Raw genomic sequence first — 144,179 nt, forward strand, 5'->3', positions numbered from 1 at the left:
CTTCCACCTCCCCATATCCTCAAGTCCATGCTCTAGTAGGTCTGTGTTTTATTCCCATCCTACCCCTAGTCTCTTAATGACATTTTTTTTCTTAGATTCCAGATATATGTGTTAGCATACGATATTTGTTTTTATGCTTCTGACTTACTTCACTCTGTATGACAGACTCCAGGTCTATCCTCCTCACTATAAATAACTCAGTTTCATTTCTTTTTATGGCTGGGTAATATTCCATTGTATATATGTGCCACATCATCTTTATCCATTCATCTGTTGATGGACACTTAGGTTACTTCCATGTCCTGGCTATTGTAAATAGAGCTGCAATGAACATTTTCGTACGTGACTCTTTGAATTATGGTTTTCTATATGTTTTTTTTAACTATAGTTTTGTAATATATTATGAAATCAGGGCGTGTGATACCTCCAGCTTTGTTCTCCTTTCTCAAGATTCCTTTGACTAATTGGGGGGTTTATCTAAAGAAAACAAAAATGCTAATTTGAAAAGATATATGCAGCCCCATGTTCACTGAAGCATTATTTACAATAGCCAAAGTATGGAAACAATGTGAGTGTCTGTTGGTGGATGAATGAAAAAAGATGTGAGATATATATTGGAATACTACTCAGCCATAAAAAAGAATGGAATCTTGCCATGTGTGGTAACATGGATGGACCTTGAGGGCATTTGCTAAGTGCAACAAGTCAAACAGAGAAAGGCAAATACATAAGGTTTCACTTATGTGTGGAAACTAAGAAAACAAAACAAGCAAAAAAACAAATCAAAACAAAACATAACCTAAACCACAGATACAGACAACAGATTGGTGGTTGCCAGAGGGGAGGGACATTGGAGTGGGCAAAATGGGTGAAGGGGATCAAAAGGTAATAACTTCCAGTTATAAAATAAATAAGTCATGGGGATATAATGTACACCATGATGACTTTAATTAAGAATAGTATATTCCATATTTGAAAGTTTCTAAGAGAATAAATCTTAAAAGTTCTCATCACAATAAAAAACAGTTTTGCAACTATGTATGGTGACAGAAGGTAACAAGATTTATTGTGGTGAATGAGAGCTCCTGTTGCTCCACATCCCTACCAGAATTTGTGTTTTTATTTTTTTTTTAATTTTAGCGACTGTAATAGACTTGTAGGGGTATCATAGGTAGAGATGTAGAGCAACAATAGCTCTCATTCATTGCTGGAGGGAGTGCAAAATGGTACAGCCACTTTGGAAGACATTTTGACAGTTCCCTACCAAGTTAATCACAGTTTTACCATATGATCTAGAAATCACACTTTTATACTTTTAGGTAAAATCCCTGCATACAACTGTACAGCTTTATTTATAGTTGCCAAAATTGGTAAGCAATCAAGATACCTTTCAATAGGTGAAGGGATAAACAAACCGGGGTACATCCATACAATGAATCATTATTCAGTGATAAAAAGAAATGAGCTATCAAGCCATGAAAAGACATGAAGGGACCATTAAGGCATTTTGGTATGTGAAAGAAGCTATCCTAACAAGGCTACAACTGCGTGATTTCAACTACATGATATTCAGAAAAGGCAAAACTATCAGTGGAAAACAGCTTATCAGCACAGTGGTGGTGGTGTCTGAGGGATGCATAGGTAAAGCGCAGGAGATTTTTAGGATAATGAGACTATTCTGTTTGATACCGTCATGATGGATGCATGACTTTATGCATTTTCAAGCCCATCAAACTGTACAACACAAAGATCAAACATCAGTGCAAACTGTGGACTTTAGTAATGTGTTAATATTTAGTAATGTGTTAATATTGGTGTATTACTTGTAATGAATGTACCACATTAAGGCAAGATGTTAATAATAAGGGAAACTGGGGGAGGTGCTATGAGAACTCTGTGCTATCTGCTCAGTATTTCTGTCAATCTGAAACTATTCTAAAAAATAACATGTTTTTTAAAAAAATAACGTGTTGATTTTAACAAGTACTGAGTTGTCTGTCACGCTGGCATGACACTCACTTCCATCCCAGAGTATGCTTGCAACTCACGCCCCACAGGGAAGTAAGTCCAAACACAAAAGGGCTTTGAATAAGACAGAAAATGGAGGATGATTGGAAAATTGAAACTAATAAGTTCCCAGAAATTACTCCAGTTTGGCAGCAACTTTGAAGTATTAGCTCCCAAATTCCTACTTAGCCTGGCATATGACTTGGCCTGGAGGGGCTTTCCCAGCCGAAGAACTAGTTAACTTTTCAGATATCTCCCCCAGCCCAGACACCTCACACTCCCATGCCTCACTGTCTTGTCACAACACAACAGCTCACGCTGTTGCTGAGACGTGGAATGCCCTTCCTCTCCCATCTCCACTTGCTGAAATCCTAACCTCCTAAGACCAAGTTAAAATACCATATTCCCTAAGGCTTCAAATTGTTTATTGACAGAGCACCTGCCACATACCTCTGCCCTTCCTTGACATTCCAAGCCTTGTTGATAGCATTTGACACATCAGTTGGTGTTCCACACATAACCTATGTTTATCTCTCTCTCCTCCCATTCAATCATCCATCCTCCTTTTTTCTCCAGGGAGGAAACAGAAACCTCAATAGATGAAATGGATACTAGTCAGAAAATAACTGAAGACTTGCAGGTTGCATTTAGGATTCTCACTGCATGCAATTGAGAAAGAAATTATAATGAGAAATATAGAAAGCAAGAAGTTTTAAGGTGGTTCAGAAGAATAGAAGAGAAAAAATGGAGATGAAACATTTATGATATAAGCAGTATTTCTAGAACTGAAGAAATACTTAAGCCTTTATATAAAAGGAGCCCACCAGGTAGGCACCAGGCTTCATAAAAAAGGATCCACACCGGAGAAAAGGGAACCTTCTTGCACTGTTGGTGGGAATGTAAATTGATACAGCCATTGTGGAGAACAGTATGGAAGTTCCTTAAAAAACTAAAAATAGAACTACCATACAATCCAGCAATCCCACTACTGGGCATATACCCTGAGAAAACCATAATTCAAAAGAGTCATGTACCACAATGTTCATTGCAGCTCTATTCACAATAGCCAGGACATGGAAGCAACCTAAGTGTCCATCAATAGATGAATGAATAAAGAAGCTGTGGCACATATATACAATGGAATATTATTCAGACATAAAAATAAATGAAATTATTTGTAGTGAGGTGGATGGACATAGAGTCTGTGATACAGAATGAAGTAAGTCAGAAAGAGAAAAACAAATACCATATGCTAACACACACACACACACACACACACACATATATATAGAATCTAGAAAAAAATGGTCCTGAAAAACCTAGTTGCAGGGCAGGAATAAAGAGGTAGACATAGAAAATGGACTTGAGGGCAAGGTGGGAGAGCGAAGCTGGAGTGAAGTGAGTGTAGCATCGACATATATACACTACCGAATGTAAAATTGTTGGTTGGTGGGAAGCAGTAGCATAGCACAGGGAGATCGTCTTGGTGCTTTGCGATGACCTAGAGGGGTGCGATAGGGAGGATGGGAGGGAGACTCAAGAGGGAGGGGATATGGGGACGTGTATGCATATGGCTGATTCTCCTTGTTGTGCAACAGATACTAACACAGTATTATGAAGCAATTATACTCCAATAAACATCTATTAAGACAAATATATATATATTTTTTAACCAGACATAACACAGACTCTTTATTTCTAAATAAAGAAATTCCAGCAGTTGGCAGTCCCCAACCCCCATCCTCAATCTGAGGCTCAAATGTAGAGAATTTTCACTTTATCTCCTCAGGCTTGTTTTGCCTTCACTTTCATTATTTATTCAGTGTCCTGGTGCTTTCTTTTTGCTTTCATAAAAAAATATGGGGACCTGATCTAGAGCTTCAGTCAGCCTTTTGAAAACAGCCCCAATGCAGGGGGAGGCACCTTCAGAAAGAGTGTGGAAATCTTTTTACAACTTTCTAGAGTGTAATTCTGAACCACAGGGAAGAATATCCTTCTGCCCTTTGCAGCTAAAACCTTTAACAAACCACAACTGTCTTTCCCACTCAGAGGCAAGATACAGCCTCCAGTTGAAAATCTGGATTCTGGAGAGAAAGACTTATAGGAAAATTAATCACAAAGAGGAGATTTTCTCCAAAGCACTCACCTTTGAGTTCTGAGTGTCTAGTTGTGTGTGTGTGTGTGTGTGTGTGTGTGTGTGTGTGTGTGTATGAGTATGTAGACATGTGTATGCATGAGTATATATTTGCAGGAGTGTATATAAGTAAATAATTATATGTAGAGTGAATTAAGTGTGTGCAAGTATGCATACATGTGTATATAAGTATGTGTGTAAATGTGTTTGTATGTGTGGGAGTGTATGTAAGTGTATGTGTTGGTGTGTGTTCACGTATGTGAGATTATGAGTGAGTGTGTGAATGTATGGGAGTTCATGTTTGTGCACGTTGTGAGTGTGAGAGCATTTGTATCAGTGTGTGTGTGTATTAGTGTGTGTGGAGGGGTGTTTTTTAAATTAATTTTTATTGGATTATAGTTGCTTCACAATGTTGTGCTAGTTTCAGCTGTACTGCAATGTGAATCAGCTATATGTATACATATATCCCCTCTTTTTTGGACTTCCTTCCCATTTAGGTCACAACAGAGCATGGAGTAGAGTTCCCTGTGCTATACAGTAGGTTCTCATTAGTTATCTATTTTATACATAGTAGTGTATATATGCCAATCCCAACCTCCCAGTTCATCCCACCCCCACCTTCCCCCCAGTAGCCATATGTCCATTCTCTATGTCTGTGTCTCTATTTCTGTTTTGCAAGTAAGTTCATCTGTATCATTTTTTCTAGATTCCACATATAAGTGATATTATACGTTATTTGTCTTTCTGTTTCTGACTTACTTCACTCAGTATTACAATCTCTAGTTTCATCCATGTTGGTGCAAATGACACAATTTCATTCCTTTCCATGGCTGAGTAATATTCCATCGTATATATGTACCACATCTTCTTTATCCATTCCTCTGTTGATGGACATTTAGGTTGTTTCCATGTCCTGGCTATTGTAAATAGTGCTGCAATGAACATTGGGGTGCATGTATCTTTTTGAGTTATGGTTTTCTCAGGGTATATGCCCAGGATTGGGATTGCTGGCTCATATGGTAGTTCTATTTTAGTTTTTTAAGGAACCTCCATACTGTTCTTCATAGTAAGTCCTTATAAGATACTTGGTATGCAAAGATTTTCTCCCATTCCACAAGTTGCCTTTCATTTGTTGATGGTTTCCTTCCCAGTGCAGAAGCATTTCAATCTGATGTAGTCCAACCTGCTTATTTTTGCTTGTGTTGCCTTTGATTTTGGTGTCAAATCCAAGAAATCACTGACAAGATCATTGTCAAGGAGTTTATCCCCTATGTTTTGTTCTAGGAGTTTTATGGTTTTAGGTCTTACTTTTAAATCTTTAACCCATATTACACTGATTTTTGTGTATGGTATAAAATAGGGGTCCATTTTCATTCTTTTGCATGGAGATGTCTGATTTTCCAAACACCATTTACTAAAGAACCTATCCTTTTGCCCTTGTGTAGTCTTGATGACTTTGTCAAAAATTAATTGAACACATAGGCATTTATTGGGTGACTCTCTTTTGTTTTATTGATCTATGTATCTGTTTTTATGCCAATGCAATACTGTTTTAATTACTATACCTCTGTAATATATTTTGAAATCAGGAGGTGTTATGCCTCCAGCTTTCCACTTTTTTCTCAAGATTGCTTTAGCTATTTGAGGCCTATTGTGTGTGTGTGTGTGTTTTTAATTTTATAATTGTCTCTTGTGTTTCTGTTAAAAATGGCATTTTAAATTTGATAGGGATTTCAGTGACTCTCAAGGTCATTTTGGGTAGTGTGGATATTTCAACAATATTAATTCTTCTGACTATGAACATGGGACATTTTTCCATTTATTTATGTCTTCTTCAATTTCTCTCATCAATTTTTTATACTTTTCAGTATACAGATTTTTCACCTCCTTGATTACATTTATTCCTAAGTATTTAATTGTTTTTGATGATATTGGAAATGGGATTGTTTTCTTAATTTCTCTGATAGTTCATTGCTAGTGTATAGAAACACAACTGATTTTTGTATATTGGCTTTGTATCCTACAACTTTACTAAATTTGTTTACTAGTGCTAACAGTTTTGCCCCTTCAGATGCCTAATGCAGGTTAATTAAAAGGCTGACCTTCAGGATGCTGCTGGGAAAGTCAGGACATTAAATATGCAGTCTAGCCCCTATCAGGGAAAACCTGAGAGCTGGATGGTTGTGCCTTCTCTGCTGAGCTGAAGCGAAGAGTTTCTGGGTGTGCCTGTGTGCCATGTAGAAATGCCTCTTTGTTTTGAGTGACCCTGGTAGATTCCTGAATGCCAATCCCTGTTGGCTCCCCAAGCTAGGTGATTTGTGAGCCAGTCACTCAGGTGGCATCCATAACAGGTGGGGTGCTAGATGTATGGACAAGTTCCTTCTTGGGAGCAACTGGAGACTTGGTTTTACTGTGAGTGAGCCAGAGGAAGGAGGTGCCCACCAGCTCTTTTAGGAGGATCCTAGTCAGTTCTCAGTTTCAGGCTGATTAGAAGCCAGGTTCTCAGTCACTAGTTGGGAAAGGATGAAATCAAATCCTTTCCAGAGAGAAAGTAGGAAATGGGCATTTTTGCCTGTTTCGTCTGCACTGAGCCCCAATATAGTTGGGACTGCGGGGATAGCCCTGGGACATGCTCATGCACCCATTTAAAAACTGTCTCTGTTTACTATGGTCCTGTGAGATTCATTAATGCCAAGATCTGTCGTGTCTCAGACAATGTGATCTGCATGCCCATCTCTCAGATAACAGCCTTTTTTGGGGGGCTGTATGTGTGGTCCAACCCTTCTGCTCCTCAAGGAGAAACTGGGAGTTGGGGATTCCTTACCACCTGTAAGGTGCTGTGCTGGGGGAATGCCTTATGGTGAAAATGTGTCTCAGTCTTTCTTACCTATTCCTATGAGGGCATTTTTTTAGTCACCCAATGTGTAGGAGTCACTTAACTAGTTTCTGGACTTCTCCCAGAGGGAATTTATCTACATGTAGGTATATTTGATTTGTCCATAGAAAGAGGGAAATATGGGAGTCTTCTATCCCACCATCTTGATTATGTCCCCCTCACAGTAGTTTCTAATTTCCAAGATTTATAATTTAATATTTTAGGGCAATGATACTATTACAAGTGATATTGTAAGGTGGTTACATGAGATTATGCTTTTGTCAAATTCCATAGTAATTTACAGCACAAAAATTGAGATTTAATGTATGCAAAATTTAAACATATTATTAACAATAGCAGGGGATATCAGGATGGAATGCAGAATGTAAAAAAGTAACCTAATCATAATTCAAATATATAGAAAAATTGCACTAAAGGGGGGAGGGAAACAGTGCTGATATAAGTACATGTGGAAATGAAAGAAGTTTGAAAATCTAAAGAGAAAAGAAAATTTACATATACAATACACTCGAGTGGACAACTTTTCTGCCTATGGTTGTATATGTTTAAAAAACTGATACCATTATGCATATGTAGTGAAATTGGACAATCAGCAAATGGATTGTGGATGGTGAGGGGCAGATACCTTACTGCTGGAGTGGGAGATTACAGATAATAAAGGGGCAGAGGCAAGAATGATCCATAAAATAATAGATTAGAGTTGGTGACATCAGTATGAATTCAGATTAATATAGAGATTGATGCTTACATATAGACATACTTATAGAAATGTACATATACATGAGCTAATATACACACCTATATTTCCTTGTTTTGTCAGTGGAGAGGGACTAGAAGCCAGTTCACCCTACTAGCAGCGCCAACACCTGTTGCATAGATATTTGTTTCTAATATCATTTCCTAATGAAAGGAAACAGTGTTCCTTGGATAACTGGCTGATTCTAGGAGCCTGAAAATTTGGAAGATGAGACTGGAACATATGCAAGATGAAAATTTGCAAGATGAGTCAGAAAGTAAGGCATTGTTCAAAAAGAAACCCAATGCAAGAGGGAAGAGATATGGGGACATATTTATATGTATAACTGATTCACTTTGTTATAAAGCAGTAACTGACACATCATTGTAAAGCAATTATACTGTAAAAAAGATGTTTAAAAAAGACAAAAAAATTTAAAAATTAAAAAAAAGAAACCCAAATATACCAAAGGGGCCTAAAAGCCAACTGGAAGTGCTCCCAATGGCCAAAACTGGAATGACTTAAGGAAAAAAACAAAAACCAAACGGAAAAAGAAAAAGAAATGACAAAATATTGGCTTATAGGCCAAATCTTTTAAAAAATCCACTATGATATTAATTAGTTAATTTGTTAATAAATAAGGAAATATAGGTAGGTATTTCATGCAGAGGAATTCCAAATAATTTATATATAAGCTCTGCCTTGGTGGAAATATGCATAACTCTCCACCAGTTAAGTGCCATTTGTTCTTAATGACTTCCTTCCAAAGAGTAAAGTGTGAAAAAGGGTAATAAGAGTCACTTTACATTGGAGAAACCTGGAAAACACTATTTCATCCAGGTGATTAGGATCAGCTTCAACACTCAAAAATATTTTATTATGTATTTGATATGATTTGATGAAAATGGCATTTTACCTCTGTGAGTTTTGTCCCATAACTCATAACGCCAGTTTAATCATGAGAAAAACATCAGACAAATACCAGATGAATGATATTCTACAAAAGATCTTACCGGTAACCCTCTAAACTGGCAAGGTCATCCAAAACAAGGGAAGTCTGAGAAACCATCACAACCAAGAGGAGCCTAAAGTGACCTGACAACTAAATGCAATATGGTAGGCTGGATGAGATGCTGGAACAGAAAAGAGACATTAGATAAAGATTTTTAAAATCTGAATAAAGTGTAGACTTTAGCTTTTTCTGCCTCTCAGGTACCACCAGCATGGAGCAGTTGGGGCCACAGCAGCACCAGATAAAACAAGCAGGCAATTAACACCTCAAAGTCTCTGAAAATTATATTTTCCTAGGAACCAGGGCCTCAAAAAGGAGGTCAGGATCTGCATGCTAAACCTAAGCAAGGTGACTTTCTTCTAAAATAAAATAATTAAGTAGGCTCCAAAGACTCCTATCATAATGGCCAAAGTATCTGGGTTCCAACAGAAAACAACCCATGATAGCAAGAACCAGGAAAATCACAACTTGAATGAGAAAAGATAATCAAGTAGCACCAATAAAGAGATAAGTCAGATGTTGCAATTACCTGACAAATATTTTTGAGCACCCATAATAAAAATGCTTTAATAAACAATTACAAATAATCTTGAAACAGCTGAAAAATAGAAATCTCAGAGGTAAACAGAGGTTATAAAAACTAAAAAGAAACTATGGAACTGAAAAAAAGAACAGCAACAAATTTTGAAACATTGCTGGCTGGGCTCACAAGTAAAGTGCAGATTATAGAAGTTAGCATTTCTGTACTTGAGGACTGATCAGTAGAATTTACACATTCTGAGCTAGAGGGAGGTAATAAACTGGAAAATAAATGAACAGATCCTCCCTCAGGGAATTTTAGGACAATGACAAAAGTTCCAAAATTCCATATAGTCAGAGTCCCAGAAAAAAAGACACTGGAGATGAAAAAATGTAATAAGAAATGACGGCTCAAAATGTCAAAAATTTAGTGAAAAAAAATAAACCATGAGAGTCGAGAAAATGAGTGAACCATATCTATGACAAAGCTAAATAAATCTACACCAGTCTAGAATAAATCTACATCATAGTCAATCTTTTATAACTGAAGGCAAAAAAAAAAATGCAAGCCATGATACCAAAATGGGACATTGATTACAAGGGAACACCAATTTTAGTGACAGCAAATTTCTCATCTGATTAATAGGGGCAAGTAGGAAGTGTCATGACATTTTTTAAGTGTTCAAAAAAATACTGTCAACTATTAATTTTGTATCCAGTAACACTACACTTGAATTTAAGAGAAATCAAGACATTCTCAGGCAAAGAAAACTGAATAGAATTTATCACTAGCAGATCAATGCTGAAAGAATAGTTAAAGTAGGTGCTTAAAACAAAAGAAAATGACAAAGGGAGAACTTGGAGAGAATGAGAAAGGAATAAAGTGTGTAGAAAGAGCATATATATGGGACATAATAGTCTATCATTTTCCTCACAAGTTGTAGAAATCATATTATATGATTAAAACAAAAATCATAAAAACATCAGATAATCTAGATGATTTTGTTTAAAAGTGGGAAAAGAGGGCTTCTCTGGTGGCACAGTGGTTAAGAATCCACTTGCCAATGCAGGGGACACGGGTTTGAGCCCTCATCTGGGAAGATCCCATATGCTGCAGAGCAACTAAGCCCATGCACCACAGCTACTGAGCCTATGTGCCACAGCTACTGAAACCCACATGCCTAGAGCCCATGCTCCACAACAAGACAAGCCACTGCAATGAGAAGCCCATGCACCAAAATGAAGAGTAGTCCCCACTCGCAACAACTAGAGAAAGCCCATGTGCAGCAACAAAGACCTAACACAGCCAAAAATATATAAAATAAAATAAATAAATTTAAAAAAATAAAAAAAACAAAAGTGGGTGGGAAAGGAAAATGGACCTAAATTGGAGTGAGGTTTCATTACTCAAAGTGATGAAACTTGATACCAGTGAACTCTGGTAAGTCACATATGTATACTGTAAATCCCAGAGCAATCAATGAGAAAATTTTACAAATCAAAACACTCAAAAACACTATAAAGAGAGGGAAGACAGCAGAATCAAGAAGAACTACAGTCCTGCAGCCTGTGGAACAAAAACCACATTCACAGAAAGATAGACAAGATGAAAAGGCAGAGGGCTATGTACCAGGTGAAGGAACAAGATAAAACCCCAGATAAACAACTAAATGAATTGGAGATAAGCAACCTTCCAGAAAAACAATTCAGAATAATGATAGTGAAGACGATACAGGACCTAGGAAAAAAAATGGAGGCAAAGATCGAGAAGATGCAAGAAATGATTAACAAAGACATAGAAGAATTAAAGAACAAAAAATAGAGATGAACAATACACTAACTGAATTGAAAATTACACTAAAAGGAATCAATAGCAGAATAACTGAAGCCGAAGAACGGATAAGTGACCTAGAAGACAGAATGGTGGAATTCACTGCTGCGGAGCAGACTAAAGAAAAAAGAATGAAAAGAAATGAAGACAGCCTAAGATACCTCTGGGACAACATTAAATGCAACAATATTAGCATTATAGGCGTCCCAGAAGGAGAAGAGGGAGAGAAAGGACCAGAGAAAATACTTGAAGAGATTATAGTTGAAAAGTTCCCTAACATGGGAAAGGAAATAGCCACCCAACTCCAGGAAGCACAGAGTCCCATACAGGATAAACCCAAGGAGAAACATGCCGAGACACATAGTAATCAAATTGGCAAAAATTAAAGACAAAGAAAAATTATTGAAAGCAACAAGGGAAAAATGACAAATAACATACAAGGGAACTCCCATAAGGTGAACATCTGATTTCTCAGCAGAAACTCTACAAGCCAGAAGGGAGTGGCATGATATACTTAAAGTGATGAAAGGGAAGAACATACAACGATACTCTACCTGGCAAGGATGTCATTCAGATTCAATGGAGAAATCAAAAGCTTTACAGATAAGCAAAAACTAAGAGAATTCAGCACCAGCAAACCAGCTCTACAACAAACGCTAAAAGAACTTCTCTAAGCGGGAAAGACAAGAGAAGAAAAGGAGCTACAAAAACAAACCCAAAACAATTAAGAAAATGGTAATAGGAACACACATATCAATAACTACCTTAAATGTAAATGGATAAAATGCTCCAACCAAAAGACAGAGACTGGCTGAATGGACACAACAACAAGACCCATATATATGCTGTCTATAAGAGACCCACTTCAGACCTAGGGACACATACAGACTGAAAGTGAGGGGATGGAAAAAACATATTCCATGCAGATAGAAATCAAAAGAAAGCTGGAGTAGCAATACTCATATCAGATAAAATAGACGTTAAAATAAAGAATTTTACAAGAGACTGGGAAGAAGGACACTACATAATGATCAAGGGATCAACCCAAGAAGATGTAACAATTATAAATATATATGCGCCCAACATAGGAGCACCTCCATACATAAGGCAACTGCTAACAGCTATAAAAGAGGAAATCGACAGTAACACAATAATAGTGGGGGACTTCAACACCACACTTACACCAATGGACATATCATCCAAACAGAAAATTAATAAGGAAAAACAAGCTTTAAATGACACGAGACCAGGTAGATTTAACTGATATTTATAGCACATTCCATCCAAAAAGAGCAGATTACCCTTTCTTCTCAAGTATGCATGGAACATTCTCCAGGATAGATCACATCATGGGTCACAAATCAAGCCTCAGTAAGTTTAAGAAAATTGAAATCATATCAAGCACTTTGGAGGTAAAACAATACGTTATTAAATAAACAAGAGATCACTGAAGAAATCTTAGAGGAAATCAAAAAATACCTAGAGATGAATGACAATGAAAACACGATGATCCAAAACCTATGGGATGCAGCAGAAGCAGTTCTAAGAGGGAAGTTTATAGCAATATAATCCTACTTCAAGAAACAAGAAAAGTCTCAAATAAACAATCTAACCTTACACCTAAAGAAACTACAGAAAGAAGAACAAACAAAATCCAAAGTTAGGTGAAGGAAATAAATCATAAAGATCAGAGCAGAAATAAATGAAATAGAAACAAAGAAAATAATAGAAAAGATCAACAAAGCTAAAAGCTGGTTCTTTGAGAAGATAAAAAAAATTGATAAACCATTAGCCAGACTCATCAAGAAAAAGAGGGAGAGGACTCAAATCAATAAAATTAGAAATGAAAATGGAGAAGTTACAACAGACACTGCAGAAATACAAAGCATCCTAAGAGACTACTACAAGCAACCCTATGCCAATAAAATGGACAACCTGGAAGAAATGGACAAATTCTTAGAAAGATATAGCCTTCCAAGACTGAACCAGAAAGAAATAGAAAATATGAACAGACCAATCACAAGTAATTAAATTGAAACAGTGATTAAAAATATTCCAACAGGTCTTACCTGGTGGCGCAGTGGTTGAGAGTCCACCTGCTGATGCGGGGGACACGGGTATGTACCCCAGTCCAGGAAGATCCCACATGCCACAGAGTGGCTAGGCATGTGAGTCATGGCCACTGAGCCTGTGCATCTGGAGCCTGTGCTCCACAACGGGGAGAGGCCACAACAGTGAGAGGCCCATGTACTGCAAAAAAAAAAAAAAAAAAAAAAAAAAAAATTCCAACAAACAGAAGTCCAGGACCAGATGGCTTTACTGGTGATTTCTATCAAACATTTAGAGAAGGGCTAAAACCCATCCTTTTCAAACTCTTCCAAAAAATTGCAGAGGAAGGAACACTCCCAAACTAATTTTATGAGGTCGCCAACACCCCGATATCAAAACCAGACAAAGATACTACAAAAAAAAAAAATTACAGACCTATATCACTGATGAATATAGATGCAAAAATCATCTACGAAATACTAGCAAACAGAATCCAACATATTACAAGGATCATACAGCATGATCAAGTGGGATTTATCCCAGGGATGCAAGGATTCTTCAATATATGCAAATCAATCAATGTGATACACCATGTTAACAAATTGAAGAAGAAAAACCATATGTTCATCTCAATAGATGCAGAAAAAGCTTTTGACAAAATTCAACATCCATTTATGATAAAAACTCTCCAGTAAGTGGGCATAGAGGGAATCTACCTCAACATAATAAAGGCCATATATGACAAAACCACAGCAAACATCATTATTAATGGTGAAAATCTGAAAGTATTTCCTCTAAGATCAGGAACAAGCCAAGGATGTCCACTTTCACAACTATTATTCAACATAGTTTTGGAAGGCCTAGACACAGCAATCAGAGAAGAAAATGAAATAAAAGGAATCCAAATTGGAAAAGAAGAAGTAAAACTGTCACTGTTTGCAGATGACATGCTACTATATATAGAGAATCCTAAAGATGCCACCAGAAAACTACTACAGCTAATTAATGAATTTGGTAAAGCTGCAGGATACAAAATGAAAGTACAGAAATGTCTTGCATTCCTACTAATGATGAAAACTGTGAAAGAGAAATTAAGGAAACATGCCCATTTACCATTGCAACAAAAAGAAAAAACCTAGGAATAAACCTACCTAGGGAGACAAAAGATGTGTATGCAGAAAACTATAAGACACTAATGAAGGAAATTATAGATGATACAAACAGACAGAGAGATATATCATGTTCTTGGACTGGAAGAATCAATATTGTGAAAATGACTATACTACCCAAAGTAATCTACAGATTCAATGGAATCCCTATCAAATTACCAATGGCACTTTTTACAGAACTAGAACAAAAAATCTTAAAATTTGTATAGAGACACAAAAGACCCCAAATAGCCATAGTGGTCTTGAGGGAAGAAAACGGAGCTGGAGGAATCAGACTCCCTGATTTCAGACTATACTACAAAGGTACAGTAACCAAGACAATATGGTACTGGCACAAAGACAGAAATATAGATCAATGGAACAGGATAGGAAGCCTAGACATAAACCTATGCACCTATAGTCAACTTATCTATGACAAATCAGGAAAGGATATACAATGGAGAAAAGACAGTCTCTTCAATAAGTTGTGCTGGAAAAACTGGACAGCTACATGTAAAAGAATGATATTAGAACACTCCCTAACACCATACACAAAAATAAACTCAAAATGGATTAGAGACCTAAATGTAAGACTGGACACTATAAAACTTTTAGAGGAAAACATAGGAAGAACATTCTTTGACATAAATCACTGCAAGGAGTTTTTTGATCCATCTCATAGAGTATTGGAAATAAAAACAAAAATAAACAAATGGGATCTAATGAAACTTAAAACCTTTTGCACAGCAAAGGAAAGTACAAACAAGACGAAAAGACAACCCTCAGAATGGGAATATGTGCAAATGAATCAATGGACAAAGGATTAATCTCCAAAATATATAAACAGCTCATGCAGCTGAGTATTATAAAAACAAACAACCCAATCCAAGAAAAGGGCAGAAGACCTAAATAGACATTTCTCCAAAGAAGACATACAGATTGCCAAGAAGCACATGAAAAGCTGCTCAACATCACTAATTATTAGAGAAATGCAAATCGAAACTACAATAGCACCTCACACCAATCAGAATGGGCATCATCAGAAAATCTACAAACAACAAATGCTGCAGAGGGTGTGGAGAAAAGGGGACCCTCTTGCACTGTTGGTGAGAATGTAAATTGATACAGCCACTATGGAGAACAGTATGGAGGTTACTTAAAGAACTAAAAATAGAATTACCATATGACCCAGCAATCCCACTACTGGGCATGTACCCAGAGAAAACCATAATTCCAAAAGACACATGCACCCCAATGTTCACTGCAGCACTATTTACAATAGCCAGGACATGGAAGCAACCTAAATGCCCATCGACAGACGAATGGATAAAGAAGATGTGGTACATATACACAATGGAATATTCCTCAGCCATAAAAAGGAATGAAATTGGGTCATTTGTAGAGATGTGGAATGATCTAGAGACTGTCATACAGAGTGAAGTAAGTCAGAAAAAGAAAAACAAATATCGTATATTAACACATATATGTGGAACCTAGAAAATGGTACAGATGAACTGGTTTGCAGAGCAGAAACTGAGACACAGATGTAGAGAACATATGTATGGACACCAAGGGGGGAAAGTTGTGGTGGTGGGGGTGGTGGTGGAGTGATGAATTGGGAGATTGGATTGACATATATACACTAATATGGATAACTTATCAGAACCTGCTGTGTAAAAAAAATAAATAAAATAAAATTCAAAAGAAAAAAATGGATCAGGAGAGATATTGTGTCATTATGTGGATTTTAAATGTTTGATAAAACTCTATAGGACTACTTACTTCAGTGAGGTGACTTCTGCAAAAGAACATTTATCACTGTTTTGATTTTTCATGATCTAGTCATGTTTTCCACTTCTCATGTCAATTTTGAAGGTTCATTTTTTAATCAAGAATATTATCTATTTTACCTATATTTTCAAATTTACTGACAGATGAAAAAGAAGTGCTCTTTTATTTCCCAGAAAACATGGGATTTTTAAGCTATGTATTATCATTGATTTCAAATTTCATTGCAGTCTGATCCAATAACATAGCCTTTATATATTAGTTCTGTAAAAATTGTTGAGAATTCTTTTATGATCTCTACATGGTCATTTCTTAAATTTGTGTTTGATACAAGTACGTTTTCTATTGAGGTATAAAAATTCCACTTTTTAAATCATATTATCCAAATGTTATTGTTGCTTATTTTTATATGCATGTCTCAAAAGTTCCGAAAGGACTGTATAATATCTCAAACTTATAGGTTTTTTTCTGTATCCTTTCCATTTTTACTTTACCTCAAGGATATAATATTTCTTTTATGTACATGACACGTAAAATGACATCTCTTGTTGCATAGTATGGGAGAGAGAGAAACCTAATACGTGGTCATAAAAAGTGTTGGGTGGGAGGAAAAAAATGACAGCATCATCCCTGGTTTAGTATACAAGTGTTTATCATGTATTATTGAGTTTATAAAAGATGTAATAGAATTAGCCTACCTTCTGCAATAGTTAACAATCTGGGCTTAGAGGACATTAATCCTGAAATCAATTTCAAAATAAATATAAAGGCATTAAAAAAAAACACTATAAAAAAGTCAAGATGGAAGTTTTCAAAGTAAGGCACAGAAAGGCAAGAAACGTGGAACGGTTGAATGAGATACAAGGGAAACAAAAAATAAATAAAACAAAATAAATTTCCAGACATAAACACTAGCATACCAATAGTTACAATAAGGTAAATTGACTAAATGAATCAATTAAAAGTTAGATATTGGCAGTATCAGTAAGACACACAACCTAACATTACAATGTTTATATGAAAATCATTTCAATTTCAATGATATAGGTAAATTAAACATAAAAAGGATAGAAAATGTCATATCATGTAAACATTAATTATAAAACAGGTGTGTTTGTCAGGTATGTCCACTGTAATGTTACCTTCCCCCCCTTTCCATACTATACCCTTTGGGAAGAATGACTATGGGCAGCCCACACTTAAGGAGTGAAGACTTATGCTCTACCACCTTGAGGACAGAGTATTTACATAAAATATTTGGAATTCTAATGCACAAGAGATTTGTCTCTCTCCATTTATTAATTTATTCAGTCATTATTTCTATCAGTATGGACTCATGGATTTTTTATACTTTGAATTACAATAATCCAACACTATTTTTTAAACATCTTTATTGGAGTATAATTGCTTTAAAATGTGTGTTACTTTCTGTTTATAACAAAGTGAATCAGCTATACATATACATATATCCCCATATCCCCTCCCTCTTGCATCTCCCTCCCACCCTCTTTCTCCCACCCCTCTAGGTGGTCACAAAGCACCGAAATGATCTCCCTGTGCTATGCGACTGCTTCCCACTAGCTATCTATTTTACATTTGGTAGTGTATATATGTCCATGCCACTCTCTCACTTTGTCTCAGCTTACCCTTCCCCCTCCCCGTGTACTCAAGTCCTTTGTTTGGTTGCTTAAATTTCTATTTGGGGGCTTCCCTGGTGGCACAGTGGTTGAGAGTCCGTCTGCCAATGCAGGGGATGCGGGTTCGTGCCCCGGTCCGGGAAGATCCCACATGCCGCAGAGTGGCTGGGCCCGTGGGCCATGGCCACTGAGCCTGCGCATCCGGAGCCTGTGCTCTGCAGCGGGAGAGGCCACAAGAGTGAGAGGCCCGCATACCACACACACAAAAAAAATTCTATTTGGGCCATAAAGACAAAACAAAACAAAAAGCAGCAGTATCTATATTAATTACATAATGTAGACTTCATTGCAAAGAAAATTAGTAGAGATCAAAACAAAACATTATATAATAAAGAATCAATCCTCCAAAAAGTCTTTCCTGATCCTATCCACTCCTCCTATTAGTGTGTATGGGTGTTTCTCTGTGTTCCAGACCCACCTGTCCTTACTCCTGTTAGAGCAAACATCACACTATTTTGGTAATTATATATTTTTATAACTGACCCTAATAGATTGTAAGTGCTTTGGAAAGCCTTATCCATCTCCGCATTATCAGACTCCAACATGGTACCTGGTGCCCAGCAGGTGCTCAGTAAATTATTGCCTTACTGAGGTAGAACATAGATAGGCCCCAGTCTGAGCAGCTGCAACTGGTTTCTTGCTGCCCTGAGACCAAAAATAGGCACAAATGAAGTGACTGGCCAAAGACAACCCAGAAAACTACCCTCATATGAGCAACCTAAGCTGCCCCTATTACACACAACTCACTCCAAATTCACCTGTGTGCTCTTCCATAAGTACTTTGCTTCTAATAACTGTTGTCTCTGTTTCACAATCTTGGTCTCTTTGCTGAATTCTTTCTTCAAAGAAGACAATGATTGGGGTTCTTCTTCCAGCCATCTCACTGGCAGAGTCATTACAACTGAAATTCAAGCAGTAAAGGTTGTTTCTCTTTTTTAAAAATTGAAGTATAGTTGATTTACAATATTATGTTAGTTTCAGATGTACAGTAAAGTGATTCATTTATATATATACATATTTTTTTCAGATTCTTTTCCATTACAACTTATTACAAGATATTGATTGTAGTTCCCCATGCTATAAATACTTGTTTTTTAAATCTGTTTTATGTATAGTAGTGTGTATCTGTAAACCCTATACTCCTAATTTATTCTTCCCTCCCTTTCCCCTTTGGTGACCCTAAGTTTGTTTTCTATGTCTGTGTGTCTATTTCTGCATTGTAAATAAATTCATTTGCATTATTTTTTGATTCCACATATAAGTGATATCATATAATATTTGTCTTTCTCTCTCTGACTTAATTTACTCAGTATGATAATCTCTAGGTCCATTCAAGTTGATTAAAATGGTGATATTTCATTCTTTTTTATGGCTGAGTAATATTCCTGTGTAGGAAGAGTCAGTACCAGACACTTCCTCATCCCAGCATCATGATTCATCCTCCTCCTGGGTTCTGAGAGCATCACCAGGCATGGATCCCACACACACAGGGTGCTGCACAGCTCCTGCAACAGGTGCAGGGTGCAGAATTTCCATGCATCAGTCTCTGACCCCAGAGTTTATGGCATCACCCTGCACTGCCTGGATGCAGGCACCGTGTGCAGCATGGTCGCCGAAGAGGTCACCATTAGCAATGTGGGGGAGGAGGCCATGAAGGAGCACAAAGCCGTCCAGAGTGGGTCCACAAAGTGAGCCCCTGCCTCTCTTCCTGAGGAGGGGCGAGCACTGGGCCCACAATACACCTGAATCAGAAGGGAACCACCTCAGTGCTTGTCAAAGACAGTGTGTGAAAGAGGTCTGTTTCTGGACTGGTGAACCCATGATGTTGCTCCAAGCTTCTATCCCTTCCCTGCCAGTATTTTTCAAGGGACTTGCTCATAATAATAAAAACAAAAAACCTGAGCATGAATTTGTCTGCATACAACGATAATAATTTTCCAGTCCAATCAGCAAGTAGTGGCTCTACTTTTTCAAGCCATCTTTTACATCACCGAGTTCTCACAAATCACTTGCAGATTGTTCATATGTACTGTACAGTTATGGCGCTATTGTGAACAGGATTCTCTTTAGCAGCTGCATCTGGTACATGGGACCACTACATCCAAATGTTTTCCTAAACATTTTTAAGACGTTTTCTATTGCTTATCCCTGTGTGTGTTCCAGGTACGCACTCACATTTTTGTTACTTAGACATAGGCTTTATTTTCAGCTATATTGTTTATTTAATGTATTTTATATACTATGTTTAAGATTAATTAGTGTTACATACCTCATTGTACTTATTTTTCAAATGATGTTGTTATTTTGCTTGGTTTTGTTTTGGAATCTGTCTCTGGGTAGGGGGGCAAGGAGACAGAGGGGTGAGAGAGATGTCTGTGTACTGTATGCCCTGTTTGATGTTCTGAAATTCCTACCTTATACATGTGTTAAGTATTCAGAAATTAGTAAATACGTTAAAAATGAGATTAGGTATTTTGATTTATATACAACAGGGCTTGTCTATGGGAATGGTTCATTGTTGAATGTATTTGGTCTCAGATTATTTGTGAAAATGGTGGTGTCCAGATCCTCTAAATTCTTGAAAAGGAGAAATAGCAGAATGTTTACAGATTCAAACTCTGGGGCAGACTACCTGTGCTTGAATCCAGGCGCTGCTACCTACTAGTTAAGTGACAAGTCAAGTTGCTTAAACTCTGTATTCCTCAACTTTATCTTCTGTAAATAATGTTAACAACCAACAGTTTGTCTTCAGGGTAGCATAGTACTTTGTACTTACTAAGTTGTTAATTAATGCTTGTTTTATTCTTTCCACTGGTTTAAAATCTCAAAACCTCCTCCTATCAAGTCATCCCATAATGTAGGAGCATCTCCATGATAGCTGAGATTTAGCCATAATATTTACACCATCTCATGCTGGGTTAATATTTAGAGCAGAAGGCACAATGCAATGATACTAGGTGAAAGTAATTAATATGGCAATATTTTAAATCCTAAATCCAGATAGAAATCAGGAGGAGGCAATTGTTTCCATAAAGATAATTTAGAGGGCAACAAGGAGGTACTCTCAGAAAAACTGAAAGGAAATAAGATTTTTCTCTACATGTGAAACACAAAAATCAGAGCAAAGGTATTCAAATTTTCTTTAAGGAATTAGACATATTCACAGTGTGATTTGCATGTATAAAAAGATTTTTGAAAATAAGCAATACTAAACTGTATTGTTTAGGTATATATATGGTTGGACAACTCTAACGAAATGCAAGGAAATAATTTAAACAAGGATCTGATTGGGGCTTAAGTCTATGGAGGAGGGATGGCTTTATGACTTGAGTGGGGAACATGTCATTTGTTTCTGTTACTCTTGTTATATAACAAACTACCCCAAACTTAGTCCACAAAAGAAAAAAAACATTTAATTATATGCTTGGAGTTTCAGAGTATGTAATTCAGAAAGAGCATAGTGAATATGACTTGTTTCATATGATGTCTGTGGCCTCAGTGGGAAAAAAAACAAATGGCTGGGGGCTGGAACCATCTGAAGGCTCATTCATTTGCATGGCTGGCACCTGTATTGAGAACACTGGAAGACTAGGACTGACAAATAGAGTGCCATCATATTATGTCTCAGTGTAATTTGGCTCCCTCACAGCATGACAGGCTTCACAGTAGTCAGGCTTCATATTTCATAATTCAGGCTCAAAAAAGGACCATTCCAGTAAATGAGGTAGATATGGCATCACTTTGTATGACCAGGACTCAAAAGTCATGTCACATCACTTCTGTCACACTTTATGAATTACAAGTGAGTCACAAGCCCTTTCAGATTCAAGTAGTGGAATTAGACTTCATCTATTAAGGCAGATAGGTGGTAACTTTTATAAGAGCATGAGAGGTGGAAGATATCATTGTGGTCACCTTTGGAAAATCCAGTCATTCACAGTGAGCTTTTAGGTAGCTCTTTATGCTTTATTCGGCTGTTTTCTGTATAATTATTTAACAGTTCACAGAGAGTTTAGGTATAATTAGTGTATGATTTAATTAATAATTTTAAAAAGGGTGATTCTGACTCTAATCTCACAGCAAGATCAAGACCAGGCTACATGTATTACTGGAGTTACAGAGAGGATATGACAGCCAGAAGGAGGCTGGTTGGTTAGGCCTAAAGGAAACCTTGGAAATGCCTATATAAGAACAGTCCAGGGTAGAAAAATTCTTTTCCATAGAATTATAAATATTCCTCATCTCACTGGAAAAGTTTAACCTATTACTATTTGGACCTATTGGACTACCTTGACATGATGTCACTGAATGACACTTACTCTGTCCTTTCTAAGTGTTCATTCACTCCAAAAATATTTACTGAGTGTTTATCATGTACTAAGTAGAATGTTAGAAGGACTCAAGGCTATGGGGAAAAAGTGGAGATAGATAAAGATGCTCAAGTACCAATGCTTAGGGTAAATATTAAATGAGTGTTGGGTTAGACAAACTTAGAAAGTCCATAATGACCACAAAGAAAAAGATCTATAGAATATACACAAAAGGAAATGAGAAGGAAATGAAAGTATGTCACTACAAAATAAAATAAACTAAACATAAAGGAAGGCAATACAGCCAGAAATCAGAGACATTAAAAGCTATAAGATGCACAGAAAACAATTAACAAAATGGCAATTCTAAGCCCTTCCTTATCAGTAATTCTTAAAATGTAAATGGATTAAACTTGTCAATCAACAGACATATTGGCAGAATGGATTTTAAAAGAAGATTCAACTATATGCTGTCTACAAGAGATTCACTTTAGCTTTAAGAATATCTACGGGTTGAAAGTAAAATGATTGAAGAAGATATTCCAGGCAAGTAGTAAAACAAAGAGAGCATGGGTGGCTATATTAATATCAGATAAAATATACTTTATGTCAAAAACTGTCACAGGGCTTCCCTGGTTGTGCTGTTGTTGAGAGTCCACCTGCTGATGCAGGGGATGTTGGTTCGTGCCCCAATCCGGGAATATCCCACATGCCGTGGAGAGGCTAGACCCATGATCCATGGCTGCTGAGCCTGCATATCCAGAGCCTGTGCTCTGCATTGGGAGAGGCCACAACAGTGAGAGGCCCACGTACCACAAAAAAAAACTCTCATAAAAGACAAAGAGGGACATTATGTAATGATAAAAGGATCAGTTTGCCAAGAAGGTATAACAATTTTAAATATACATATATCAAAGACTAGAGCTACTAATATATGAGGCAAATAATGACAGAATTGAAGGGATACATAGGCAGATTTTTAATAATAGTAGGATATTTAAGTACCCATCTTTCAATAATGGATAGTACAAACAGGCAAAAAATCAATAAGGAAACAGAGACCTTGAATAAAACTATAGACCAATTGGACCTAATAGTCATTCACAGAACATTCCACCACCAACACCAGAATACACATTTTTAGGAAGTTTACATGGAATAGTTCCCCAGGATAGACTATATGTTAGTCCCCAAAACAAGTTTTAGTAAATTTTAAAAGATTAAACTCATACAAATTATCTTTTCCAATCACAATGGAATGAAACTATGTCAATAGCAGAAGGAAAACATGAAAATTCACAAATATGTGGAAATTAAATACTATACACTTAAACAACAAATGGGTCAAAGAAGAAATCACTAGGAAAATAAGGACAAACTACATCCAAAACTAGCAGAATGAAGGAAATAACGAAGAGTAGAGAAAAGAGAAATGGCTAGATAATCAACAGAACCAAGTGTTGGTTCTCTGGAAAGATCAACAAAATTGACAAATTTTTAACCAGATTGACTATGATAAAAAGAATGCTCAAATAATTAAAATCAGAAAAGAAAGAGGGCACATTTCAACCTATTTTGCAGAAATAAAAAGTCCTATAAAATAATACTATAAAGAACTGTACACCAACAAACTGGATAACCTAGATGCAACAGATAAATCCTTAAAAATACACAACCTATGAAGACTGAATCATGAAGAAATAGAAAATCTGAACAGATCAATGACTGGCAATGATATTGAATCAGTGATAGAAAATCTCCCAACACAGAAAAGTCCAGGACCAATGGCTTCATTGGTGAATTCTACCAAACATTTAAAGAATTAACATGAATCCTCCTCAAACACTTGCCTAAAAAAATGGAAGAGAAGGGAACATTTCCAACTTCATTATATGAGGCCTGCAATACCCTGACACCGCAGCTAAAGACATTATAAGAAAAGAAAATGACAGTTCAATATCTCTTATGAATATTAATGTAAAAATCCAGAATAATATACAAGCAAATAGAGTTCAATAGCACATTAAAATGATTATACACCATGACCAAGTAGTATTGATTCCTAGAATGCAAGGATGTTTCAATACAGGAAAATAAATCAAAGTAATTCACCACATTGAGAGAATGAAGAAAAATTACCACATAATAATATCAATTATACAGAAAAATCATTTGAGTAAATCAATACTTCATAATAAAAGCACTCAACAAACCAGGAACAGAAGGAAACTACCTCAACATTTTAAAGGTCATATATAAAAAGCCCACAGCTACCATCATACTCAATGATGAAAGACTGAAAGCTTGGCCCCCTAAGATCAGAAACAAGATCAAGAGGACTGCTTTCACCACTTCTATTTAACATAGTACTGGAACTCCTAGCCAGAAGGAGAAAAACAAATACCATATGCTAGCACATATATATGGAATCTAAGAAAAAAAACATGTCATGAAGAGACTAGGGGTAGGATGGGAATAACACACAGACCTACTAGAGCATGGACTTGAGGATATGGGGAGGGGGAAGGGTAAGCTGTGACGAAGTGAGAGAGTGGCATGGACTTATATACACTACCAAATGTAAAATAGATAGCTAGTGGGAAGCAGCTGCATAGCACAGAGAGATCAGCTCGGTGCTTTGTGACCACCTAGAGGGGTGGGATAGGGAGGGTGGGAGGGAGGGAGATGCAAGAGGGAAGAGATATGGGAACATATGTATATGTATAACTGATTCACTTTGTTGTAAAGCAGAAACTAACACACCATTGTAAAGCAATTATACTCAAATAAAGATGTTAAGAAAAAAGAAAAAAGAAAATTAAAAGTACTATATCGGACTTCCCTGGTGTCACAGTGTTTAAGAATCTGCCTGCCAATGCAGGGGAAGAAGTAAAAATTAGTTATTTTAACTTAAAAAAATGGTGGAGGGCTCAAATCAGTATAATTATAAATGAAAAGGAGAAGTTAAAATGGACACCGCAGAACTACAAAGGATCATAAGAGACTACTACAAGCAACTCTATGCCAATAAAATGGACAACCTAGAGGAAACAGACAAATTCTTAGAAAGGTACAAGCTCCCAAGACTGAACAAGGAAGAACTAGAGAGTATGAACAGACCAATCACAAGTACTGAAATTGAAACGGTGATTTAAAAACTCCCAACAAGCAAAAGTCCAGGACCAGACGGCTTCACAGGCGAATTCAAACAAACATTTAGAGAATAGGTAACATCTATCCTTCTGAAACTGTCCCAAAAAATTGCAGAGGAAGGAACATTCCCAAGCACATTCTATGAGGCCATCACCCTGATATAAACACAGACAAAGATACCACACAAAAAAGAAAATTAAAGGCCAATATCACTGATGAACATAGATGCAAAAATCCTTAACAAAATACTAGCAATCCGAATCCAACAGCACATTAAAAGCATCATAAAGCATGGTCAAGTGGGATTCATCTTAGGGATGCAAGGATTCTTCAACATCCACAAATCAATCTGTGTGATACACCACATCAACAAACTGAAGAATAAAAACCATATGATCATTCCGACACATGCAGAAAAAGCTTTTGACAAAATTCAACACACATTTATGATAAAAACTCTCCTGAAAGTGGGCATAGAGGGAACATACGTCAACATAATAAAGGCCATATATGACAAACCCACAGGTAACATCATACTCAACAGGGAAAATCTGAAAGCATTTCCTCTAAGATGAGGAACAAGACAAGGATGTCCACTCTCACCACTATTATTCAACATAGTTTTGGAAGTCCTAACCATGGCAATCAGAAAAGAAAAATAAATAAAAGGAATAGAAATTGGAAAAGAAGAAGCAAAACTGTCACCGTTTGCAGATAAGATGATACTATACATAGAGAATCCTAAAGATGCTACCAGAAAACTACTAGAGCTCATTAATGAATTCGGTAAAGTTGCAGGATACAAAATTAATATACAGAAATCTGTTGAATTTCTATACATTACCAATGAAAGATCAGAAACAGAAATTAAAGAAACAATCCCACTTACCATTACATCAAAAAGAATAAAATACCTAGGAATAAACCTCCCTAAGGAGGGTTTGTAGTAAGTTTTGAAGCCAGGAAGTGTGAGGCTTCCAAATTTGATCTTATTTTTCACCTTTGAATATGATGTTAGCTGTGAGTTTGTCATATATGGCGTGTATTACATTGAAGTATGTTCCCTCTATGCCCACTTTCAGGAGAGTTTTTATCATAAATGGGTGTTAAATTTTGTCAAAAGCTTTTTCTGTATCAATCGAGATGATCATATGGTTTTTATTCTTCAGTTTATTGATGTGGTGTATCACACAGGTTGATTTGTGGTTACTGAAGAATCCTTGCATCTCTGTGATAAATCCCACTTGATCATGGTGTATGATCCTTTTAATGTTTTTTTGGAGTCTGTTTGCTAGTATTTTGTTGAGGATTTTTGCATCTATGTTCATCAGTGATATTGGCCTGTAGTTTTATTTTGATGTGATATCTTTGGCTGGTTTTGGTATCATATATGACTTTTATACTTATGCTTCTATTTCTATGGAACAGATATCCATGATTTAGATTACTGAGTCAAGGGGTGTGTGTGTGTGTTTTGGGTTTTATTTATTTATTTATTTATTTATTGGCTGCTCTGGGTCTTAGTTGCAGCATGTGGGATCTAGTTCCCTGAATAGGGATTGAACCTGGACCCCCTGCATTGGGAGCATGGAGCCTTAACTGCTGCACTACCAGAGAAGTCCCCATGTATAGTTTTTTTCTTTTTAGTACATCTTTATTGGAGTATAATTGCTTCACTATACCGTGTTAGTTTCTGTTGCACAACAAAGCGAATCAGGCATATGCATACAAATGTTCCCATATCCCCTCCTTCTTGAACCTCCCTTCAATCCTCCCTATCCCACCCCTCTAGGTCATCACAAAGCACCAAGCCAATCTCCCTGTGCTATGCTGCTGCTTCCCACCAGCCAGCTATTTTACATTAGGCAGTGTATATACGTCAAGGCAACTCTTACTTTGCCCCAGCTTCATTAGCCCACCCCATGTCCTCAAGTACATTCTGCATGTCTACCTCTTTATTCCTGCCCTGCAACTAGGTTCATCAGCACCATTTTTTTAAGATTCCATATATATGTGTTAACATATGGTATTTGTTTTTCTCTTTCTGACTTCACTCTGTATGACAAACTCTAGGGCCATCCATCTCACTACAAATAACTCAGTTTAGTATGTTTTTATGGCTGAGTAATATTCCATTGTATATATGTGCCACATCTTCTTTATCCATTCATCTGTTGATGGACACTTAGGTTGCATCCATGTCCTGACTATTGTAAATAGAGCTGCAATGAACATTGTGGTGCATGTCTCTTTTTGAATTATGGTTTTCTCAGGGTATATGCCCAGTAGTGGGATTGCTGTGTAATATGGTAGTTTTACTTTTAGTTTTATAAGGAAGCTTCATACTGGTTTCCATAGTGGTTGTATCAATTTACATTCCCACCAACAGTGTAGGAGGGTTCCCTTTTGATCACACCCTTTCCAGTATTTATTGTTTCTAGCTTTTTTGATAATGACCATTCTGACCAGTGTCAGGTGATACCACATTGTAGTTTTGATTTGCATTTCTCTAATAATTAGTGATGTTGAGCGTCTTTTCATATGCCTTTTGTCCATATGTATGTCTTCCTTGATGAAATGTCTATTAGGTCTTCCAACCACTTTTTAACTGTATTGTTTGGTTTTTTGATATTGAGCTGTTTGTATATTTTGGAGATTAACCCTTTGTCTGTGTTTCATTTGAAAATATTTTCTCCCATTCTGAGGGTTGTCTTTTTGTCTTGTTTATGGTTTCCTTTGCTGTGTAAAAGCTTGTAAGTTTAATTAAGTCCCATTTGTTTATTTTTGTTTTTATTTCTGTTACTCTAGGAGGTGGGTCATAAAAGATCTTCCTGTTGTTTATGTCAGAGGGTTTCTCCTATGTATACCTCTATAAGTTTTATAGTGTCTGTTCTTACATTTACGTCTTTAATTCATTTTGAGTTTATTTTTGTGTATGGTGTTAGGTAGTGTTCTAATTTCATTCTTTTACATGTAGCTGTCCAGTTTTCCCAGCATCACTTATTGAAGAGGCTGTCTTTTCTCCGTTTTATGTTCTTGCCTCCTTTGTCTTAAATTAAGTGCCCATATGTGCATGGGTATTTCTCTGGGCATTCTATCCCATCCCATTGACCTATATTTCTGTTTTTGTGCCAGTACCATACTGTCTTGTTTACTGTAGCTTTGTGGTATAGTTTGAAGTCAGGGAGCCTGATTCTTCCAACTCCGTTTTTCTTTCTCAAGATTGTTTTGGCTATTCGGGGTCTTTTGTGTTTCCATATGAATTGTAAGATTTTTTGTTCTAATTCTGTGAAGAATGCCATTAGTAGTTTGATAGGGATGCATTGAATCTATAGTTTGCTTTGGGAATTATATTCATTGTCACATACTGATTCTTTCAATCCAAGAACATGGTATATTTCTGCACCTGTCTATGTCATCTTTGATTTCTTTCATCAGTGTTTTATAGTTTTCTGAGCACAAGTCTTTCACCTCCTTAAGCAGGGTTATTCCTAGTTATTTTATTCTTTTTGTTGCAGTGGTAAATGGGAGTGTTTCCTTAATTTCTCTTTCTAATTTTTCCTTGTTGGTGTATAGGAATGCCAGAGATTTCTGTGCATTAATTTTATATCCTGCAACCTTACCAAATTCATTGATGAGTTCTAGTAGTTTTCTGGTGGAATCTTTAGGATTTTCTATGTATAGTATCATGTCATTGGCAAATAGTGACAGTTTTACTTCTTTTCCAATTTGTAATTCTTTTATTTCTTTTTCTTCTCTGATTGCCATGGCTAGAACTTCCAAAACTATGTTGAATAATAGTGGCAGGATTGGACATCCTTGTCTTGTCTTGATCCTTGTAGAAATTCTTTCAATTTTTCACCATTGAGTATGATGCTTGCTGTGTATTTGTCATATATTGCCTTTATTATGTGGAGGTAGTTCCCTCTATGCCCATATTCTGGAGAGTTTTTGTCATAAATCGGTAGTGAATATTGTCAAAACTTTTTCAGCATCTATTGAGATGATCATATGGTTTTATTCCTTAATTTGTTAATATGGTGTATCACACTGATTGATTTGCATATATTGAAGAATCCTTGTGTTCTTGGGATAAATCCTACTTGATCATGGTGTATTATACTTTTAATGTGCTGTTGGATCCTGTTTGCTAGTATTTTGATCAGGATTTTTCATCTCTGTTCGTCAGTGTTATTAGTCTATAATTTTCTTTTGTGTGTGTGATATCTTTTTCTGGTTTTGGTATCAGGTTGATGGTGGCTTTGTAGAATGAATTTGGGAGTGTGTCTCCCTCTGCAATTTTTTTAAAGAGTTTGAGAAGGATCGGTGTTAACGTTTCTCTAAATATTTGATACAATTCAACTGTGAAGCCATCTGGTCCTGGACTTTTGTTTGTTGGACAATTTTTAATTACAGTTTCAATTTCATTACTTGTGATAGGTCTGTTTATATCTTCTAATTCTTCTTGGTTCAGTCTTGGAAAATTGTACCTTGCCACAAATTTGTCTATTTCTTCATGTTGTCCATTTTATTGGCATATAGTTGTTTGCTGTAGTCACTTATAATCCTTTGTATTTCTGCAGTGTCACTTGTGATTTCTCCTTTTTCATTTCTAAATTTATTGAGTTGTTTCCTCTCCCTTTTTTTCTTGATGAGTCTTGCTAAGGGTTTATCAATTTTGTTTATCTTCTCAGAGAACCAGCTTTTAGTTTTATTGATCTTTCCTACCTATTGGTTTCTTTGTTTCTATTTCATTTATTTCTAATCTGATCTTTATTATTTCTTTCCTTCTACTGACTTTGGGTTTTCTTTGTTCTTCTTTCTCTAGTTGTTTTAAGTGTAGGGTTAGATTGTTTATTTGAGATTTTTCTTGTTTCTTGAGGTGAGATTGAATTGCTAGAATCTTCCCTCTTAGAATTGTTTTGCTGCATTCCATTGGTTTTGGGTCATCGTTTTTTCATTGTCATTTGTTTCTATGTATTTTTAAAATTTCTTCTTTGATTTCTTCAGTGATCTCTTGCTTATTTACTAGTGCACTGTTTAGCCTCCATGCATTTGTGTTTTTTACAGTTTTTTTTCCTGTAATTGTTTTCCAATCTCATAGCGTTGTGGTCAGAAAAGTTGCTTGATACAATTTCTATTTCCTTAAATTTTCTGAGGCTTGATTTGTGATGAAAGATGTGATCTATCCTGGAGAATGTTCCATGTGCACTTGAGAAGAAAGTGTATTCTGCCACTTTTGGGTGGAATGTTCTATAAATATCAATTAGATCTATCTGGTCTATTGTGTCATTTAAAGCTTGTGTTTCCTTATTTATTTTTTGTTTGGATGATCTGTCCATTGGTGTAAGTGGGGTGTTAAAGTCCCCTACTATTATTGTGTTACTGTCAATTTCTTATTTTATAGCTGTTAGCATTTTTCTTATGTATTGAGGTGCTCCTATCTTGGGTGCATAAACATTTATAATTGTTATATCTTCTTCTTGGATTGATCCTTTTATCATTATGTAGTGTCCCTCCTTATCTCTTGTAACAGTCTTTATTTTAAAGTCTATTTTATCTGATAAGAGTATTGCTACTCCAGCTTTCTTGTGATTTCCATTTGCATGGACTATATTTTTCCATCCCTTCACTTTCAGTCTGTTTGTGTCCCTAGGTCTGAAGTAGGTCTCTTGTAGACAGCATATATACAGTTCTTATTTTTGTATCCATGCAGCCTGTCTGTGTCTTTTGGTCGGGACATTTAATCCATTTACATTCAAGATTATTATAAATATGTATGTTCCTATTACCACATTCTTAATTGTTTTGGGTTTGTTTTTGTGGGTCATTTTCTTTTCTTGTTTTTCCTGCTTAGAGAAGCTTCTTTAGCATTTGTTGTAAAGCTGGTTTTTTGGTGCTGAATTCTCTTAACTTTTGTCTGAAAAGCTTTTGACTTCTCCATCGAATCTGAATGAGATCCTTGCTGGGTAGAGTAATCTTGGTTGTAGGTTTTTCCTCTTTCATCACTTTAAGTATATCCTGCCACTCCCTTCTGGCCTGCAGTGTTTCCATCGAAAAATAAGCTGATAACCTTATGGGGATTCCTTTGTATGTTATTTTTTGTTTTTCCCTTGCTGCTTTTAATATTTTTTCTTTGAATTTAATTTTTGTTAGTGTGATTAATATGTGTCTTGGTATGTTTTTCCTAGGGTTTATCCTGTATGGGACTCTCTGTTCTTCCTGGACTTGGGTGACTATTTCCTTTCCCATGTTAGGGAAGTTTTCCACTATAATCTCTTCAAATATTTTCTCAGACCCTTTCTTTTTCTCTTCTTCTTCTGGGACCCCTATCATTTGAATGTTGGTGCATTTAGTGTTGTCCCAGAGGTCTCTGAGATTGTCTTCAATTATTTTCATTCTTTTTTCTTTATTCTGCTCCTTGGCAGTTATTTCCAACATTTCGTCTTACAGCTCACTTATTCATTCTTCTGCCTCCATTATTCTGTTATTGATTCCGTCTAGTGTATTTTTCATTTTAGTTATTGTGTTGTTCATCTGTTTTTTTTTTTGTTGTTGTTCTTTAGTTCTTCTAGATCTTTGTTAAACATTTCTTGTATTTTCTCAATCCATGCTTCCATTCTATTTCTGAGATTCTGGATCATCTTTACTATCATTACTCTGAATTCTTTTCAAGTAGATTGCCTATTTCCTCTTCCTTTTTTTGTCTTATAGGTTTTTACCTTGCTCTTCATTTGTGACATATTTTTTGCCATCTCTTTTTTTTTAGTTGGATTCTGTTCCTGTTTTACTGGTTGTTTGGCCTGAGGCTTCCAACACTGGAGTTTGTAGGCTATTGGGTAGAGCTGGGTCTTGGTGCTGAGATGAGGGACTCCGTGAGACCTCACTCCAGTGAATATTCCCTGGGCTCTGAGTTTCTCTGTTAGGCCAGTGTTTCAGACTCGGAGCTTCCACTGCAGGAGCTTCTGCCAGACTCTGGGTAGTTCACTCTGGGGTTCCCCTCGTCTCCTTGGGGGTCAGATTTCCCCACCAGTGGCTGGCATACACCCTAGTTGTGGGGAGACACTAATTCCGCATCTTCCCACACTGTCATCTTGATTCTAAACCCATGTGTAGTTTTAATACATGATTTCACCAGTTTTGTGTTCTTAAGTCCAAAAGTCTTAACACTTTGTAATATTACCACTAATATATATGAATAAAGTTTTCCTCATATCCTTGCCAATAATTGAAATTATAACTCTTAGTGTTTGCAAATCTCATGTATGTAAAGTAGTAGTCTCATTATTTTTTAATTTGCATTTATCTGACTACTATAGGATTTTAGCTTCCCCCTCCCATTATTTATTGATTTATTGGTCATTTAGATCTGCAACTTTGTGAATTACTGATTCTTATCCTCCTCCCATTAAAAAAAATTAGGTTGCTTGCCCCTTTTTTTTTTTTGTGGTACATGGGCCTCTCACTGCCATGGCCTCTCCCATTGTGGAGCACAGGCTCCAGATGCGCAGGCTCAGTGGCCATGGCTCATGGGCCCAGCCACTCTGTGGCATGTGGGATCCTCCCAGACTGCAGCACGAACCCATGTCCCCTGCATCAGCAGGCAGACTCAACCACTGTGCCACCAGGGAAGCCCCTTGCCCTTTTCCTAGTCAATTTGTAAGAGTACTTTCTGTATAGTTTGGATATTAACCCTTTGTCATCTGCATTAAATTATATTTCCTGATTTTTTTAAAAAATATTTATTTATTTATTTGGTTGCATCAGTCTTTCTTGGGGCAGGTGGCTCCTTAGTTGTGGCTCCAGGGCTCCTTAGTTGCAGCTCACTGGTTTCCCGCCTCCTTAGTTGCAGCACACGGGCTCCTTAGTTGTGGTACATGAACTCTAAGTTGTGGCATGCATGTGGGATCCAGTTCCATGACCAGGGATCGAACCTGGTCCCCCTGCATTGGGAGCATGGAGTCTTATCCACTGACTTTCCACCAGGAAAGTCCCCCTAATTTTTTTTTGTTTATATATTAATGATATTATTTGTCATTCAAAGTTTTAAAATTGCATAGAGTCAAATGTGTCTGTTTTTATTTTTTTATTTGAACTTTCAGAGTTTCCAGTGTAGATTTCTCTGGCTCCTATATTATTCATATAAAGCTTCCTAGATCTTCTTGCAACATTCATTTTGTTTATTTAAAACTTCTGTTTATTTAAAACTTTTCCATATTTAAACTTTAGTTCATCTCAATCCTGTGATGTATGGTATTGTACATGCTGTAAGATGACAATTCAATTTTATTAATAGTCAGTTATACCATGAATTTAAGTACCACCTTTATTTTATGTTATTATATATATATAAAATGATATTAGCATTATAATATAATGATATTCACTAAGGCAAGTCCTCTCACTATTCTTTTTCATAATGTCACTGTCTATTCTTGTTAATTTTTTACAAATAAACTTTTGACTATTTTATAAAATTCTAACATAGTAAATCCCATGTATTATAGTTACTATCGAATGTTATATTTTAACTTTGGAGGACTTGATTCTTTGTGATATGAATTAAATCTTCTCATCAAAGAACATGGTTTTTCTTTTTAATGCCTCAGATTTGTTTTCTGTCTTTCAATCAGATTTTATAGTTTTCTTCCTCTCATTCTGCTTTTCTTGTTAAATTGATGTCTGAATATTTTATATTGTTTCACTATAACAAATGAAATGTTTTTTTTTCCCCTTACTACTTCCTTTCTCCTTAACTGTTTGTATTTAAGCCTTGCTCTGAGACTCTTGTTTTAAGTGTCATCAAAGTTTCACAGAAGCAGATTATTAATCACTTTTGAAGGTGATAAAAATGCTAGAATCACAGGGTCATATAGTCCAATCCCTACCTGGACAAAACTAGGTAAATTTCTGCAAACTACCTAAATATGCTCTGCTGTTATGTCTTTATTCCCCATGCTTTTGCACCCTGCTCTGTGTCCCAGGAGGGGACTTTGCCCTCTGGATTCTTTTTTTGGTAATTTTTAAATTGAAGTCTAGTTGATTTACAATGTTGTGTTTCAGGTTTACGGCAAAGTGATTCATATATATATATTTTTCTTTTTCATATTCTTTTCCATTATATGTTATTACCAAATATTGACTATAGTTCCCTGTGCCATACAGTAGGTCTTTGTTGTTTACCTATTTTAAATATATAGTAGTGTGTATCTGTTAATCCCTAACTCCTAATTTATCCCTTACTGCTCCTTTCCCCTTTGGTAACCATAAGTTTGTTTTCTATATCTGTGAGTCTATTTCTGGTTTGTAGATAAGTTCATTTGTATCATTCTTTTAGATTCCACATATAAGTGATATCATATGATATTTGTCTTTGTCTGGCTTACTTCACTCAGTATGATAATCAGACTGGTGCTCTGTAAGAATGAGGCTCTATAACCAAGGCTACTCTTCATGCTTCCCCTAGGAAAGAATACGTGGAGATCCAAACAGACCTGCTGCAGTTCAGCAGAACCTTTAATGCTGTCCTTTGTATAAGCCATCACCAATATGTAGAAGTAGCAAGCCAAAACTCCTTGGGAGAGGAAGCAAGATTGCCATTTTTATCGTTTTCTTTTTGTCCTCTCATCCAAGGCACAGATATGTTTTCTTTCTTAGGTGGTCTCTGCTAGGAAAGCTTATAAAAATAAGCTATACATTATTCAAATTAGCCCTAACAGTTCTTTTTGTAGTACCTAGTAACAGCAGTGACTTTGCACCCTCTGGTGGATTTCGTAAGAACAGACACAGCTCTGTGCAGTTACGGATCTTTGGTAGACATCAAAATGCACAGAAGAGAATTCTGGGAGCATCATCAGAAGTCAGCAGGCAGCTGATTCTTGTTTTCATATGGTACAGGAAGAAGGTCCTTGGCATCTGGTTAATACTTCAGTTATGTTAGTTTCATCTATAGTAAGTTTCAGGTGTCACATCCAGGCAAAGCAGAGTCCAACAGAAAAAAGAGGAGTTTTTTCCCCCTTGGGTATAGTTTTTGAAGAATGAGAAAATGTGTTCTATATCATTTGCCCCCAAATTCAGGTTCTGCTTACCTTTCCCTAATTCTGATTGTGATCTTGATTCATTCAGGATAATAAATCTTATCCTCTATCATTTTCCATTCCAGGAAATCCTTTCACTATACCTTTACACCCATGTTTGAACTAGACCTAGGTGAATGGGAAAAGGATGTTGGCGAAATTCTCCTATATTGCCCTAGTACTCCCATCATAACTACCTGACCTCACCTCTTGGATCTCTGGACCTCACACTTCTGTTCAGTGGGTATTTGGGACTTCATGGTTGAGAAAGGCAGACATGGACCCTACTTTTAGGGAATTCACAGTCAGCTGGGAAGGCAGACAATAAATAAATAAATGAATAATCTTCAACTGTGATGAGTGTACTTTGTAATGGGCAGAATTCTCCTTCACTCTGGAAGGAGAATGGCACTGGCAGCATATGGCAGGGGACTATAAACCTTGTTTAGGGTGTGTCATCTCCCTGAGTGACCAATAAGTTCAGATATAAAGGATGAGTAGGAGTTAGTCCAAGGAGAAGTGGGTAGAGTTGTCAAAGCAAAGGAACAGCATGCATGTGGTCCCAGGGGCCAGAAATACTGTGGCGTATTCAAGGAACAGACTTCATCCCTGATCCCAGTAGCAGATTGTAGAAAATATTGGTTTACCCAGCTCTTAAAAACTATGACGTTCCCATCGAATTAATGTGAATAAGGTAAAGAGTGTGAGCACAGGGCCAGACCACCTGGGTTCAAATCCCCTCCCCACCCCTTACTAGCAGTGTAACCTTCAGCATATAACCTGAGATGTCTCAGTAAGTGCTTCTTCTTCCTGTACTGTGGAATTAGGAAAACTGTATCACCTATCTCATGTCAGAGAATACTTCATAATACTGCTGTGAGGATTAAATTAGTCAATTTAAGCACTTAAAACAGTGCTTAGTACACTGTAAGGACTCAAAATAGTGGTGTTATTATTAATATTTATGTGTAACTAGGTTGGGAGCTAATTGATTTGAAAGCTGTATTCAAAAGCTTCAGACATCATTGTTTATTTGACATACATCTCCAAGGTGGAACAGATAGTTCCAACATTAACAGTATGTAAAACTCTTTTTCTAGAGTGTGTGTGTATGGGGGTGGCTATAAACATATGCTCCCATTTAGGCAGCCTGTGATGTAGGATTAGGAGTACATCTGATTTTTGGAACGTTTTTATGTTAGTTAATTTCAAACTTATACAAATGTTGCAAGAATAGTACAAGGAATTCCCCAGTTGTTAATATTTTACCACCTTTGGTTTATCATTCTCTCTTTCTCCCTCTCTCTCTCTCTGTGTCAATAGTTACACACATATGTAACTATTTTTTTCTGAATCATTTGAGAATAAGTTGCAGACTTCATGCCCTTTTATGCCTAGATATTTATCATGGTTCCCAAGTACAAGTATAATTATCAAAATAAGGAAATGTGCATGAATGAAAATAATATTATTAATAAATAATGAAATAAAATATTTCATTATTGTACTTAGTCTACAGATTTTATACAAACTTTACCAATTTTCCCAATAATATCTTTTATAGAATTTTTTCCTGATCAATGATCCATTCCACGGTCATGCATTGTATTTAATTGACATGTCACTTTAGACTCCTTCACTCTGGAACAGTTTCTCAGGCTTTCTTCATCTTCCACACCTTGACAATTTTCAAAACTTTGGGCTAATTATTTTGTAGTGTCCATCATTTGGTGATTATCTGATTGTTTTCTCATGATGTTTTCTCATGATTCAACTAAGGTTAGGCAAATTTGACAGGAACATCACAAAAATGATAGCACGTCTTTCTCATTATATCATAAAGGCAGGTTTGTCCCAATATAGATTCTGATCACTTTGTTAAAGTGGTGTCCAATAGGTTAATCAAATGTAAATTTACTACTTTCCTTTCTAACTGTTAAGTTTTCTTTGGGGAGCTAATGTGAGAATATGTACATATTCCTTTGATCATAAAACTTCCATGTAGCAATTTTAGTGTTCAATGATGATTCTTGTCTTTGACAATTATTATATAATAGGTACAAAACGGTGCTTTTCTAACTCCAACATTTCTTCTATATTTATTAGATAGTACTCTTCTGTAAGGAAGAGCTTTTCTTTTACTTATGTATTGATTTATTTATAGTACAGATTCATAGATACTTATTTTATTCAATAGATATAAAACATCATTATTATTTATTCTCATTTTGGTTTTTTAGTTCCTCATTTTATTTTATTTTTCCAGTTTAATTCAGATATAATTGACATACATTGTTTAAGGTGTACAATGTGATAATTTGCCACATATGTATATATTTATTTAACATCTTTATTGGAGTATAATTGCTTTACAATGGTGTGTTAGTTTCTGCTTTATAACAAAGTGAATCAGCTATACATATACATATATCCCCATATCTCCTCCCTCTAGCGTTTCGCTCCCATGCTCCCTATCCCACCTTCAGCTAGGTGGTCACAAAACACTGAGCTGATCTCCCTGTGCTATGTGGCTGATTCCCACTAGCTACCTATTTTACGTTTGGTAGTGTATATATGTCCATGCCACTATCTCACTTCGTCCCAGCTTACCCTTCCCCCTCCCTGTGTCCTCAAGTCCATTCTCTACGTCTGCATCTTTATTCCTGTCCTACCCCTAGGTTCTCCAGAATACTTTTTTTTAAGATTCCATATATATTTGTTAGCATACGGTATTTGTTTTTCTCTTTCTGACTTACTTCACTCTGTATGACAGACTCTAGGTCCATCCACCTCACTACATATAACTCAATTTCGTTTCTTTTTATAGCTGAGCAATATTCCATTGTATATATGTGCCACAACTTCTTTATGCATTCACCTGTCGGTGGACACTTAGGTTGCTTCCATGTGCTATTGTACAGCTGCAATGAACAATGAACATTTGGGTACATGACTCTTTTTGCATTATGGTTTTCTCAGGGTATATGCCCAGTAATGGGATTGCTGGGTCGTATGGTAGTTCTATTTTTAAGGAACCTCCATACTGTTCTCGAGGGTGGCTGTATCAATTTACATGCCCACAAACAGTGCAAGTGTGTTCCCTTTTCTCCACACCCTCTCCAGCATTTATTGTTTCTAGATTTCTTGATGATGGCCGTTCTGACTCATATGAGGTGTATTACCTCAATGTAGTTTTGATTTGTATTTCTCTAGTGATCAGTGATGTTGAGCATCCTTTCATGTGTTTGTTGGCAGTCTGTTTATCTTCTTTGGAGAAATGTCTATTTAGGTCTTCTGCCCATTTTTGGATTGGGCTTTTTGGTTTTTGGATATTGAGCTTCATGTGCTGCTTGTAAATTTTGGAGATTAATCCATTGTCAGTTGCTTCGTTTGCAAATATTTTCTCCCATTCTGAGGGTTGTCTGTTCATCTTGTTTATGGTTTCCTTTGCTGTGCAAAAGTTTATAAGGTTCATTAGGTCCCATAGTTTTATTTGTTTTCATTTCCATTTCTATAGGAGGTGGGGCAAAAAAGATCTTGCTGTGATTATGTCATAGAGTTTTCCGCCTATGTCTTCCTCTAAGAGTTTTAACGTGTCTGGCCTTACATTTAAGACATTAAACAATTTTGAGTTTATTTTTGTGTATGGTGCTAGGGAGTGTTCTAATTTCATTCTTTTACATGTAGCTGTCCAGTTTTCCCAGCACCATTTATTGAAGAGGCTGCCTTTTCTCCATTGTATATTCTTGCCTCCTTTATCAAAACTAAGGTGACCATATGCATGTGGCTTTATCTCTGGGCTTTCTACCCTGTTCCATTGATCTATATTTCCATTTTTTGTGCCAGTACAATACTGTCTTGATTACTATATCTTTGTAGTATAGTCTGAAGTCAGGGAGCCTGATTCCTCCAGCTCCGTTTTTCTTTCTCAAGATTGCTTTGTAGTACAGTCTGAAGTGCAGGATCCTGATTCCTCCAGTTCCATTTTTCTTTCTCAAGATTGTTTGGCTATTAGGGGTCTTTTGTGTTTCCATACAAATTGTGAAATTTTTTGTTCTAGTTCTGTGAAAAATGCCATTGGTAGTTTGATAGGGATGGCATTGAATATGTAGATTCCTTTGGGTAGTATAGTCATTTTCACAATGTGGATTTTTCCAATCCAAGAACATGGTATATCTCTCTATCTGTTTGTATCATCTTTAATTTCTTTCATCAGTGTCTTATACTTTTCTGCATACAGGTCTTTTGTCTCCTTAGGTAGGTTTATTTCTAGGTATTTTATTCTTTTTGTTGCAATGGTAAATGGGAGTCTTTCCTTAATTTCTATTTCAGATTTTTCATCATTAGTGAATAGGAATGCAAGAGATTTCTGTGCATTAATTTTTTATCCTGCAACTTTACCAAATTCATTGATTAGCTCTAGTAGTTTTCTGGTAGCATCTTTGGGATTCTCTATGTATAGATAGTATCATGTCATCTGCAAACAGTGACAGCTTTACTTCTTCTTTTCCGATTTGGATTCCTTTTATTGCTTTTTCTTCTCTGATGGTGGCTGTGGCTAAAACTTCCAAAACTATGTTGAATAATAGTGGTGAGAGTGGGCAACCTTGACTTGTTCCTGATCTTAGTGGGAATGGTTTCAGTTTTTCACCATTGAGGGCTATGTTGGCTGTGGGTTTGTCATACATGGCCTTTCTTATGTTGAGGTAAGTTCCCTCTATGCCTACTTTCTGGAGAGTTTTTATCATAAATGGGTCTTGAATTTTGTCGAAAGTTTTTCTGCATCTATTGAGATGATCATATGGTTTTTCTCCTTCAGTTTGTTAATATGGTGTATCACATTGTTTGCTTTGCCTATATTGAAGAATTCTGCATTCCTGGGATAAACCCCACTTCATCATGGTGTATGTTCCTTTTAATGTGCTGTTGGATTCTGTTTGCTAGTATTGAGGATTTTTGCATCTATGTTCATCATTGATATTAGCCTGTAGTTTTCTTTCTTTGTGATATCTTTTTCTAGCTTTCATATCAGGGTGATGGTAGCCTCATAGAATGAGTTTGGGAGTGTTCCTCCCTCTGTTATATTTTGGAAGAGTTTGAGAAGGATAGGTGTTAGCTCTTCTGTAAATGTTTTATAGAATTCGTCTGTGAAGCCATCTGTTCCTGGGCTTTTGTTTGCTAGAAGATTTTTAATCACAGACTCAATTTCAGTGCTTGTGAATGGTCTGTCTATATTTTTTATTTCTTCCTGGTTCAGTCTCAGAAGGTTGTGCTTTTCTAAGAATTTGTCCATTTCTTCCAGGTTGTCCATTTTATTGGCATATAGTTGCTTGTAATAATCTCTCATAATCTTTTGTATTTCTCCAGTGTCAGTTGTTATTTCTCCTTTTTCATTTCTAATTCTATTGATTTGAGTCTTCTCCCTTTTTTTCTTGATTAGTGTGGCTAATCATTTATCAATTTTGTTTATCTTCTCAAAGAACCAGCTTTTAGTTTTATTGATTTTTGCTATTTTTTCCTTCATTTCTTTTTCATTTTTTTCTGATCTGATCATATGATTTCTTTCCTTCTGCTAATTTAGGGGTTTTTTGGTTCTTCTCTCTCTAATTGCTTTAGGTGTATGGTTAGGTTATGTATTTGAGATGTTTCTTGTTTCTTGAGGATTGTATCACTACAAACTTCCCTCTTAGAACTGCTTTTGCTGCATCCCATAGGTTTTGGGGCATCATGTTTTCATTTTCATTTGTTTTTAGGTATTTTTTGATTTCCTCTTTGATTTCTTCAGTGATCGCTTGATTAGTAAGTAGTGTATTGTTTAGCCTCCATGTGTTTGTAGTTTTTACAGATTTTTTCCTGTAATTGATAGGATTGTGGTCAGAAAAGACACTTGATACGACTTCAATTTTCTTAACTTTACCAATGCTTGTTTGTGACCCAATATATGATCTATCCTAGAGAATGTTCAATGAGTACCTGAGAAGAATGTGTATTCTGTTGTTTTTGGATGCAATGTCGTATAAATAAGTCCATCTTGTTTGATGTATCATTTAAAGCTTGTGTTTCCTTGTTTATTTTCACTTTGGATGATCTGTCCATTGGTGAAAGTGGGGTGTTAAAGTCCCCTACTATGATTGTGTTACTGTTGATTTCCCCTTTTCTTGCTGTTAGCATTTGCTTTATGTATTGATTTGCTTGTATGTTGAGTGCATAAATATTTACAATTGTTATATTTTAGTCTTGGATGGGCCCCTTGATCAATATGTAGTGCCCTTCTTTTTCTCTTGTAATACTCTTTATTTTAAAGTCTATTTTGTTTGATATGAGACTTGCTACTCCAGCTTTCTTTTGATTTCCATTTGCATGAAATATCTTTTTCCATCCCCTCACATTCAGTCTGTATGTGTCCCTAGGTCTGAAGTGGGTCTCTTGTAGACAGCATACATATGGGTCTTGATTTTGGATCCATTCAGCCAGTCTATGTTTTTTGGTTGGATCATTTAATCTGTTTACATTTAAGGTAGTTATTGATATGTGTGTTCCTGTTACCATTTTCTTAATTGTTTTGGGTTTGTTATTGTAGGTCTTTTCCTTCTCTTTTGTTTTCTGCCTAAAGAAATTCCTTTAGCATTTGTTGTAAAGCTGGTTTGGTGGTGCTGAATTCTCTTAGCTTTTGCTTGTCTGTAAAACTTTTAATTTCTCTGTCAAATTTGAATGAGATCCTTGCTGGGTAGAGTCATCTTGGTTGTAGGTTTTCATCTTTCATCACTTTAAGTATGTCCTGCCACTCCCTTCTGGCTTGTAGAGTTTATGCTGAAAGATCAGCTGTTAACCTTATGGGGATTCTGTTGTGTGCTATTTGTTGTTTTTCCCTTGCTGCTTTTAATATGTTTTCATTGTATTTAATTTTTGACAGTTTGATTACTATGTGTCTTGGCGTGTTTATCCTTGAGTTTATCCTGTATGGGACTCTCTGTGCTTCCTGGACTTGATTGACTATTTCCTTTCCCATATTAGGGAAGTTTTCAACTATAATCTCTTCAAATATTTTCTCAGTCCCTTTCTTTTTCTCTTCTTCTGGGACACCTATAATTCAAATCTTTGTGCCTTTAATATTGTCCCAAAGTCTCTGAGACTGTCTTCAATTCTTTTCATTCTGTTTTCTTTATTCTGCTCTGCTGTAGTTTTTTCCACTGTTTTATCATGCAGGTCACTTATCCGTTCTTCCTCCTCAGTTATTCTGCTATTGATTCCTTCTAGAGAATTTTTAATTTCATTTATTGTGTGGTTCATCATTGTTTGCTTGCTCTTTAGTTCTTCTAGGTCCTTGTTAAACGTTTCTTGTATTTTCTCCATTCTATTTCCAGGATTTTGGATCATCTTTACTATCAATACTCTGAATTCTTATTCAGGTAGACTGCCTATTTCCTCATCAGTTTTTTGGTGTGCTGGGTTTTTGCCTTGCTCCTTCATATGCTGCATATTTATCTGTCTTCCCATTTTGCTTAAGTTATTGTGATTGGTGTCTCCTTTTCGCAGGTTGTATGTTCGTAGTTCCTATTGTTTTTGTTGTCTTCCCCCAGTGTGTAAGGTTGGTTCAGTGAGTTTTGTAGGCTTCCTGCAAGAGGGGAATAGTGCCTGTGTTCGGGTGGATGAGGCTGGATGTTGCCTTTCTCGTGGGCATTTTGTGGTGTGTTTTGGGGTGTCTGTGACCTTATTATGATTTTAGGCAGCCTCTCTGCTAATGAGTGGGGTTGTGTTCCTGTCTTCCTAGTTGTTTGGCAAAGGGTGTCCAACACTGTGACCTGCTGGTCATTGAGTGGAGCTGGGTCTTAGCATTGAGGTGGAGATCTCTGGGAGAAGTTTTGTTGATTCATATTACATGGAGCTGGGAGGTCTATGGTGGACCAATGTCCTGAACTCAGCCCTCCCACCTCAGTCACACAGGTCTGACACCAGGCCCCAGCACCAAGACCCTGTCAGCCACATGGCTCAGAAGAAAAGCGAGAAAAAAGAAAGAAAAAATAAAGTTATTAAAATACAAAATAAAAATTATTAGAAATAAAAAAATTAAAAATTACTAAAAAAAGGAAAGAAAGAAGAGAGTAACCAAACCAAAAAACAATTCCACCAATGATAACAAGCGCTAAAAACTATACAAAAAAAGACAGACAGAACCCTAGGAGAAATGGTAAAAGCAAAGCTATACAGACAAAATCACACACAGACGCATACATGTACACACTCACAAAAAAGAGAAAAAGCAGAAATATATATATATTAAAAAGAGTAACCAAATAAACAAACAAATCTACCAATGATAATAAACTCTAAATACTTAACTAAGATAAAAATAAAACCAGAAACAAATTATATGCAGTAAGCAAATCCCAAGTATGCAGTTGCTCCCAAAGTCCACCGCCTCAATTTTGGGATGATTCATTGTCTATTCAGGTATTCCAGAGATGCAGGGTACATCAAGTTGATTGTGGAGATTTAATCTGCTGCTCATGAGGCTGCTGGGAGTGATTTCCCTTTCTCTTCTTTGTTCCCACAGCTCCCGGGGTTCAGCTTCAGATTTGGCCCCGCCTCTGTGTGTAGGTCACCTGAGGGCATCTGTTCTTCACTCAGACAAGTCAGGGTTAAAGAAGCAGCTGATAAGGGGCCTCTGGCTTACTCAGGACAGGCGGAGTGAGGGGTAAGGATTGCAGGGCGAACCTGCAGTGGCAGAGGCCGGCATGACATTGCACCAGCCTGAGGTGAGCCATGTGTTCTCCCGGGGAAGTTGTCCCTGGATCATGGGACCCTGGCAGTGGCGGGCTGCACAGCCTCCTGGGAGGGGATGTGTGAATAGCGACTGGTGCTTGCACACAGGCTTCTTGGTGGCTGCAGCAGCAGCATTAGCGTTGCATGCCCATCTCTTTTGTCTGGGATGATAGCCGTGGCTTGCACCCTTCTCTGGAGCTCGTTTAGGCAGTGATCTGAATCCCCTCTCCTCACCCAGCCTGAAACAATGGTCTCTTGCCTCTTAGACAGGTCCAGGCTTTTTCCTGGACTCCCTCCTGGCTAGCTGTAGCACACTAGCTCCCTTCAGGCTGTGTTCACACAGCCAACCCCAGTTCTCTCCCTGGGATCTGACCTCTGAAGCCAGAGCCTCACCTCCCAGTCCCCACCTGCTCTAGCGGGTGAGCAGACATGCCTCTCAGGCTGGTGAGTGCTGGTTGGCAGTGGTCCTCTGTGCAGGAATATCTCTGCTTTGCTCTCTGCACCCCTATTGCTGCGATCTCCTCCTTGGATCCAAAGCTTCCCCCGCCATCCTCCGTCACTGCCAGTGAAGGGGCTTCTTAGTGTGTGGGAACTTTTCCTCCTTCACAGCTCCCTCCCAGTGGTGCAGGTCCCGTCCCCAAATTTTTTTCTTTTTTTTTCTTTCTTCTTTTGCCCTACCCAGGTACGTGGGGAGTTTCTTGCCTTTTGGGAAGTCTGAGGTCTTCTTCCAGCATTCAGTAGGTGTTCTGTAGGAGTTGTTCCACATGTAGATGTATTTGTGATGTATTGGTGGGGAGGAAGGTTATCTCCACATCTTATTCCTCCACCATCTTGAAGGTCTCTCCTACACATGTAAATTTTAAAGTGATTACAAGATAAGGGTAATTAACCCATCTATCACCTCACACAATTACATTTTGTGTGTGTGGTGAGAACATTACAGATCTAGTCTCTTAGCAACTTTCAAATATTTAGTACAATATTGTTAACTATAGTCACCATCATGAATATTAGATCCACAGACTTATTCATCTTGTAATTGGAAGTTTGTAACCTTTGACCAACATCTACCCATTTCCCCCATTCCCTAACCCCTGTCAACCTCCATTGTACACTTCATTTCTGTGAGTTTGGCTTTTTTGTAGGATTCCACATATGAATGAGATCATAAGTATTTGGCTTTCTCTGTATGGCTTATTTCACTTAGCATAATGTCCTCAAAGTGTGACACATTTTCTGTAACCATTCATCTGAGGATGGACACTTAGGTTGTTTCCAAATCTTGGCTATTGTGCCTAATGCTGAAATGAACAGGTGGGGGCAGATCTCTTTGAGACCTTGATTTAATTTCCTTTAATATATACCCAGAAGTGGGATTGCTAGATCATATGGTAGTTCTCTTTTTAATTTCTTGAGGAACCTCCATTCTGCTTTGCATAGTGCTTGTACAAATTTACATTCCCAGCAACAGTGCACTTGTGTTTGCTTTTCCCCACACCCTTGACAATGCTTATCTATTGCCATTTTTTATAATAGCCATTCTAACGGATGTCAAGTGATACCTCATTGTGGTTTTGATTTGCATTTCCATTATGATTAGTGATATCAAGCATCTTTTTATGTACCTGTTTGCCATTTGTTTGTCTTTGAAAAATTGCCTACTCAATTCCTCTACCCATTATAAATTTGATTATTTTTGAGTTCTTTGTTGTTCTTAAAAAATCTTTATTTATTTATTTATTATTAGTCATCCATTTTATACACATCAGTGTATACTTGTCAATCCCAATCTCCCAATTCATCACACCACGACCCCACCCACTGCCACTTTCCCCCCTTGGTGTCCATATGTTTTTTTCTCTACTTCTGTGTCTCAATTTCTCCTCTACAAACCAGTTCATCTGTACCATTTTCTAGGTTCCACATATATGCATTAATATACGATATTTGTTTTTCTCTTTGACATACTTCACTCTGTATGACAGTCTCTAGATTCATCCACGTCTCTACAAATGACTGAATCTCATTCCTTTTTATGGCCGAGTAATATTCCATTGTATATATGTACCACATCTTCTTTATCCATTCATCTGTCGATGGGCATTTAGGTTGCTTCCATAACCTGGCTATTGTAAATAGTGCTGCAATGAACATTGGGGTGCATGTGTCTTTTTGAAATGTAGTTTTCTCTGGGTATATGCCCAGGAGTGGGATTGCTGGGTCATATGGTAATTCTATTTTTAGTTCTTTAAGGAACTTCCATACTGTTCTCCATAGTGGCTGTATCCATTTACATTCCCACCAACAGTGCAAGGGGGTTCTCTTTTCTCCACACCCTTTCCAGCATTTGTTGTTTGTAGATTTTCTGATGATGCCCATTCTAACTGGTGTGAGGTGATACCTCATTGTAGTTTTCATTTGCATTTCTCTAATAATTAGTGATGTTGAGCAGCTTTTCATGTGCTTCTTGGCCATCTGTATGTCTTCTTTGGAGAAGTGTCTAGGTTTTCTACCCTTTTTTGGATTCGGTTGTTTGTTTTTCTAATATTGAGCTGCATGAGCTGTTTATATATTTTGGAGATTAATCCTTTGTATGATGATTCATTTGCAAATATTTTCTCCCATTTTGAGGGTTGCGTTTTTGTCTTGTTTATGGTTTCCTTTGCTGTGCAAAAGTGCTTAAGTTTCATTAGGTCCAATTTGTTTATTTTTGTTTTTATTTCCATTACTCTAGGGGGTGGATTAAAAAATATCTTGCTGTGATTTATGTCAAAGAGTGTTCTTCCTATGTTTTCCTCTAAGAGTTTTATAGTGCCTGGACTTACATTTAGGTCTCTAATCCATTTTGTGTTTATTTTGTGTACTGTGTTAGGGAGTGTTCTAATTTCATTCTTTTACATGTAGCTGTCCAGTTTTCCAAGAACCACTTACTGAAGCAACTGTCTTTTCTCCACTGTAAATCCTTGCATCCTTTGTCATAGATTAGTTGACCATAGGTGCGTGGGTTTATTTCTGGGCTTTTTATCCTGTTCCATTGATCTATATTTCTGTTTTTGTGCCAGTACCATATTGTCTTGATTACTGTGGCTTTGTAGTATAGGCTGAAGTCAGGGAGTCTGATTCCTCCAGCTCCATTTTTTTTTCCCTCAAGACTGCTTTGGCTACTCGGGGTCTTTTGTGTCTCCATACGAAATTTAAGACTTTTTGTTCTAGTTCTGTAAAAAATGCCACTGGTAATGTGATAGGGGTTGCATTGAATCTGTAGATTGCTTTGGGTAGTATAGTTTATCACAATATTGATTTTTTCACAATATTGATTCTTCCAATCCAAGAACATGGTATATTTCTCCATTTCTATCATCTTTAATTTCTTTCATCAGTGTCTTACAGTTTTCTGCATACAGGTCTTTTGTCTCCTTAGGTAGGTTTGTTCCTAGGTATTTTATTATTTTGTTGCAATGGTAAATGGGAGTGTTTCCTTAATTTCTCTTTCTCATTTTTCATCATTAGTAGGAATGCAAGATATTTCTGTGCATTAATTTTGTATCCTGCAAGTTTACCAATTCATTGATTAGCTCTAGTAGTTTTCTGGTGGCCTCTTTAGGATTCTCTATGTATAATAGCATGTCATCTGCAAACTGTGACAGTTTTACTTCTTCTTTTCCAATTTGGATTCCTTTTATTTCTTTTTCTTCTATGATTGCCGTGGCTAGGACTTCCAAAACTCTGTTGAATAAGAGTGGGGAGAGTGGACAATCTTGTCTTGTTCCTGATCTTAGAGGAAATGCTTTGAGTTTTTCACCATTGAGAATGATGTTTGCTGTGGGTTTGTCATATGTGGCCTTTATTATGTTGAGGAAAGTTCCCTCTATGCCTACTTTCTGTAGGGTTTTTATCATAAATGGGTGTTGAATTTTGTCAAAAGCTTTTTGTGCATCTATTGAGAAGATCATATATTTTTTCTTCTTCAAGTTGTTAATATGGTGTATCACATGGATTGATTTGAGTATATTGAAGAATCCTTGCATATCTGGGATAAATTCCACTTGATCATGGTGTATGATCCTTTTAATGTGTTGTTGCATTCCGTTTGCTAGTATTTTGTTGAGGATTTTTGCATCAATGTTCATCAGTGATATTGGTCTGTTGTTTTCTTTCTTTGTGACATTTTTGTCTGGTTTTTGTATCAGGGTGAGGTGGCCTCATAGAATAAGTTTGGGAGTGTTCCTCCCTCTGCTATATTTTGGAAGAGTTGGAGAAGGATGGGTATTAGCTCTTCTCTAAATGTTTGATAGAATTCACCTGTGAAGCCATCTGGCCCTGGACTTCTGTTTGTTGGAAGATTTTTTCATCACATTTTCAATTTCATTGCTTGTGATTTGTCTGTTCATATCTTCTATTTCTTCCTGGTTCTGTCTTGGAAGGTTATACCTTTCTAAGAATTTGTCCATTTCTTTCAGGTTGTCCTTTTTATTGGCATAGATTTGCTTGTAATATTCTCTTAGGATACTTTGTATTTCTGCCGTGTCTGTTCTAACTTCTCCCTTTTCATTTCTCAATTTATTGATTTGAGTCCTCTCCCTCTTTTTCTTGATAAGTGTAGCTAATTGTTTATCTTTTTGTTTAACTTTTCAGGGAACCAGCTTTTAGATTTATTGATCTATTGTTTTCTTTGTTTGTATTTCATTTATTTCTGGTCTGATCTGTATGATTTCTTTCCTTCTGCTAACTTTGGGCTTTGTTTGTTCTTCTTTCTCTAGTTCCTTTAGGTGTAACGTTAGATTGTTTATTTGAGATTTTTCTTGTTTCCTGAGGTAGGCTTGTATAGCTATAAACTTCCCTCCTAGAACTGCTTTAGCTACATCCTATATGTTTTGGATCATCATGTTTTCATTGTCATTTGTCTCTAGGCATTTTTTAATTTCCTCTTTGGTTTCTTCAGTGATCTCTTGGTTATTTAGTAACGTATTGTTTAGCCTCCATGTGTTTGTGTTTTTTACATTTTTTCCCTGTAATTGATTTCTAATTTCATAGCATTGTGATCAGAAAAGATGCTTGATATGATTTCAATCTTCTTAAATTTACTGAGGCTTGATTTGTGACCCAGGATGTGATCTATCCTGGAGAATGTTCCATTCTCACTTGAGAAGAATGTGTAATCTGCTGTTTTTGGATGGAATGTCCTATAAATATCAGTTAAATCTATCTGGTCTATTGTGTCATTTAAAGCTTGTGTTTACTTATTAATTTTCTGTTTGGATGATCTGTCCATCGGTGTGAAGGAGGTGTTAATGTCCCCCACTATTTTTGTGTTTCTGTCGATTTCCTCTTTTAGAGATGTTAGCAGTTGCCTTATGTATTGAGGTGCTCCTATGTTGGATGCATATATATTTATCATTGTTATATCTTCTTCTTGGGTTGATCCCTTGATCATTATGTAGTGTCCTTCCTTATCTTTTGTAACATTCTTTATTTTAAAGTCTATTTTGTCTTATATGAGTATTGTTACTCCAGCTTTCACTTGATTTCCATTTTCATGGAATATCTTTTACTGTCCCCTCACTTTCAGTCTGTATGTGTCCCATGTTTGAAGTGGGTCTCTTGTAGACAGCATATATTTGGGTCTTCTTTTTGTATCCATTCAGCAAGCCTGTGTCTTTTGGTTGGAGCATTTAATCCATTCACATTTCAGGTAATTATCTATATGTATGTTCCTATGACCATTCTCTTAATTGTTTTGGGTTTGTTTTTGTAGGTCCTTTTCTTCTCTTGTCTTTCCCACTTAGAGAAGTTCCTTTAGTATTTGTTGTAGAGCTGGTTTGGTGGTGCTGAATTCTCTTAGCTTTTGCTTTTCTGTAAAGCTTTTGATTTCTCCACTGAATCTGAATGAGATCCTTGCAGGGTAGAGTAACCTTGGTTGTAGGTTCTTCCCTTTCATCACTTTAAGTATATCATGCCACTCCCTTCTGGATTGTAGAGTTTCTACTGAGATATCAGCTGTTAACCTTATGGGAGTTTCCTTGTATGTTATGTTATTAGTCTTTTTTCCCTTGCTGCTTTCAATAATTTTTCATTTTCTTTAACTTTTGCCAATTTGATTACTATGTGTCTCGGTGTGTTTCTCCTTGGGATTATCCTGTATGGGACTCTCTGCACTTCCTGGACTTGGGTGGTTATTTCCTTTCCGATGTTAGGGATGTTTTTGACTATAATCTCTTCAAATATTTTCTCGGTTCCTTTCTCTTTCTCTTCTCCTTCTGGGACCCCTATAATGTGAATGTTGTTGCATTTAATGTTTTCCCAGAGGTCTCTTAGGCTGTCTTCATTTCTTTTCATTCTTTTTTCCTTATTCTGTTCCACAGCACTGAATTCCACCATTCTGTCTTCCATGTCACTTATCTGTTCCTCTGCCTCAGTTATTATGCTATTGATTCCTTTTAGTGTATTTTCATTTCATTTAATGTATTGTTCATCTCTGTTTGTTTGTTCTTTAATTCTTCTAGGTCTTTGTTAAACATTTCTTGCATCTTCTCGATCTTTGCCTCCATTCTTTTTCCGATATCCTGGATCATCTTCACTATCATTATTCTGAATTCTTTTTCTGGAATGTTGCCTATCTCCACTTCATTTATTTGTTTTTCTGGGGTTTTATCTTGTTCCTTCATCTGGTACATAGCCCTCTGCCTTTTCATCTTGTCTATCTTTCTGTGAATGTGTTTTTTGTTTCACAAGCTGCAGGATTGTAGTTCTTCTTGCTTCTGCTGTCTGCCCTCTGTTGGATGAGGCTATCTAAGAGGCTTGTGGAAGTTTCTTGATGGCAGGGACTGGTGGTGGGTCAAGCTGGCTGTTGCTCTGGTGGGCAGAGCTCAGTATAACTTTAGTCTTCTTGTCTGCTGTTGGGTGGGGCTGGGTTCCCTCCCTTTTGGTTGTTTGGCCTGAGGGGACCCAAGACTGGAGCCTATCTGGTGTCTTTGTTGGGGCTAATGACAGGCTCTGGGAGGGCTCACGCCAAGGAGTACTTCCTAGAACTTCTGCTGCCAGTGTCCTTGTCCTTTGGTGAGCCACAGCTGCCCCCCACCTCTGCAGGGGACCTTCCAACACTAGGAGCTAGGTCTGGTTCAATCTCCTATTGGTCACTGCTCCTTCTCCTCGGTCCCGATGCGCACACTACTTTGTGTGTTCCCTCCAAGAGTGGAGTCTCTGTTCCCTCCAGTCCTGCCAAAGTCCTGCAATCAAATCCCACTAGCCTTCAAAATATGATTCTCTAGGAATTCCTCCTCTGGTTGCCAGACCCCCAGGTTGGGAAGCCTGACGTGGGGCTCAGAACCTTCACTCCAGTGGGTGGACTTCTGTGGTATAAGTGTTCTCCAGTTTGTGAGTCATTCACCCAGCAGTTATGGGATTTGATTTTATTGTGATAGAGCCCCTCCTACCATCTCATTGTAGCTTCTCCTTTGTCTTTGCATGTGGGATATCTTTTTTGGTGAGTTCCAGTGTGTTCCTGTCAATGATTGTTCAGCAGTTAGTTGTGATTCCAGTGTTCTCAAAAGAGGGAGTGAGAGCATGTCCTTCTACTCTGCCATCTTGAACCAAATCTGGCTTTTTTGTCATTGTTATTGTTTTGTTTGTTTGTCTTGCTATTGAGTTATATGAGTTCCTTATATATTTTGGATATAAACCCCTTATCTGATATATGGTTTCCAAAAATTTCCTCCCATTTTGTAGTTTGACTTTTCATTTTGTTGATTATTTCTTTTGCTCTGCAAATGCTTTTTAGTTTGATGCAGTCCCAAATTTTAATTTTTGCTTTTGTTGCTTGTGCTTTTGGTGTTGTTTCCAAAATCTTATTGACAAATTAATGTCAAAGAGCTTTTTCTGTATGTTTTCTTCCAGGAGTTTATGGTTTTGGGTCTTACATTTAAGTCTTTAATCCATTCTGAGTTAATTTTTGTGAGTGGCATAAGATAGGGGTGCAGTTTCATTCTTTTGTATGTGAATATCCATTTTCCCTACACCATTTATTTGACTTCCTTTTCCCCATTGTATATTTCTATATCCATGTTAAATATTAGTTGAACATATATGCATGTGTTTATTTCTGGGGTCTAAATTCTATTCCATTGGTCTATATGTATGTTTTTATGCCAGTACAATACTGTTTTGATTATTAGAGATTTTTAGTATATTTTGAAATTAGGAAGTGTGATACCACCAGTTTTGCTCTTCTTTCTCCAGATTGCTTTGGTTACTCAGGGTCATTTATGGTTCTATGCAAATTTAGGATTGGTTTTTGTATTTCTGTGAAAGATGTCACTGGAATTGTAATAGATAATCTATAGATGGCTTTGGGTAATATGTACATTTTAAAAATATTAATTCTTCTGATTCAATAATGTGGGTTATATTTCTATTTATTTGTACCTTCTTCAATTTCTTTCATCAATGCCTTACAGTTTTCAGTGTAGAGATCTTTTACCTCCTTGGTTAAATTTATTCCTAAGTATTTTATTGGTTTTGGTGCTATTGTAGATGGGATTGTTTTCTTTATTTCTCTTTCAGATATATTATTGTCAGTGTATAGAAATGCAACTGACTTTTGTAAGATTGATTTTGTATCCTGCAACATTACTGAATTCATTTGTTCATTTTAACAGTTGTTGGTGATGTTACAAATCATGCCATCTGTAAAAAAAGACAATTTTTCTTCTCTTCTGATTTGAACACCTTTTATTTGTTTTTCTTGCCCAATTTCTCTGGCTAGGACTTCCAGTACTACTTTGAATAGAATTGGCGAGAGTGGGCACCCTTGTCTTGTTCTTAGTTTTAGAGGACAAGCTTTTAGCTTTTCACCATTGAGTATGATGTTAGCTGTGGTCTTGTCATATATGGCCTTTATTATGTTGAGGCATGTTCCTTCTATACCAAATTCGTTGAGAGCTTTTATCATTAAAGGATGTTGAATTTTTTCAAATGCTATTTCTGTGTCTGTTGAAAGGATCATATGATTTGTGTCCTTCATTCTATTAATGTGGTGTATCACATTTATTCATTTGCATATGTTGAACCATCCTTCCATCCCAGGAATAAATGCCACTTGGTCATGGTGTATGATCCTTTTAATGTGCTGTTATATTTGGTTTGTTAGAATTTGTTGAGAATTGTTTTCATTTAAAAGACTTTTTAAAATTGACATATAGCTGATGTACAATATTATATGTTATAGGTGTACAACATAGAGATTCACAGTTTTTAATGGTTATACTCCATTTAGTTATTATAAAATATCCCTGTGTTGTACAATATATCCTTGTATTTTGCATCTGTATTCATCAGGGATATTGGCACATTGTTTTCTTTTCTTGTAATGTCCTTATCTGGCTTTGGTATCAAGGTAATGCTGGCCTCACAAAATAAGTTTGGGAATGTTCACTCCTCTTCAATTTTTTGGAAGAATTTAGTAGGATTGGCATTAATTCTTCTTTAAATTTTGGTAGAATTCACCAGTGAAACCATCTGGTTCAGGGCTTTTATTTGGGGGGAGGGTTTTGATTATTGCTTCAGTATCCTTAGTCATTATTGGTTCAAGTTTTCTATATCTTCATGATTCAGTCTTAGTAATTTGTGTGTTTCTAGGAATTATGTCTTGTAGGTTATCCAATTTCTTGGTATATAATTGTTCATAGTAGCCTCTTATGATCCTTTGTAATTCTGTAGTGCCAGTTGTAATGTCTCCTCTTTCATTTATAATTTTGTTTATTTGAATCCTCTCTGTTTTTTCTTGGTTAGTGTAGATAAAGCCTTCTTAATTTTGTTTCTTTCCAAAAAAACCCCACAACCCTTAGTTTCATTGATTTTTTTTCTATTGTCTTTCTAGTCTCTATTTCATTTATTTATGCTCTGTTCTTTATTTCCTTCCTTCTGCTAACTTTGGGCTTACTGTGTTCTTATTTCCTAATTCCTTGAGGTATAAAGTTAGGTTGTTTATTTGATATCTCTATATTTTTTCTTATATAGGCACTTATTGTTATAAATGTCCCTCTTAGAACTGCTTTTGCTGCATCCATTATGTTTTGGTATGTTGTATTTTCATTTTCATTTGTCTCAAGATACTTTCTAATTTCCCCTTTGATTTCTTCTTTGACAAATTGGCTGTTCAGCAGCGTATCGTTTAGTTGCCACGTATATATGGATTTTTCAGTTTTCTTCCTGTTTCTAGATTCGTACCATTTTGGATAGTAGATATGATTTCAATCTTAAGTTTGTTAAGGCTTGCTTTGTGGTGCAACATATGATTTATCCTAGGGAATGCTCTAAATCATTATCTATTCTAATCCTCATACTGTGCAGATTTAGGCAGTGTGAACCCCATTCAAGCTGTCTTCTGTGTTCTTTTGACAACCCCACATAATTGTTTTGAGCACTCCTTTATTTTCTGTCCTACACTAATCTTAGACTTTCCATATGCCTTCACAGGAATCAACGATTTGTCCAAGGAGCTGTCATTCCTTTCATTAGGAAACAGCATTCAGAAACAATGATCTGGGTGCTAGATGTTCTCATGGCAACTGGGATACAGCCATTTTTATTACATTCCATGTTTCCTGCCTTACTGTGTCCTGGAGCTGCAAGTGTTTATAATAAAAATGAACTAGCTCCAGTATAATACTTAGAGAACTAGTTGAATCTTGGTTTTCCTTTATTGCTGGAGTAGAGCAGACCCTGGAGAATTAAACCAAAATGTTTTTAGATATTTGTTGTATGACTTACCACTGATTTCCACTTGCATTCAGGAATAATTTCCCTTTGGGACTGATAGTTTTATTTTGTCTAAAAAGAAAAACCTTTCTTGGCTGGAGCCAAGAGAGTAGAAAACAATGATATTTAGATCATAGTATGTCAAAATTAGTCATTATAGTCTGTTTCTGAGACAATGGCATGGACTCACTTTTCTCTGATCCTCCTCTCTAAATACAACTAAAGATCCTGAAAATAATTCAAGCGACTCTAAAAGATAGAAGAAGATGGGCTAAATAGTGAACTCAGAACTTGAAGAACAACAGCACAGAGAGTTCCCTGGGTTTTCTTTACATCATTCCCATAACCCAGACTGGGTCTGCAACCCCCAAACTGCCAATAGGTACAGACCAAAAAAATCTCCAAAAAAAGAAAAGGAAAAGGAAAAAAAGCTTTTTCTCTCTGAACAAAGATCTGGAAAAGGGAAAGCTTAGCAGGGAAATCCATACCCAGTGGCAGCAGCTGGCTTATCTGTCTGTGGTAGCTTCATTAGCTGAGTTGGGAGAGAGAGGACAATCTATCTCCCATGCTCCACACTAGCCAGCAGCAGCAGCAGAATCTAATCTACTCTAAAAGTAACAGAAGAACTAGGGAAAGCTGACACACTCCCAGCTCCACATCAGGAGGCAACAGATGAGCCCTTCCACCTGCAGTCATAATGCCAGTTGCCCTAGTGTCTCCCAGTCCCCTACTGAAGTGCAGAAGGCAGCCCAAGGCAATGTTTCCTTATCTTATACTCACCGGCAGCCAGCCACCTAGGTCCAGTGGTCCTGGACTTCCATCCAACGGCTGAAGGTATCCTAGGCCTGGTGCCTCCTGGGTCTATACTCAGTGGCAGAAAATGAACAGGGCCAGGGTCTCCTGACCCACCACCCAGACCCATGGCTCTTGGCCTTCCACACCATGGCAAAAGGCAGCCCATCCCTGGCTGCACTATCAGAGATAGAGTGGGAAGCTCCTGGCAGTGAGTGGATGAAAAACAGGTTAGGAGAAATGTTTTCTGTCCTATGGGTCTGGATTTCCCCACAACTCACTTTAACCACACTGGGTGATGAGGAAGCATCTTCTTTCCCTGCATGTGGTAACAATGTAAGATCAAGCAGAGTCAGAAGAATAAAGCAGATCAAATGGCATTGAAAAATCTCAGGAAACTAAATTGTCATTAGAATTACAGGCCAGAACCTATACACTAAACCTAACAGTGTGGTTGCCTGATAAAATAGAAGATATAAAAAGGGCAAAGAGTCTCTTAACCTAATGTTTAAAATATTCAGAAAACAACTGAAAATCACTTATTATACCAAGAATCAGGAAGATAAAAACTTGAATAAGAAAAGACAATCAAATGTCACCAAATACTGAGATGAATTAGATGTTGGAACTATCTCATAAAGATTTTAAAGCAGTCACTATAAAACTGCTTCAAAAAGTAATTACAGGTAACCTACAGAATGGGAGAAAATATTTGCAAATCATATATCTAATAAGAGGTTAATATCTAAAATACATAAATAACTCATACAACTCAATAGCAAAGAAACAAGCAATCTTATTAAAAAGCAGGCAGAAGATCTAAATAGACAATTTTCCAAAGAAGACATACAGGTGGCCAACAGGTACATGAAAACATGCTCAACATCACTAATCATAAGGGAAATGAAAATCAAAAACACAATGAGATACCATTTCACACCTGGTAGAATGGCTATTATCAAAAAGACAAGAAATAACAAGTGTTGGTGAGGATGTGGTGAAAAGAGAACATTAGTGCACTGTTGGTAGGAATGTAAATTTGTGCCACTACTGTGGAAAACACTACGGAAATACTTTAGAAGTTAAAAAAAGAGCTACCGTATGATCCAGCAATTTCACTTCTGAGTATTTAGTCATAAAAGAAAAAAAGCCCCACGAATTTGAAAAGATATCTGCACTCCCATGTTCATTGCAGCATTATTTAAAATAGCCAAAATGTTAAAACAACCTAAATGTACATTAACAGATGAATGGATAAAGAAGATGTGGTACATATATACAATGGAATACTACTCAGCCATAAAAAAGAATGAAATAATTCCATTTGCAGCAACATGGGTTGACCTAGAGATTATCATATTAAGTGAAGTAAGTCAGACAGAGAAAGACAAATACCATATGATATCACTTATATGTGGAATCTAACAAAACAAAACAAAACAATAAGCTCACAAGTATAGAGAACAGGAAAAGAGATTGGTGGTCGCCAGAGGTGGGGGGAGGAGAGAGTGGGGAGGTGAGTGAATTGAGTGAAGGGAATCAAAAGGTACACACTTCCAGTTATATAATTAGTTAATAATAATGTTCTGTATATTTGAAAGTTGCTAAGAGAGTAAATCTTTTTTAAGATCTTTATTGGAGTATAACTGCTTTACAATGGTGTGTTAGTTTCTGCTTTATAACAAAGTGAATCAGTTATACATATACATGTCCCCATATCTCTTCCCTCTTGCATCTCCCTCCTGCCCACCCTCCCTATCCCACCCTCTAGGTGGTCACAAAGCACTGAGCTGATCTCCCTGTGCTATGTGGCTGCTTCCCACTAGCTATCTATTTTACGTTTGCTAGTGTATATATGTCCATGCCACTCTCTCGCTTTGTCCCAGCTTACCCTTCCCCCTCCCCGTATCCTCAAGTCCATTCTCTAGTAGGTCTGTGTCTTTATTCCCGTCTTTCCCTTAGGTCCTTCATGACCATGTTTTTTAGATTCCATATATATGTGTTAGCATATGGTATTTGTTTTTCTCTTTCTAACTTACTTCACTCTGGAGAGTAAATCTTAAAAGTTCTCAATACAAGAAAAAAAATTATGTAACTATATGAGGTGATGGATGTTAAGTACAATTATTGTGGTGATCATTTCTCAATATCTACAAATATCATATCATTTTGTTGTACACCTGAAACTAACAGAAAGTTGCATGTCAATTATACCTCAATACAAAGTTAATTAATTTTTTAAAAGTAAACAAAAATTTGCTTGAAAAAATGAAAAGACCTAAGAAAAGAAGTATATAAAAGAGTCAAATAGAAATTATAGAACCAAAAAAACATAATAACAGAACAAAAAATTCACTGGATGGGCTCAATAGTAGTGTAGAGATGACAGAAAATAGAATCAGTGAGCTTGTGGAGAGATCAATAAATTTTACTGAATCTAATGAACAGAAAGTATATGCCTGAAAAAATGAAATGAGCAGAGTATCAAGGAATTGTTGTAGTCTAACAAAAAATCTAATATTCATATCATTGATGTCCCAGGAGAGGAGAAAGAATGTGGGGCTGAAAAAGTATTTCCATTAGTCAGAGTTCTCCAGGGAAACAGAACCAATAGGGTGTGTGTGTGTGGGGGGGCTTATTATAAATAATTGCCTCACATGATTATGGAGGCTGACAAATACAAAAAATGCAATGTTGGCTGGCAGGCTGGAAACACAGGAGAGCTGATGGTGCAGTTCCTGTCTGAAGGCCAGCAGGTGGAGACCTAGGAAAGCCAATGGTGCCTAAGAAGTCCAAAGACAATCTGCTGCAGAATTCCCTCTTGCTCTGGGAGGCCAGTTTTTTGTTTTATTCAGGTTTTCAACTGATTAGGTGAGTCTTACCCACATTATGGATGACAATCTGCTTACTCAGAGTTCATTGATTTAAATGTTAATCTCATCCAAAAATATCCTCCAGGTTGACACATAAAATTAAGCATTACAAGTTCACCCCATATCAACTTGGCACCTGTATGCATCTCCTTAAAACATACTTAATCTCCAAATAAAGACAATAACAAGGTCATCCTTCTACCTAACATGATACAGCTATCCTGCCTACAACTGAAAATGCACTAACCTTTTCCTCAGAAAAAGATACAAACTTCTTGGGTGATGGTTACTCTTCTTGATCACCCATACTTAAATACCATGATGTATTAGTTTCTGCTTTATAACAAAGTGAAACAGTTATACATATAAATATGTTTCCATATCTCTTCCTTCTTGCATCTCCCTCCCTCCCACTCTCCCTATCCCACCCCCTTGGTGGTCACAAAGCACCGAGCTGATCTCCCTGTGCTATGTGGCTGCTTCCCACTAGCTATCTATTTTACGTTTGCTAGTGTATATATGTCCATGCCACTTTCTCACTTTGTCACAGCTTACCCTTTCCCCTCCCCATATCCTCAAGTCCATTCTCTAGTAGGTCTGTGTCTTTATTCCCGTCTTGCCCCTAGGTTCTTCATGACTTTTTTCCCTTTAGATTCCATACACATGTGTTAGTATATGGTATTTGTTTTTCTCTTTCTGACTTACTTCACTCTGTATCACAGATTCTAGGTCCATCCACCTCACTACAAATAACTCAGTTTCATTTCTTTTGATGGCTGAGTAATATTCCATTGTATATATGTGCCACATCTTCTTTATCCATGCATCTGTTGATGGACACTTCGGTTGCTTCCATGTCCTGGCTATTGTAAATAGAGCTGCAATGAACATTGTGGTACATGACTCTTTTTGAGTTATGGTTTTCTCAGGGTATATGCCCAGTAGTGGGATTGCTGGATATGTAGTTCTATTTTTAGTTTTTTAAGGAACCTCCATACTGCTCTCCATAGTGGCTGTATCAATTTACATTCCCACCAACAGTGCAAGAGTGTTCCCTTTTCTCCACACCCTCTCCAGCATTTATTGTTTCTAGAGTTTTTGATGATGGCCAATCTGACCGGTGTGAGATGATATCTCATTGTAGTTTTGATTTGCATTTCTCTAATGATTAATGATGTTGAGCATTTTTTCATCTGCCCATTTTTGGATTGGGTTGTTTGTTTTTTTGATTTTGAGCTGCATGAGCTACTTGTAAATTTTGGAGATTAATCTTTTGTCAGTTGCTTCATTTGCAAATATTTTCTCCCATTCTGAGGGTTGTCTTGTAAAGCAATTATACTCCAATAAAGATGTTAAAAAGATTCATACACACAATAAATAAATAAATAAAATATTATTCAACCATGAAAAAAAAGAATAATGAGACTGCATTAGGAGGTTATGGGTTGAATTATGCCCCACCCCCCGAAAAACGATCTGTCAAAGTCCTAACCCCCAGTATCTCAGAATGTGACCTTATTTGGAAATAAGGTCTTTGCAGATGTAATCAAGTTAAAATAAGGTCAGGATGGGCCTTAATCCAATATGACTGATATTGTCATAAGGAGAAATTTGGACACATAGACAGACACAGAGGGAAGACAATGAGAAGACACCCAGAGAGAAGGTCATGTGAAGACAGAGAATTTTAGTGCTGTATCTACAAGCCAAGGGATGCCAAAGATTTCTGGCAAATCACCAAAAGCTAAGAAGAATAGAAGCCTCCCCTATAGGTTTTAGAGGGAGCATGGTCCTGCTAACACCTTCATTTTAGACTTTTAGCCTCCAGAATGGTGGGACAATGGAATTCTATTTTTCCAAGTCATCCAGTTGGTGACAATTTGTTATAGCAGCCTTAGGAAACTAATACAGGCATCTTACGCTTTCTACCAGGAGTAATAATGACAGATCTGGTTACATTTTTCTGTTGTTTTCTTGTCTCCACTCCCAGGCACTTAGCTGTAAGGCCAGAAGTCTTGTTTAGGGCCAGATTGTTAAATCTGTGGTTGGAAACCAAACTCTTATTTGCCTATATTTCTCTGTCCTGTGCATTTTTACCACACACTTAAGGATATTTTCTAAGAATAACTGTGATTTCATAAAGACCATATGGCAGTAACCAGACATAATCAGAAGGGGCAACAAAATATACATTTTATGGCAGCTTTTGGTATTCCAGCCAGATTCCCTAGAGCCAGCAGATCTCCCATGTAGAGGGAAGGACGGTTTGGAATTCATTTATATAAAAGCTCTCCCCTGTAGGCAAACTCAAACTTAGTGTGTAACTGTCCTGATTTTTTGCTCAAAACCCATGGAGTTTAGGTAGCATTCCACTGAACTATGGCCATGACGATCTTGGTCTTCCAAATAAAACAAGACTGGTTTCTGCTCAAAAAAAAACACCATGATGTAAAATTAAAAACATTTAAATATTATAATAGGAAGTTAATACATCTTATGTCATATGATAAGGAGGTAAGAAAGGAAAGAAAAAAGATACATGCTTATTTTATGTATATATACACAAAAACATATTCATAACAAAATAAGGAGAAAATACTCATGACAATTACAGTCCCCATTTCTGTAACTGGTCACATGGTTGTAGTTGGTATTTGTAGTTTCGTTCTTCTACTACCCATTCCATATTCCCTATGCCTTCAGCAGACACCTCAGCTGGTCATGGTTATTTACATGGTGGGGTGACCCAAACTTTTGTTCCTGAAGGGTCTGGACCATTAGCAATCCTGTCTGAATTGGGTTTTTGTAATTCTTCATTGTCCTCAATCACAGGGTGTGGAAATACTAAGGGATCTCCTGTGTTGCAGACATGCTCTTTCTTTTTTTTCCTGCTATTTTTAAACATCTTTATTGGAGTATAATTGCTTTACAATGGTGTGTTAGTTTCTGCTGTGAATCAGCTATACATAAACATGTATCTCCTCCCTCTTGCATCTCCTTCCCACCCTCCCTATCCCTCCCCTCCAGGTGGTCAAAAAGCACTGAGCTTATCTCCCTGTGCTATGTAGCTGCTTCCTACTAGCTATGTAATTTACGTTGGCAGTGTGTATATGTCAGTGCTACTCTCTCACTTCATCCCAGCTTACCCTTCCCCATCCCCGTGTCCTCAACTCCATTCTCTACATCTGTGCCTTTATTCCTGTCCTGCCCCTAGGTTCTTCATAACCGTTTTTTTCCCCCCATGGAGAACCCAGTCTACTGGCTGAACTTGCTACATTGGCAAAGCTGGTTCCACTTTTTCCTTTCTTTTTTTTAACATCTTTATTGGAGTATAATTGCTTTACAATGGTGTGTTAGTTTCTGCTTTACAACAAAGTGAATCAGTTATACATATACATATGTTCCCATATCTCTTCCCTCTTGCGTCTCCCTCCCTCCCACCGTCCATATCCCACCCCTCTAGGTGGTCACAAAGCACCGAGCTGATCTCCCTGTGCTATGCGGCTGCTTCCCACTAGCTATCTATTTTACATTTGCTAGTGCCACTCTCTCACTTTGTTAATTTGTTCTTGGTACAGATGGGCAAATTAATGTATTGTTTCTTCTTTTACTTCCTGTTCTTAGAGAACGGATTTAAATAAGTGACTTTTTGTCCTATATTGAGGTTAACATCCAGTTTCTCTATGGATCCACTGGTGTGTTGTAACACAGTATTGTGGGTCATCATCTTTACTACTCCCAACTTTAGCACAACTACTCACACACTACACACTCTCATCCCTGAAAGTCTTTTTGTATGCCTCAGTTTGACTCTACTAGGTGAACAATGCTTATTTTGAACTGTTCTGTCTGCTGCTACCTGCTAGCTAAAAGGTCTGCAGTATTTTCAGTGTTTCAATATTTTAAGGTTAGGCTGCTGATTTACATCACCAATAGAAAACAGTAGTTAGGAGAAGGAGCAGCTGATAGGCTCAGCCAGAATTTCAGGCCAGTAAATGCTGTTTCATAGGGGCAAGGGAAGGGTCTCTTCACAGCACAAGTGGTCAATCAGGCTGATGCAATGAGGCTGCTCCGTAACTTACTGGGAAACCAGGGGCGGTGGGCACACACTTGAAGGCTACAGGCGCTTTGGGCAGAGTGAGGAGCATCGTGAACGTTCAGCCGCGGGTCCAAAAGGAAACCGGGGATCCTGCCACCGCCTGTGCAGCCATCCGGTCAGGGACACGCCGGTGCCCACCTATCCAAATCCGGGTGGGGAGCCACGCAGCAGGGAGGAGGCCAGCGGCGGTCAGGTGGGATCTGGTAAGGATTCAGCAGAAGCACTGATTGGCGGCGAGCCCGGGAGGCGGGCTCCAAAGGTGTGCCACAAGCCCCGAAGCTTCCGGCGCCCTCCGTGTCCCCCTCAACAAGATACACCTGGGCGCGCAGCCAGAGCGCGGGAGATATTGGGGAAGCTGTGAGGCCTCAGCTGCATGCATACGGCCAAGTTTGTTGGACACCTTCGAGTCCCCAGGCCTGGTGAACTATACTGGGGGTGAACCACTGCCGCATGGTTAAATTTGAGCCTGGGCCCCTGCAAACCTGTGAGTTCTGGTTCGCAGCTGCAGGCTGTGCAGGAAGCAGCACCCACACTTCCTCGTCCCAGTCTCGCGTTTCATGCTCTTCTTGGGCGCCAGGAGCATCATGATGTACCGATCCCGCACCCACCCAGCTCTGCACAGCTTCTGCAGCAGGTGCGGGGTGCAGAGTTTCCACGCATTAGTCTCTCACCCCAGAATTTACGGCGTCGCCTCACACTTCCTGGACGTGGGCACCGTGTGCAGCGTGGTCGTCGAGGAGCTCAACAGTGGCGACTTGGGGGGAGGGGGTCATGAAGGAGCACAGAGCCGTCCAGAATGGGTCTACCAAGTGAGCCCCTGCCTCTCTTCCCGAAGAGGGGCAGGCACTGGCCCACAACACACCTGAAACACGAGGGAACCACCTCAGTGCTTGTCAAAGACAGTGTGTGAAAGAGGTCTGTTTCTGGATTGGTGAACCCGTGATGTCGCGCCAAGTTTCTACCCCTGCCCCGCCAGTGTTTTCCAATGGACTTGCTCATAATGACAATAAAAACAAAAAACCTGAGCACACATTTGTCTGGGTACAACCATAATCATAATTTTCCAGTCCAATCAGCAAGTAGTGGCTCTACTTTTTCAAGTTGTCTGTTACATCACTCAGTTCTCAAAAATCATTTGCAGATTGTTCATATGTACTGTATGGTTATGGCACTATTGTGAACAGGATTGTTTTTAGTAGTTGCATCTGGTACGTAGGACCACTATATCCAAATGGTTTCCTAAACATTTTTAGGACGTTTTCTATTGCTTATCCCTGTGTGTGTTTTAGGTTGGCACTCACATTTTCGCTACTTAGACATAGGTATTATTTCCAGCTACATTGTTTATTTAATGTATTTTAATGTATTTAAGATTTATTAGTATTACATACCTCATTGTGCTTATTTTTCAAATGATGCTGTCATTTTGCTTGGTTTTGTTTTGGAATCTGTCTCTGGGTAGGGGGACAGGGAGACAGAAGAGTGAGAGAGATATCTGTGCACTGTATGCCCTGTTTGATGTTCCTATCTTGTACATGTGTTAAGTATTCAGAAATAAATACCAATAAGTAGAAAATATGTATTACTATGTTGTATATGACAAAACCAGCATTAATTTATATGTAATTTCTTGATACAGGAGATTTTTATCAAACAATAGGTGGTCAGTGTCTTTTCATGCCAAATGATATGTATAAGGATCATCACTTAATGGCTTCATAGAATTTTAAAATATGGCTCTTCCATAACTTATTTAACCAACTTCTGATGGATGTTTAGTTTTTCTCCAGCTTTTCACTAAGGCAATAATATTTCATAGGAGTAAAGTTCCAATAAATATCTTCAGTGTTCTAGCACTTGGGTAAAAGGGTCTGGAGTTCTTTCAATTTGTCATTTTCTTGCTGTTTCTCTTCTGTACATATGTTTCATTAGATGGGCATACAATATGCACTGAATTGCTTAACCTGACTTATCAACAAATTAAAGCCCAACTAAGGGGAATTTCCTGGTGTCCAGTGCTTAGGACTCCTTGCTTTCACTGCCGTGGGCCCGGGTTTGATCCCTGGTCAGGCAGCTAAGATCCTACAAGCTGCACATGGTGCAGCCCAAAAATATAATAATAATAATTCAAGCATTTAAATTTATTTTTAAATAAATAAAACCCAACTAAGTAGATATGTTTCCATGTATAACTGTGAGTAACATGACTGTGCCATCACACAGAGAAGCTATCATCCTTCAATCCCTACCCCTCGTTTTTCCATCATCCTCCACCCCAAACTGGAGGGAGGGAATGTATGACCTAGTTTCTCTAACATGTCCCCCAAGTCCACAAGCTTCCTCCTTTGTTATTTGGAATAGCTTGTCCCTTCACCATCTAGAGGTTGAGTTGAGCTAGAAGAGGTAGAAAGGGAGGGAGAACATTAACTTACATATATGCCCCAGGAGATTTCATCATCTTGGTGGTCAGAAAATACTAAATTGCACTTAGAGTTACACCTATATGACATTCCATTGCATGGATGGGATCCAGAGAGAGAAAGAAAAAAAAATGGTTCAAGACTTCATGCTTCTATCATGTTAGTGTTTTTGTACAAAGAAATGTGTATATATGATTTTTCTCTTTTCCTCAGAGTGATTTTTCTTTCAAAGTGAATGTTGACTATTTTCTGCTTCTCTATGCCGTGTGCAAATCATTCATGAGTTTATCTGGTTAAAAACCCATGTTCAGGAGTTTCAGACAGCATTGTTAAGCTGGCATACAATGTATGTGTCCTGGGCTGGTGTAAGAATGAAAGTTGAGAACTGTTGTGCTGGTGAAAAGTGATGAGAGAAAGTGCTTGAACCTGACACTGGACAAGCTTTTGGGGCAAGGGGATGACCTCCCAGGTGTTTGGGGATGGGGAATTGGAGGGAAAGAGAAGCGATAAGCAGCTTAGACCCAGTGGGGAAAGGACAGAGGTGTTCAAGGGAGTCTTTAAAAGGTCTTGCACAGGCTGTGTGATGTCAATGTTTTTCCCCCTGTCTCCAAAGAAGGCCTCAAAATTTCTTCATGTGTTAGCCGTCTTCTCTTCTATTGCACAAAAAATATAATACACTTTAAATAGTATATGAGATGTTCATCCATGTACCATTAAAGTCATTGTGGACACTTACAGTGGTCTATGTGCCATGCTTTAGGCATCTCTTACTTCAAGGAAAGAGCAAGGACTTGGCATTTGGGCCTGGACTGAAATCCCAAGTCTTCTACCTACTGATGTCTGGCTTTGTAAAATCTGGAAAAGAAACACACTCAACTTCACTGTGAGGTTTAAATGAGGTCATGCATATAATCTCCTGGCACAGAGAGTGACACCTAGCAAGCATGCAATAAGAATTTGCTAGTGTTGTTGCTGTTATTATATCAGGGCATTGATAAGAAGGATTGATGATCATGATTGTAGTTGGCTCTAGGATCCAGATAATTAATATACATTCTCTCAGGTGCCATTTTTGGCCACTTAAAGTGAGAGTCAGAGCAGTCCAGTGATGGGATAGAAGAAGTAATAGGCTACAAGTCTGCAGGATGCTAGATGCTCTTTCCCCATTTAATGGACTCATCAAACAACATACATCATTTCTTTTCTGTCCTCTCAGACATACTCCTGTCTTCAGTCATCCAAGCCCCTAACAGAGGAATCACGTCAGATAGAACCTCATCCTACCCCACCTCATACCTTATTATCTCCCCAGCTTTACTCCATTTTATGCATACTAGCTGCCTAGCACTGCTCTCCATGCTAGGATAGAGCAGTGAACAAAATGCAGTCCCTACAGAAGCATAATTCGAAAAGATACATGCAGTCCTATGTTCATAGTGGCCCTATTTACAATAGCCAACACGTGGAAGCAACCTAAATGTCCATCGACAGATGAATGGATAACGAAGATGTGGTATATATATACAATGGAACACTACTCAGCCATGAAAAAGAATGAAATAATGCCATTTGCAGCAACATGGATGGACCTAGAGATTATCATACTAAGTGAAGTAAGTCAGACAGAGAAAGACAAGCACCATATGATATCACTTATATGTGGAATCTAAAATATGACACAAATGAAACAAAACAGAAACAGACTCATGAATATAGAGAAAAGACTTGTGGTTGCCAAGGAGGAGGGGAGTGGGAAAGGGATGGATTGGGAGTTTGGGATTAACAGATGCAAATTATTATATATAGGATGGATAAACTACAAGGTCCTACTATATAGCACAGGGAACTACATTCAGTATCCTGTGATAAACCATAATGGAAATGAACATGAAAAAGAATGTATATGTATATGTAAAACTGAATCACTCTGCTGTATAGTAGAAATTAACACAACACTGTAAATCAAATCATACTTCAATAAAATAAACTTTTTAAATTTTTAATAAATTTTTTAAAATGCAGGGACTTCCTGATGGTGCAGTGGTTAAGAATCCATCTGCCTATGCAGGGGACACGGGTTCGAGCCCTGGTCCGGGAAGATCCCACATGCCACAGAGCTAAGCCCGTGTGCCACAACTACTGAGCCTGTGCTCTAGAGCCAGCGAGCCACAAGTACTGAGCCCACGTGCCACAACTACTGAAGCCCTGCATACCTAGAGCCCATGCTCCGCAACAAGAGAAGCCACTGCAATGAGAAGCCCGCTCACCGCAACGAAGAGTAGCCCCCGCTCACCGCAACTAGAGAAAGCCCACGTGCAGCAACGAAGACCCAGTGCAGACAAAAATCAAAAAATAAATTTATATATATTTAAAAAAACATTTGCATTTAAAAAAAATACAGTCCCTAGGCATCTATCGCTTCCATCTAGTGGATGAGAAAGACAAATAACAGCTTACAACAGAGTATGGCTAGGGAAAGAACAGGGTGCTGTGGGAGTACAGAGATGAGGCCCCTATTCTTGGACCAGATAATAAACTTCTCTGGGCTTCAGTTTCAGGGTCCTCATCTCTAAAATGGTTACAATAATAATACTCATCTCCTAATCTTGTCCTCTCTCCAGGATGAGATACAAAGGAACCTAAGAAGACCAGCTATACTCCAGGGGAAGCCATGAACTCTGTGCCCTGTGTCACACATCAGTGTGGAACAGAAGCATTCCAGGACCCCTGGGAATCTAGTCTACCCTGGGACCATGGGTAAGGAAATGGGAGTGGGGGGCAGGACTGGTGCCATTTACATCTTTTCCTCTATGTCTTTACATATATCGAAGGGGCGTCTTTTATTTTACTTATTTATTATGTGTTCTTAATACTATAAGTAACTAAGTTAGTCCTCGCAGATTATGCAACAGGTGGTATCAGTAGGAGCATATCGCCCTCCGGTGGACATTGTAAGTAATGTCACATTACTGGATGATTTTGTTGCAACACTTGAGAAATTCAAAGGGAATGGGTGAAGCTTTCTTTCTCAGAGTCTTTGGGAAAGAACTCCAGTGGGTGGCATGCTTTCCTCTACAATAACTGTTCCAGGAATTACAACCAGGAAAAACAGTGTCAAGCAGAAAAAGAAGACCTGTTTCTTTCTGTGTGTCTCTTCTCACAGACCTACTAGAGCATGGACTTGAGGATATGGGGAGGGGGAAGGGTAAGCTGTGATAAAGTGAGAGTGGCATGAACATATATACACTACCAAACGTAGGGTGGATAGCTAGTGGGAAGCAGCCGCATGGCACAGGGAAATAGGAAATCTTTAATAAAATCATTGCTCCCAGATTCTATTTTCAGTTTTCTTTTTCTGGCTGAATAAGATCTTGCACTATTTAGTATCTTAAGAAAAGAACCCCTATCGATAAATTTCAAGTCCTTAGCCATGTCTGTTCATCCAGCTTTGCCTGTGACATGTGAATAAGAAATTGACGTGGATGCATTATTTCTATCTGCTTTTAATCCTTACCCTGTAAACTCAGACTTCCAGCTGTCATAGTGCCTTTTTTTAATACTAGTGTGGTATGTACTTGTCGACTGAAAAAAATGCACAATGTAAAAGTTGAGAATTAAGTTTTATTTTGAGGACAAAACTGAGTACTTACCCCCCGGAACACAGCCTCTCAGATAGCTCCGAGGGACAGCTCTGAAGAGGTAAGGGAGGAGCCAGGACATATAGGAGTTTTTGCAACAAAGACCAGGTAGTTGGAACCTCAAAAGATTACTGTTGATTAAAGAAAACCAGATATCTCAAGTTAATGAATTTAGTGATTTTCTATGTATAGGAACATTCAAAATTCTGGGCTCAATTATATCATTCCTTTGATATTCACCTCAGCTATCTGGGGCCAGTATCTTGTGCTTTCTCATCTTGAGTCTCCTGAGGGTGCACTGTTGGGGGGTGGATGCAGTGGTTGATGGCTTGATGGTGGGCATCCTGTTTCTATCCTGAGTTCCCTCAGGGTTCACCATCGGGGTGGTTGTAATATAGTGGCTTGATGGCTGCAACATCTTTTGTTTCCTGATATGGCAAGTGACATTTTTTTTCATTGACATCCTGAAATAGGCTCTGGGATTATACCTGGTCTCAGTCCTTGCCAAGCTTGCAGCTTGTTGGAGGAGACAGAAACTACAACAAACTCGGGTAGATGCTCACAGTGATGGGGGGATTCAACATGTCCTAATAAGACAGATCAATATGGGGGCAAGCTATAGACTTTCAAAGAAAAAAATTGTCATATGAGACATAAGAAGTAAACAGGAGTTGGTCAGGTATAAAATGGAACTAGAATTTTCCAGGGAAAGGAATAATATATATGATGTCTTAGAAGTTGTAGAGAGTGTGATGCACATGAGGAACAGACTTCTGGCCTCAATATCCGATCATAAATTTTATTTGTTTGTTGTTCTCTGCAAGCATTTTGAGGGTAAGGATACTAACCAATTCTTTCTAAAGCCCAAGTGCTCAGTACAGCATCTGATACATCAGTATTCAATAAATATCTAGGTATATATAAACTAAGAGCACCCACAATGTGCCAGACATTGAAGTAGAACTACTACTGGCTTTTCATAAAATTCAAACTTATTCAGAAAGTATGCAAATTAAAATATAGCTATTTCTTGCCAATGGTAAGAAATTCTGAAAAATGTATTTACCATTTGAATACAAAAAGTGGGGAAAGAACCAACCAGTGTTTTTGAAAAGTTTTGAACATTTACTGTAAAAGCTGCCATGTCTATGCTTTAACTTATTTAAAAATGAACAAATAAAATTCATTACATCTATCATATTTATATGCTTGAAATCTATCTGTGTGTGTACATTTGTGTACATGTATATCCTTGGACTGCACAGAATATGCTTTGAAGTTTGTAAACGAACAAATTTAAAGTAAACATTAGATATATATTCTCACACAGGTTTACTCATACAAACGGCCTAACTCCTCCTCCTTTTCATTATTTTCTCCTTCCTCCTCCATTTGTACCCAACCCTCACCCCTTGCTTCAAGAACTTATGGCTCATTTTCTCTAATCATCTCTTCTGATGTCACCTTCACTGCTCCAGAACCACTAGTCAGTGCTGGGAGGCCAGGTTATTTTGTGTGTTTGGGGGGGAGTTAAGGGTATTGACCCAATAAATACTGGTAAATACTTAACACGTGTCTCTCCAAGTGTAGTTCTGACATGAATTTTGGTTTTTAAGTTGTTTATGTTAACTAGTAAGACAAAACTCAAACAGAGGTGAAGACCTATATCAGAACTTCACTAATTCATTAATGACTTCCACGACTTCCTTACTGAATTGCACAATAGTTTTTCAAATATTAAAAGACTAGTTCCTCAATTCTGTGTGCTATTCTATTCACAATGTAATGGCTACAGAAACAAAACACATTTAAATTTAATCTGCATTAACATATTTTAAGGAATTACCTGGTGGTCCAGTGGTTAGGACTTGGTGCTTGCACTGCTGTGGGCCCAGGTTCAATGCCTAGTTGGGGAACTAACATCCCCCATGTCTCACAGACAAAGAAAACAAAGACCCCCCACAAAAACAAAAACATATTTTACATCACTTTCTTAATTCTAGACAATCAACATAACAATTGATCAAACCCTGATTTCCTTATCTCTATGGTGTGCTGTAAATACCCTCATCATGGCCTGTTTCCAGCTACCAATGTAAAGGCACTGGATACATATCTAAGTAGAGATATACAGTTGCATACCATTATATAACATTTCCACAATACAGATACAAAAGATATAAATAACTTCAGGAACACAGATAATAGTAAAATGTAATGAAATAATTAGAAAGCAATAAGTTTTGAGTATTTTTACCTTTTTATATAATTAATTTATTGTAAGTTCAAATAATTTATTTTTAATCATCTGCTCTGAGTTGGTATGAGCTGCCTACAGCGCACTACTGGTCTTGACCCCCTTACTCCAGGCAGTCACCATCATCTTTGGGTGTACTGGACCAATGCAGAGACTACTATGCTTGGTGCTCTATGGTTTTAACCCTTGTCTTTGCAGGGGCAGTCCTTTACCTCATGGCAAAAGAATGGTAAAGGAGCTCTCAGTAACATTATGAGAATTTGCATATGATATGAGAGAGGAAGAGGAGATAGAGATACAGATACACAAAGAGTTAGAAATAGAGATAGAGACAGAGATAGAGATAAAGAGATAGAGAAGCTAAAAGTAGGTTGGATGTTTGTTATTATTTCAGTAATGTGTTTCTGGATTTCAAACAAAATTCTGTATGCAAATCTCTCTTTCTCAGTGAGAACTGTACTTTTAAAAAATTGAAGTATAGTTGATTTACAATACTGTGTTAGTTTCAGGTGTACAGCAAAGTGATTCAGTTTTATATATATATTCAATTTTATACAAATATATATATTCAGGTTATTTTCCATTATAGGTTATTAGAAAATACTGAATATTTTTCTGTGTGTTATACAGTAAATCTTTTTTGCTTATCTATTTTATGTATAGTAGTTTTATCTGTTAATCCTATAATCCTAATTTATCCCTCCCCCAATCCCTTTCCCCTGTGATAACCATAAGATTGTTTTCTATGTCTGTGAGTCTGTTTTGTAAATAGATTGATTTGTATTATTTTTTAGATTCTGCAAATAAGCAATATGATATGATATTTGTCTTTCTCTATTTTACTTCACTTAGTATGATAATCTCTAGGTCCATCCATGTTGCTGCAAATGGCATTATTTCATTCTTTTTGATGGCTGAGTAATATTCCATTATATATATATATATACCACATCTTCTTTATCCATTCATCTGTTGATGGACATTTAGGTTGTTTCCATGTCTTGGCTATTGTAAATAGTGCTGCTATGAACATTGGGGTGCATGTATCTTTTTGAATTAGTGTTTTAGTCTTTTCTGGATATATGCCCAGGAGTGGGATTGCTGGATCATATGGTAGTTCTATTTTTAGTTTTTTAGAACCTTCATACTGTTCTCCATAGTGGTTGTACCAATTTACATTCCCACCAACAGTGTAGGAGGGTTCCCTTTTCTCCACACCATCTCCAGCATTTATTATTTGTAAGATAAATAATAGCCATTCTGTACTTTTTAATAAAGAACTGTGTAACTGTGAGGACTAGGTCAGATAGTAGATGTGAAACACTTAGAAAAGTAGTCCCTAGTAGGTGTTAAGTGCTGAAATCAGAGTGCCCGGGTTTGAATCTTGACCCATTGCTTCACTGACTGTGTATTTCTGGGCAAGTTCAGTAGCCTCTGAGTTTTAGGGTTTTTGTTTTTCCGGTAAATGGGGGCAAAATTAACAGTACCTACCACATAATGTTGTTCTAAGGATTAAAATGGATGTTCGAACATAGTTAGTCCTCAAAAATATACCTCTCATCCTTATTATGATTAGTTCTGACCCCAGTGGCAAACCCCTTACCAAATTATTGTGTTGCTAGACCTTGAGTTTCCTGGGGCTAATAAGACCATCATAGTGTTAGATCAATATTTAATCTGTTCTAAGGATTTCTGCTTGTCCTCTGTGTATGGATCACATTGCATTTCATTATTTCCCACTCCCATTTTCTGACCATAAAAATGTAGATCAGTTACAATGCCTAATATATTTGGATAGCTCTGTGCTAATCCCTGATGCTCACAATGTACGAGACCAATAATACCTGATTCTACAACATACAGCAGTAATTTCTGTTCTTCCTGGTAACTTTGGGAGATAGTTTTATTTTCTCTAATTTACACATGAGTAAACAAGATCAGAAAAGTTCAGGGTCATGTCCAGGGTCCCCAAACCAGGAACTGGTAATCAAGGGTACATTATGAATCTGGATCCCATATCCTTCACCTGAATTCAAACCACCTTCAGTTTACCAGGGTAGAAGGTCAAAATGCACTGTCTTCCCAGTTGGGCTATAGGATCATTACAGGCAGAGAACATGATTTAGCATTCTTTTGTGCCCCTGGTACCCAATTTGATGTTAAGCCTACCATAGGTATACATGAAATACCTGTTGAGTAAACTAGTGACTCAGTTTGTATTTAAAATTTGACATAGTTTGACAAGACTGAATCCATAATGATATCAAAGCTAGAGAAAGAATGTGTCAGTCAAAAGTACTCTCCACTAAAGAGTTTTTCTGCTCTAAGAAGCTGTATGAGTTGGTGAAGGAGACTTGAGGCACTGGCTATTTAGTCAGATATTTGTTCCAAAACATGAAGGCTCTTTATACGATTTTACTTGCACAGTCTTGCTTTTAATTCAAAAATATCACTTGCCTTTAATTGCATTTATAAAAATAAATAACATAAAATATTATGCTAGTTACCATTATTTATTTAATTCCTTTGCAATGTGCTAAGCACCTACCTTGTTATAGTAATTAATCCTCAAGGAGCACTGTTAAGTGAGCATTGCTATGTATTTTGTGTTTATTTTCTGCCTCCTTGAACTAGAATAAAGCTTCAATAGAGGAAGGGCATTGTCGGTTTTCTTCACTGCTGAATACCGTAACCTACAGGGGTTCCTAGTCATTTAAAATGAATAATAAATATTTGTTACCGGAATAATCTGATCGATGAACCAACTTTGGACACAAGGTCCATCCTAAACAAGGATGAATTCTGAATTCTGAGTAGCATGGAAAGTGGCCAAGTAAAGCTGTAGGGAGTCCCAGAGTCTAGTAAAACCAATACAACAAAGAGTGCATGCCTCCTGCTTTAGGCAGAACTGGGATGGAATTCTGTCTCTCTCACTTGCAAGTTGTGCGACATTAAGACTGTTTTAGGAATACTCTTAGCCTGTTATCTCCTCTGCATAGTTGTATAAAATTCACAAAAACTCTCATTCATTTATTCAAGAAGCATTTATCAAATGTCCTCTATGTACCAGGAACCTGTCATGGGTGATGGGAATAAAAAGAGGAATAAATACATTTCCTTGCCTCTGGAAGGTCACAATGGTGAGACAGACAAGTTACCACTATTTACAGTGCAATGGGATTACGGCTCTGACAGGGATATTATAAGAGTGCCCCTGGCAGATGGAATAAAAGAAGCTGCTGCTGTTCCCATCCTTCCAACCTTTCTGGTAATAAAGTCATACACCTCTAAAAGGCCTCCAGCCTGCCTCTTGAATCATCTGTGTATAAAATTTAACATGGCAGAGAGAGTGACAAATTGTTTCTGGCTCAGCTCCATCTAAGTGTAGCTCAATAACTCAAATGACAGCAAAAGTCACAATGGAGCAAAATATACTTTCATCTGTGGAGATGGCCCACAATGTTGGCACATTAAAAGTTTCCATAGACCTCTAGGACACAAGAAAGAAACTACAAGATATGCAAGAAGGAATCTTCAAGATAAGCATTGTCACTTCGGAGCAGAAGCAGCTGAAACCTGGTTCAGAAAAATGGCATAAGAAATTAGACAGAGTGGCTATACTGGGGCTGGACATATTTCTGGGAATTTTCAGGTCACAGAGATAACTCAGAAAAGGTCCCTACACTCTGAGAACTTACAGTCTAACAATACAGAAACGTAAACAGATCATCTCAATATGTGGATTTTTTTCTTTCCCATCTACTCTGAGAGGTATTTTTCAATACCCACCCCCTGCCTTCTACAGATGAGGAAACAGGCTAAAGATGTTAGGTAACATGGGTGGTAAGTGATGGAGTTGGGACCCACATCCAGGTTTGTCTGTTTCCAAAGCCAGACCTTCATCCACTCACTATGACATTTCACTTACATTATACTTACTGAGTTATACCTGTCCTTCCTGATGAGACATGCATTATGTTTTCTGATAGGGTTCACACGTGCAAAATCTAGGAAGCCATCAAGGAAGAGTATCCCTGTAAAGTGCTAAGTTAGATCTCAAAATTGCTGCTCTGAAACCAATAGGCCTGAAACCAACAACTTTTCTCTATAGTGAGTGAGGAAAGATAAGGCACCATGGAAGTAACAGCAGAGCGAGGGGGCAGTGTACATTTGAGTCCTGAATCAAAAGTGATGACACTGTTATAGGTGGGAGCTTGGGGTAATGTAAATTGCATGGACCACTAGCGATGAGAACTGACTACACCACCATGTCCCTGACCAAGTTAAGCCTTTTTACAGCCTGATCACACTTGCCCACCCCTCAGCCTGGTGTTTAGAAGTCTTACTCTGTTTCCAGTGCCTTTTCTTCCTAACCCTGTCAAAGCCCTTGTCAAATGTTTGGTGATGACATTTCTGTATAACTGTCTGTCCACTAGACTACAAGTATTTGTAGCCTTGTCTTGGTTCCTCTCCATGTCTAGAAAGTCCAGTTGTGGTACACACAGGTGCTCAGTAAACATTTATTGTGTGACACATCCCTTAGCAAAGGACAGCTGTTATCCCACCACTGTACTCAAACTTCCTTTCACTTAGAGAGAGATTTTTAGTTTTCATCATTACGTCATGTTTAGAACCCTCCAGACCTTCCACTCCTGACTTATTTGCTTATTAATGAATCTTGGACAATTTGGTTTCATCCTATCCACTAATATGGCCTCAGGGTGAGAGCACCTTAGATGACTTACCGAAACTTTCCCAAATACAAATGGTGTTATACCCAATGAGTCTTTAATAAATCTTTGTCGGATGAACAAACTCTTGAATTCATGCAAGACTAACAACTGTATTATTTAATTTTAGAATTTATATTCATAAATAGAATTTTGAAAGAATTAAATCCTGGCAGAATTAAATTCATCAACCTAATGATTAGTGAAACTGCCAATATAAGTGAACATTTTCACACTCACGAGGAGATAACTCTCTTGGTTTTCCTCCTACTCCTTTGGATGCTCATTTTCAATCTACATGAATTAATCTTTTTCTTCCTGCTGTACCAGGTAAAGACTTCTAACTCATCTCCTACAGTCCTGTTTTTATGCTGTCCTGTGCATGCATTGGCCTCACCCAAGAAATCCAGACTGAAATATAGTAAGCATCATTGAATGTTTGTTGAAACCTGTCTTCCAATCTGGAATTAGTGAAGTCGGTACCATAATTTGGCTGCTGTGTATTAGGTGCCAAGTAAAGTTCTCTATTGCGCTATGAGGTACAATATAGAGGGGAATTCTGACCCATTTTCAGTGTCATCCTTCATTGTAGCCAGCAGTCCACACCACAGGGCATAAGTTGGGTTAGCATTTCTCACAACTCAGTCACTCATTCCCCACTTTTAAGACTCTGACATATCTGGATGCCACTGTGCTGATTTTTTCTAATATTTTCAGGAAAATTGAATGACTTTTAAGATTGAAATGAAAAATCATGGTAATTGAAAGTTAATTATAAAAATAAATACAATAAGATGTTTAAAAGTTTTTACATTTTCATTTTAAACTGAAATAAAAAGAGTAAGACAATCCAGAATGCATAATACCATTTCCATTTTTCAAGATGAGTAAACTGAGATCTGAGAAGTTTGGAGACACGCACAAAGTAAGAGAAGTGCTTGGGGCTTCCCTGGTGGCGCATTGGTTGAGAGTCCGCCTGCCGATGCAGGGGACACGGGTTCGTGCCCCGGTTCGGGAAGATCCCACATGCCGCGCAGCGGCTGGGCCCGTGAGCCATGGCCGCTGAGGCTGCGCGTGCGGAGCCTGTGCTCCGCAACGGGAGAGGCCACAACAGTGAGAGGCCCGCCTAGCACAAAAAAAAAAAAAAAAAAAAAAAAAAAAGAAGTGCTATATCACAGACTTAGGATGGAAACTCACAGTCATACGATGCCAAGGCCCACAAAGACTGCTGAGCAGGCCTTGCAGGCACTCCTCAGCTTAATTATCTACCAACAATCATCCCTTTCCTTTTCTCTCTGACACAGTTTTATGGAGTTTACATCCCATTTCCTCTCAATACTATCAGACAATTTATCACCCCTCAGACACCTCCCCAGATCCTGTGGCAAGATGTTCACGACACTCCAATGAGATTAAGTATGGCATTCTTCCTGAAATGTAGTTATGTTTTCTCTCTCTTGGGGACAGGGTAATTTATTTGAATACTTTCTAAGAGGGAAAATTCATTGCTGTTGTCCTGCTGTCATCCAAAAAACTGTATCCTGAGGAGAGTCCTTTATTGCAGAAATGGTTTCTGGTAGAAAGTATGTAAATGAGAAGCTTAGAGTTGGCTTCTGGAAAAACAGATGATAGAGGGGAAGGAAGGAGAGGCAGCTTCTATTCCTGGAGAATCAAGAAGTATGATAAGGGATGGAGGATTGAGAGGAAGACAGGGAGAGGGAGTGAGGGTGGGGAGAGAGAAACTGGGCAATTGCCAATAAAGGAAGAAATCTGGGAGAAAGAGCAGAGATATTTAGAGGAAAGTTTATGGTGATATTCCATGGAGTGTGTAATGTCAACGCACTCCCCATCATCCCACCAAGGCCTTGAAGTGGCTGTGATTAGCTATATGTTTACTGCCAAATAAAACACATATATTACTATTAAATTTTTTTTGGCCATGCCACACATGTGCCCCCTGCAGTGAAAACGTAGAGTCTTAACCACTGGACCACCAGGGAAGACCTACTATTAAATTTTTAGTGTCCAAGTAGCATTAAAATTATTCTGGGTGTCACCAGTTTTCTGTGTTCCACACTTTTGAGAGCTCTTACTTCCGGGAAAGAGAAAGGGCTTTGCAGTTAGGCCTGGATTGAAAAGTTACACATGAAGGTGGTGGAATAGGTGAGCAAACAGTTAATAATCTTGTCTAGAATAAGCCATTTTGCACCTCACAGCTGGAGATAATCCCTCAGTCCTGGATTATGGCATCCTTTACATAGAGTTGCTGAATAGTACAAGCCATTCCAGGAAGAGCACTCACACTGTGCCTCTGTCAGCCATGCATGAGTGTGGAGGGGAGCATGCCAGGACCCCAGGAGTCTTCAGGCCAGGGATGGGGGAAATAAGGCCAGTGGCAGGAACATTACAATTTCTATTTTACCTTTTTGTCCATACAACTAAATCCTGGACCTATTTTATTTTACATTTATGTGCTCTGTGCTATGAGGACTTATAATAAATAATAGGCTGCAAATGATCCACATTTACTCTCACTGGAAAATGGCAAATGATAGCAGCAATGGAGTAGCAACCTCCAGTGGATATTGGGGGGAATTGTACAATCCTGGATAGGTTCCTTGTGAAGCCAAAGTTTTGGCTGGCTCCTTTTCAGCAAGTCTGGAAAGATTACCTGAAGCTGGCAGATAGATGGTTTCTGTCTCCAGAGGGTCAAAGAACTGAGCCTTCTGACATCAAAAGATATTTCAGTTATGACGCTTTCCTCTGCCATAAGAGTTCCAGGCATCAAGTCTAGGCACAACTACATTCAGCAGAAAAAGAAGACTGCTCTCTCCTGTGTGTCCTTTCTGAGGAGCAAGAAAACCCTTCACAGAAATCCCAAATTCTACTTCCAATTTAATTCTTCTGAGCCCGAATAAGATCTTGGTCTTATTTGCTGATTTTTTAATTCTGTGAAAGACTTATAATCAGAAATAAAACAATCAAATATGCAATTTGTTCACATGGTAGCAAACATAAACATAACAAAATGCACATAAAAATGGCAAAATATAGCATCTATAATGCCTTCACTCAGAGATGTCCACAGTCAGCCATGATTGTATTTGTTTATCTTTCCAAACTTCTGGCTATGCACATGCATGCACACTCACACACACACACACACACACACACACACACACACACAAACACATTTCTCTATTTCAAAAGCCACTTTGGGGCTTCTCTGGTGGTGCAGTGGTTGAGAGTCCGCCTGCCGATGCAGGGGACATGGGTTCGTGCCCCGGTCCAGGAAGATCCCACATGCCACGGAGCGGCTGGGCCTGTGAGCCATGGCCGCTGAGCCTGCGCGTCCGGAGCCTGTGCTCCGCAACGGGAGAGGCCACAACAGTGAGAGGCCCGCATACCGCAAAATAAAACCAAACAAACAAAAAAAGCCACTTTTTTCATTTGGCTTTAGAAGGTAAATATACTTTTACGTCAAATAATATATGCCTGCATCATCATTTTTAATGTTTCCATGATATCCAATTTCATGGTTATAATATAATTCATTTAATCACCACCCACATTGGTAAACATTTAGGGTTTTTTCTGGTTGTCTATGGTTACAGTGCTTATTCCAAAGAGCAAGGTACAGAACAGTGTGTACAATGTGCTACACTTAGGTAAAAATGGATGGAGAATCTATTGATCAATACACTTAATTCCCTTGGAAAATTACTAAATTCTTTACCAAGTGAATATTATAAACTATTTGTAAAAATCCATAAAAATTCAAATGAAGGGTCATTTATTCCCACATGAGCATAGTAAAATAGAAATAACCTATAATGCCAGTTATACAGAGAAGCCCACCCCTTTCAACCATCCCACCCTCCTCTGCCTCCCAAAGTCCCTGACTGCCACCCAAAGAATTTTTTTAAAAAAGGTTCTCCAACCTGACCCTTTGCTGTAACTCCATGTCCAGTACCCTGTAACCTCCTGTACTTTTTCTTCATGAATCACCTGTCATCACAAATCACCACCCCAGGAGTGGCAGCCCTCTACTGTGCAGACACTGTCCAGTGCCAAGGGACCTAGTATTTTTGGAATCCAAAGAAGTAGTGATGTATTTTGTGTGGGGTAGAAACAATTAAGCCCTCACACCCATCACACAGAGATTCCCACCTTCCCTTTATGTCTGCCCCCCACCCTCCTCCTTTATCCACCCCTGCCTTAAGAATGAATTTAGGATCCATTTTCCCTAATACACCCCTTGCAGGTAATCTGACAAATAAGACATTTTGTTTTCAGGAAAAACTGCTACAGTCAATCACTTCCACTTTCTGGAGAGCCTCCAAGGCTACAGCTCCTTTAACATGCCAAAAGGGCTCTTTGTCTCTGGTATTAACCTGTCTCTCCCAGAGTATCCATTTATTTTGAGGTTGTAGTCAAAGAATGTCAAAGGAGCACTTGAATTTAGAAGTGTGCAATACCACATAGCATGGATTTGATGGACTGTGGCAGCAAAGGGGAGGGAAAGAGAATGGTTTAATAAGAGAAAGTGTTATGTTCTTACCATGTCTGTATTAAAATGTCTTTCTGTTTCTTCTTTTCACAAATAAGAAGGAAATAGTGTCCTGTAGTGGGCTAAGATTGTGGATATGGGGACCAGACTAATAATGCTTGGATTCATATCTCAGCACCACCATTTGCTGGCTGTGTAAATTGACTAAGGTACTCCATGTACCCATGTGTGATATTTAAAAAGTAATAGTGCCCACATTGCAGTAAGGATTAAGTCAGTCCCTGAACATGAAGTACTTAAAGCAGTGCTGGCATATCCTAAGTAGTCAATAAGTATTAGTATTAATATTTCTGTGAAAATCAGTTCAGAGGTAATTGGATTAAAATCAGTGTTCAGGGGTTTCCAACATCCCTGTTTGCTTAACACAGCATCTTCCATAAACAAACATTCCCAACGTAGAATTTATATGAGATTCTTTTGCTGTAAAGCACATGCGTGTGTGTGTGTCCATCCAGGCTGTCTGAAATGAATGAACAGAAAATGTTAAATTTTAAAAAACTATTTCTGTGCCTCCGGCCCAAGTCTGTCCTGGAGCTACACATTTTGTCAGTAAAATTTCTATGCTCCAGTATAATATTTAGGAAAAATAGTGGAACCTTGGATTCCGAGTTTGGTGAAGTGAAATGGATACTGGGAAACAGAACTATATTGTTCTTTAAAAGCATATTTTATGCTGAGCCACTGATTTCCATTTGCATCTTGCCCTTGGATACAAGAGATTATTTTGTTTAAAAAGAAAGTTTTCATGACTAACTATAGATAGCGTGTTCCAAAAAGAGAGAAAAAGATAAAGATTTTAAATTGCAACATATCAAAAAGTAGTGACCATCAGGATTATTCTCAGAGAGGCTATTGTAGAGAGTGGGGGTGGGGGAGAGGTTACAGAGTTTAAATTCTAGCTCAAGGACTTAGGCATGAGGAGGAGATATCTGCTGTAGACTCATGTAAGGGGATATTTTTCCAAATTAACTTTTAGTATTGAGGAAATTAAAAATATATATTTAAGTATTTGAAAATGGAAACAGATTTTATTATACTGCTAGATACAATTTTTTTTGTCATGCAGTTAAGAACCTGAGTGCAATGGACCATTTTCCATTTCACAGCATGTAGATAAATATTCAGTTTTGGATGCTAAAAGCAATACAGTTATGTTAGAATTGCTGAGATACAGATGTCTTTGTTCCTAAGATAGTCATCCATTTCCAATACTAATTTTTCTGAAAAATATAGGCACCTCACAGGGCATAGCATCCTTATAAAGTATTCTTGACCCAAACTAAAAGGCTCTTCTTTGAAACCAACAAGATTGGGTTCTATCTTTCCAAATTTCCATTGGTGAAGATGGAGCATGTGACCTAAACAACAAAAGTAAAAGACAGTACAAGATGGATGGGTACCTTACAGAGTTTAAAGGACTTGGGAAACAGCCACTTCTTCTGTTCTGGCCTTCAAATAGGGTCCATTCTTCAAAGAGAGCAGCTTCTCAATAACAGCTGTTATCTGGGAAAGAAGAGGTCATGTCTTACCTGAAAGCCCTGTGCCACTCACAGCTAAAGAGAATTGTCATCCACAGAATTCCCCTGTGGTGGCATGGGTAATTAAAAACCCAAGAGAAGCTCTATCTTTCTGGACAGAAGATTAGTTACAGGGGTCTTTGGAAGCCAGAGAATACGGAGAGGGGAATCTTGGAGAGGACAGTGTGCAAGAAGGGAATATCCTAATTCTGTGAATGAAATTTCTATACATTTCAGGCTTATTGTTAAGTTGCACATGCACAGCATAGACCCAAAGCAGCATAGTAAGATACTTTGAATTTAACTATGCCATAAACCACCACTCAAGTCTCAGACTAAATCCTGAGAGGTGCATGTGTGAGACAGTCAAAACAGCATAGCAATTTCTTTGCAAATTGAACTTAAAATGGAATAATCATCCAAAGGTGAGATAGGATTTTTACTTTAAACCTAACCAGGTTGATTTCTAGCTAAACCAACCAACCAAACAAAAAAGTATTCTCCAGAGAATATTAATAGGACCCAAAGTCAAACAATATAATATTTAGAATACAACACAACTATATAGTCAAGAATACAATCCAAAAATATACTACATGTCAAGAACAAGGAAAGTTTGAAAAGAAGTGTAAGGGAAAATTCAACATGTGCCAACCTCAAGGTGACCCAGATATTGAAGTTGTCAGATAAAGATTTTAAAGAAGGTATTACAACCACCCTCCATGGGTGAAGGTGGAGTGAAGGTAGATGCTGTTGAAATGAAAGGAAAGACAGATGTTCTAAGCAGAGAAATATAAATTATTTTAAAAGCCAAATGGAAATTTCATAAATCAAAAATACAATATTAGACATTTAAAAGTTCACTAGATGGGCTCAATAGAAGAATAGAAATGCTAGAGACAGACTGAGTAACATCCAATCACATAAGGAAAGAGGGGGAAAAAGATGGAAATAAAAAGAACAGAGACTCATAAATTGTGGTATTCACTGTACTCTAAAAATGAGAGGGAAAAGATACTAGTGCAGAACATACATTTAAAGAAATAGTTTCTGAAAATTCCCCAAATAAGTGAAAGACATAAATATACAGATTCAGGAAGCTCAATGAACCACAAAGATTATAAACTCAAAGAAAATCATGCCCAGAAAAATCAAAATCAAACTTCTAAAAACCAAAGATTAAAAAAAAAAACCTTGAAAAGGGCCAATAAAAAATAATGCAACACATATAAGGGGATAATGATTCAAATAACAGTGCACTGCTCCTAGGAAACCATCGGACCCAGAATACAGTGTAGCAACACCTTGAGAATGCTGAAAGAAAATCATTGTCAACCTGGAATTCTACATTCAGCAAAAAATACCCTTAAAGGAATGACATTTAAATAATGACCTTCTCAGATAAAGAGAACACTAATAGAGTTTGCTGCTAGAAAAACAAGTCTAAAGTAAATGCTAATAAAGTTTTTAGACTGAAAGAAAATGATAGGAGTAGAAAACTTTGAACTTCAGAATGAATAAAAATAGAAATGGTAAATTTCTGGATGAATATAGTAGACTATTTTTCTCTTCTTAAATTTTTCAAAATATGTATTGCTATAAGAAGCAAAAACTTGTAACATTAACTGGTGGGGTTACCACAGTATATAGATGTAAGACCTACAATAACTATAAAGGGGAGGTGATTTTACTTGAAATGGTAAAACATTAACTGAAGTAGATTTTTTAAAGTAAGGTATATACATTTTAATCCCTAGAAAAACCACTAAAAATCTTAATATAAGGAGACAGTTAAAAAAAACAAAAGGTAAATAAAATGGCATATGAAAACTATTTAAATAACATAAAATAAGGGAGGAAATGAACAGAAAAATTTAAAACGCAGGGGGGAAACAACAAAAATGCAATAAAATAGTAGAGCTAAATCCAATATAACAATAATTATATTAAATATAAATGTTCAAAACTAATTACAAACAGATGTCAGATTAGGTAAAGGAAAAAATATTAAATTATATGCCTTTTATAAGAAACACTCCTTAAATAAAATGACATGGGTGGCTAAAAGTAAAAGATAGAAAAAAGATGCCATGCAAAGTCTAATCAAAAGAGAGCTGGAATAGTTAAAATAATATCAGTCAAAGCAAATTTCAGAACAAGAAAAATATCAGACATAATGAGGAACAGTAGCTAATGATAAAAGGGTTAATTCACAAAGAAGGAATGACAATCTTAAATATGTGTGCACCAAGAACAAAATTTCAAAGTGCATGAAGCAAAATCTGATAGAACATGAAGCAGAACTACAGAAATTTATAATTAAACTTTCAGAATTGGCACTCTTCTCTCAGCAATCAATAAAGCAAGTGGTTTGAAAATCAGCAAGGCTGTAAAAGACCCAAACAATATCACTGATCAACTTGGCCTAATTGATATTTGTAGAACACCCCACCTAATAACAGTATAATAAACAGTCTTTTTAGGTACATGTTGAACATTTAAAGAAGATAGGCCTTCATCTGAGCTATAAAAGAGAAAAGCTTAACAAATTTAAAATAATAGAAAGAATATAAGATATATTCCTCAACCATAGCACAATTAAACCAGAAATTAATAACAGAAAGGTATCTGGGAAAATCTCTAACTATATTCAAACAAAAGCACACATCTATAAATGACCCATGGTCAAAGAGGAAGTTTCAAGACAAATTTAAAAATATTTGGAACTGAATAAAAATGAAAATATAATGTTTTCAAAATTTGTGATATATGCAAGATTGAGGAGCCCCACTGCTTTAAGGTTCTCCTTCTTATAACTAAAAATATCTAGGCATAACACTATAAATATGAAAACACCTGAAAGGCAGAAAAAAATCAGGCTGCCTAGGGACCTTGAGACTCAAGGAACGACACGGGTAGTGATTTCCCAAGTTTCCTTATTGCCTCCATTATATTCCAGACAGACAGCTCTGCAGAAGCCTCCATCCCAGAACTGCTAACAGGCATAGACAAAAAGCTTCAAACAAAAAAGCTGTTCCTCTTAGCCAAAGGACCAGAAAAGTGTGCCCTAACAACAGAAAACCTTTTTAGCAATATCGGCACTACTCCAGCCAAACATCAAAGAAAAAACTGCACCTTCCTCCCCCTACAGTGACAGTCCTGTAATTCTCTAACCCAACGGTATTGGTGAAGCTGAGCAGAGAGCTAATGTTACATTTCCCACCTGGAAGAAGCAGGTAGTGCTCTTATTGCCCCACTGAATAGTTTCAGTGTGCCAAGAAGTAAAATGATCCTCCACTTCTATTTGAAGGGAGCAGGCTGTGATGTTCTAATGATTCCCATGCAGGGCTTGTACTTCTGGATGGTTTGAAGGGGAGCTGATCTCCCACCCCTCACTTGGTGGAAGCAGGCAATGCAGACTCTCCTGCCAGGATGTTGTCCATGGGGTCCAGTAATGAGCTGGATGTCCAACCACATACAGAAGCAAAGAGACTTAACAAGGGAGTTCAGGTTAGAGCTAGTCACCACTCTGCTTCACCTGCCATTCCTGCCAGTGTCAGCAGGGCTGGCTGAGGAGCTGAAGCCTCCACCTCCCCACCCAGCATCAATGAGACAGAATGATATTGTGATGTGAGGGTAGTTGGCACTCCACTTTCCTGCTACCCATGACATTGTGTCAAAAAGGCCAAATTGGGATCTGGTTTTACACCAGCATTCAGAAGAAATAGATACAGTGAAAGTTGGTACCCTATTACCATCATGAAGAAGTTAGTGGGATCAAAGGAGGAAGCTGAATTTCTACTCCAGCAGTTTGCAATGAGGCAGTGTTAGTGAGTACTTACTTTTTCCAGGGTACTATAGGTAGGGCCCAGCAGGAGCTGAACATACACACTCACCTGGATTTTCTGCTGTGCTATACCTCGACAGAAGCTACACTAGGTTTAAAAGGAAGAGGATTAAATAAATAAGATCTAGTGCCTCAGAATATAAATATCTAATATGTCCCATATACAATAGAAAATCAAATGTCAAACCAAGAGCCAGAAAAATCACAACACAAACAAGAAAAGATAATCAATAGACAATAAGACTGAGATGAACCAGATATTGTAATTTTCTGATAAGAATTTTAAATCAGCCATCACAAAGATGCTTCAACAAAAAAATAATAAATTCTCTTAAAACAAATGAAAAAATAGAAGATCTCAGCAAAAACAAATAGAATTTATGAAAAGGAAATAAATAGAAATTATAGAAATGAAAAACACAATAAACAAATTTTTAAAAAACCTCTCAAATTCAGTGAGTCCCTCCAGGGCTCAAAATTAGAGTGGAGATGACAGAAGATAGAATTAGTGAAATTGAAAACAGATCAATAGAAGTTACCCAAACTGAACAACAGAGAGACATTGGGCTGAAAAAATGGAGAGTTTCAGTGGCCTATGAGACAATAAAACAAGAGCTAGCATTTGTATCATCAGAGTCCCAAAAGGAGAGGAGAGAGAGAGAGGGAATGGAAAGTATTCAAAGAAATAATGGCTGAAAACTCCTCAAATTTGGCAAAAGATATAAACATAGAGATTCAATAAGCTTAGTGAACCCAGAATAGGATAAACCTAAGTGCATATGAAACATTCTCAAGATTATACAATATGTTAGATCACAAAAAAGTCTGAATTAATTTTAAAAGGTTTAAATCATACAAAGTACTCTCTCTGACCATAATGGAATGAAATGAGAAACTAATACAAGAAAAACTGGAAAATACACAAATATCTGAAAATAAAACAACATACTTTAAATAGCCAGTGATTCAAAGGAAAAAATCACAAGTGAAATTTTAAAATATTTTGAAATGTATGAAAATGAAAACACAACATACAAAAAATTATAGTGATGCAGTAGAAGCAGTGCTCGGAGAGGAAACTTATTGCTGTAAATACCTATACTAGAAAATAATAAAGATCTCAAGTCAATAGCATAACTTTCCACCTTAAGTAATTAGAAAAAGAAGAGAAAAGTAAACTGAAAGCTAGAAGAAGTTAGGAAATGATAAAGATTGACTAGACATAAACAAAAGAGAACAAAGGAGAATCAATGAAATCAAAACCAGTTCTTTGAAAAGATAAACAACTATGAAAAACTTACATTGACTAAGATAATAAAGAAAGACTAGATATGAAACTAGAAATCAACTACAGAAATAAAAATGGGAAATGAGCAAACACATTGAGACTAAACAACATGTTACTAAAAAACCAATGGGTCAATGATGAAATCAAAGGGGAAATCAGAAAACACCTTGAGACAAATGAAAATGGAAATACAACTTTCCAAAATCTATGGGATGCAGCAAAAGCAGTTTTAAGGGTGAAGTTTAGAGTGACACAGGCCTTCCTCAAGAAATAAGAAAAATCTCAAATAAACAACCTACCCTATCATGTATAAGAAGAACAAGCAAAGCCCAAAGTCAGCAGAAGAAAGGAAATAATAAAGATCAGAAAGGAAATAAAATAAAGCTAAAAAGCAATAGAAAAGATCAATAAAACCAAGAAGTGTTTTTTTGAAAAGATAAACAAAACTGATAAACCTTTAGTCAGGCTTACCAAGAGAAAGGACCCAAATAAACAAAATAAGAAATGAAAAAGGAGAAATAACAACCGATACCACAGAGATACAAAAAAACATAAGAGAATACTATGAATAGTTATATGCCAACAAAATTCACAACTTAGAAGAAATGAACAAATTTCTAGAAACATACTATTTGACAAGACTGAATCAAGAAGAAACAGACAATCCGAACATACCAATTACTAAAATTGAAATTGAATTTGTAATTTTAAAATGCCCAGCAAACAAAAGTCCAGGACCAGGTGGCTTCACAGGGGAATTTTACCAAACTTATAAAGAAGCACTAATATCTATCCTTCTCAAACTATTCCAAAAAATTGAAGAGGAGGGAACACTCCTAACTTCATTCTACTAGGCCACCATTACCCTGACACAAAAATTCAAGTCCTCTTTACAGAAAATGGCAATCTGATTCAAAATACAGAAAATAAGGGATCTAAAATTGGCAAAACAATATTGGAAAAAAAGAAAAAAGTTGGAGGATTTATATTACTCAGTTTAAAAGGTTTTTATAAATCTACAGTAATCAAACACTTTTACTGGCATAAAGACATATAGTTCAATGGAATAATTTTGAAAGTTCAGAAATAATCTCTTACATTTATGATTAATTTTTAACAAAGATGCTAAAGCAGTTCAATGGGGAAAGGATAGTTTTCTCAACAAATGGTGCTGGGAAGAGTGACATCAGCAAAACACCCTAATAAGATGTCCGTTGCTCATATCCCCCCCTCAATAACAACAATTTGGCACCCACCCACAGACAAGAGTGCTTCTGTGGGAACTGTAGAATCCAACACTATACACCAAGGGACCTGAGAGTGTATTTGCCCATTTGTGCACTGGGTAATAGGCATATAGACCTTGGGCCTGATTGCGGACCCTACAGTGGCCCATGAACTGGCACCAGTCCCTCTCAGCCCTAGTTTATAGGCCCTTGGAATACAGTGTGTTAGACAATCATGCATAGAAAGGGAGCCTTCATGGAAGTCCATGAGTGCAGGAGTCCAGCAGAGAAGTTCCAACACACTGTTAGAGAGAAAAAAAAAAATATGAGTTTGGATGCACTGGAGAGATTAAGAGGAACAGTTTGACTTTACCTGTGCCCCCTCTCTCCTAAGGCAGGAATGTGGCAAGAGCAAGCCTGGCAGATGGCTAGTGAGCACATACAGAAAGATGGCCCAAATGTGTGAGCCAGGGAGAGACCACAAATTTCAGATTTAGTACCACCCTTGAGAAAGCAAAGGGAGGATGTCAGCACTCAGCCTGGTATATTGCAGAATTAAAAGAAAGTATATATGCTCAATATTCTGTAACAGAGGGAGCAAGAAGTATGGAGCAGGCATATCCATAGAATGTCTGAGAAAAATTCACAATCAGTAGCAGAGCAGACGGAAGGTATTTCTCTCCCAAAGACAGTCAGAAAGACTGGAGGAGGTGACAGTTAATTCCTATGTGAAGACAGAAATGCAAGACTTCAAGGAGCATGAAAAATAAAGGTAACAAGACACCACCAAAGGATCACAATTATCTTCCAGTAACTGACATAAAAGACATGGAGATTTGTGATTTATATGATAAAGAATTCAAAATAGCTGCTTTATGAGCTACAAGAAAACAGAGAGACAATTCAATGAAATCAGGAAAACAAAATGAACAAAATGAGAAATTTAACAGAGATAGAAATAATAAAAAAGAACCAAACAGAAATTCTCGAGCTGAATAGTACAATGAATGAAATGAAAAATGCAATAAAGAGAATCAACAGCAGAATGGATCAAAGAAGAAATAAACTGTAAGTTGGACGATAGGACCTTTGAAATTATCCAGAGAATAAAGAAAAAAACAATGGAAAGAGTAAAGAAACACTATGTGATTGATACAAAATCATTTTTTAAAATATGCATATTATTGGAGTCATGGGAGAAAAGAGGGAGAATGGAGTAGAAAGCTTATTTAAAGAAATAACAGCTGAAAACATCCCAAATCTGGGGAGAGATTTGAACATCCAACTTCATGAAGTTCAACTGTCCCCAAATAAACTCAACTGAAAGAGATCTTCTCCAAGACATATTATAATAAAACAGTCAAAAATCAAAGAAAAAGAGAGAATCTTAAAAGCAGCAAGAGAAAAGAAGCTTGTAACTTACAAGAAAACTTTCATAAGCCTATCAGAGGATTTCTCAGTAGAACCATACAGGCTGGGAGACAGTGGAATGATATATTCAAAGTGCTCAAAGGAAAAGCAAAAAACTGCCAACCATAAATACTCTATCTGGCAAAATTGTCCTTCTGAAATGAAGGAAAGTTAAAAGATTTTCCCATGATTCAGTTTGTTGTAAAGGAAAAACTAACACACTATTGTAAAACAATTATACTCCAATAAAGATGTTAAAAAAAAAAAAAAAAAAGATTTTCCCAGACAAACAAAAGCTGAGGGAATTCATCACCACTAGACCTGCCTTACAAAAAGTGGTGAAAGGAGTTCTTCAAACTGAAATTAAAGGACAATAATCAGTAACATGAAAACATATGCAAATATACAACACTCTGGTAAAGGTAAGTATATGCTCAAATTCAGATACTTTAATGTTTTAATATGACAGTGTGTTAACCAGTTAACTCTAATATAAAGGTTAAAGGACAAAATATTTAAAATAAACTATAGCTATAATAACTGGTTAATGACTACATAACAAAAAAGAGGTAAATTGTGAAAGCAGTAACATAAAAAGGTGGGGAGTAAAATGACAGAATTTTTGTATGCAATTAAAGTTTAATTTTTATCAGTGTAAAATAACTATTATAAGATGTTTTATGTAAGCCTCATGGTAACAACAAAGTAAAAACCTAAAGCAGATTCACAAAAGATAATGAGAAGGAGTCAAAGCATACCACTATATAAAATTATCAGTTCACAAAGGAAGGTGGCAAGAGAGGAAAAAGGAACAAGGGAACTACCAAACAGCTAGGAAACAATAGGACAGCAATAGTAAGTCCATACCTATCAATAATTCCATTAAATGTAAATTGATTAAATTATTCAATCAAAAGGCAGAGAGTGGCTGGCTGGACAAAAAAACAAAACCCAACTACATGCTACCTACAAGAGACTCAGTTTAGCTTTAAGGACACAGATAGGCTCAAAGTGAAAGGATGCAAAAATATATTCCATGCAAGTGGAAACCAAAAAAGCACAGGAATAGAATACTTATACCAGACGAAATATACTTTAACTCAAAAGCTGTGACAAGACACAAAGAAGGTCATTATATAATGATAAAGGGGTCAATTCATCAAGGGTATATAATAAGCATATATATGCACACAACATTGGAACACCTAAATATATTAAGCAAATACTAACAGATCTAAAAGGAAAAATAGATAAAAATACAATAATAGTAGGGGACTTCCATACCCCACTTTCAACAATGGATAGATCATACAGATGAAAATCAATAAGGAAACATTGAATTTGACCAAATGAACCTAACAGACATATACAGAATATTCCATCCAAGAGCAGCAGAATAAATATTCTTCTCAAACACACACTTGAGGATAAATCATATGATAGGTCATAAAACAAGTATTAGCAAATTTAAGAAGGCTGAAATAATACCAAATATCTTTTCCAACCACAAAGGTATGAAACTAGAAATCAAGAAGGAAATCTGGAAAATTCATATATAGATGGAAATCAAACAACACACTCCTGAACAACCAATTGGTCAAAGGAAACAAAAGAGAAACTTGAAATCTTGAAGAAAATGAAAATGAAAACACTGCATACCAAAACTTGTGGAATGCAGCAAGAGCATTACTAAGAAGGAAGTTTATAGCAATAAACACATACATTAGGAAGAAAGAAAGATCTCAGACAAACTTCCTAACTTTTCACCTCAAGGAACTAGAAAAAGAAAAACAAATGAAACCAAAAGTTAGCAAAAGAAAAGATAACAAACATCAGGAAAGAAACAAATGAAATAGAGACCAGAAAAACAATAGAAAAGATCAACATACCTAAGAGTTGGTTTTTTGAAAAGCTAGCGAAATTTACAAACTTTTAGCTAGACTAAGAAAAAGAGAAGATGCAAATAAGTAAAATGAGAAATGAAAGTGGAGACATTACAACTGATACCATAGAGATACAAAGGATCATATGAGAATACTATGAATAACTGTATGCCAACAAATTGGATAGCCTAGAAGAAATGGATAAATTCTCAGAAACATACAACATACAAAGAATGAATCATGAAGAAATACAAACTATGAGCAGACCAATTACAAGTAAGGACAATGAATTGGTAATCAAAAACCTCCCTAAAAGAAAAGCTCAGAACCAGATGATTTCATGGTGAATTTCACCAAATATTTAATATTTCATCCATATTCCTGGATGAATATATTTGTAAAAATTATCAACAAAATATTAACAAACCTGACCAAAGTCATATTAATCAAAACAGTATGGTACTAGCATGAAAACAGACACATAGACCAATGGAACAGAACTGAGAGCCCAGAAATATGTTCAACAAATATTTGACAAGGGATCCAAGAATACTCAATGGGAAAAGGGCAGTCTCTTCAATAAATGATGTTGGGAAAACTGGATAACCACATGCAGAAGAATGAAGTTGGAACCTTATCTTATACCACTCACGAAAATTAACTCAAAATGAATTAAAAGCTTAAACATAAGACCTGAAACCATAAACCTGCTAGATAAAAACATAGGGGTAAAGCTACTTGATACTGATCTTGGCAAAGAATGTTTGGATATGATACCAAAAGCACAAGCAACAAAAACAAAAATAATTAAGTGGTACTACACCAAGCTAAAAAGCTTCTGCACAGCAAAAGAAACAATCAACCAAATGAAAAGGCAACTTATGGAATGGGAGAATGTCTTTGCAAACCTTATATCTGATTTGGGATTAATATCCAAAATATATAAGGAACTCATATAACTCAATAGCAAAACAAAAACAAACAAATAATGTGATTTTAAAATGAGCAGAAGAACTGAGTAGACATTTTTTCCAAAGAAGACATGCACATGGCCAATAGGTACATGAAAAGATGCTCAACATCACCAATTGTCAGGAAAATGCAAATCAAAACCACACTGAGGAGGAAGGGTCAAGATGGCAGAAGAGTAAGACGCGGGGATCACCTTCCTCCTCACAGATACATCAGAAATACATCTACACGTGGAACTTCTCCTATAGAACACCCACCGAACGCTGGCAGAAGACCTCAGACCTCCCAAAAGGCAAGAAACTCCCCACGTACCTGGCTCCCTTCCTTTCTTTATTCCCTCCTTCCTTCCTCCCTTCCTTTCTTCCTCCCTCCCCTCCTTTCTTTATTCCCTCCTTCCTTCCTCCCTTCCTTTCTTCCTCCCTCCCTTCCTTTCTTTATTCCCTTCTTCCTTCCTCCCTTCCTTTCTTCCTAGCTCCCTTCCTTTCTTTATTCCCTCCTTCCTTCCTCCCTTCCTTTCTTCCTAGCTCCCTTCCTTTCTTTATTCCCTCCTTCCTTCCTCCCTCCCTTTCTTCCTCTCTCCCTTCCTTTCTTTATTCCCTCCTTCCTTCCTCCCTTCCTTTCTTCCTCCCTCCCTTCCTTTCCTTATTCCCTCCTTCCTTCCTCCCTTCCTTTCTTCCTCCCTCCCTTCTTTATTCCCTCCTTCCTTCCTCCCCTCCTTTCTTCCTCCCTCCCTTTCTTTCTTTATTCCCTCCTTCCTTCCTCCCTTCCTTTCTTCCTCCCTCCCTTCCTTTCTTTATTCCCTCCTTCCTTCCTCCCATTCTTCCTCCCTCCCTTCCTTTCTTTATTCCCTCCTTCCTTCCCCCCTTCCTTTCTTCCTAGCTCCCTTCCTTTCTTTATTCCCTCCTTCCTTCCTCCCTTCCTTTCTTCCTCCCTCCCTTCCTTTCTTTATTCCCTCCTTCCTTCCCCCTTCCTTTCTTCCTCCCTCCCTTCCTTTCTTTATTCCCTCCTTCCTTCCTCCCTTCCTTTCTTCCTTCCTTCCCTCCCTCCTTTCTTCCTTCCTTTCTTGACTTTCTATTTTTTTATCCCTTTTGTTTTGAGCCGTGTGGAATAAAGGCTCTTGGCACTCCAGCCAGGTGTCAAGGCTGTGTCTCTGAGGTGGGAGAACTAACCTCAGGACACTGGTCCACAAGAGACCTCTCAGCTCCACGTAACATCAAACGGCGAAAATCTCCCAGAGATCTCCATCTCAACACCAAGACCCATATTCACTCAAGGACCAGCAACGAACAGTGCTGGACACCCTATACCCAACAAAGAGCGAGACAGGTCTACAGCCCCATCCATTAGCAGAGAGGCTGCCTAGAATCACAGTAAGGCTACCGACATCCCCATACACGCCCCCAGACGTGGACCTGCCCACCAGGGAGACAGGATCCAGCCTCATCTACCAGAACAGGGGCACTGGTCCCCCCAACCAGGAAACCTGCTCAACCCACTGAACCAACCTCAGCCACTGGGGACAGCCACCAAAAATAGATAGAAATACGAACCTGCAGCCTGCAAAAGGGAGACCCCAAACACAGTAAGATAAGCAAAATGAGAAGATAGAAAAACACACAGCAGATGAAGGAACAAGATAAAAACACACCATACCTAACAAATGAAGAGGTAATAGCCAATCTACCTGAAAGAGAATTTAGAATAATGATGGTGAAGATGATGCAAAATCTTGGAAATAGAATAGACAAATTGCAAGAAACAGTTAACAAGGACCTAGAAGAACTAAAGAGGAAGCAAGTAATGATGAGCAACACAATAAATGAAATGAAAAATACTCTAGACGGGATCAGTAGCAGAATAACTGAGGCAGAAGGACAGATAAGTGACCTGGAAGATAAAATAGTGGAAATAACTACTGCAGAGCAGAAGAAAGAAAAAAGAATGAAACGAACTGAGGACAGTCTCAGAGATCTCTGGGACAACTTTAAACGCACCAACATTCGAATCATAGGGGTCCCAGAAGAAGAAGAGAAAAAGAAAGGGACTGAGAAAATATTTGAAGAGATTATAGTTGAAAACTTCCCTAATATAGGAAAGGAAATAGTCAACCAAGTCCAGGAAGCACAGAGAGTCCCATACAGGATAAACCCAAGGATAAACACGCCGAGACATATAATAATCAAACTGTCAAAAATTAAATACAAAGAAAACATATTAAAAGCAGCAAGGGAAAAACAACAAATAACACACAAGGGAATCCCCATAAGGCTAACATCTGATCTTTCAGCAGAAACTCTACAAGCCAGAAGGGAGTGACAGGACATATTTAAAGTGATGAAGGAAAAAAACCTACAACCAAGATTACTCTACCCAGCAAGGATCTCATTCAGATTTGATGGAGAAATTAAAACCTTTACAGACAAGCAAAAGCTGAGAGAGTTCAGCACCACCAAACCAGCTTTACAACAAATGCTAAAGGAACTTCTCTAAGCAAGAAACATAAGAGAAGGAAAAGACCTACAAGAACAACCCGAAACAATTAAGTAAATGGTAATAGGAATGCACATATCAATAATTACCTTAAATGTAAATGGATTAAATGCTCCCACCAAAAGACACAGACTGGCTGAATGGATACAAAAACAAGACCCATATATATGCTGTCTACAAGAGACCCACTTCAGACCTAGGGACACTTACAGGCTGAAAGTGAGGGGATGGAAAAAGATATTCCATGCAAATGGAAATCAAAAGAAAGCTGGAGTAGCAATTCTCATATCAGACAAAATAGACTTTAAAATAAAAACTATTACAAGAGACAAAGAAGGACACTACATAATGATCAAGGGATCGATCCATGAAGAAGATATAACAATTGTAAATATTTATGCACCCAACATAGGCGCACCACAATACATAAGGCAAATACTGACAGCCATAAAAGGGGAAATCGACAGTAACACAATCATAGTAGGGGACTTTAATGCCCCACTGTCACCAATGGACAGATCATCCAAAATGAAAATAAGTAAGGAAACACAAGCTTTAAATGATACATTATACAAGATGGATTTACTTGATATTTATAGGACATTCCATCAAAAAACAACAGAATACACATTTTTCTCAAGTGCCCATGGAACATTCTCCAGGATAGATCATATCTTGGGTCACAAATCTAGCCTTGGCAAATTTAAGAAAATTGAAATCGTATCAAGTATCTTTTCTGACCACAACGCTATGAGACTAGATATCAATTACAGGAAAAGATCTGTAAAAAATACAAACACATGGAGGCTAAACAATACACTACTTAATAACGAAGTGATCACTGAAGAAATCAAAGAAGAAATCAAAAAGTACTTAGAAACAAATGACAATGGAAACATGACGACCCAAAACCTATGGGATACAGCAAAAGCAGTTCTAAGAGGGAAGTTTATAGCAATACAATCATACCTTAAGAAACAGGAAGCATCTCGAATAAACAACTTAACTTTGCACCTAAAGCAATTAGAGAAGGAAGAACAAAAAAAACCCAAATTTAGCAGAAGGAAAGAAATCATAAAGATCAGATCAGAAATAAATGAAAAAGAAATGAAGGAAACAATAGCAAAGATCAATAAAAGTAAACGCTCGTTCTTTGAGAAGATAAATAAAATTGATAAACCATTAGCCAGACTCATCAAGAAAAAAAGGGAGAAGACTCAAATTAATAGAATTAGAAATGACAAAGGAGATGTAACAACTGACTCTGCAGAAATACAAAAGATTATTAGAGATTACTACAAGCAACTTCTATGCCAATAAAATGGACAACCTGGAAGAAATGGACAAATTCTTAGAAATGCACAACCTGCCAAGACTGAACCAGGAAGAAATAGAAAATATGAACAGACCAATCACAAGCACTGAAATTGAAACTGTGATTAAAAATCTTCCAACAAACAAAAGCCCAGGACCAGATGGCTTCACAGGCGAATTCTATCAAACATTTAAAGAAGAGCTAACACCTATCCTTCTCAAACTCTTCCAAAACATAGCAGAGGGAGGAACACTCCCAAACTCATTCTATGAGGCCACCATCACCCTGATACCAAAACCAGACAAAGACGTCACAAAGAAAGAAAACTACAGGCCAATATCACTGATGAACATACATGCAAAATTCCTCAACAAAATACTAGCAAACAGAATCCAATAGCACATTAAAAGGATCATACACCATGATCAAGTGGGGTTTATTCCAGGAATGCAAGGATTCTTCAATATACGCAAATCAATCAACGTGATACACCATATCAACAAACTGAAGGAGAAAAACCATATGATCATCTCAATAGATGCAGAGAAAGCTTTTGACAAAATTCAACATCCATTTATGATAAAAACCCTGCAGAAAGTAGGCATAGAGGGAACTTTCCTCAATATAATAAAGGCAATATATGACAAACCCACAGCCAGCATTGTTCTCAATGGTGAAAAACTGAAACCATTTCCACTAAGATCAGGAACAAGACAAGGTTGCCCACTCTCACCACTCTTATTCAACATCGTTTTGGAAGTTCTAGCCACAGCAATTAGAGAAAATAAAGAAATAAAAGGAATCGAAATCGGAAAAGAAGAAGTAAAGCTGTCACTGTTTGCAGATGACATGATACTATACATAGAGAATACTAAGGATGCTACCAGAAAAATACTAGAACTAATCAATGAATTTGGTAAAGTAGCAGGATACAAAATTAATGCACAGAAATCTCTCTGGCATTCTTATACACTAATGATGAAAAATCTGAGAATGAAATTAAGAAAAAATTCCCATTTACCATTGCCACAAAAAGAATAAAATATCTAGGAATAAACCTACATAAGGAGACAAAAGACTTGTATGCAGATAACTATAAGACACTGATGAAAGAAATTAAAGATGATACAAATAGGTGGAGAAATATGCCATGTTCATGGATTGGAAGAATCAACATAGTGAAAATGACTCTATTACCCAGAGCAATCTACAGATTCAATGCAATCCCTGTCAAATTACCACTGGCATTTTTTACAGAACTAGAACAAAGAATTTCACAATTTGTATGGAAACACAAAAGACCCCGAATAGCCAAAGCAATCTTGAGAACGAAAAATGGAGCTGGAGGAATCAGGCTCCCTGACTTCAGACTACACTACAAGGCCACAGTAATCAAGACAGTATGGTACTGGCACAAAAACAGAAATACAGATCAATGGAACAGGATAGAAAGCCCAGAGATAAACCCACACACATATGGTCACCTTATCTTTGATAAAGGAGGGAAGGAAACACAGTGGAGAAAAGACAGCCTCTTCAATAAGTGGTGCTGGGAAAACTGGACAGCTACCTGTAGAAGTATGAAATTAGAACACTCCCTAACACCATACACAAAAATAAACTCAAAATGGGTTAAAGACCTACATGTAAGGCCAGACACTATCAAACTCTTAGAGGAAAACAGGCAGAACACTCTATGACATCAATCACAGCAAGATCCTTTTTGACCCATCTCCTAGAGAAATGGAAATAAAAACAAAAATAAACAAATGGGATCTAATGAAACTTAAAATCTTTTGCACAGCAAAGGATACCATAAACAAGACCAAAAGACAACCCTCAGAATGGGAGAAAATATTTTCAAATGAAGCAACTGACAAAGGATTAATATCCAAAATTTATAAGCAACTCATGCAGCTCAATATCAAAAAAACAAACAACCCAATCCAAAAAATGGGCAGAAGAACTAAATAGACATTTCTCCAAAGAAGATATACAGATAGCCAACAAACATATGAAAGAATGCTCAACATCATTAATCATTAGAGAAATGCAAATCAAAACTACAATGAGATATCATCTCACACCGGTCAGATTGGCCATCATCAAAAACTCTAGAAACAATAAATGCTGGAGAGGGTGTGGAGAAAAGGGAACACTCTTGCACTGTTGGTGGGAAGGTAAATTGATACAGCCACTATGGAGAACAGTATGGAGGTCCCTTAAAAAACTACAAATAGAACTACGATATGACCCAGCAATCCCACTACTGGGCATATACCCTGAGAAAACCATTATTCAAAAAGAGTCATGTACCAAAATGTTTATTGCAGCTCTATTTACGATAGCCAGGACATGGAAGCAACCTAAGTGTCCATCAACAGATGAATGGATAAGGAAGATGTGGCACATATATACAATGGAATATTACTCAGCCATCAAAAGAAATGAAACTGAGTTATTTGTAATGAGGTGGATAGACCTGGAATCTGTCATACAGAGTGAAGTAAGTCAGAAGGATAAAAACAACTACCGTATGCTAACACATATATATGGAATCTAAAAAAAAAAAATGTCATGAAGAGATTAGTGGTAGGATGGGAATAAAACACAGACCTACTAGAGCATGGACTTGAGGATATGGGGAGGGGGAAGGGTAAGCTGTGATGATGTGAGAGAGTGGCAGGGACATATACACACTACCAAATGTAAATTAGATAGCTGGTGGGAAGCTGCCGCATAGCACAGGGAGTTCACCTCTGTGCTTTGTGACCACCTAGAGGGGTGGGATAGGGAGGGTGGGAGGGAGGGTGACAAAAGAGGGCAGAGTTATGGGAACATATGTATATGTTAACTGATTCACTTTGTTGTAAAGGAGAAACTAACACACTATTGTAAAACAGTTATACTCAAATAAAGATGTTAAAAAAAAAAAACACACTGAGATATCACCTCACACCTCACAATGGCTATTATCAAAAAGACAAGAGATTACAAGTGTTAGCAAGGATTTGGAGAAAAAGGAACCCTTGTGCACTGTTGGTGGGAATATAAATTGGTACAGCACCATGGAAAACAGCAAGGAGGTTCCTCCAAAAAAGTAAAAATAGAACTACCATATGATCCATCAACCCACTTCTGAATCTACATCCAAAGAAAACTAAATTAGGATCTTGAAGAGATACCTGCACTCCTATGTTCACTGTAGCATTATGCACAACAGCCAAGATATGGAAGCAACCTAAATGTCTTGTCTATAGATGGATGGATAAAGAAGATGTGATGTGTGTATATATATACATACACAATGGAATATTATTCAGCCATGGGAAAGAAGGAAATCATGCCATTTGTGAAAACACGGATGAAACTTGAGGGCATTATGCTAAATGAAATAAGTCAGACAGAGAAAGACAAATACTGTATGCTATCACTTATATGTGGAATCTAAAAAAGCTGAACTCAGAAACAAAGAACAGAATGTGCTTGCCAGAGGTTGGGGGCAGGGGGAAATAGGGAAACGTTGGTCAAAGAATATAAGGTTCCAGTTATGAGATTAATAAATTCTGGAGAGCTAACTACAGCAGGGTGACTATAGTTCATGATACTATCTTATATACTAGAAAGTTTCTAAGAGTAGATCTTAAATGTTCTCACCATAAATAAGAAATGGTAATTATGCAAGGTGATGGATGTGTTCATTAATCCTACTGTCATAGTTATTTTCAATATATAAGTGGATCAAATCATCACGTTGTACACCTTAAACATACACACCATTATATGTCAATACTACCTCAATAGAGCTGGAAAAAATGGTGCTGGGACAACGGGAAATCCACATGCAAAAAGACAAATTTAGACCCTTACTTCATACTATACAGAAAGTTAACTCATAACAGATCTTAACACTACATGTAATAGCTAAAACTATATATAATGTTTTTTGAAAAAAAAAAACAGATTCATATCTTCATCCTAGGGTTAGGCAACGAGCTCTTGAATACAACACTAAAAACCCAATCCACAAAAAGAAAAAAAATGATAAATTGTACTTCGTCAACCTCAGTAGAGCTGCACTTCAGAAGAGTAAGAAGAAACAAGCCACATACTGGTAAAATATTTGCAAATCATATATCTGATAAGGGTTTGTATCTTAAATATATAAAGAATTTATATGACTAAATAGCAAAAGGACAAATAAGCCAATCAAAATTGATCAAACATTTTAATAGTTTTTCACTGATGACAATATATGGATATCCAATAAGCACATAAAAAGAAACTCATCTTTACTCATTAGGGAAATACAAATCTACACCACTTCATACCCACTAGAATATGATTATAATCAAAATGACAAACAAGAAGAAGTGTTTAGGAGGATGTGGAGAAATTGAAACTCTTTTACATTGTAGGTGGAAATGTAAAATGAAGCAGCCATTTTGGAAAAGAGTTTAGCAGTATATTAAACGGCTAAACATAAATTTACCATATGACTGTACCCCTAGGAATTTACTCAAGATAAATGAAAACCACAAAGACTTGGCGAATGTCTACAACAGCATTATTCTTAATAGCCAAAAGCTGAAAACAGCCCAAATGCCTATCAATCTGTGAATGTTTGCAACCTGAATTATATCCATGCAAAATGCTGTTCAGCAATAAAAAGATCTCAGGATTGTTAAACGTTACAACATAGGTAAATCTCATAAACATTATGCTAGTAAAAAAAAAAAAACAGACACAGAAGAATACATATTGTATTATACAATTTATATGAAAGGACCTTAAAAGGCTAAAAGGAAAGACTACAGAGATTGAAAGTAGATTAATGGTTGTCTGGGGCTGGGATGAGAATGGAGATTGAGTGCAAATGAACACATGGGATTTGGGGTGTGTGCGTGAAGAAATGTTCTAAAATTTGATTTTGGTGATGGTTGCGTAACTGTAAATTTATTAAAAACCACTGATTGGACACCTAGAATCAGTGAATTTCATGGTACGTAAATGATACCTCAAAAGTATTAAAGCAAGAACAACATAAAACTCAAAGAAGGCAACAGGAAGGAAAAAGAGTAGAAATCATCATCATTGATAACATAATATTAAAATCTCAAAACTAAAAGCTGGTTCTTTGATAAGATCAATAAAATTGATAAGCCTCTGGCCAGACTGATCAAGAACAAAAGAGAGAACACACAAAATACCAATATCAGGAATAAAAGAGGGGCTATTGCTACACTCTATAGGGTTGACGGGATAATAAGTAAATATTATAATCAACTCTATGCTCAGAAGTAGTATTCAATCCCATTTTTTGCTTGTGTACTCAAGACTTGCATAGCCAGTCCCCATCTTGATTATTGTCCCAACAGTTAGCTTTGATTCCCTTCTCTTTTCTAAGGAATTCCCCAAAGTTTGTAATCTAATTTCCTCTTAAGAGTTTCTACCGGCTCTTTATTCCAGAGACTTCTCAAAATCTCCAGCAACTGTCTGGTTAATTTAAACTAGTGTTCAACCTGAACGATATCAGTGTTTTAGTTATATTGTGTCAGGGAAATTTGTTTTCAACTTTTGTGAGAGTGAGAAAGAATTATGTTTCCAGGTGCCTCCTATAAGAAGTAAAGATTCTGAGAAGGAACCCTTGTTGAAGACCTAGTTTGGGAAGTGATCATGCAATGTGGGGCTTAGACAGAGACATAAATTGGTAATCTATTAACAGAGATGAGTGAAAAGTCCTGAAGATGCAGTGGATATAGGGAAAAGAATGACGCTATCAGTGGATTATATATATATATATATATATCTGTGTGTGTGTGGTATGCGGGCCTCTCACTGTTGTGCCCTCTCCCGTTGTGGAGCACAGGCTCCAGACGCACAGGCTCAGCGGCATGGCTCACGAGCCCGCTCTGCAGCATGCGGGATCTTCCCAGACCAGGGCATGAACCCGTGTCCCCTGCATTGGCAGGCGGACTCTCAACCACTGCGCAACCAGGGAAGCCCAGTGGATGATATTTAATATGTGGAATTAGGTGAGTGAAATTGATAGAGGGTTCATCTCTAGTTTTTAGGTTCTTTGCCACAGAATTGAAAAAATAGAAGTTTCTGCTATCACTCAGAGATCAGAAAACTGTAGCAAACTCCATGAATCCTTTGCATTTCTGAGGCAGATGACTGATAAGGAAAAACAGAAGCCCCTGCAAAACCCATGTTTACCAAAAACAATGTATAAGCCACTGTAGCTGGGGAAAAATGGCTTCTGCTTCCCCTGCACCTTCCAAATCTCATAAGAGGTCGTCTTTTTAGCTGAATACATAAAAACATTGACATTCCTGCTGACAAGGAGGTCAAGGTCTAGGAAAAAATATATTTTCCAGGTCTCCAGCCACTGAAATTCAGGGGAGAAAAACAGAAATGACTGGGAATGAATGTTCATTGCAAGGAAAACACAATACCTCTTTCAAAGCATTTTGGGAAATATAGTCACATGCAAATATGGGTTCATTTTGACAAGAGTTACCTTACAGTGCATGCACCTAGTATCTAGCTTATTTGTTTCCTTGTTTTAATATGGACTCTTTAAATAAGTTTATTACATGGGATATTTAAAATAAGCAGATTGTTTCTCAATTTGTTGGACATTTGAGATAAGTTAGCTAACACAAGCACAGGTTTTGAAGTGTGAAAGGACTGAGTTAAACCCTAGTGTGGCACCTTCCTAGCTGTGTGACTGGGAGAAAGTTATCTTTTTTTGAATCTTAATTTCTTGACATTAGTAAAATTGTAATAAAAACACCTATGTCACAGGGGTTTTGTGATAATTAGCAGTAAGATTGCCCCCTATTCACTGCTTTGCTGAGGGAGATATTCCTGTGCTTTGGTTGTGGGGATGGCCAAACACATGACACTCAACACTGAACAGATGAAATCAACAGTAGTTTATCAGTCACCTATATTCACAACCTGGGGGAGAAGGACACATCATGCCATGCAGGGCCACACAGGGGTTGCACTTGGGAGCAGAGTAGACAACTAGTGTTGTGTAAAGCAGGTTTTGTAGTATTAAGAGGCTGAGGTGCCCCTGTTTCCCATGGGAGGATTTGATTGGCTTATTTGAATAATTCTTAGGCATTCAGGGAAGTGAAACCTGCTACTCAGGGATAAGCAGGAACTGTGCCTGGTCATCCTGATAAGGAAGGCTGTTTGATTAAAGGACCTTATCCATGGTATAATTGGGGAGGGGAACTCATGGTTAGGTCATTCAACACCCTCCTAATTTCACCACATGTCAAGGCAATACATAATATTGAGCCTAAATTTTTGGTCTTACACCACATATCCATAAAGTGTCTGTCATATGGTTGGAATTTTTAAATAGGCATCTTGGTAATTGCAAAAACAGACAAATTTTTTTAAGTTGAGGATGATTCCCTCTGAGATGTACATCGATATTGAAAGCTATCAGATTAAAGCAAAAGAGCTCATAAACTAAACATCTAATTGATATCATCTCCTACAGAGCATTACTGTAATTTGGGAAAACTAAAATACAGCTACTTATTGGAAAAAAATGGTCCTGAAATACACAACCTGAAATAAAATAAAAGGAAAAAGTTGTTTTCCTTCCAGAGAGATTCCAAAAATTAATGCCTGAATCAGAGCCTGTGGTCATAACCTCTCTACCATTGGTGCCTGCTAATGAGGCATCACTCCAGAATAGGCTGATTGTACAGAAAGGCACTTAAAAGCCTCTACAAATGAACAGGAAATGCAAGCCATTTTACTTACTGACCGTACATTCTGAGACCAAAAAGATAGTTGTGTGAGCTTTTTTTTTTTTTTTTTTTTTTCAATCTCAGGAATCTGTGAGATTTCTCAAGCTGCTTGGTGACCCTGGGAAGTATGTGCACCCTATGTGGGGGCCGGTCCCATGGAACCTCTGCCTGATAGCATACACTATGCTACTGGTAAGGAAACAATCTTTTCTCCTAGTCTTGTTTGGTGTGTTGACTTAAAAAAACTATATCCACAACGTGAGAGTTGCAAGTTAAGTTTTATTTGGAGCAAAATGAGGACTGCATCCCAGGAGACAGCATTTCCAATAGCTCTGAGAAACTGCTCCAAGAAGGCAAGGGGAGGAGCCAGGATGTATAAGAGTTTTGCAACAAAGGACAGGTAGTCCGGAATGTCAAAAGATTATTGTTCTCCTTGTGCCATGCGGCTGCAGGGAGATCAGCTAGGTGGTCTGTGACCACCTAGAGGGGTGGGATAGGGAGGGTGGGAGGGAGGGAAACGCAAGAGGGAAGAGATATGGGCACATATGTATATGTATAACTGATTCACTTTGTTGTAAAGCAGAAACTAACACACCATTGTAAAGCAATTATACTCCAATAAAGATGGTAAAAGAAAAAACAAAACAAGAGGATCCAACCATAAAATGGCAAGGAAGAAAAAAATATTATTGTTAATTAAAGAAAACCAGACACCTCAAATTAAGGAATTTAGCGCTTTTCTATGTATGGGAAGATGTAAGAGTCTGGGCTCACTGAAATCATTCTTTGATATGCACCTCAGCTATCTGGGGCCAGGGACACATCTTGAGTTTCCTCAGGGCTCACCACAGGGAGTGGCTGCAGTCTGATGGCTGCTAGAAGGCAGGTATTCTTTTCAGCCCTGAATTTCCTTGGCTCACTGGCTCACGTTGGAGGGCTGCAATAGTTGTTGACTGTGACATCCTTTGTTTGTTGACAATGGCAGGAAATATTCCATTTCTCAGTGTCCCTGGGGGAAAGAAGAACATCCTCTCTAATTTCAGGGTGAAAATTACTATATCAGGGAAAGCTTCAGGGTGTGAATTACTATATGAGTCTGCAGGTACTATATATAAGTGCTTGCACTATGTACCAAACTCCGTGCCAGATGTGCCACCAAATTCTGTCACTATCCTACCAGACTTGAAGTATAACTCATATGATGCCTGTTTAATTAGGAGCTATAACTCAGAAAGGTCAGATAACTAAGAGTTAAGGTGTGCCACACAGAACCAGGTCAGTCTACAGTTTTCTGTGCTACATGTTATAAATTATTGTTCATATGTTAATTTTTAAATTTGTCTCTACGGAAAGGCCCATACAGGAATATTCTGGTAAATATTTTAGTTATTGCTCATAAAGAGTAGATTCAATTCAGGAGTTAGTTAAGGAAAGTGGTAATGATCTTGTTTTATTGCTACACAGAAAGCAGTTATTTTTGTCACTATTATAGCATCTGTGGGCCAAGCCCAGTGTTAGGCACTCTCCCACTGTTATCCCAGTAAGCCTTCAGAGCATTCCTTCAGTGCAGTTATTCTCATTCTCATTTTACAGTGAGGAAATTATGATGCTGTTTAACTGCCTGCCCCATTGTAGTGGTATGCCGGAGCTGGCTCACACTGGCTTTTGAGAGCTGATTGTATGCATCCCTCCCTTGAAACTGGTTATGGTGGATTATTTCCACCACAGAAATCAGAAAACTCTACAAAATATGTACTCCCAGGCCTCTCCTTCTTCCCTTGATGGTTTTTAAACATTCATCAGCATACCACTGACCACGTTAAGTTCCAGTGTTGCAGGAAGGGGGACCTCTTCCAGGGACTGAGAGTGGGCTCTTGTCTAACACTTGGAAATGAATTGTCTGAGGAGACACACATGCTGACAAAGCAAGAGACTTTATTGGAAGGGGCACCCGGGCGGAGAGCAGCAGGGTAAGGGAACCCAGGAGAACTGCTCTGCCACGTGGCTCACAGTCTTGGGTTTTATGATAATGGGGTTAGTTTCCGGATTGTCTCTGGCCAATCATTGTGACTCAGGGTCCTTCCTGGTGGTGTGCGCAATCACCCAGCCAAGATGGATTCCAGCGAGAAGGATTCTGGGAGGATGGTAGGACAGATGGACTGGCATCTCCTCTCCTTTTCACCTTTCCCATATTCTTCTGGCTGGTGGTGGCTTATTAGTTCCATGTTCCTTACCAGGGTCTCCTGTCATAAAATTGCTCATGCAAATTGTTACTGTCTTTGCCTGGCCAGGGCAGGCAGTTTCAGTCAGTGTTTCCCCTAACACTAACTCTAGTTTTTTCAGCTACTAACTATATGACCTTGGATAAGTTGCTTATCCAGAGCTTCACTTTCCTTATATCTAAAATCAGTAATTAATTGTCTGTATTGTCTATGTTGTTTTGTGGATTTAACAGTTTGTAATCCCTTGGATTTGGGGGTAAATTAAGCCAGTTCCTGGAATATGGTTAACATCCTATAAATAATAGTGATTTTTCAACTTTCTCTAGAAAAATCTATCATCAAAAAGAGTTTGATAAAAGACTTTGTGCATTTAGTGGATATGGCATGCTAAAGCCAGGAGGAAGAGACTGTATTACAGCGGAGGAGCACCTGAAGCACTCATTTACCAAGTATCTGTCAGAACCACTTTCTTTAAAATGGATATTAATGGTATGCTACCTGCTAATCTCCTCCTTCCTGAGCCAAGGAAGTGCCCTTTTTCACAAAATATTAGAATGACTTGGGGCTGTCTGAATGATGACTGTTGAGTTAGAACAAAACAAAAATCAATTCATATTTTCTTATAGGAACAATTAATGATTTCAGACAAAATACTCCCAAAAGGATAGATCACAGTGTTATTTACCATAGCATTTTGTGTTGTTTTCAGTAGGACTTGGTCTCTGCCATACTTCCAGAAATGTAACTCTGTGGCCTAAGTCTTAATTACGTTATACACTGGACATTGCTTTAAGTAGCAAAAAATTAAGAATTTTTCCTCTTTTTTGAAATTTTTCTTATTTTCCATAAGTTTTATTTATTCGTTTAAGGATTTGGAAATAAATTTTAGTTTTTAAATAAATAAATGTATAAGTATTCAGTAGGCATCTCTGATGTATCTAGATATATTCAAATAGAATAACTAGGATGTATATACAACACATACACACATATAAACTGATACATAAACTGAACTCTATTAGATGTTTTGCTAGCAAAGGAGTTTTATTAAAACCTTTGTAATGAATGAATTTATTACAGCATTCATCATAACTATAAAAACTGAAAACAAAAACTACTTACTGCCTACAAATTACAGACCTTTATATTTTTTAATGTGCAAATACACACATAGTTATATACAAAGTATGTTGGAATTTTTAAAAATGTTCCAAAAACCAGAGCTGCTAATATCATGGTCTTAACCTGCTGTGGCAAACTCTTGTCTAATAATATCTCCATTCCCCACAAGATCCTGGCAGTAGATAAGAGCATCCACATTTTACAAAACTGAGCTTCAGAGATGTTCAGTGACTTGTCCTCAGTGACATAGTATCCTCAACTGGAAAAAAATGCACAACCTAAAAGTTGAGAATTATGTTTTATTCAGCAGACATGCTGAGGACTTAAGCCTGAGAGACAGTCTCTTAGATAGCTCTGAGGGACTATTCCAAAGAGGTAAGGGAAGAGCCAGGATATATATAGGAGTTTTTGCAAACCAAACCAAACCAAAACAAAAACAAACAAACAATAAAAAAACAGGTAGTCGGAACATCAAAGGATTACTGTTAATTAAAGAAAACCCAGATATCTCAAGTTAATGAATTTAGCACTTTTCTATGTTTGGGAAAATCCAAGAGTCTGGGCTCACTGAAATAATTCCCTTGATATGCACCTTAGCTATCTAGGGCCAATATCCTGTTTTCTACATCCTGAATGCCCTCAGGGTGCACCATGGGGAGGGGGGGTACAGTGGCTGATGGCTTAATGGCCACAACATCCTTTGTTTACTGATCTGGCAGGTGACATTCTTTATCCACAGTATAATCTCACTAAATCCAAAGACTACCCTAGCTGTTCTGACACATAGTCCTGACCCAAGTCAGCCTTTTCCCAGGATCTATGACTCCCCTAGAAGATTCTAGTATGAAGATAATTCTGAAAAGTGACGATTTACTAGTCTTAACTGTCACCCCGCTCTGAGTTTGACTAAAGAATAAGGACACAGGTTCTTTCCATGGTCCACTCACTCAGAGTTTGCTTCATCTTCACCAGGTTTGGAAGCTGTGGCTTGGACCATGATTATATGAGTCTAAGGAAACTGGACACGTCCTGGGTCAGTCCTGTGGTTGCTCTAGGGTCTGCTCCAGGGAACCACACTGCCCTCTACCAAGGGGATAGAGACACCTTTATCAAACACATGTTCCTACTCTAGAATCCAGAAGTCCTCATAAACTCTTTCTTTGGGGCACAAACAACTAGAGGTAACACCCTGGGCTCTGACATTTTCAATCTGTGTGACCTTTAACGAGACATTCAATCACTCTGAGCCTATTTCCTCATCTGTCGTGTGTGGGGGGGGCAACAACTGCCTTGCAGATTGGCTCTGAAGATTTCATGGAGTAATATACATTAAACGGTGGAGGAAGGGTGCCAATAAGCAACATAGTTCCCTTCCCTCTTCCTCTTACTACATATTCTATCCCTTGGCTTTAGCTACCAGATCCAGATTCATTATTCCTTGAATCCTATCTCACCTCAAATCACTGCTGCCTCAAGTTTACTTGATCTGGCTACTCAGCTTCTGAAACAGAAGAAAGATTTTTGTTAACCCAAAGGCAAAGTTCCTGGTCACAGCTTCAATTTGGAAGGTAATTTCCTAATTATATGGTTCCCCATAATTTACCATATCTCGCTCTAGTTAAAACTTATGGACATTTACTGGGTGCCCACCATGAGCCCTCCCTTATCTCCTACATCTCCTGCATATCAGCAGCTCACTCTCCCTTCCTCCCTCCACAGCAGCCTCTAGATCCTCCAGACTCCATCTCCTCCCCCAGTCCTTTGCACAAGGAGGACAATTTCTATCTCTCCTTCAGGCCCCTATCTGCATTCTCACTCCAAGAAACTCAATCACAAACAGCCCTCCTCAGATGCTCACCCCTTAATAGTTCTCAGGAAGGTGTAGACAACAATTATTTTATGTTCTCAGAAATACTTTAAAATATTCATTTTCCTCTGTTCTAGCAAGACTCAGTGTTGAATGTACAGGCAGTGGGCCACAGGATCTGGGGAGTGGCTTATGGGATGAGGAGCTGCTGAAAGTGTGAAGAGGAGCTGGCCTGAAAACCAGGGAAGTCTGTATCAGTGAGAAAAAGAGGAAAGGATTCAGGGGGAAGTACTTGGGAATAATAAAGTTAGTGACAGTGCACTCCATGTGGGCATTAGCATCTAAAAACCTTGAGTTAGAGTTCAGGTTCTCCCTTATCCTAGCTCTGTGACCTTGGGCTGTTGCCTAACTTCCCTGGGTCTTAATCTCATCTGTGGTTATGGGAAGAATATTTTTCTAGAAGAGCTATTATGAGTATTGAAAGAGAGAATATATAAAAGTAGTATAATGTACATACTAGCTTACTATTACTTGTACTGAATCTTAATTTCATTTTAAGATATTTCATAACATTATTTTGTGTTCTTAATTTTTAGAGTTATGTTTCACTTTAAAAGATACTTTTTTATTTCCAAAAATGAAAACATTTTAATAAAAGTACAGATTGTGCACAGATAAAGCAAAAACCGTTAAGACTGACACTTGAATGATTGAGATCAAGGAAAAACTGCAGTAAATCATTACATGTACTATAAATACTAGCTTCTGTGTGGAATACCAAAGATAATGAGTCAGATTTCTTTGCTCACAAAAACTCAGCTGATTAGAAAGAATAATTTGCTTGGTACCTGTATGCAAGAGCAAAATATGTGGTGCCTACATCAATAATATCTTCTGTACTATGTCCACACTGGGCGAATGATTTTCTTATCAATGTTACTCAAAAAAGGATAACTAATTCAAAATGTAGTGGTGCTGGGCTTCCCTGGTGGCACAGTGGTTGAGAATCCGCCTGCCGATGCAGGAGACACGGGTTCGTGCCCCGGTCCGGGAAGATCCCACGTGCCGCGGAGCAACTAAGCCCGTGAGCTATGGCCGCTGAGCCTGTGCGTCCGGAGCCTGTGCTCCGCAACGGGAGAGGCCACAACAGTGAGAGGCCCGCATACCGCAAAAAAAAAAAAAAAAAAATGTAGTGGTGCTTAACAGAATTTAGACAGTGAACTGGATGCTGGATTTACAAAGACCAACAAAATCTTGCCCTTACCCTCAAGGATCTCATAATCTAGTGGGGGAAACAAAGCCCTTCATTCAATGGATGAATATTTATTGAGTGAACACAAATGTCAGGAACTGTTCTATAATCAGTATCACACAGCTAGCTAGTGGCAAAGTCAATTTTCAATTCTGGGTCTCCTGACTCCAACCTGCAGTATGTTTTCATTTCTGAGCCAGGCCTTTAACTGCCCCTTTCCAAAATAACAATTGTTTCTTTTTTTTTTAATATCTTTATTGGAGTAAAATTGCTTTACAATGGTGTGTTAGTTTCTGCTTTATAACAAAGTGTATCAGTTATACATATACATATGTCCCCATATCTCTTCCCTCTTGCGTCTCCCTCCCCCCCAACCCATCTAGGTGGTCACAAACCACTAAGCTGATCTCCCTGTGCTATGCGGCTGCTTCCCACTAGCTATCAATTTTACGTTTGGTTGTGTATATGTGTCCATGCCACCCTCTCACTTTGTCACAGCTTACCCTTCCCCCTCCCCGTATCCTCAAGTCCATTCTCTAGTAGGTCTGCATCTTTAGTCCCATCTTGCCCCTAGGTTCTTCATGACTATTTTTTTTTTTAGATTCCATATATATGTGTTAGCATACGGTATCTGTTTTTCTCTTTCTGACTTACTTCACTCTGTGAGATAGACTCTACGTCCATCCACCTTACTACAAATAACTCAATTTCATTTCTTTTTATGGCTGAGTAATGGGCAGAAGACCTAAATAGAAGACATTTCCCCAAAGAAGATATATAGATTGCCAACAAACACATGAAAAAATGCTCAACATCATTAATCATTAGAGAAATGCAAATCAAAACTACAATGAGATATCATCTCACACCCGTCAGAATGGCCATCATCAAAAAATCTAGAAACAATAAATGCTGGAGAGGGTGTGGAGAAAAGGGAGTCCTCTTGCACTGTTGGTGGGAATGTAAATTGATACAGCCATTATGGAGAACAGTATGGAGGTTCCTCAAAACACTAAAAACAGAACTACCATATGACCCAGCAATCCCACTACCGGGCATATACCCCGAGAAAACCATAATTCAAAAATAGTCATGTACCAAAATGTTCATTGCAGCTCTATTTACAATAGCCAGGACATGGAAGCGACCTAAGTGTCCATCAACAGATGAATGGATAAAGAAGATGTGGCACATATATACAATAGAACAATTGTTTCTGAAGTACTGTTCTCCTAGCATTGGGCCCTACTGAGATGGCAGAGACAAAGAGGCAACTGTAGCTTCACAGCCCTTTATACTGGGTAAAACCCACCTTCCACAGAAGGGCCCAATACTATGGCTCTCACTTTCCAAGCTCTCCACTCATTCCTAATGTAAACAAAAAGAACAAAGAGTGTTGCTCATCATCTAGTTATGCAAAGTGTTAAGTTGCAACACACTGCAGTAGCCCACTGACAGTGTGCCCTAAGGGAACTCGGGATGCGGTGGAGTGGGGGGAGGATGGAACATTCTGTGCTTTGGATACGTGGGCCCCTAGATAGTTAACATACATATCTAAGGAAGAATTTCAATGACCCCTGCTCCTTGCATCTTCCCATACATAGAAAAGCACTAGAATCATTAACTTGAAGTATATGTTCTATGTAGTTAGCAGTCATTTTTTACCAAGATGTATGCTTGATTACATTTCCCAGCCAAAAATATTTGTATGTATCCTGGCTCCTCCCCAACCTCTTCAGAGCAGTTCCTCAGAGCTATCTGAGAGGCTGTCTCCTGGGCTATAGTCCTCAGTAAATCCCAGAATAAAACTTAACTCACAACTTTTACATTGTGCAATTTTCTTTAAGATGATACTAACACAAAGCACATTTCTTATCTGTGCTCTGACTGAGAGTGATCTGGTTCTTTACGGGGAAGCTAAGCCTTGCTGTATGCCTGGATTTTCCAGACATGAATCCTATTGGGAACAGGATGACTGTCTCATTGGGAATTATACCTGCTACTACATATGAAATAAATGTTGCCATAACTAGTGGAAAGAGGATCAGCTTTAGTGTCAAAATACTTAGTGTAAGTCCCAGCTTTAGCACTATTTAGTTATTTATCCTCAGCAACACTGAGAAAACCACACTGAGAAAAAAATTATGTATATATTATATATATACATATATAATATATTGTAATTCTATATTATATATATATATATATATATAAATTTGCATGGCACAGAGTAGATCATCAAGAAAGGTTATGATTTATTAATCTGTTTATGTTTCTCCCCCAACTAGACTCTTAACAGCTTGACAGAAGGATTTCTATATGATTCATCTCTGCACCTCCATACCTAGCACAGAACCTAACATACTTGGTGTCAGTGTATTCTAGTTGATCAAATACATTCTTGGTCTCTTCCTCTGCAAGATAATGTGATTCCATTTGAAAGTGTATCCAATACTTCTATGAAAACTACTAACCCACCAAACAGAAAATTCAAATTTTCCTGTATTATGACTTTTAACTTGGTTATTTTTACTTGAGGCTTTGATTTGGATGTTTCTTGATGTGGACCAGATTTGTTTCTTCACATTCTATACTAGGCTGGGTGATAAACATGCCCAACAGTTAAGGTACAATAAAGGCAACTCGACAATATCATCATTACCCAAAATGTCACGGAATCCCTTGTGAAGGTGAAGATTTTTATCAAAATGGTTGCATGGGGTGATGGCAAAGTAGACTATCCTCTTTTCTGAGTGACTACATGAAGTTTTATGCATGTTGAGGGAACTGAGGCTCCAACTTTTTAAACAGTTTATCCAAGGTTACACAGCTATTAACTGCTGGGAATGTAACTGGAATGCAGATATGTATTATGATAAAACTCAAGATTATTCATTATATCCTGCAGAAGAAGAAAAAACCCAACACAGCCAACACCATCCAAGGAACTAGTGTTTTAAGCAGATGAGGAACTTATTCACGTTGTAAACTCTATACACCAACAAAACTGACATAACCAAGAAAACAGTACTCAGTGAAATAATTCTTTAGATAAGTCATGGTGGTGGTGTGAGGAGCACAGACTAGGGAGCACAGGATAGGGAGCCAGAAAAACTTGAATTCAAATCCCAACTCCACTCTAATCTTTGGTCTCCTTTAATATAATTAGCATCAATAGAAAAATGTTATGAGAATTAAACATGAAGTGCTTAGCACAGGACCTGGCACATAGATTGTTCTAAACCAATGTTGGATGACTTAAACCCTTCCCTTTCCTTCTACTTAGGCAATGTTAAGCGTTTACCCACTTGACCATAGATTTAATTTCTACTACAAAAGCAAGTTTTGTGTTATTTCTGTCTCTCTCCCTTGTGGTGAAGCTAAAAGATGGGAGTTAAAGTTCAAAGCAGTTAGCAAATAATATTTAAGCAACATTAGCAAATTATTTAATAATTATTGCAAATTCAGACATTGGAATGCCAAGCTTTTGAAAATGATTTTACTCTTCTTAAATTATGCATTCTTTCAATGTTATTCTAATAGGTGAATATTAACATGGTTATGCTGAGTTCTGCAAATAAAATTCCATTGACACTTTGATTGGGATTGTATTAAACCTGTAAGTTATGGCCCTTGCGCTCTAGAAATAAAGTTTTGTCTACCATCATCATTAGGGGACTACCTATCCCATAACTCCCCTCCTGCGTTAGCATGCTTTTCTCCTCTTTCCTCTTCCCTTTGACACAGGTCTTTGGAAAGATTGGAAGGGCATAATGCGTTGTGGAAGTGTTGAATTATTCAATTATAATGAACTATACAAAAGGACACATAGATGAGACATGGGAATCCTGCCTAATGATTACGAGGGATCCCTGTGACACGGCTAGAATCTGGGGACTTTATAATCTGAGAGGGGCATTGTGATTGTTTCCTTATCACCCCAGCCACAACCTCAATCATCTCCAGCTCTGCAAAACTGTCTTTCCATTTATCATTCAAACCTTCTTTCAAAACTCTCAATTTTATCATATCTTTTAAACTAACTGTTGTGAGTGTCATCATTTCTCTCATTATGTTTTGTATGTGGTTCTTGCTGATACACGTAAAAGTTATTGATATCTTAGTCACTGTTTATTCTAGCTTTTATAGAATTAATGTATAGCAAGGCATTTTATGTTGTTTCTAATGTGTTTTCCAAGAATAAACTGCTTTCATCTTCAAGCAATGATTATTTTTTCTCCGTCCTGAAAGTTATAGGCCTTATTTCTTTTTAACATATTTTTATGGTGGAGAGAATTTCTAAAGCAGTATTAGGTAGTAGGGATAATGAGCATATTTGTCTTGGTCCTAATTTTAATGGAATTTCCTCCAGTGGTACAAAATCATTTTGTGTCTTTTTACAGAAAGAAAAACCAAAACCTCACATCAATATAGCCTACTACATATCTGCTTTTAAAATATACATTTAAAAAAATGGGAATAGGTGTTTAATTATTATTGAGTACCTTTGGAAAATCTATTGAGTGTATAAAATAATTTATATCTGTATAATACAGTCTTCAAATCCAGGTGCACAGTAAATATTTAAGCTTGTTCAAATCACCTTTTATTCTCACTCCATTTAATATTTGTCCTTATATAGGACCCATATCTCTTTTATATTATTCTTAAGATATTTTGTTTTTATTACTAGTGTCAATAAGTCATTATTTATGGTATATTGAGAAATACCAATCTGGGAGTTGTGCATATAGATGATTTACCAAGCACTTTGACGAAGAGACTTACTTTCACCATTAACTCTCTTTGTTTTTCTAGATATACAATCAAATTGCTTATAAATAAGGAATTGTTTAACCAGTGTTATGCTTGTTAGTTTACATTTTAATTTTGTAGGGGACCCTATACAGACTGTTTACTTTTCCCCCAAATCTCCACTGTTTATGTTTTACTTTAAAAATTATGTTTTTAATAGAAAAATGAACTAAAATACCCAAGATAAAAACTATATATTGTATATTTGCTAAAAATGTAAACTATAAAAATATTTACCCATTATAAATAAACGGAAAAATGACTGAACAGGAAATATGTGAAATGTTATGAGTGGTTGCTTTTTTTCCCCCATTTCTAAATATATTAATGACTTTCCATTCTCACAACTAAAAATACTACTAAAATAACAATACTAAAGTCAGTCAAAAAAAAGTATCTTTTGCAACTCAATAATCTGGCAGGCTGAAACAGAAAAAAAGCTAACATGTAATGTTTTAGACTACACATATCAATCACGTTAACAGACTATATTTCCAGTGATCTTTGTTTGAAGAGGAATTAGACCTTGGTCCATTCTAGATAGTTATAATGAACCTCCATCAAGCTCCAGCCAGTGAAATTTCAAGCTTTTACTTGTATGAAAAGCGGTATGTGATGAGCAGCAAATGAAATCTAGAACAGGAACAGGAATGTGACAAAGTCTTTATTTCTATACGTTACCTCCATCCCTTAAAATGGACTTCAGCTGTGATCGTTTTTCTCTGAACCCTCCATATATCACTTGAAATGTGTGATGGAGAAAACACAAAATCTGGAAGAGCATATATGGATTGAAATATGTACTTACCCATTTCTTAACCTCGGAGCAGTGCCCTGCTGCCTCATTTTCTTCATCTGTAAAATGGGGCCAATAATAATTATTAGAGCAACAATGTAATTAGGACCTAGGGAACATGCATGTTTATCAATACTACCCTTGACTATTCTTGAATAGAAGGAAAATATCTAGTGACACAAAACACCCATATTTGGCAAGGACATCATTTTCATATTTATAAACGAACAAGAGAGTATCTGGAAATTCACACATAAAGGACAAACCCATCCATTATTATGATCTCTCAAAGAAATACCCGTAAATAAAACCACCATCTTCTTTTTGCCTGATTGCTCCAATGATACCTTCCCTCTAGAGAGTTAAAAGGTGGAAGAAGTGAGCATACAGAGCATAAGTGGATGGATTTATCTTAGGTGGGAGAAAGAACATCTATTCCACTGTACTTGAAAGGAAGGGAAGATGGATGCTATGATCAATTTCAAAAATGGAATTCTCTACCCCTCCCTGGGTTACATCCCTTTCCAATGTGACTCTGAAGCTCCTCACATCAAGAGGTGCAGTCTATTTCTCTACAGCTTGAATTGGGGCTAGCCTTGTGACTTGGTCTGACTAATAAAGCACTGAATAAATCGTACTACTGTGTTCATTCTGAGTATAGGCCTAAAGAAGCCTTGAGTACTTCTGCTCTCACTCTTGGAACCCTGATCAGTTTCCAGGTGAATAATCCTGGGCCAGTTGGCTGAAGGATGAAAGATCACATGTAGCAGAGGCAGACAACCCATCCCTTCTGGGGCCATCTTAAAAAATCCAGTCCCTGGTTTATCTGTCAGTTCACCAGAGGAATATGAATGGGTCCAACTGAGACCAGAAGAACTGATTATTTGAGCTAAGCTTTAATTGCTCACCCAGAGTAAGAAGAGCTAAATAAATGGGTATCATTTTAAGCCACTAAGTATAGGGGTTATTTGTTGTACAGCAATAACAAACTGATACAAGAGTGAATGTGGCAAAGTTTTTAGGTTTGGTTGTGAGAAAATGAGAATTCTACCTGATAGAGTGAAAATTCTGGTTATGGTGGCTTGAAGAGTTTGGCTAATCCTCTTTGCCAAAATCAAGTATAAAACTGGAAAAAAATATCAAAAGTAATGTAGTAAGTTCCAGACAATTAGCTTTGCTGATTGTAATATAACTGCCTGACATTAAGCTTTTGATTGCTGAAGCATCTATTTCCAACATCCATCTCCAACAAGCACATTGCCCAATACACAACTAGATAAGGAGCCAGGCCACCTCACCCATTTTAGAAATCCCTGGTTGACCTAGATTACCATTTGAGTGATCCTGCTTTTCCCTTCCCATGCTTTAATACCCGCTCTCCTCTTTAAAATTCACCAATAAAGAGTGAACCCACAAAACCCTAGGTGCCGCACCCTCAACCCCAAATAAAAGCAGAACCTCAGGTTCAGGTTCTTTCTCTCTCTCTCTCTGTCTCTCCCCGTGACCTCCCTTTGTGGCCCTGGGTATGCCATGTACCCTCCAGGATTTGTAAGTAATAAACCTTGTATTTTTTGAAGTTCCATGATGGTTACTGCTGAGGTGTGTCTTGCTATCATAATAAGCATCACAAGGGCCAGATTGGCTCTGGTTGGGGAAATGTCTGTGGGGGCTCCCCACAAGTAGTAGGGGTCCAGATGAGTGCCCCCAGGCATTTGTAGCTGAGAGCATCACTATTGATAGGCTGAGACCGATACAGAACAAGCAACTATTTTATGTCTCTTAAAGTCTACTGAAGGCAAACAACTTACTGAGAAACTGCCTTACAAAACTACTAGAGCTGTGTATAGGAATAGTAGTCTGTGGCCTTGCATGAGGCTATTCGCATACAGCACCTACTTCATTCCCCTTCAGCTATGAAGGTGAAAAGGATAGTTTTACCACTATGGGCTGGCCACCCCAAATTAGCAGCTTTACTTTGAGAGGAAGTAAATTCCACTTGGGTCAGATGGGGAAAAAACAGGTCACCATTAGCTAATGCTTGTAAACTCATTAGGAAACAAATGGTAAAATCTGTTCATTTGGTTGATGGTGCTTCCCAGAGCAGCTGAGAGTGGAAGCCTTACAACCTCAAGATATTTGAGAACAACCACTTCCCAAATCACTGCCTGACCACTAAACTATGTAGGCACAGGGGTAACCAACAGGAAGACAGAATTAAAAATTAAAATTATAAAAAAACTGAACAGAGATCTCAGTGGCTGCTTACCATGGAATGAGAAATTACAAGGCTAAAGCTAGGCAACTCTCCAGAAAAAAAAACTCATAAAGTTAAAACCAAATCCAGAATTGCTACAATATATTATCTAAAATATCCAGTTTACCATACAAAGTTTTGAGACAACCAAATCAAAAGTGTGACACATACATAGGAGAAAAAAAATAGGCAAAACTTACTCTGAGTTGGCACAGATGTTATATTTAGCAGATAGATCTTTCAAAGCAGTTATTGGGCTGGCCAAAAAGTTCATTCGGGTTTTCCATAAGATGTTATGGAAAACCCAAACAAACATTTTGGCCAACCCAATATAACTTCACGCATACAATGGAGATTGAGTTTGGTTCCAGAGCACTGCAGTAAAGCAAATATCACAACAAAGCAACTCACACAAATTTTCTGGTTTCCCAGTATATATAAAAGTTATGTTTATACTATACCACACTCTGTTAAGTGTGCAGTAGCATTATGTCTAAAAAAATGTACATACCTTAATTAAAAATAATTTATTGCTAAAAAATTCTAACCCTGACAATGCAGGGTTGCTACAAACTTTCAATTTGTAAAAAATGCAGTATCTGCGAAATGCAATAAAAGGAAGCACAATAAAACAAGGTATGCATGTATGCTGAAAGAATTAAAGGAAACAATACTAAAATAATTAATGGAAAATATGATGACGATGACAAAACAAATAGAGAGTCTCAACAGATAAAGAGAAACTATTAAAAAGGACTACATGTAAATTCTGGAGTTGAAACATTCAATCATAAAATTAAACATTCACTAGAGGGGTGCAATGGCAGATTTGAGATGTCAGAAGAGTCAGTGGACTTGACTATATATACCAAGAGAGCTACTTAATCTAAAGAGCAGAGAGAATATGATTTAGCAATTTGACTTCTGAGTACTTAATCTGAAGGCAATGAAAACATTAACTCAAAAAGAACATTGTAGGGCTTCCTTGGTGGTGCAGTGGTTGAGAGTCCGCCTGCTGATGCAGGGGACACAGGTTCGTGCCCTGGTCCGGGAAGATCCCGCATGCCGTGGAGCGGCTGGGCCCGTGAGCCATGGCCGCTGAGCCTGCGCGTCCGGAGCCTGTGCTCTGCAACGGGAGAGGCCACAACAGTGAGAGGCCCACGTACCACAAAAAATTAAAAAAAAAAAAAAAAACATTGTAAAGCAATTATACTCCAATAAAGATGTTAAAAAAAGATACATGCACCCCCATGTTCACTGCAGCATTATTTACAACAGTCAAGATATTGAAATAAACAAAATATCTATCAAAATATAAATGGATAAAGAAAATGTGATATATATATATAATGGAATATTATTCAGCCATAAAAATAATGAAATCTTGAGGGCATTATGCTAAATGAACTCAGACAAAGACAAATACCATATGATCTCACTTATATGTGGAAACTACAAACAAAAAACAAGCTCAGGAAAACTGAAGAGCTACATGTAAAAGAATGAAATTAGAACACTCCCTAACACCATACACAAAAATAAACTCAAAATGGATTAAAGACCTAAATGTAAGGGCAGACACTATCAAACTCTTAGAGAAAAACATAGGCAGAACACTCTACAACATAAATCACAGCAAGATCCTTTTTGACCCACCTCCTAGAGAAATGGAAATAAAAACAAAAATAAACAAATAGGACCTAATGAAACTTAAAAGCTTTTGCACAGCAAAGGAAACGATAAACAAGAGGAAAAGACAACCCTCAGAATGGGAGAAAATATTTGCAGATGAATCAATAGTCAAAGGATTAATCTCCAAAATATACAAGCAGCTCATGCAGCTTAATATCTAAAAAACAAACAACCCAATCCAAAAATGGGCAGAAGATCAACAGACATTTCTCCAAAGAAGATATACAGATTGCCAACAAGCACATGAAAGGATGCTCAACATCACTAATCATTAGAGAAATGCAAATCGAAACTACAATGAAGTATCACCTCACACCAGTCAGAATGGCCATCATCAGAAAATCTACAAACAATAAATGCTGGAGAGGGTGTGGAGAAAAGGGAATACTCTTGCACTGTTGGTGGGAATGTAAATTGATACAGCCACTGTGGAGAACAGTATGGAGTTTCCCTAAAAAACTAAAAATAGAACTACCATACAACCCAGCAATCACACTACTGGGCACATACCCTGAGAAAACCATAATTCAAAAAGAGTCATGTACCACAATGTTCATAGCAGCACTATTTACAATAGCCAGGACATGGAAGCAACCTCAGTGTCCACCAACAGATGAATGGATAAAGAAGATGTGGCACATATAAACAATAGAATACTACTCACCCATAAACAGAAACAAAATTGAGTTATTTGTAGTGAGGTGGATGGACCTAGAATCTGTCATACAGAGTGAAGTAAGTCAGAAAGAGAAAAACAAATACCATATGCTAATACATATACATGGAATCTAAAAAAAAAAAAAAGTCCTTGAAGAACCTAGGGTCAGGACAGAAATAGAAACACAGACATAGAGAATGGACTTGAGGACACAGGGATGGGGAAGGATAAGCTGGGACAAAGTGAGAGAGTGTCATTGACATATATACACTACCAAATGTAAAATAGATAGCTAGTGGGAAGCAGCTGCATAGCACAGGGAGATCAGCTCCAGGGAGATCAGCTCCGTGCTTTGTGACCACCTAGAGGGGTGGGATAGGGAGGGTGGGAGGGAGACGCAAGAGGGAGGGTATATGGGATTATATGTATATGTATAGCTGATTCACTTTGTTATAAAGCAGAAACTAACACATCATTGTAAAGCAATTATACTCCAATAAAGATGTTAAAAGAAAAAAGCTTATAGGTACAGAGAACAGATTGATGGTTGCTGGGGCAGGGCTTGGTTGGTGGCAAAATGAGTGAAGGGAGTCCAGTTATAAAATAAGCCTTGGGGATGTAATTTATAGCATGGCAACTGTAGTTAAGAATACTGTATTCTATATTTGAAAGTTGCTAAGAAAGTAGATCTTAAAAGTTCTCATCACAAAGAAAAAAATTTTTATTCTGTAACTATATATGGTGACAGATGCTAACTAGACATTGTGGTGATCATTTCACAATATATACAAATATTGAATCATTATGCTATATATCTGATACTAATACAATGTTGTATGTCAATTATACATTAATAAAAATTTTAAAATAAGAGCAGAGAGAACAAAAAATGAAGAAAAATTAACAGAGCCTCAGAGAGTTGTGAAACAACATGTTATACACCTAAGTATATATTTAATGGGAATGCCAGAAGGGGAGGAGAGAGAAAGGTGGAAAAACATTTGAGGAAATAATGGCCAACATTTTTGAAATTTAATAGAAACAATATATATAGATCTAAGAAGCCCAACCAACCATGAGTAGGATAAACAGAAAGGTATCCCTACCTAGACACATCATAATCGAAGTCTAAAATACAAGGAGAAAATCTTATAAGGAACAAGAGAAAAATGACCAGTCACTTATAGTGGAATAACAATACAATAATAGCTGACTTCACAGCAGAAACCATGGAGGCCAGAAGATAGTAGAATGACATATTCAAAGTACTAAAAGGAAAAAAAAGTCAACCAAAATTCTATATCCAGAGAAACTATCCTTTAAAAATAAATGGAAATGACATTCCCAGATAAATGAAAACTAAGAGGATTTATTGCTAGCAGACCTGCCCTATATGAAATCCTAAGGGGAGTCGTATAAACTGAAAGGAAATTATATCAGGCATTAGCATGAAAACATAAGATGCAATGAGAAGCACCAGAAATAGTAGTAAATATATGAGTAAATACTATACACAGTATATATATATATATATATATATATATATATATATATATATAATATTTTTTTTTCTTAGTTTCTTTGAAAATATAAGACTGTTTAATGAAAAATTACAACATTGTTGTATTTTTGGGTTTATAACATAAAGGTAATATATATGAAATAATAGGACAAAAGGGTGCTATACTGGAGCAAACTTTCTATATACTACTGCCTTTAGATTAGTATTAATCTGTAGTAGATCGGTTTAATTAAAACGCTTATTGTAATCCTTAAAGCAACCACAAAGAAATAACTCAAAATAATTCAACATGGATGAATCCCAAAATAATTATCTGAAAGAACTCAGAAAGAAATTACATGTGTCATTCCATTTATATAAAACTAGGAAATATAAACTAATAAAAAATAATAGAAATCAGATCAATGGTTGCATGGGGATAAGGAGTGGGGAGAGGGGTGAGAAAGAGACATGAATATATTCACTATCTTGATTGTGGTAATTGTTTCATAAGTATATACATACGTAAAAAGATCACATTGTATATTTGATTTGTATATGAAAATTATACCACAATAAAGGTGTTAAAAAATAAGTATGAGGGAATTTTATCCATAATGTGTTTTTGAACTGGACTGTGGGTGGTAATGTTTGTACAACTGTAAACATTTCCCATAAGTTCTCTAAATTTAGAGTTATAACAGGTAAATTTTTTGGTATATTAACTATAATGCAGTAGAATTGTTTAAAAAATTAATATTTTCCTCCTTCCTTGATTTAGTAGTCAGGCTTATATGTTATGATTGAGGTGGAGGGATAAGTGAAAGGAAAGGTCTGATGAGAGGTGAGAAGTTTTGAAAAGCTGTGTGCAGGATGGAAGAGAGTACTTACTACAGAAAAACAGAAAGCCTTCCAGGTGGCATTTAGGTGAAGCACATAAGAACTGTTCCATGAATGCCAACTAAAGGGGAAAATGATGCACAGATTCATTTACACAACAAATACTTACTGAGCACCCACTATATAACAGGCACTCTGTTAGAGACACTGTTTAATTTCAGTTACTAATTTCTGCTTCATTTGCTTAGTGTACTAGATTGTTCACTTTTGTAAACCCTAAATGGCTGTTCTGGTACTAATTACTGTGTAAAGTGAATATTTCCCTTTATCTAGGTATCTGTGTATATATATACTGCATTAACATATTATATATGTTATATACTACATATAATATATATAGAAAATACTTTGAGCATTTTATCTTGTTAATACATTAATGGTACAAATATATAATCTCATGTGTGTATTACACACATAAGTATGTTATAATAAAATAACCTAACCAGTCTCTTCCCTAGAAATCCATCATTTTTCATTCCATCAAAATGACAATCTTTAGTTGTATCTTTTTATCCATTTTTAAATTTTTCCTGGATGAATAGGAAAAAGATGTTGAATTATTCATATATATGCTAGCAACCACCCTCAACCAATCATTTGGTCCCAGCAGGAATAGAATTCCTCTAAGATCTATGGACCTCACACTCCTGTATAGTAAGGATTTGGGGCTTCTCAGCTGAGAAAGGCAGACATAGACTCTGCTTTTAGGGAATTCAGTCAGCTGAGGGGAGGCAGACCACAAATTACCTTCAACTGTGATGAGTGCACTTTGTGATGAGCAGAATTCAGTGATCTCTAGCAGCATATGGCAGGGGACTATAATGCTGCTTAAGGGTATAAGTCTCCCCAGGTGACCGGTAAGTTCAGATTTAAAGGATGAGTAGGAGGTAGCCCAGTGGAGAGTGGGTGGTGAGTTGTCCAGGCAGAGGAACAGCATGAGTGAGATCCTGGAGGCCAGAGAGAGCATTGAAGGAGCAATCTTCTTCACTAGCCCCAGTAGCAGATCACAGAAGATATTGGTGTATGCAGCTGCACACCCCACTTCAAAATTATCAGGGCCCCAACTGCTTAATGTGAATAAGTTAAAGAACATGGGCAATGAGCCAGACCACTTGGGTTCAAATTCCAGCCTCAGCCATTGTTGGCAGTGTGACCTTCAGCAAGTAACCTGAGATGCCTCATCAAGTGCCTCTGCTTCCTCTATTGTGGAATCAGGAAAATCATTGCACATACCATATGTCAGAAAACAGTTCATAATGTTCCCATGAGGATTAAGTTAGGCATCAGGCAAAAACAGAGATTTTTAGCTGTTTTGCCTTGGACATTTTCTCCTGGTCAATTTTATAATATCCTGAGCAAATTTAGTTTTCAAATGTATGGGCAAGCAAAGCCAAGGAAATGTAGCTAGTATCTGTGCAGTAAAGGAGATGAAATGATTAAAAGAGTATTCATTCTTTAAAAAAATAAGATTAAAACCTGGTTTTGTAAATAGTAGCACTTATGGTAGCTATTAATCCAACTATATCAATAATCATTTGAAATGTCAATGGTTTAAATATACCAATAAAAAGACAGAGTGGATAAAAAACAAGACCCAACTATATATTGTCTACAAGAAACCCACTTTAAATATAGAGACACAGGTTAAAAGTAAAGTGGTGGAAAAAGGTCTACCAAACTAAAACTAATCAAGAAAGCTTAAGTAGCTATATTAAGAGCTATATTAATTTCAAAGGAAGCAGGCTTCAGAGCAAGGAAAATTATCAGGGATAAAGAGGGTCATTACATAATGGTAAAGGGGTCAATCCTCAAAGAAGACATAACAGTCTTTAATGTGTATGTGCCTAACAACAAAGCATCAAATATGTGAGGCAAAATCTGACAGAAATGTAAGAAGAAATAATGAAACTACTATTATAGTTGGAGACTATATAACTGACAGATCCAACAGGCAAAGAATTAGTAAGGAATTAGTGAAACTGAACAGCACCATCAATCAACTGGAATGAACTGACATTTGTATAATATTTTATCCAAAACCAGAATATAGCATACAAATTATTTTCAAGTTCACATGGAACATTCACCAAGACAGACCACATTATGTACCCTAAAACACACCTTAACAAATTTAAACAAATAGAAATCATACAAAGACCACAATGGAATTAAACAAAAATGACCACAATGGTATTAAACTAAAAATTAATAACAGAAAGATACTTGGAATATCCCAAAATACTTGGAGATCACTTCTTCTAAACACACTTCTTCAACACACTTCTAAATAAATATTGAGTCAAAGAAGATATATCAAGAGAGACTTTAAATCATTTTGAACTAAATGAAAATGAAAATACAACTTTTGAAAATTTGTGGGATGCAGTGGAAGCAGTGCTTAGAGAGAAATTCATACTATTGAATGCATATATTAGAAAATAAGAAAAAGCTAAAATCAATAATCTAAATCTCCACCTTAAGGAATAAGAAAAAGAAGAGCAAATTATATTCAAAATAAAAAGAAAAATAATAAAACTTAGAGTAGAAATCAATGAAATTGAAAACAGGATATCAATACAGAAAATCAACAAAACCAAAATCTGTTATTTGATAAGGCCAAAAGAATTGACCTGGTTAAACCTCTATCCAGGTTAACTAAGAAAAAAAAAAGAGAGAAGACACAAATCGCCAGTATCAGAAATGAAAGAGGGGCCATTACTACAGATCCCATGGACACTAAAAGGAAAATAAAGGAATATTATGAACAACTCTATGCCCACAAATTTGATAACATAGGTGAAATGGACCAATTCTTTGTAAGACACAATCTACCAAAACTCACGTAAGGATAATTAGATAAACTGAATAGGCCTACATCTATTAAAGCAATTGAATAAACAATGAAAAGCTTTCCAAAACAGAAAGCACCAAACACAGACTAGTTCACTGGTGAATTTTACCAATCATTTAAGAAAGACAGTATACCAATTCTCCATAATCTCTCACAGAAAATAGAAGCAAAGTGAACACTCCCTAACTCACTCTATGAGTCCAGCCATTATGTTAACACCCAAACCAAAGATATTATAGGAAATGGAAATACAGGTCAATATCTCTCATGAACATAGATGCAAAAATCCTCAACAAAATATTAAAAAACTGAATCCAACAAGTATAAAAAATTACACACAACAGCCAAGTGAGATTTATTCCGTGTATGCAAAGTTGATTCAATATTTACTAATCTGTTAATGTAATCCATCACATCAAGAGAGTAAAGAAGAAAAATAATACTGTCATATCAGTAGATACAGAAAAAGCAATTGAAACAATCCAATACCCATTCGTGATTAAAAACTTCAGCAAACAAGGAAGAGAGTGGAACTTCCTCAACTTGATAAAGAATAACTACAAAATCCTACAGTTAACATCAATGACAAGAAACTAGATGCTTTCCCCCTAAGATAGGATGTCCACTATCACCACTCTTATTCAACTTTATACTGGAAGATCTAGCTAATGGAATAAGACATAAAATGAAATAAAAGGTATATAGATTGGGAAGGAAGAAATAAAACTATCTTTGGTCACAGATGACATGATTGTCTATATAGAAAATTCCAAAGAATCAACAACAACAACAAAAAAACTGGAACTAATAAGTAATTATAACAAAGTTTGAGGACACAATGCTAATATACAAAATTCAACTGCTTTCTTATGTACAGACAATAAACAATTTGAATTGGAAGTTAAAAACACAACACCATATACAGTAACATTTCCCTCAAAATGAAGTGCCTAAGTAAAAAAATCTAACAAAATAAGCACAACATCTATATGAGGAAAACTATAAAATTCTGATGAAAGATCAGAAAAGCACTAAATAAATGGAGAAATATTCCATGTACACATATAGGAAGACTCAACATTGTCAAGATGTTAGCTTTTCCAACTTGATCTATAGATTCAGTGCAATCCCAATCAAAGTAACAGCAAGTTATTTTGTGGGTATCGGCAAACTGATTCTAAAGTTTATATGGAAAGACAAAGTACCAAAATTGTCAACACAATACTGAAGAAGAACAAAGTTGGTAGCTGACTTTACCCAAGTTCAAGACTTACTATAAACCTACAATAATCAACACCTTGTCATATTGGCAAAATAATAAACAAATAGATCAATGGAACAGAATAGAGAGCCCAGAAACAGACCCATACAAATACAATCAATTGATCTTTGACAAAATATCAAAGGCGATTTGATGGACAAAGGAAGTCTTCTCAATAAATGATGCTGGAACAACTGGACATTCACGTGCAAAATAAATGAGTGGAGACACAGACTTTATATCTTTCACAAAAATTAACTCAAAATGGATCACAGATCTAAATGTAAAACATGAAACTATAAAACACCTAGAAGAAACCATAGGAGAAAATCTAGGTGACCTTGGGTTTGGCGATTACATACATACATATATACATTTATTTATTTAGACTGTGCTGGGTCTTAGTTGTGGTATACAGGATCTTTGTTGCCACATGCAGGATCTTTAGTTGCAGCATGTGGGATCTAGTTCCCTGACCAGGGATCGACCCTGGGCCCCCTGCATTGGGATCAGGGAGTCTTAGCCACTGGACCACCAGGGAAGTCCCTGGTGATTACATTTTAGATACAATACCAAATGTATGATCCATGAAAGAAAAAACTGATAACTTAGACTTAATTAAAATTAAAAACTGTGCTCTGCAAAATACACTCTTAAGAGAATGAAAAGATAAGCTGAAGACTGGGGAAAAAATCTTTGCAAAACACATAGATACAATAAAAGGCTGATATCCAAAATATACAAAGAAAAAACTCAACAATAAGAAAACAACCCAATTAAATATGGACAAGAGATATGAACAAATATCTCACCAAACAAGATATGCAAATGGCAAGCAGGCATGTGAAAAGATGCTCAACATCATATTTATTGAGGAAATTGCAAATTAAAACAACAATGGGAAACCGCTATAAATCTATTAGAATGTCTAAAATCCAAAACACTGCCAAATGCTGGCAAGGATATGTAGCAAAAGGAACTGTCATTCGTTGCTGGTGGAAATGAAACAGTACAGCCAATTTGGAAGACGGTTTGGCTGTTTCTTACAAAACTGCTTAGTATTTACTCTAATGAGTTGAAAACTATATCCACACAAAAATCTGCACACAGATGTTTATACAAGCTTTATTCATAACTGCCAAACCTTGGAAATAATCAAAATATCCTTCAAAGGTGAATGGATAAACAAATTGTGGTACACCTATACAATGGAATATTATTCAATGATAAAAAAGAGCTATCAAGCCATAAAAAGACATGGAGGATCCCTAATTGCTAAGTTAAAGAAGTCAATCTGAAATGACTACATATTGTATGATCCCAACTATGTGACACTGTAGAAAAGGCAAAATTATGGAGAGAGTAAAAAAATCAGTGGCAGCAAGGGGTTTGGGTTGTGGGGGGTAGGGAGGAAGGGCTAAAACAGGTGGAGCACAGAGGATTTTCAGGCAGTGAAATTATTCTGTATGATGCTGTAATGATACATCTAATACATTTCCAAAAACTCAGAGAACAGTATAATGCAAAGAGTAAAACTTTATATAAATTACAGACTTTAGTTATTAATAGTATATTAATATTGGCTCAACAATTGTTACAAATGTACCACATTAACTCAAGATGTTAATAACAGGGGAAGGGGGTTGTGAGGGGGTATATGGAGACTCTGTAATTTCTGCTCATATTTCATAAACCTAATACTGCTCTAAAAAAGATTAATTCTGTTAATATAAAAATTACTTCCATACAGTATCTGTCTCTGAAATGTTGGTCAAATACTTTCATGCATTCCACAAATTATGAGTGTCTGCTATCTTCCTGGCACCATTCTCTCTGTTCCTAGGTTTCCCTATCTGAAAAATGGGAATGATAATAATAGCAACTATCTAATAAAGAATGAGAAGCAGTTTAGTCATTCTCTGTCCTTAATGTCCACTGTGCTTACTTCTGTCATGTTGTCTTGATAATAATCCAAAAATTATCTGTTTCTGGGTTTTTATGTTCATTAATCTGAGAAGTCGCTGAAAAATGGGACTCAGTCCATGTCACACGTGTTCACAGAATTTCGCACATAGCCTGGAAATGTGTCCAGCAGGTGCTCAATAAACATTCATGGTATAAATGTGGATAACCCATGATCTGATAATCACCCAATAAAACATGGCTATTTTTTATGAGCCATTTGTTCATTGGGGAAAATCCATGATAAATTACTGAATATAGGATATCACTGTACTCAGTTTACCCTCACTTAGAGAAAGTGTATGTACTTGATCATTGCTCTGTTTTGAGAAATATCTAGTACCAGCACATTCTGAACTTCTTAACGTATGATTTCACAATGTACTTTGGACAGTCTGTCATTTTCGGACCATCTGATCTGAACTTACAGTTGGACTTGATTTGGTAATTCTCCAAAAACTTATCAAATATAAAATGATTAATTTTTAACATAGCTTCTCAAGTAGTTTTTATTTTTGGGGTGGAGAAACAGTTGAACAAATACGTGTCTGATATTAAATTATTTAATTTCACATAATAAAGATATATTTCATTCAGGTTTATACTGATAAAAACAAGGATATGAATTCAATGAAGAAATCAGTGGTCATGTAAAGGTGAAGACTGACCTTCACAAGGAAGAGACAGCTCTCCTTCCCTTATCCTACATTTTGGGATACTCATTCTCTGTCCATTTCTCTGGTCCACTTTTCCTGTGTCCCTCCTTAGTATTTCCACTGTAGTCTGTACAGATTTATATCTTAGAGTCTACAGTTCCTTCTTTGTTCATTTGTCTGTGTTTCCAACACAAGATGGTGAAATCCATGATTATGATATACCATATTTCATTGGTCTTTGCATATCCAGGGTACAGAAAACTTCTGGAAATATGGTGGGAATAACTGAGTATTTGCTGTCATAACAAATTAATATTTTATAGAGACCACAGATTGGAAAGATACCCATTTCCGATAGGAACTTGATACAGTAGATGCTATTTTTGCAGACACTATTTCTACTACTTCTGAGATCAGGTTCCAAGCAGACCACTCGGCAACTGTGAGCCTTTCTGGGAGAATCTCACGAACAAAAAAATTTTAGCAGCCCTACATGGTAGCTAGCAACACCAAAGGCACAATCCATGAAAGAAATAACTGAAAATCTAGATTTCATTAAAATAAAAAAACTTCTGCTCTGCAAAAGACAATGTCAAGAGAATGAGAAGACAAGCCACATCCTGGGGAAAATATTTGCAAAAGACACATCTGATAAAGAATTGTTATCCAAAATATACAAAGCATTATTAAAACTCAACAAGAAGAGATCTGTTGTACAACATAGTACCTATAGTTAACAATATAATATTGTGTGCTATAAAATATGTTAAGAGGATTAAGTATTCTTACCCCAAACAAAACAACAACAAAAAATACACAAGAGCACAAGGAAATTTGGAGTGTGATGGATATGTTTAATATCTTGATTGCAGATAGGATATCACAGGTGTATGAACATGACCAAACTCATCAAAATATATACATTAAATATGGGCAAATTTTGTATATAAATTATACCTCAATAAAGCTTAAAAATAGCCTGATATAAAAAAAATATCTGAAGAGACACCTTACCAAAGAAGATGTAGAAATGGCAAATAAGCATATGAAAAGATGTTCAACAACAATGAAATACTATTACACACCTATTAGGATGGCCAAATCCAAAATGCTGACAACATCAAATACTGGCAAGGATGTCAAACAACAGGAACTCTCATTCATTACTGGTGGGAACGCAAAACGGTACAGTCAGTTTGGAAATGAGTTTGGCACTTCTTACAAAACTAAACATACTCTTACAATATGATCCAGCAATCATGCTCCTTGGTATTTACCCAAATGAATTGAAAACTTATAACCACACAAATATCTGCATACAAATGTTTATAACAACTTAATTCACAATTGTCAAAACTTGGAAGCAATAAATGGCCTTCAGTAAGTGAATGGATAAATAAACTGTGGTCCATCCAGACAATGAAACATTATTCAGAGCTAAAAGGAAATGAACTCTCAAGGTATGAAAAGACATGGAAGAGGGGCTTCCCTGGTGGCACAGTGGTTGAAAGGCCACCTGCCAATGCAGGGGACATGGGTTCGTGCCCTGGTCCGGGAAGATCCCACACGCTGCGGAGCAGCTAGGCCCGTGAGCAATGGCCACTGAGCCTGCGCGTCTGAAGCCTGTGCTCCACAACGGGAGAGGCCACAACAGTGAGAGGCCCGCGTACCGAAAAAAAAAAAAAAAAGACATGGAAGAATCTTAAATGCATATTACTTGATAACAATAAAATTACTGTTTTTAGATTTCAGCTTTAGACATTTCCATGCATTTTCTCAGATATTCAAATCCCCATTTTCTTGAAAAGAACACCTCATCTCAGGGAAGTTAAGTGACTCACTTTCTTGTGGATTCTGCTTTCCAATTTCCCACCTCAGCCCCCAGTCTACATCTCATTCTACCTCCAGCCATTACAAACTACTCCTACTTCCCTGAACCCAGCAAGCTCTCTCTCACCTCCACATCAACTCTCTCTTCTGTACACACACATGATGGATGATTACCTATTTGATAATCAAGCTATAACTTACCCACCATGTTAAATCTTATCCATCCCTTTCTTCACTGTCTGTCTTTTCACACTAGAATGAAATATTGATGAACACAGGGGATCTGACTATTGTGCTCAGAGCTCTGTCCCCTGAGACGGAAAGGCCTATAGTAAGTGATCCATAAATATTTGTTGAATTAAATGCCTGCTCCTTGAACCAGTCTCGGATATGCAATCTGGTGCCTATGGGTCTCCCACCTGACCCTGGGAAACATGGAAACTGGACAAGTTAATCTTTCTGGGAAGGCCCACTGTCCAAAGAGGTCAATACAACTAAGACTTCAGGCTTCTACAGTCAGACCAGGATGGAATTCCACCTCTATCTCTTACTAGTTGTATGACCTTGGGGATGCTTCTCTACCTTTTAAAGCCTTAGTTTCCTCCTCTCCTTAGTTATCCCAAACTGCTCAACACTTCCATTCATTCAGTCGGCAAACGTTTGTCAAATGTCTCCTATCTGACAGGTACTGTTTTAGGTGCTGAGAATAAGTCAGAAACAAGTTAACATCCATCAGCTCACAGTCTAATGAATGAAGCAGACAGACAACTGTTTACAGCACAGTGCTCTTAGGGCCATGATAAGGGAGGTCCTGGGTGCCAGAAGCAGGCTGTAGGAGTAGCTGGTGCTCTTCACTTCATGTCCTTTGTTTCTAATACTGAAGTGGTGTCAGTCACCAAGGCCTGAGGCCTGCTTCTGCGATCATTCCTCACGTTTCTATTTTTGCAAGCTCTGTGATGCTGTTGAGTTGGCCTTGACTTGACAAGGCTACTATTGTAAACCTGAGGTTTCTCCCAGAGGTATCTCTTGTTGACAGTCAGAGTACTTGGTAGTAACAAAAATGATGATGAAAATAGCTACCACTTATTTTCAAATGGACTTATAGAATCTTATTTTATTCATTGGGTGATAAACCATTATTATTATTATTCTTTTTGATGCCGAAATTATGCTATTTTTAAAAAACTACCTATGTGCCAGGCACTGTACTACATGCTTCATTACTGTATCTAAACCGTACAACATACCAATAACAACAACAACAAAAAAAAACACAAACAACAACAACAACAACAAAAAAAACCTGTTTTGGGGAATTCCCCGGTGGCCCATTGGTTAGGACTCAGTGCTTTCACTGCTGGGGCCTGGGTTTGATCCCTGGTCAGGGTACTAAGATCCCACAAGCTGCGCAACGTGGACAAAAAAATAAATAAATATTCCTATTTTTATGCCAATTCCACATATTGGGTAACGAAGCTAAGGGAAATGTAGGGGGGTGTAAATTCATACTGCCAGTAAGAGAACAATAGTTAAAAGCACAGACTTGATTCTAAATACCATTCTACACAAAAGAAACCAGAGCTCCTTGGGAAATGGCTGGTTCCAGGGCCAGAACAGGGAAAGTACAAGAGCCAGGAATATCTGCCTGTACCAAAAGAAATTTTCAAAGAAAAATAGGGGTACATCGAAAAGGACACGGGAACAAGATTTACGGGGCTTCCATGGTTCCACTGACCAAATCTGGGCAAATTGGAGCATCAAACTGAATTGCGATGGTAATGGGTTTATATACCCAGTGAATAAAATATATGTCCATGAGCTCATAGGGTATCAATGAAGACATGAAATAATTTACAAATGAGGGTCAGAGAAAAGCTCTTCATTGCACAAGAATCCCAACTAGTAAATGGGGGGAAATGATGGAGTTGGAAATGCATGATTTTTCAAACATCATATATTAGTGGGTTTAGGGAAGAATCATCAATGATGGTAGAACAGGATATTTCCATAGTCTCCAAGTATCCCCCCACAATATATTTAAGGAACAAAGGGAAAATAATAACTTTACTTTGGGGTAATCTGGTGAACACAACCTTAATCAAGTGATCAAATTTAACCCCACCAGTACAGAATAAATAAATAGCATGTGCCGACTGATATAATGCACTGAGAAGGATATACTATCACTTTTGTCGTTTCTCTGGCAAAGATACACAAGCTGAATCTAGTCATGAGAATCGAAAATCAGGCAAACCCAAATTGAGGGGCCTGGTCCATACTTTCAAAACTTTTATGGTCGTTCAAGACAGTAAGTCTGAGGACCTGTCCCAGACTGAAGAACACTAAAGTGAAACAACAAATACGTACAAGCGTGATTCTAGACCGGAGAGTAGAACAGAAAATTATAAAACTTTCAATAAATGACACTGTTGAGACAATTGCCACATCTGAATAAGGTCTGTGATGACATACATAATAGTACTGTATCAATGTTAGTTTCCTGACTTTGATAATTGTACAGTGCTTACCCCAAAGGAGGCCCTAGTTCTCAGGAAGTAACACTGCAGTATTTAGGGGTCAAAGGACATGTCTGCAGCTTACTTACTCTCAAACGATTTAGAAAAAGTTTGTATGTATGTGCACCTGCGTGTGGTGTGTGTATGGACAGGAAAACAAGACAGTGAGACAGACAGAAAGAGAAAGGTGGAGGAGAGAGAGAAAGAGAGGGAACAAATATGGGAACTACTACCTACTGTGGAATTTGGGTGAAGTAGAAGTGGGAGTTCCTTGCACTATTTTTGAAACTTTTCTCTAAATTTGAAATTATTTCCCTCAAAAAGTATCTCCCTCACAAAAAGTAATGTGGGTTCTAGATACCAACTGGGATCGTTTCCCGTGTCCTTCATTATTAACTGTGTGATCACAGAAAAGTTCTGAATTCAAGGTTTTTGACTGGTAAATAGGGGTAATCACTGAGCTTACCTACCTCCTCAGGCCATGGTAAGGATTAAATGAGACGATGCATATAATATGTTTTGAGCAATAGATTGGATGCAGGGAATACTCAACAGAACTTAAGCCTCTCTAACATTTTTGATTCTTTAAGAAGTAAAGTACATCATTAACCTAGACGCTTCTGGTCTCAGTACTCAGATCTTACTGTGTCACTGAGGGGCCCGCTAGGAGGCAGACTCTCTGTGCCTGTGGGGGCTTACAGTGCACAGTACAAGTTAGCTTTCACCATGATTATAATCATTAAGCCAGATATTTCTGATCTTAATGCCCAGCCTCCTACCACTCCACTTAGCTGCCTTGGTGTGTTCCCGGGGCCAAAGAAATCCTCACATTAACACCTAGGAGGTACTAAAGTCACTAGACTCGTATGTATGCCATGTAAACTGTTCAGGGAGAACTGAAATATTGTTCACCCTTCCTTCAGACCAGTGCAGTGGGTTACAGCAGAGAGCTACAAACTTCCACACACGGCAACCCTGGGGAGCAGGTTTTAAATCTCTCTGTAAGAAGTAAGTACACAGGCTCAGAGAGGTAGAGAGGCTCGCCCCAAATCACAAACTAGGGAGAGGCGGCACATAGAATATCTCACCCATGGCCTTGCTGCTAACCTGAGCTGTCTTCAGCTCTGCCAGTGCACAGCATCGGTAAGCACCGTCTTCCTACTTATGGACTCACTGGAGGTAGAGAACACCGTTTAGCTCTCATGTATACCCTGACATTGAATTCACCCCCAAGGACATATATGGGAAGAGGGTTTGTCCCTTTAACCTGGGAAGAGGGATTTCTTTATACATTGCAAGGAGCCTCTAGAAACAACTTACATGAGGTGGTTTTCTGAATGTACACTAGAAACCCAGAGACACGGGATGCCTGATGCCATAAGGGTTTTGTGTTTTTGTTTTTTAATGAAACTAGATAGTTTAGTGTAGTTTACATAGGTGGTAGGTGAAGCTACAATGAGCAACGAGAAGAGATACTGGGGGCTTCCCTGGTGGCACAGTGGTTAAGAATCTGCCTGTCAAGGCAGGGGACATGGGTTCGAGCCCTGGTCCGGGAAGATCTCGCATGCCGTGGAGCAACTAACCCGCACGCCACAACTACTGAGCCTGCGCTCTAGAGCCCGTGAGTCACAACGACTGAGCCCGCGTGCCACAATTACTGAAGTCCGTGTGCCTAGAGCCCGTGCTCCACAAAAAGAGAAGCCACCGCCATGAGAGGCCCACGCACCGCAACGAAGAGTGGCCCCCGCTCGCCGCAACTAGAGAAAGCGCACACGCCACAACGAAGACCCAACGCAGCCCAAACTGAATGAATGAATGAATGAATTTTTAAGAAGAGATACTGAACAACGATTAGGATGGCAGATTTCTCTACTGAGGAGACACATGGTTGTGGTCAGGGAGGGAAGCCTCAGGGGCTCTGGGGTTTTAATACTATTTGATTCCATGATTTGGGTGGTGGTCACATAGGTTTTCACGTTATAATTGTTCATTATAAATCTCTGTATATATGTTTTATGCTTCTTTTGTATGCAGGTATATATTATTTCAAACCTGAACCCAACAAAAGAGAATAGGAAGGTCCCAAGAAAGGGAAGCCTTGAGATTTGAATAAAGGTATTAACATGGCTACGTGAAGATGTTGCCAGTCAGAAGGGGTTGGTTACTCATCCATGAAAGAGAACACTTTTAATGCCTATCTAAACACTGTGTGGGTAAAGTGTCTCTACCAACTTGACTGTGAGTATTTCTGGTGCCTCTGTCAAAGCATTACCTAGTACGAGATGGACATATCAGATGATGTCAGCCTCATGCCCTTAACAGACATCAACTATCTCCCATCTTCTGCCTCCTGAATTACCATAATCTGTTTGTTTACAATCTGAAACCACTGAGTACCAGAATTCCGCCCCCTATCAAGTATACACACACAACCCCTCCCCCTCCCTCTCCTTCTCTCTCTCTCTCTCTCTCTCTCTCCCCCTCAGTCTCTCTCTCTCCCTCTCCCTCCCTCTCTCTCTCCCTCTCTCTCTCTCTCTCTCTCTCCCCGCCCCGCCCCCGACCTCGCTCTCATCTTATCACACCAGTGCACAGATGTGTTTCAGGGAACACTGTGATTAACTCCTCATCATCTCATGTTCATCTAAGCCGATCATGACACATCCAATATCCATGACAATCTCTGATTTTAGGTTGGTCATGTGACCAGATTCAGTCTCATATGTTTGGGTCGATGCGGGTGGATATCTTCTGGAAAATATCATGTCAGTTTTCTTTCTCTTTGGAAAGGAACACTGGAAGATATTTTCCCTTTTTGCCTAAATCTTACCATTCCTAGATACGAGCCCTGAACTGCTACAGACATCTGGGGACCAGAATGATGAGGACACTGAGGTGGCTGAGAAAAAGAGAGGGAAAGTATCTGAACTCTTGATGACACCCCTGAGCTAGACTTCGCCATGTCTAGAACCCGCCCTACTTTGCACTTCCAGTCTATTTGGGAAATGGACCAAACGGTAGTGAATCACAGCTAAGGGCCAGGCACTCCTGCTGACCCTGACGATACTGTAGTCAACGAAACAGACATCTGTCTCTGCCCTCATAGAACTCATATTTGGGGGTACTGTATAAACAATAAATAAAATAAATGATTAAATTATACTGTACATAGGAAGATTACACTGTTATGAAAAGCAAACTTGGTCTGGAATGCTGAGAAACCGGAAATTTTGTGAAGCGGTCAGGATAGGCCTTCCTCAGAAAGTGATATTTGAGTAAAGCCTTGAAGGAGTTGATGGGGCCAGCCATTAAATATGTGGAGGAAGAACATTTGCAACACAGAGAACAGCCAGTGCAAGAGGCTTCAGTTAAAGTGTAACTACTAGGGTTAAGGTAGATGTGGAGGGATCTAGTGGTAGGGTAGTTGGATTTCCGAGAAATAACACAAGAGCAAATCTTGTAGAAAACTGTAGACCACGTAAATACTTTGAAGGTGTTGCAAGTTGTTGTTCTAAGGCAATAAAGTGTAGTGGCTTAGAATCAAGTGGTAGCATGGGAGGAGGCATCAGACCATGGAAGCAACAGGATTTCTGGATGGATATAATGGCAAGACTGACCCCAATCTTTCTAAGTGAGCATCTAGAAGGATAATGTGTTTTTCTGTTTCCTTGTTTTGTTGTTGTTGCTTCTTTTCAACATCTTTATAGGAGTATAATTGCTTTACAGCGGTGTGTTAGTTTCTGCCGCATAATAAAGTGAATCGGCTATACATATACATATATCCCCATATCTCCTCCCTCTTGCGTCTCCCTCCCACCCTCCCTATCCATCCCCTCTAGGTGGTCACAAAGCAGTGAGCTGATCTCCCTGTGCTATGTGGCTGCTTCCCACTAGCTATCTATTTTACATGTGGTAGTGTGAGTATGTCAATGCTACTCTCTCACTTCATCCCAGATTACCCTTCCCCTACCCCGTGTCCTCAAGTCCATGCTCTATGTCTGTGTCTTTATTCCTTTCCAGCCCCTAGGTTTTTCAGAACCTTTTTTTTTTTCATAGATTCCATATATACGTGTTAGCCTACGGTATTTGTTTTTCTCTTTCTGACTTACTTCACTCTGTATGACAGTCTCTAGGTCCATCCACCTCACTACAAATAACTCAATTTCGTTTCTTTTTATGGCTGAGTAATATTCCGTTGTATATATGTGCCACATCTTCTTTATCCGTTCCTCTGTCGATGGACACTTAGGCTGCTTCTACGTCCTGGCTATTGTAAATAGAGCTGCAACGAACATTGTGGGCCATGACTCTTTTTGAATTATCGTTTTCTTAGGGTATACGCCCAGGAGTGGGATTGCTAGGTCGTATGGTAGTTCCATTTTTAGTTTTTTAAGAAACCTCCATACTATTCTCCATAGTGGCTGTATCAGTTTACATTCCCACCAACAGTGCAGGAGGATTCCCTTTTCTCCACACCCCCTCCAGCATTTATTGTTTGTAGATGTTTTGATGATGGCCATTCTGACTGTTGTGAGGTGATACCTCATTGTAGTTTTCATTTGCATTTCTCTAATGATTAGTGATGGTGAGCATCCTTTCATGTGTTTGTTGGCAATCTGTATATCTTCTTTGGAGAAATGTCTACTTAGGACTTCCTCCCATTTTTTGGATTGGGTTGTTTGTTTTTTGATATTGAGCCGCATGAGCTGCTTGTATGTTTTGGAGATTAATCGTTTGCAAATATTTTCTCCTATTCTGAGGGCTGTCTTTTCCTCTTGTTTATGGTTTCCTTTGCTGTGCAAAAGCTTTTAAGTTTCATTAGGTCCCATGTGTTTATTTTCGTTTTTGTTTCCACTCCTCTAGGAGGAGGGTCAAAAAGGATCCTGGGGCTTCCCTGGTGGCGCAGTGGTTGAGAGTCTGCCTGCCGATGCAGGGGACGTGGTTTCGTGCCCCAGTCCGGGAAGATCCCACATGCCGTGGAGCGGCTGGGCCCGTGAGCCATGGCCGCTGAGCCTACGCATCCAGAGCCTGTGCTCCGCAACGGGAGAGACCACAACACTGAGAGGCCTGTGTACGGCAAAAAAAAAAAAAAAAAAAAAAAAAGGAAGTGTTCTCATATCATTCTTTTCCACGTAGCTGTCCAGTTTTCCCAGCACCACTTATTGAAGAGGCTGTCATTAGAAGGATAATGTTAATAACTGAGATGGCAAAGAACAGAAGTCGACTCTGAAATAAGTTCAGTTTTTACATGGCTAAAATATAATGTCTATTAGACATCCATGTAGACTTCCAAGTGGACAGTGGCAACAGACGCTGGAGTCTACGTTGGATATCTAAACTGGGGAGAGAGGAGGGTACAGATGACATAGAAAGCCACAGTACTGGATGAGATCACGAAAGGAATGAGTGTAGGTAGAGAGGAGAAGAGGACAAGGATTCAGTTCTGAGGTTTCTCGGTATCAAGAGGTCACAGGAAAAGGAGGAGAAACAGCCAAGAAGACTGAGGAGCTACAGCTACATGACATCAGAGAACAACCAGGAAAGTACTGTCCTGGAACGCAGGTGTGTATGTGTCAACTCGACTGGATAACAGGGTGTCCAAATATTTGGCTAAACATCACCTCTGGGTATGTCTGTAAGGCTCTTTCCAGGTGAAACTAACATTTGAATCTGTGGACTCAGGAAAGCGGTGTGCCCTTCCCAGCACGCGTGGACATCAAACAATCCCTCGAGGCCTGAACAGAACCAAAACGTGGAGGAAGGAAAAACTGAGCCTTTCCTGCCTGACTGAATGAACTGGGACACTGATCTTCTTCTGTCCTCGGCACTACAACTTCTCAGGTCTTCAGACCCCGACTGGAATCTACATCGTTGGTTCTCGGGCCACTGGAGTCAAACTGAATTAGGCCACCAGCTCTTCCGGGACTCCAGCTTGCAGACACCAGATTGGAAGACTTCTCAGCCTCCACAATTGCGTGAGACAATTCCTTTTAATAAATCACTTCCCGTATACATATCCTATTGTTTCCACATCTCTAGAGAATGCTGAATAATACACCAGGGCACAAAGTAGCTCCAGGTGGAGGGAGGGATCAACTGGGTCCAAAATTATGGACAGGTCACTTAAGGAGGGGACTGCGACACAGCCATTGACTTAGGAATATCAATGTCATTCTTATGTTGACCGGAACAGTTGCAGTTTAGGTGAAGGTGTACTCGTTCGATCATAGTGAGATTAAGACAGAATGGGAGGAGGGGAACTGGGGACAGCGAGTGTAGACACTCCCTATGGGAGGTCTGCTACCAAGGGGAGGAGAAATGGCCCCACAGGAGGTAAGAGGGAGTAAGGCAAAAAGAACGTCTTTTTGTCTGTTTTGTGTTTGTTTGTTTTTTTTAAAAAAATAATAATAATAAAAATAACACCAGTTTGTATGCTGACAGGAATAATCGAGCAGAGGGAGGAAAAGTGATGCTGATGTTACAAATACTCTGAGATCATGAACTTCCTTTTGGATTGAGCCAATCTAGGGAAGAATTTTCTGCTACTTGCAACCCAAAGAATGTTCACTAACAGAGTGAGCAGTGTCTTCATACGTGTAAGTCTTTCCTGTTTTATGCCCACTGAGGATAATTTTTAATAGTGCTCTCATTCTAGTGTGGATGACAAATTATACGGTCACACTAATGAGTTAGGGACATTGGTTCTGAAGCCATAGATTCCAATCCTGGGCCTGCCACTTACCAGCTGTCATCTTGGACAAATTACTTAACTTCTGTGCTTCACTTTCTTCATATGGAAAGGGGGCTAACAATAGCATGTATCTCAGGGTGTCTTGCTGAACAAATGAGGTAAAGCATTTAAAGAGCTTACAAAAGGACTTGCTGAATACGGTAAATATTTCATAAATATTAGGTACTATTAAATCTGCATGCCACATGATGCAGAATTCTCCTTTAGGGTAAAGAGTGTAAGCTGCTTCCTGATCCGTTTTTCCCTTTCACACATATAACCTTAAAGGTAATTAGTTTAAATGCAACTAACAAAGTGAAATTATTCACAACTCCGTCTTATAGGCGACGAAGCTGGGAAACCAAACAGTTAATTGAGACAGAGTAGGAATTTTAAAATAAATGTTAATTTATGGACTGTGTCAAGGTGCCTGGAGAGTGAAGTGTGATATTATGTGTCGACGTGACTGGCCCACGGAGGATGCCCAGATATTAGGTCGACCATTATTGGGAGTGTGTCTGTGAGGGAGTTTTAGATGAGATCACCATTTGGATAGGTAGACTGAGTAAAGCAGGTGGCCCTCTAATGGGAGTGTCCCATAGCAATCACTCGAAAGCCTGAATAGGACAAAAAAAGCTGACCTTCCCTCAAGCAGGAGGGACTCAAGCCTGACTGCTTGAGGTGGGACACTGGTCTTTCCCTGCCTGCGGACTTGAACTGAAAAAGGGCATCTTCTTGAGACGATGCCAGCAGCTTTGGGACTGGAACTTACACCACTGGCTCTCCTAGTTCTCAGGCCTTTGGACTCGGACTGGAACTACACCATCAGCTCTCCTGGGTCTCCACCTGGCCAAATACAGATCTTGGGTCGTGTCAGCCTCCACAAACATGGGAGCCAATTCCTAATACAAATCTCTCTCTCTCTCTCTCTCTCTCTCTCTCTCTCTCTCTCTCTCTCTCTCTCTCAATATCCTATTGGTCCTGTTCCTCTGGAACCCTGACCAATACACTTGGGAAAACACAAGCTCCTGGTGCAAGTAAAACTACATGATGACATGATGGAACTCAGTAAAGAGTGGGCAGTATGAGCACAGGAATTACAGATACCCCATCAGGGTCACAAAACAGGGTTTTAACAAATAATCATCTGATGGTTAGTAAAGGCTGTGGTAGGCAGAATTCTAAAACTGGTCTCCCAACATAACCCACCATAATCCCAGGTACTGTGAATTAGAGGAGGAATCACGTGCACATTTGCACTAGGCTGCATGGCTAACAGGATTTTGCAGTTGTAATTGAGGTTATTAAACCCCTGACCTTAAAATAAGGAGATTATCCTGGATTATCCAAAAGGGCCTAATCTAACCACAGGGGCCCTTTAAAAGCAGACCGTTTTCTCTGGCTTGCAGAAGAGGGAAGCAACAGAGATCTGAAGCCCAAGGAGGATCTGACACACCACTGTTTGCTTAAAGATGGAGGGAACCATATACAGGCAGCCTCTAGGATCTGAGAGCAGCCCCGACGACATCCTGCAAGGACATAGTTCAGTCCTGCCACCACAGGAGCTGGATTCTGCCACTCACCTGGATGAATGAGCTTGGCAGCTGCTTTTTCCCCAGAGCCTCCAGGTAAGATCCCAGGCCCACTGACACCTTGATTTCAGCCTTGTGGGACCCTAAGCAGAGAACTCACTCGATGCATGCCACACGTGTTACCTGTGGAAACCGTGAAATAATAAACACGTGCTGGTTTAAGGTGACAAATTTGCGGCAATTTGTTACGCAACACTAGAAAGCTAATACACCGGTATTCAGGTCATTAGCATATTGAATCTGTTGTGCGTAAGGTAATTCTCTGTAGTATCCAACCTACTGGGGAGGGTGAGTAATCATTTCTGGCCCAGCCATAACCACATGAACCCCTAAGGTGCAAATTAAAATAAGCGCCACCAAAGTCGCAAGGCAGAGAATTCTAACGCTAGCGGAGTGGAAGATTAACTGCAATAGAGAGGCAAGAACAGACAGCCTGCAGCGTGACAGCAACATGAGAGCACATCCTGGTAAGACAGGGCCATACTCAGTGGGAAGGGCTTGGACACTGGAGCTGCCCACTTAGTCCCTGCACTTCAGATAAAGCAGAACACTCAGTTCCCAGGCTCTCTACAGGGCAACAGCAGGCAAGCACAGTCAGGGGAACTGCAGGTAGTGGCTCTGAATTAAATGGAAATAAATTTTTATGAAAAAGGGTTTGATGTCATAGACATTCCTTGAGGCTTTAGAGGTAGACAGACTGGCTCCAACACTCTGTGATCCTAGCTGTGTTTCGGAATTCTCATTGGTTAACTGTGTGTGAGTCTGTGTATGTGTATGTGTGTGTGCGCGTACGCGTGTGTGCGCAGGTGAGACACCTCCTCCATAATCCTGACAAATCTTCACAGACCACTGGGTTTAAGACCTGCCTGCGTGATTTTCTGTACTAAGACAGCTGGATCAGCTTGCCTGATCCCTCTAACCCCAGAGCCTACCACGGCCCATGGAACATACGCATTTTCTGACTTTTATACCAGCTCCCTGTATTCAGCAGCTTCCAGCACCAGTGCACTGCTGACTTCCTGGCTTCGTGATCAGTGCTGGCCTTTCTAACAACCTCTCAGTTTCTGAAATGTCCTCACGGTGGGAGCCTTTTTAAATCCCCTAGGCTTTGCAAGTAAAAAGTGACTGAAGCGTAAAACTCATTTTAAAAAAAATTAACTGCAGAAATTAATTAGTGAATATAAGACTGGTAATTTGATTATTTAATTGTTTTGCTGAACATCACAAATATTCGGGATTAAGGAATCACATCCATGAGCCCCCAAACAGCGGAATTTTCAGATACAGGCCTTCATGTTCACAGTCACAAGGTCTCAGTTCCCCTGATCTGACTCCTGATCCTACTGCCTCTATTTTTTTATCACCCAAATCTTTGTCTCCTCTTCCTCTTTTCCTCTCCTGCACTGTAAATGTACTCCGTGGATACTTCTAATTCAGAAATTACATTCGTTTTCATGTTTGTTTTCCTGTGAGATCCTTAAGGGCTGGGACCATATTTTCTTTGCTCTTTGCTTATCCTGTACGACGTACACTGCATGAAACCTGGTAGGCATTGCTGAAGGTTTGCTGAAGGCATTTCTTTCATACTAAAACTCTGACAGCAAAAACATCCACTTGCAATCTGGGAGTAGGACCGTAGATGCATTCTATATAGGTAGCATGTGTGTGGTTTTAGAGTATCATGCAAACTCTTCTAGAACCTAGGAGGTGTTGGGAGGACGAGATCTGGTTCATGTGTCCATGTGCCTCTACACAGCACGGTCTTTAGCCCACAATATGGCTAAAA

The 144,179-nt window shown here is 37.8% G+C and overlaps 1 long non-coding RNA gene and 1 pseudogene across 1 annotated transcript; one reads left to right on the plus strand and one right to left on the minus strand.

Moving 5' to 3' along the window:
- The first annotated feature begins 19,422 nt into the window (after nt 1-19,422).
- Nucleotides 19,423-63,691, plus strand: LOC131748146 (centromere protein V-like protein 3; annotated as a pseudogene).
- A 40,783-nt stretch (nt 63,692-104,474) lies between these two features.
- On the minus strand, nt 104,475-117,090 carry LOC136793423 (uncharacterized). Its single transcript, XR_010838661.1, has 3 exons — nt 117,045-117,090; nt 116,006-116,052; nt 104,475-104,988 (listed from the first exon to the last, which is right to left on the minus strand). It is a non-coding gene; the product is annotated as an uncharacterized lncRNA (long non-coding RNA).
- Nucleotides 117,091-144,179: the final 27,089 nt, after the last annotated feature.

This window comes from Kogia breviceps, chromosome X (genome assembly GCF_026419965.1).
Source record: "Kogia breviceps isolate mKogBre1 chromosome X, mKogBre1 haplotype 1, whole genome shotgun sequence".
Taxonomy (NCBI): Eukaryota; Metazoa; Chordata; class Mammalia; order Artiodactyla; family Physeteridae; genus Kogia; species Kogia breviceps.